A 101,406-nucleotide genomic window follows, 5' to 3' on the forward strand; every position below is an offset into this window, starting at 1 on the left:
ATACAGTAAATGATGCTGTGGGGATTCCTCTTATATTCTCAGCTTTTGTTTTCCTTTTGTTGATTTTTTTTTAAACTTCCTTAGCAGAAAGGAATATTTTTTTAAAGACCAGAAATAACCCCTAAAGATCAAAGTCCTGAAATTCATTCTGTTATGTTGAATGTGAGGAAAAGAATGAGAAACACAACAAGGGCATTAAAAACAAATTAATACATTCCTGTTTAGGAAAGATCTCAGAAGAAGCAGGTTGTGAATGAGAAACTCATATGTCTCAAGAGTCCTTTTACTAGGCTGTACTGGATTAAACAGCACTTCTGGTGGGAGAGAGATATGTGGAGAGATAGAATGTAAGAGAATAGTGCAGAAGGCAGTCTCACCCCTGAGGAGTTGCAGCTCACCAATCACCAAAGATTAGCAACAGGCCTGCCCTTAATAGGCCACAGCTGTGTCCAATAAGAAGATGAGTGCTACAAAAGAGTGGGTTAGTGGGGTGAGGAGGGAGTTGGCTGTGCTGGGAGATGGAGTTTGTTGGTCATGCTGTGAAGAAGAAGGAGTCAGTACTGCAAGGAGATGCCCATAAGAAATCATTGAGAAGGTATGGCAGCTTTTGTAATAAGAAGACAACAGGTAAATAGTTTTGAAGGTTCCAAACACTGTCCTTGCTCACTACATTTCAAACTGTGACCCAGGCCAATTAAGGAGATCTTTTTTATCTGATAGTAGATAGCTTTGTGATACAGCTGCATTTTTGTAGGAGAATAAGTGGCCATGGAAGAAAATTGGTTTAATTATAAGATCATTTGCCTAAGAGCTTTCAGTTAACTATCTAGCAGAAACATAAGGAAAGCTACAAGTTGCTTCTTTTTTTAAGGCAAGGTTATTGATGTGTTTTTTTAAAGTTTCATCATCTGTGTTTTAAGTCCTTAGGAGTTCAGAGATCCACCTGATGAGTAAGTGAGTAGCACAGGGTAAATGATTCATATCTATTTTTCTTTTTGTACCCATATTTTACTCATTTTGGACCTGTTGACCTATGCTGGTAAATTGAATATCCATGAACAGGTTATAGATTACTTCCACTACTGCACAGGATTTTATATTTCAGTTTCTCTGCCCCTAGTACCAATACCTCAAAAAATGAAGTCAGCTGTAAAGTAGTTCCAGTACAAATCCAGCCCAAGTTGCTGCAGCTAAGCTTTTAATATCAGTGTTCTCATTGCATTGATTCTTAGCTATATGCACTAAGATACAAGCAGTATTTTCTTATCCAGGCACACTGCATGTGGTTTTCCTATCAGTTCTGTGTTATAAGCTTATATTTTTGTACTGTAAAACATTAGCTCTTTGGGGTTTTGCTGTCTGTAAAATTTCTGTGTAAACAAGAAATTTTACTGGTCTCAGTGGACAGAGGTAATTTATTAAAATGATTAATTATTATGTGTCAATCTGCATCAAAGCAAGAATGTACTCTACCCATTTTCTCATACAGTGCCACCTTTTAGATCAGCAGCCCAAATTATCTTTGTAAAGAAATGCAATTCTACAGATGTCAGTAAGGCCTCACCAGTTTGGGCCAGCCTGTAATTGGGATCAAAAACTAGCACTGATAATAGGAATTTAGCTAAACTGTCTACAGAAATATAAAGTTTTGTACAAGATTCTTAGCTTACTTGATGTTTTAAGGTGAGACCCAGACCTAGTGGCAGTTCTTTTCTGTTCATTTAGGAAGCAGCAAGTTGCAGACCAAAAGAGTACAAAACCTGATAGATCTTTTGCTTGTATTTCAGTGAGAAGCACCATTGAGATCGCCTCTTGCAAACTAATTTATAGGCAGTGTTGCACAGTTATTTTGGTAGAGAAATGTTATCTGTTTACAACATGTTCTCAACGTAAGTGGTGTGCTGCACTGACAATGTCAGCAGTTATTCTGGGGGAGAAACATTTGTCTGTCATTTTTGCAGTAACATTTCACATATAACAACTAGTCTATGTACCAGTTGCTGCTCTGACCCCAATGAGAGAAGGAATAGCCTGGGGCTGCTGAATCTTTTGCTAATGATTTCCAAGTATTTCACAGTGGAGGACCAGTGTCACTGGCAGACATCTTAAATATTGAAAGGCCCCAGTGAAGATTCAGGCCTCACTGTACATATGAGATAAAAGACATCTCCACCTTAGAATTAACAGTAAGCAGAAAATTCAGACAAAGCAGATCAGAGAGTCACACAGTCCATGCTGATAAGATGCTCAGTAGTTTAACTCCAAAGTAGTGGCCTCCCAACTCGACTGAGCTAACTCTATTAGTTGGTTTCCTCTTGGCTTTCTTTGCACAGAAGCTGCTCTGCATTTGCCCTTCTATATGGATCATGGCCCCAAGCTAGCCTACACTTCCTGGCCCAGGGGTGACCCACAGACAAGGAACATGCACCTAGAGGAAAGGATTCTGTCTCAGCACTGGAAAGAAAGGGAGCACACAGTTGGAAGGGAGCTGGGCTTCTAGATGTCACACCAACTCAGGGCTTCTTTCCTTATTGGGAAACTTAGACAACAAACCAAAGCCAGAATCCAGCCCCATCTCACGGGCAGGACTAGTAAGGTTGCCCAATGTTCAGCATTACTTGCACTTTCATAGGAAAGCAGTAAGCAATGTTTTGAGAAAAAACAATTCATTACTGGCCACAGAATTATATCCAAATATACTTGCAAGTTATCTCAAGCAGGTAACCTTAGGAAGCAGGCTTAAGACTGACATTTGGAGATAAATTGTGTTTTCCATAACAATATTGTACCCCATCAGTGTATGAAATTCAATCAGTAGGTGCTTGTGCATGTAAATGTGAGCAGAAATTAACCAAAATCACATTTGAGAGACTTCTGTGGTGTTAGGCAAGAAAGATGAGATCTTTGTGTCTGGTGCCTCATGTATATTTTAGCAGACCTATGCTGTAGCAACAGAATATCCTATATTTAAATAATAAAGATAGTGAAGACTTCAAGATTGTAGCCCTATCTGCTTTTCTTCTGTACCTTGATAAACAGTTGTGGTAGATACTGATACCCTGGTGTCTCCCAAAGTGGTTAGAAGATGCAACCATCAAACCATTCTCAGCTGTAAAATTATAGTTTTGTGTCTGTTATAAACTAAAACTCCTTGCTGCCTTCCAGTATCAACCTGTACCTAACTGCACCTGAGGTGATGCTGTGCTCTGACACAGCACTTTTGGACACCTCAGATGGCTCCTTTAGTTGTGCAGCAGAATTTGAAAGGCAGAGAGAATTTGTGTCATCATCAACTGTATTGCAAATCATAGTTGACAAGGGACATAGTAGGGACATTCCAAAATAAGAGGATTTGAAAACACCACCACCACTACCACACCTCTGCATTCATTGTTTTTAATGAAAAGGTAGCTCATTTTAATTGTACCATGAGGTGTATTACATATTAAGCTTAAAAAGAAGAGAAAATGGTACCCTTGGTCAGTATGTCACTAATATGGTGGTGCTGACTCTGCATTAACTCCAGGCTTGTTTCTCTCCCCACTCTGCCTCTGTAGCTAAATTAATCAGCTTTTTGCACTGGCAGGAGCCAACACAGGGCTGGTGTATGCTGACACTTCTTGGCTCAGCTCAGTGATGCTTTATGCTGTCAAGAGTAAGCACAAATCACAGATGAGAGCTAAAAGTAAGCTTAATAATTAATATTAAAGGGCAGTTCTGCCAGTACAAGTAGTGGTTTGTAGAAAACATGGAATAGCAGAATAAAAAGCCATGCAAAGCCAATCATGTAAAACTAAACTATCTTGTACTATGATCTGAAATACCCAGTTGCATCAGAGAAGGATGCTCTTTCTAATGGCCTTAGATAGTTATGAATAAGACTGACAATTTAAATATTAGAATTCATTTTATTAGTATAAATTATGTCAATAGAAATGGCAGTTCCAGTATCACTTGACAGTGATGCTGCTGTGTTTCCTTTCAGGTTGCCTCTATTGGTAGAGCTATCTGGCACCATCAATTTAAGACCAAGCCTGACTGACAAAATATTTTGTTCCTCAGGGCCTTTCATGTCAGATGTAGAGCATTTCTGGGACTGTAGCAGCACCTGTCCCAGCTTTCATTTGCAAGAGCTTCCCATTCTGTCTCCCCTTTCCCATACCCCTAACACTCTCTGTTTGGTGCAGTTCTCACAGAAAGTTAAAGGGCCCTTAAGGAAACACATTTTGGTCTCCAGAGTGCCTTAAATAAATTTCCAAAATTACAGCTTACATGGAAAAAATGCTTCACTGGGTTTTCCATCTTTCAAACAGGCCTTTCCCACCTCACCCTTCAGATGACAGACATATCCTACATATAAACTTCTTCTACTAAGATCAAGTAGAAGGGATAGAAGGGAGCTGGGAGTCCCACAGTGCCCCTGCACCCTGCAGGCACTCCCAGTACACTTGTCCCTTGTCCTCTGCCCCCCAAACCCACACCTTGTCCCAGCAGGAACCCCTTTGGGGGATACCTTCATTCAGGCCTGGTGATGGGGGTACCAAGGCTGGCTCTGACAGACAGTGCAAACACTTCTCAAAAAAACCTCTAAACCAGTTCAATACCACTCTGATACAGAATTTCTGAAAAGTAGCCTCCTGTATGATTTCTTTTCTCCTCAGAAATTATGCTATGTCTAAATCCAATTTGCAGTAAATTCAAAATTTTCCTTGGCAATCTGTTAAATCTTTTTTCTTCTTTCTCCCATTTTCACTCCAGATCAGACTTTACATGCAAAATGGTTGAAATTCGGTATTTAAAACCAAGGTTTTGCTATCAAAATATTTGGATTTTCTTTAAATTGTGCTTAAGTGTTGCTTTCAGTGCTGTTTGTAGGATAACCTTAGGCTCAGCCTTACATCCAAGTTTGGATCACACCAGAGGTTGCCTGAAGAAAGCAAAATGGCTAACACATTTTTGTATGTTTCAGTACTTAAACAGTTCCACAAACTCTAGCTTGAAAACAAAAAAATTACAGTGACTGATCAGATACCAAAATTAAAAATATTAATTTAATGTCATACCACCTGTAGGGGGATAGAGTATAAGAAAATAAAGATAGTGTAGAAAGTAATCTTACCCTTATAAGGAGTTGCAGGTGGGCCAATTATCAAAGATTAGGAACAGGCCTGACTTTAACAGGCCACAGCTGTAACCAATGAGAAGAAGAGTGCTATAAAGAGTGGGGTGGCTGCTTGAGAAGGGAGTTGGAGTCAGTGGCTGCTTTGTAAAGGAGGAAGAGTCAGTGCTCTGAGGAGTTGCCCACGAGAAATGCTGAGAGCGTATGAAACTTTTGTGATAAGGAGATAACAGTATGGAACCCTTGCAATAGGATGAGAACAACCACCCTTTCATGAACGTATCCCATGTGAGTCTAATCTAATTTGAGGAAATGGAGTAATGTGATTTTAGATCAGAAACAAACCAGGAAAAAGAGCTTCCCTACATTACCTTACTGAAACATTTTATCATGTAGTGATAAACAGTCCGTTTTCTCAAGTTTACAAATGATATCAAATTGTTGTTAAATTTTTTGAGGTTTCCTGGGATTATTTTGCTTTTAGAATTCTGTCTTACTTGGTACAATGTTAATTACTGAGAATTTATTCACAAGTTCCAGCAATCTAGTTTGTAGAATAGGAGCCAACACTGACAGTTCAGCTGAGACACAGGATAATATTGGATTTCAAAATCGGAAAAGTTTAAAAACCTTGACCACCCCACAAACATTATTTTGGCAAGGAACGACTCTGTTATCAGTGCCAATTCTTTGGCCTTGCTGTAGCTGTGAAGGAATTCAGAAGCTCTGATTTCTAGACAGCATTTGCTGGCAGCTGCTATTAGGACTGCCTAACCAGGTAACCAGTTCAGCAGAACCGTGTTTGCATGACAGCAGTGCATGTGGCCCAGCACATATCTGCCAGGGCTGATAAGGCTGGCACTCTGCAAGTAACTCGGCCCTCCTTTGTGGGGCTGGGATGGGGAGGCACAAACAAGGACACAGCAATATTTACTCTTCACAAAATGTTTTCTCTGGCACCTCTATGATTTGTTTCCAGTGCCTCTCTCTCGCCAAAAGGACAACAAGTGCATTTATTTGTGTTTTTAAAAATCAGCTCCCAACTCAGGCCTACTTTGTGCAGACTGTGTTATCAGCAGCTTCCATTTCTTAACTGGGGAGTAAGAACAAGCTATAATTAAAGGCTGAAGGTATTTATTCTTTCTTCCCTGCCCTGAAGGGACTGAGCTGTTGCCAGCAATTACAGGCAGCTGGAAGTTCCCTAGGATCACAGTAACCAGGAACCAGTAAGTGCACTCTGGTTCCATCTCCCTGCCCTAGAAAAGCTCCTCTGCCACCAAACTGTGACACTTCCCAACTCTGTCTTTCCTCTGGCCCCTGAACACCCACCAAGGAATGGCCTTGTGGGTGGTGATAAGATGCTCAGAGTGGCGACAATTTTGCCATTCAATTCCCTCCTTATAAGCAATTTCAAAACCTGTAGATGTGGACATGCAAAGCGTGTATGCACAAGTGTTGTAACCAGCCCTGAAAAGGCCATGGAAACCAGGGCATGTGGCTGCCCTTGCAGGTGATGAGTTACATCATTGCTAACTTGTCCTCCTACTTTGCATAATATATATAATTTTTTTTTCCTTTTGTGTGTGTGTAACAAGGAGTGCTTTCTGATGAAGTTCCCATCATTGCAGTGGCTGTTTTCGTGCTTTACTTGGAGACTGTACAGAATGTGATCCTGTTGTGGCGGCTTTGAATGTTTTAGTAACAGGTAGAGACTCCCAGCATTGTGTGTAAGTAACTGTGTTACTTTTTATAGCAATGTTAACTTGTCTCATCCTGTACTGCTACTACTAAGTGTTTCATTTTGATTTACATGGGTGGTTGCCAGTTTCTTCCTAAATAACAGGTAGTACAAAATAGAACCAGAAAATCTCATGTAACAGAGAGTTGTGTGAATTTTACAAATCAGAGCAGTTTAATCTGTAAAATGTTTTTTAACTAACAAATATCGCAACTATAAAATTATGATATTTCACACAGTCTGTTTTGAAGCAATGAATCAGCACGGTGACCGATTTAATTATTATTTTCTCTTCCTTCTTTTACTACCCAAGCGTGTGTCTCTTGTTCTGCTTCCCCATTCCTTCTGTCCTGCCCTAATCCTTCAGCATTTCTTTGATTTGAAAAATCTCCCTAGAATATTGTTGCTTCCTCAGCAGCCTTTATATTTGCTCCTTTTTCCCTCTGAGCTGCCCTGTCTGCACAGCCATCTCTGCTGGTTCACATTGCCCTCTAGCATCCAGACCCAGCAGAGGTCACTCAGCAGGCCATGGCTGGGTGTTAGCTACCTGAACACAAGGAACACAACCTGAAAAGATCTCTAACAGCAAGCTGCACATAGTTCTAGTTCTGGGATGTTAGCAAGAGGAGGAACTGAATTCTAGATACTTGCATGCCTGCCTAAGTCCTTCCACTTACCAGAAAAACACAGATACAAAAAAAAAAAAAAAAAAAAAGGTAAAAAAAAAATTCAGTTGTTCTGGGGGAATTCTGTGTAGCCTGGGTACAGTTTCACAAATCTAGAGGGTCTGGAGAGAAGCCCTGACAGTTAATATATTCATTACCTCCTGAAGAAGAAAATTATGGCATTGAAAGCCATTCCTTTATGTAAAGTCCAGAACAAGCCAGTGAAGAATACAGTTTCAAATCCTGACCACCAAATGAAAAGTTGATCCAGCCAAGATGGAAGCAGCCTGGAACAGCCGGTTTCCACAGGCAGTAGCTGCTTCTGCAGTCTCTCTGCTCTATAGCCAGTACATGCTATAGCTATTTCTCTTCTGTCTTGACCAGGAAAATCTCCTGGAACAAGGAATGACTGCTGCTTATCCTAAATCATTGAAATTCATGGTTCTGAATGTTGTTGGAAGTGCAGAGAATGAGCAGGACATTGTGTGGATAAATACAAGTGGTGATAGGCTTCAGCAACTGCTGCTGTGAAAGATCTCAGGGAGAGACATGCTTATGTTATGGCCCAGACCAATGGGAAGAGCAGCTCCCCTCCATTATAATTTGAATTTACCCACAAAGTCTGGTAGTACTTGACTAGCAACAGTCTCAGCACAGATCTGGGCCACCATCAGAGACTGAGCAATGCACACACACACAGCCCTCAGTGCTCCTGAGCAGCTGTAGCTGTATGGACCAGTGGCATCCCAGAACGTGTGCCTGTGTGAGGAGCAGGTAGGAAACAGAAACCTATTGGAAAGGCACAAAACTGAAATTCAGCAAAAATCACTCAACTTCCTCAGCTGCAGCTGCTCTCACACAGAGAAAACCACTTGGGTGGTTCATACCTTGCCCACTGACTTTTCTCTCCTCCCTGTACTAGATGGGGACACATCTCTGAAATTCTGTGGGGAAATCAGGATAGAAGCCTGCAAGTCTTTCAGCCCCAAGGGTCCGACTGTAGCTACGTTTACTGTATGGTACAGAGAGTGCCTGGAGCTGTGCTCCAGCTGGCTGTGGCTCTAACTCAAGACCACTCATTCTTGAGACTATCTCTCCAACCAGCTTAAGAATTCTCAATCTACAAAAGTAAATTATACTCAGATTTGTTGGTTTCAAAAGGGAACTGGGAGGAATGGACTAAAAATAAGCCCATTTACCCTCCCCCTGGCCACATTATGTGGCCTGGCAGCCAAATACCAGCTTGCCTTGTGCCTCACATTGGAGGGGAGAATACATTTGCTTGTACTGTCTTCTTCTATTTCCCCTCTTCATCCCATCCTTGATTATTTAATAAATGCGCTTGAAGTACCTGACTTTTTCTTATAATCAAATGATTTTATTCCCCTAACTGAATTTTCGGTTAATTTGGTGGCAGCAGCTCGAACCAGTTATCCTTGTGTTTCTCATAAAACATGCATACATCTGTGACAATTTTTTTTCTTAGTGTTTGACATGAATTTTACATGAGGGAAGATGAGGTTAAGAGCATTTGCCTTGATAATGATAGGTCGTATTTCCAAATTGCATAATATTTCTATTTTTAGATATAAATCAAAATTGTTTCCAGAATCCCTGAGGCCTGTACTTCATACTTCCAGAGAAAATGTGTCTCATACAAAACCTTCTTTTTTCATGGAAAAGGACACAGAGAACTGATGCAGTGGGAAGAAAAAAATGCTTACAAAAATACCATAAACAAAATAGTCCCCAGAGAAGGTTATAAAAAAAAATTCCCACTAGCAGCAACAGGGATTCTCAGTAGTTCTGTACTGGCAGTGAGACAGTTCACATAAATTTCAATACATTAATATTAACAGTGGTTAAAAAAGAGCTTTTTTTAGGCTACACAATTGCAGATTAAAAGGCTGTAGCTTAGAATGGGACTTTATCAATCTTTGTCATTACTAAATTTAGCTCCTTACCAGCAACTTTCAGAAACAGATTTTCTTCATCTGCAAACCTCTTTATATACATAAGTTTTTCTGTGCAATAAGCAGGCAAACTGGCACAGGCACTAACATGCACACAGGCAGCAGGCTCTGCTCTGGCTGCTCATCCTCACAACTTGCTTCCTCCTGCATGTGCCACCAGCTGGAATGCAAGCACAGAGGAGGGGGATTTGACACCACGTTCTCCCTTGTAGAATCAGATTTTGCACTTGAGATAAACGGGAACATGGAAGTGACATAGGACCATAGACCAAAACAGATATTTGGCTGCAGAGTGAGTGAATTTGGGTTAATGTACCACAAGATACTGCAGGAGGTTTTAAAAAACTGCTTTTGCACTGACCTGTTTCTCAGACAGTTTTTTCAGCCCTACTTTTGCTATATTTAGATGTAACTTCCCCTTTCATTGTTATATGGAATAAACCACTTATTCTCCACAGAATCCAGAGAATATTTTAGGAAAAAGAAAAAAAAGCTTCAAAAATCTACAGCTGCACATCAGAATCAAAGTAAGAACCACACATTTTGGGTAAGTTGGTGGTGTAGCACTGACATCTTTATGGTACCCTTGTGCAGATAACGTCATGTATCAAATGCAGCTGGCTCATTTCATTTTGCATAACCAACTTTCAATATTCATTACTTTAAATATGTTAGAGGCAGGTAGAGCATGTCATGTGTGGCCAAATATACTTTTTAATTTTTATGTCTTTGAATCTATAGCCCACTGTCATTAAAGAGCTTGGACTGCTTGCTACATACTTCAGCTAATTGAATAGGAGTCCTCTGTGAAATGTTATCTACAGCAACAGCTCCAGGGTTGCTCCAGCTTGAGTGCTGTGGACAAATATGAGCACTTCTTTAACACTTGGCTGCAGAAAAGTCAGTTTATTAGCCAGTTCTTAGGATTAGAGGTTCTCGTGTGCTAAAAGCAGTCTCTAGGAACCAGGCTGGCCAAGAAAAGCTACTTTCAAGACAGAGTGGAGTGACTTCCAGTGATTTCTGACACCACAGTGCAGAGAAGTAGACAAGTAATCCACCTTGCTGTTCTTCCTAAACAAAGTGTTGACTGTCTAAGGTTCTCCCCGCCTCGCTTTCTTGCCTAGTCTGAAGTATCATTAGCTAGGTTTTTCACTGGCAGGAGGCACAAGTAGTTTATTAGTAGACTAGTACTGGTCATGAAACAATATTTTTCTTGGAAACTGTTTCTGACTTACTGTCTACTGATAAGAGAATAACATTTCAGGAACCTGAAAACAAAACATGTATAGGTAGTGTTGACAGTAGGGATGAAGCTTTAGAGGAGACTGTCACAGTGACCTCTCATATGTTGTTATTGTCACAGATACATCCCACTTGATTCAAATTAGAGCTATATTGAAATGCTGCTGAATTTTCCACCTGATTCCCTATTAAGCAGTATTACTGTTACTTCTGATAAACCAGCAAATGATCCCAGATCTCTCCACCACTCCTGCAATTGCAGCAACTCACTTTGATACTGCTGAAGCAGTCTTGAGGGGAAAAATCTCCTTGGAAATTCCAATTAGTAACTGACATTCATTAATAGAAGAATCTGCTATGCTTCCTATGCATTTGATAATCCTAATTGATGGCTATTATGTGCATCATTGAACTGATACCTCTGTCTGTCACCTGAAGATGACTCCTGCACCTTGGAACATACCAGGTCAGTCTCAGACTTATTCTACTCCAAGCAATACTAACAGAAAAGCTTCTCTTTCAGCTGCAGTGCTACAGACTTGTATCCAGTTATAACCCACCACATCCCAGCTGTGTGATGCCTTTGTACAGTTTTGACCAATTCTGGTTTGTTGCAGTCAACAGAAAATTGTCTGCAAATAATTTTTGCACAGCACTTAAATAGTACATTCCATGATGGACTCATATGTGTATATATGCACTTGAGGTTAGACATGGACAGGATCTTTTGTCACACAAACTCATTAAAATTCTTGTATAAACAGTGGAAACATACAAAGTAAATATGCATGTAGGCCACATGTTTCATTGCAAAGACAATTAACTGGAAAAAAAGTATTGGTTCTTGTAGAGAAATGGCACAAAAAACAATGAGAAAGGAGACAAGGGACACAGGAAGGATGAATGCTGAAAGTGGGGCTCTGGTTTATGGCTAAATATATGTTTGGCTCTTTTTGCTTGGCTAAACATGAGAGCTTGCATGTCAAGCAATGCCTAAAAAGGAGAATGGAATTAAAACCAAAACTGCTCTGTGGTCCTACTTATTTCTTCAGAAAAAAGAGAATTATGCAAGTTCCTTGTAAGACTGCATCCAAGACACCTGATATCTAAAGGCCAAAATCTTTTTATAATTGAAACAAGGTAATATCTGTAAGATTCTTTTATAAAATTTTAAATGAGTAGTATCATTCATGTGATCCAACTCATTGTTTTATGCGTATGTAAGGAAGCAGAACTCAGGGCACAGGTATTTTTACAATGTGAATAAATTAATTATCTGGATAAATAAAACTCACCCATTTATCCTAATTTACAACTGACATTAAGAATTAACAGCAGTTGTTTTTATTGGAATAATTTCTGCTTCTGCAATACAAAGGTATGTTGAAACTGGTAGTTTTCCACATGTGGCCACAAGACTTGATCAAGAAATGTCAAATCACATTGGCACTTCTCAATGGCTCGTTTGTGAGTTACTGCAACAAGACATTCTAAGAAATCTAGGACTAAGCTGCACTAAATTTAATTTTTGGCTTTTAACAGCTTTCCTTGGTGCTCTTACAATTTGAGTATGCTTCTTAAAAGTTTTTGAGGAAAGTAGGTTTTCAACAGATTGTCTTCTCAACATTAAAAAATGTTGGTACATTGCTATACATGACAGAAAACAAAAAAGGAGCCACAAATACCTTTTGTAAAAACTAACTTCCTCAGCAAAATATTTGGCCATTTTGATAGCAAACATGACTTGACTTCAATCTAAATGTTGTTAAGTTTCCTAAGAATCTATGATTTTCCAGAAGCAGTCTTGGGAAACAAATCAAAAGAAAAAAAACCCCACCAGTAAACTTGGAAGGGTAGAGCAACATGATAAAAAATAAGAATGAGATAAAGATGAATAACTGCCAAATCTAACACAAGTCCCTTTTAACAGCCAGCAACTACAGATTTGACTTCAATGAAGAGGTGGAACACAGGACTTGTGGTTCTCCATGGAAAGATGGAAGGCATCTCATCCATCTTCTCACAGTTCTCACATTTCAGCATTTGGCACAAAACAGAGATTTACACATAAAAAAATCTCCCTGGTCCCACTTATTTACTCATTGTGCTATTCACAACAGAGGAAGACCTGCAATGTCAAGTCCCAGACCTTGATGCAACCAACCCAAGTATTCATTATTTGTTTCCTTGAGGCAGAATACAACAATTTTTTCTGACACACAAGTCTTTTGAGTTCCTCTGCTATTGGATAAAATAACTAAGACAAATTTTAAGTGAAGAAAATTAGCTTTATTTATGTAAATTAGAAAAAGGAATTGTTAGAACTTTGGTCAAATTGTTAATTCTGTACAATTTACAATTATATTTACATACAAAACTTCTAGTAAAATACAGTACATCACACTCTTCCTGAGTCACAGTGTGTTTCTCAGTTCTGTAAATAGTTTTTTCTTCTTCCTTTTAAAGCAATTAGATTCAAGAAGGAAATAGTATCCTCAGTTTGACAGTGTTTGGTTTAGGTAATACTGTATTAAGAAAGAAGTCAATACATTGTACTTAGAAAATACTTCGTAGCCATTGCAGTTTTGATAGTTATTTTTCTATATTAAAATATGTTCCTTGCTAAAAATGTTAATTACATACTTCTTATTATGAGCTTGTTGCACTCTATTTAAAGACACAAGACAAGGTGACTTCAAATACTTCCATCTCTCACTGCAGAGATACAGAAATCAGGTTACAGGTACAGATCAGTGATCATTCAAAGATCAGGAACATCCATCCACTTAGAGCAGAGGTCTGAATTGAGGCACAGTATGTTAAGATTGCTGTCCAGTCCTGGACAGGATATGTAAGCTATTGCCTGGCTCCCCTAGCAAACTTACCAAAGCACACATCCTGAAAAGTGAGACTGAGTCAAGCAGCAAGACACCAAGCCTGTCAATCCTTACACATGCATGGCAGTCCCACTCTGGACAGAGCCACAGTCCCCAGCGAGGGGCTGTACAGCTGCATTGCACAGCATTTGCTACATCTTGGCCAGCTCAAGATGTTATTAGGATTAAAGCTATCCATATTAACTTTACTGAGTTGAATTTTCTGAGATTGACAATAAACTGTTATAAGGCTTACAAGGATATTTAATCTGTTTAATGAATGATGCAGTGTGTTAAATTAGTAATTAGCATAGATTGCAACTTGTAAGTAAATTTATGTCCCTGTTAAATCCAAAACCCAATTACAGTAACTAATTTTTGACAAATATTAATTTTTAAAAAAACTTTACTTAATGGCTAAGTGTGGGATGCTCTTAAATATATCTATGGTAAAGTACGCTATATTTTTTTTAACATAGGCATGTGCATTTCTGATATTTTAGTCCAAAATAATAAAAAAATACAGATTTGATGACCTCTCATTTACTCATAGTGTTTAGAGATATTTAAGAAGTCTTTCACTAAGAGAACTTTACCTAGAAATTTGCTTTCTCTTAAAAACTTTCTGTAATACTTCAGCACAAACTGAAATACATGATATCAACTCACAACAATCCTTTGATTAGAAATTAAAAGGGAATTTTTTGCTGTTGACATCAAAGTGCATAAAATGACAATATGAGGCTTTAAAGAAAATTGGTCTTCAGCTGAATGCTTGAACTTTTCCCAGGATTTTTTGCATGTTTAGTAGTCTTCACTTTGATGCTTTCTTGATTGCCTTTAATAGCTGACTCAAGCCTGGCTTTCATAGTTGGAGAGGAGGCCATTAGTTTTTTAAAAACTGATGAATATTGTGGACCAATCTGCATCAGAGTTTGCAAAGCAAACTCATGTAGATTTTTTGCCGAGATTGTAGCAGAAACCAGCGCATTTTCATCCAAAAGAAAGGAAATGAGGATGGGAAGAAAGCAGGCCACCAAGTGAGCACCTATAAACATGGAAAACAGAACTTAAATACACAATTTTCAAAAATAGTGTCAAATTCTAACTGGAAGTATTTCTCTAAGTTAACATGTAATTCAAACTGTAAAGCTTCAAATGTTAGCTGAACTGTAGGGTAAAAAACCCAACATTCCTGTGAGCAATTTTCTTGGCAATTAGTGTTCAGGACTGAATTCCTAGTGGTCATTTTGGTTTTAGTTTGTTATTTATGGCAACTTTGAGCCTTTTTAATGCTTTGGGTCGAAGAAATGGAAGTAACTTACGGTGCTGTTCCTCAGCAGCAGCAGTCAGAGCTGTAACCACCTTTATTCCTTCCTGAATGACTTGAAGTTCAGCAGCATTTTCAGGTTTTGCTTTTTCTGTTTCCTGCAGTTTCCCCACAATGGATGGCGCTAAAGAATGGATATAAGGGTATGACACAGTTTTGTTTGGATGCTGAAAGATGGAGTGCAGCAGCTGGTAGCATTTACACTGTACCTAAAGGGAAAATGAAACTTGCAGTTAAAAAGCATTATAGTTCAAAATACATCTCTGGGTGCTCTAAATCTAACAGCTTGTCAGATAAAATTTTTGGGAGAGAGAAAAATGTGCTTCACAACTTTAAAATTCATCAGGTTGTAGGCTGCTGATGTATAATACTTTACAGGACTATTATAACTTGTAATCAATTGTTAATAGAAACCAGATCATGCATTCTGTTTCTTTCCATCAAATTTTATATCTTCTGACATTTTTGAGGTTAGGAAAAAATACTATTTCTGTTTGAAGACTAGTATTATTTTGAAAATACTCTCTTCTTAGCAAAAGTGCAATACCAAAACAGTGGTACTTAAAATATAAGCAATATCTCTTTCAAACTGTAGGTACAATTTTAAAATGCCTTAAATGATGCAGTGGCTTGCATCTCTTTGGAAGTCAATAGGACTGAAACTGCCGAGTTCCTACATAATTTCCAAATGGCTCTGATGCCTAAACACTTGGATGAAATTTGCAAATGCATGCTAATATTTCCTTGCAGTCATATTTGGCATTTTCAGTTTCCTAACAGTGAAAACCAAAGTTTACAATACTGGGAATGTACTGATACTTTAAAAAGTATTGTCTTACAGTTATTTCTCAAGTAAATGAAACTTTAATTTTCTATTACTATACAAACAGATATAGTGGAGATGCAAGAAAAGCAGTTTACACAGAATTCTAACAAATACAAGATCTAATGGATGTTATTTTCAGAGCCGAACTTTGAAAGTGAAAAAAAAGCCATTTGTATAAATGCTTTTTTTCACTGATACATTTCTTTTGGTGAAGGATAGTAATATATGAATTGTGGCACTATAATCTAATGCCACTACATGAAAATATTTATGCTAGGTCAGAACAAAACATGAATCTAGTTCAGTAAGCTGCATCCAGCAGCAGCCAGGAGCTGATGTTTATGGACAGTACCAGTTTTGTAGTGGTACTTGCTCCAGCTCCCAAAGACTCACAGCTGAGGGATTTCCTGTGCAAAAGACACTATCTGTGTGCTGAAGATAAAATGAATAAAATTTGACAGGTGCCTGCAACACCACACAACTATATTGTGTACTTAGCAATGTACAAAGCACTGAGTCTGATGAAGTTAAAAAATAGGAATACAGAATTGCATACAGAACAATGATTAAATGCACTGCTAGACATGTTCTTTTCTTACTCACTTGTTCAAACTTTATTTTAAAATACAACAGATATAGTCAGGAGAGAATTAACTTCTATCAACACAGAGGAACAACTAAAATAAGCTAATATTCATTTAGTGTGGTAGTGACATTCCATTAACTTCACCAGTACTTACAAGAGGATCTTTTGAGTCAAGTGTTGTTTTAAACTTCTCAATACAACGCTTCTGAAGGCACTCTACAGTAGTAACTTCTGGGCTGGTAGACATAACAAATACTGTAATAGCAGTGAGAAGGCTGATTTCATCGAGTTCTTGGAGAAGACCATCTACTATCAACAAAGTAAGGAAATTGTTAGATTTGCATTAAAAATTCTACGAGTTCAAGTGGTACAAAGAGGTGGAATAGAAATATAAATGTCTACGTTTCTTCAGTTTTCAAATATACAAAATCCTCTGATACAGTGGGATGGACTTTTACTGCAACAAAAGCTAAGGACAAAATGGGAATTCAGGGGTGATCATATGCGTATTTAGAAATTATAGCATACTTCTATTCCATTGTTTCTTTGCATAAAGTACAATAAATATCTTTGAAGAGCTGGTATGACATATTAGAGTGCAATCTATTTGAGAATATAAAATTTGCATTTAGAATATATATTCTTTTGCTGTAAGTTTTAAACAATTTTGTAAAGAGAAGTTCCAACAACAAATTACAATGTAAGAGATTAAACAAAAGGAACAATGAAAATACTATGAACTCAAGAAGTTGAAGCAGCAGCACACAGCAAATTGATTCAAGACAAAAAATTCTTTTTTTGCACTACTGTTTTAATACCCTTCGCTTCACTTGAGACACTAGCTCTTAGTGGAGAACCTGCACTCAGTGAATGGCTGTCTTTTATGCTCTGCTGTACACTGAAGCCATAGCTCCTGTTTATGCCTTTGTCCATGGAATTACACTGTGGCACCAAATAACACAGGAGTAAGCCTGCAAACCCACTGTCCTGGTTTCAGCTGGGGTACAGCTAATTTCTTCTCAGCAGCTGTTGCAGTGCTGTGTTTTGGATTCAGAATGACAATGGTGTTGATAATACACTGATGTTTTGGTTTTTGTTAAGCTGTGTTTATCCTAAGTCAAGGACTTTTCCCATAGTCTCATGCTGTGCCAGTGAGAAGATAAGCAAATGAAACTGGGAGGGAGCATAGCTCAGATGGGTGTCTTGAACTGACCAAAGGGGTATTCCACACCACACAACATCATGCCCAGTAAATAAACTGGGGGCAGTTACTTGGAAGGCCAGATGATCTGCCTTCAGGAAGGGGGGGTCTGGCATTGGTCAGAGGGTGGTAAGCAACTAAACAGTGCATCACTTGTTTTTTTGTTATCATTATTATAATTTACCATTATTACTTTCTTTTCCTTAGTATCAATTATTACACTGTTCTTACCTCAACATACAAGTTTTACTTTGATTCTTCTCCCCACTCCATTAAGGTGGGGGGAAGAGGGAGTGGGGGTTCACAGTGAGTGGCTGTGTGGTGCCCAATTTCCAGCTGGGCTTAAATCATGACACCCACATTTATACTTTTATAGATGATGACTTCTCCTATGGACTGTAGGGACAAGACAGCACTATAGTGTCAACAGTGCTTGGTAACCAGCTAATTCTCTTGTGACTAAGAAGTCTTTTTTTAGATATGCATGAATTTGATTTAAATAAAACAAAACAACATTTCACACAAACATATCTCATTTTTAACTCATAAACCCAGTATCTGTGCCTACCTTGATCCCAACAGTCAAGCACTGTGACCAAAGCACTACGTAGAAGATCAGTCCAAGCATTCTGACTCTTCTCTGCTCGAGCCATTGGAGAAGACAAGAGTCCTTTCAGAGCTTGTAGAGATGCAGCAACTGTCAGAGGTAACTGGCCATCTCGCAATTTCACAGCTGTTTCTTTAAGTACCCCAATAATTAGGTACAAAATAGTAGGAAGAACTGAAACACTTCCTGGAAAACAATGCAAATTAATTTCACAGAAATTTAAAAAAATGCAGGTACTTTTTACATTAAAAAAATTGAGGCAGTTTTCTTGGATTCTCTTTTTAATGTATAATTTATAATTTTTAAGCATATCTGTGAATAGAGGCACTGGTAATTTGAAGAAAAGATTTGAAATATCATGTGGCCTCCTATAGCAAACAGGGAGTCAGACTGCTTAAATGAACTTAAACCTCTTCCCCTTTAAAATAAGCATTGTATATCTTTTCCTTGATGGTTTTATTATATGAAGTGTGGAATTATGTCATATTCAGAGAAAAGTAAGAACAGAACCACAGAGGAGGTGGTTCTCAGGGAAGAGAAGACATGGAGGTATACAAAGTATAGCAGAGTATACAGTATATACTAGTATACATACTGGTACATGGTAAATTCTTTGTATATACTACAATATAGAAAGAAGAGTAGAAAACAAATTTTCTGAAGCTGAGGACATCTATTTTTGAACAGCCAGTCTTTGAAAATTTACTGCTGGAATTCAGTAGGAAATGTAGGTCATGAACATTATTTACTTGCAAATTTTTTTATGCAAATGTATCATGACAGGTGCCTGAAGTAAGAGACATGGCAGCCACAGGACTGTAACTTCAGTTACCTACGAAAGGGGAAAAATTATGCAATTACACAGAGGAATTCTCATCTCTTTGATTATGTGAGCCAACTTTTGGAGCTGCTTCTTTATTCAACTGACTATATAAGCAAGCCTAAGGTCCTCTTTTTATTTACCTGAACAAAATGCTTAACCTCTCTACTGTAAACGTTCCCTGTGGTCTGATCCTACAAGGTGTTTGTGCAATAACATGGACAGCCAAAGACAAAAGTAACTACAGTGAGAAAAAATCCCAGATTATTTTTCATACAAGATAATTGTCCTCAGATCTAGGTGATGCTATGTTTATTTCCTTTCACTTTAAACTGATAAATAACAGGCTGCAGATGGAAATGAGAAATGCATATCATCACATGACAAGACTGCAAGGACTATACTCCATTTATTCCATTTGGAGCATCATATTCTCCATAGAAGAGCCATTTAACAGAGAACAATTTTTTTTTTTAAAAGAAGAAATTTTCAGGGGTGTTATATGGCAGAGATTTGTGTAAGGTGTAACAACAATACTTAAGATGGGAACAACAGAGGAGTAGGGCAGAAATGGTTTGTATGTGTGGCTGTAACAGTACTGAAAGTTTATTTATATATATATATATATATATATACACACATATATATATATGTATGAATATGATATTGAAGCTTGGTGGTGGGGAACCATCCTAAAGTTGGGAGTGACTCCAAAATGAATCATGGGTAAAAGTCAACTAATCTGAGAATTCAACCATAACTGCTTGCAGCCATTTGTTAATGTTCAAAGGATGGAAGGCTAACATCACACATCTCTCTTTTAAATTTTATTTATGTCTGCATTATAAATTCTAGAAAAGACAACTCAAGTAGAATATAATCATGTAGCTGTTGTACACTTCCCTGTAGAAAATGAATCTATTAATTGCACTGCTATAGGGTGGGAGAAAATGAGAAACTACTAATTTAATTGCTTCAGTTTTGTAACTTGTTTTGCAATTTGACAGTCAAAAAATAATAAGAAAAGGAAGCTGTCACAAACAAATCAACAAAACTTGCTGCCAGACTTAGCCAGCTAAGAAAATCGGGTAATAACAAAAGGACAGAAGGGCCTAATAGTCTTTCATTTATCTTTTCTTGTGATGAAATAGCATACCTTCAGGAGAGCAGATTGCAGGAACATCAGAGAGAATAACTAATGCTGCTGCTACAAGTCTACTTCCATCTTCTGACAGCAACAGATGTTTTCCAGGTGGAACTGCAGGGCTACCAGTCAATTTAGGGTTGAGCTGGGGAAGCTGTCTGACAAGAATACAAACACACAGCTCCAGTGTTGCGAAGACTAACGATTTCCCAGGCACCAGTCCCCCTGTGTCTTTGCCCTCTCCAAATTCTGGTAATGTTTCCTTTTCTGCAGCACCATCATCAACTGAAAGAAAAACAAGAAATATGGCAGAAGTCTGCAGGCTGTGACTTGTTTTCAAAAAGTTTACTTCTTAAGACTGTTTCAGTACCAAATTATAATCTTGACACATATATATGTGCATGGGTATGTATTCAAAATCCTACTAGCAAACACCCATCCTTCTGAATAAGCAAACTATGCAGTGATTGCCAAAAGACAAAAGGCTGCACAATAGACTTTGACATACAAAATCCTGAGGCACCAAGCCAATGTGATATCACCTGATACAAGCACTTTGAGTCTACTCCCAGTTTTTTCCTTTTAGAAAATGAATGTGAGGAAGTTACAACCAGAGTAACTATTGGAACCTGGCTTGTAACAGCTGTGTGTGCCAAGTCTGTCCATCGCTCAGTTTTAGCTAACACCAGCTTTGAACTGGGACTCCTCCCTCCCTGACCAGCTCCAGTTTCTGCAGTTTTTCTCCTCACTTTCTGCCCTCTGTTCAACACCTAAACCACCTGCTATCTATCATACCACCTGAATTTCTTATTTTAGGAACCTGGACTGTCTTAAGTAAACTAGAATTAGAATCCAACTGTGAAAGACTTCAATTAAGACACATCTCAGAAACCAGATTTCCAAGAAAGAATTGCTTTAACCCTGATCACAGCTATTCAAACATCTCACACAGTACTGTACCTTCTGCACTTCTCCGCTTTTCCTTCACATGTTCTTGTGCTGCAAAGAGAATCAAGCGAACCACTTCAAGGGCAGCAAGCTGAATATCAGGTGACTCTCTGGTCAGTATCAGTCGATGCAAAACATTCAGCAGCTCTACACCCAACTCCTACAGCAAGAAAAACATCTAACACATTTTAATTTTAATGCAGGAGTTTTTGGAACTTGTTAATACTTGTTAAAGCCAACAGTATTACTCTGATTTATTTCACTAAGGAACACAATGTAATTGACACAATCACAGGAGTTGGCATTTTCTTCACCATGCAGCTCCTAGCTCCCAGTAACAGCAGTCCCTATCAATTCTCCCAACAAAATAGCTATCACAGTTATTTAAGATATAGGGGACTTAAAACAACTGAAAAAGCCAAAGCAATCTTTATCTTCTGGCTTCTTAACTCTTGAAGGTGGGGACACTACATTGCACCTTTCCTACACTTTATGCATTTCCTTGGACAGAGCATCAACAATCAGCAGAACTTAGCCACATCCACAGGCTCGACCACTTTCACTGGGTCAGGCAATTGCATGGCATACGGGATGGTATAAACCTTAATTTAAAGCAAAAAAAAAAACAAAGAAATTTCAGTTTACTACTTCTTTTTAGGATCACTGTTGTGGTGTGTGGGTTTTTTTTTGGTTTTGCCTTTTTTCTTCTTTTAGTATCACTGCTTTTGTCCAGTCTTCTTTTATTGACTTTGATTTTTACAACAGAATTAATTCAACTGTGCCTTGATAGAGTAAGAGAACTCTCTTTTCTGGAATTTGGTCTTTACCTGGCTTTCATCCTATTAATCTATTTACTCCTTCCTGATGAAATGTCCTCAAATTCTCTGCCCCTCACCTTACAGGTTCCACATTGTATTCTTTTTTATCTCCTCCCTCTAGAGCTTTGGATTTGGGTGAAGCATATAACTTACCTACTACTCATATGTTGAAGATTCCTGGAAGTACAAGAGACTGTAGAGGCACTGTTCAGACTAAAACTATGCCTTAATTCTGAGGGGCATTTGGTCATTATGCATTACCTGATCACCACCTATTTTGGACCTTGGCCACGGAACATCGAAGAGTGCCTGCAGGGCATGTAAGCAGGCAATAATGTTCTCCATTGCTGCATCTGATCCAGGAGAGCACAGGAACTCCACACTAATTCCTGTAAGCATCAGAAAAAAACCCCCAATGTGTACTTGAAATTTTAAGAATTTTTTCCACTACTAAGTAACCTCACAGAAAGCCGAGCAACTATAGAAGTAGCATTTTAAATGAAGTAATCTCCTATTGCTAATATCTTGGGGCAAGACCTCTATATCCATCAAAACCATGACAGAAACTTCACCTTCTAGACAGTATGAGACCTAATGATAATTGGCTACTAACATAAATAAAACCCCAGCAATTTGTGAATAAAACACGAGGTCTAATGAACCAACAGAACAATTCATAACTCCTCAAAATACTGGAGATAACCTTCATATAAACTGCAATCTATATTTTCATCCCAGCTGTACAGCTGTAATTCCAAAAAGTGTGATGACTTATGTCATCACTATGTCCACTAAATAACAGCTGTGCAACAGAAAAGCAGTTTTAAATTTTCAGTTTCTTGGTAGGAAATGAAAATTAAAATGCTATTTTATTCAAAAGCAGAATAAACAAGCCATATGCCCACGGTCAAATACAGGAAATTTGATGTACTAAGCAGTAGAGGAAGCAGCTTTTGTACCAGAGGTCCCACTTCTAACTGAGACAGCAATGGAGTTCAAAGGAGAGCTGATTCTCTGCAGAAGGACTGGGATTCAAAGGCAGACATATGTAACAAAGTCACACAAACTCATTCCAAAAAGGGATTACAAAAAAAAAAAGATACAAAAGAGAGGCCAAGAACAAAATATAACCAGAAATGCCTAATTGTGTAAACTTAGAGAACTGGAACTGAATTCAACTACCTGATTAGCTCCTGCAGTAGTGGAGGCTTGACACCTTTATATGAATGTAAGGAAACACTTCTTTACTGTGTGGGTGACTGAGCACTGGCACAGGATGCCCAGAGAGGTTGATTCTCCATCCACACAGATATTCAAAAGCTGTCTGGACAGCAGTTGGCTTTATGTCCCCCTGCTTGAGCAGGAGGTGGACACAATGATCTCCACAAGTCCCTTCCTATACCTATAAACTATTGTGTGATGTAAAACTGTCCTTCAGTGAAAGCAATCCATACACTCTGTAACTGTTTTGGTAAAAACACTGTAAAATCCACCCTTGAACTTGCACGTTTATGAGCAGAGCAATAAGCATTTGTTTAGGGTTCGTTTAGCTCAGTGTTTTTTGTACCACATTTGGGGAAATGCCTTACAATTTTCTCACTAGGACTTAAAATATTTCTGACTGCATGTTTTTCCAAAAGATGCAATACTGAATGATACAGTTAAATTTGAATAATTAAAAATTTATTTGCTAACATTATCTACATTTTGAGTTACAGCATCTAGGCAGACTATGCACTCACTCACTAACCCAAGATAAGATGAAATCTGTCGGTATTCACATCCTCAGGAGATTTCACCAAGGGTCTGGTAGAAGAATCTTGACACATGGTAGTTGGGGTAACAGGTCTGGAGAGATTTGTAACTCCTTCATCTGGATCAACAACAATGAAACCTGTGCTAGTGAGCCATAAAGCTGTAGCATAAAGTATCAGTGCCCAGGAGCTGTAGTAATGAGGTCTGGCATTTTCAATTGTCTCTGCTGTATAAAATGTACCACCTAAAAGAAAAGAAATTAGTTTTAAAGGTGTAATTTATTTTCAACTACTGTATTTTCTCATTCTTAAAATGGGATTGTGTTCTATGTATGACTATTTTTTAATGTTTGGTATTAAAATTCAGGCCAATGAGGGCACTTCATTCACATTTATTTGGACAGAATGCAATAGATTACCTAATTCTTCTTTCCTACATAAAAATAGCCACCAAATAAGAATATCACTCTTCACATCCATGAAACCTCTGTTCTCAAAAATAGTCCTGATCTTTAAATAAGTAGGCTTATTCTCCATACCATTTAATCTTACTATGATCTTAACACAAGTCAGTTTGCTTACAAGGGACTTAGAAAAACATAACTAATTTGCCTTTTTACCTTCAGCAGGTAGTTGTGATGCATATTCTGGAGGCAAAGTTAAGAGAGCAAAATCCTGAAGTGCAGCAAGCCAGAGCTTGCTCAGTGTTCCAAGATCAGCCTGTACCAAGTCCAGAAGACCACTGGCCGAAAATGTTACATCTCTGTAGCTTTCTTCAGATGAGTTTACAATTTTTAAACTGTGCTTGTGTGTATCACATTGATTTTTCTGCTTTTCAATTGCAACTATGTAAACCTGTTGATATATTTGGACAGAGAGTTACAAATATTAATACTTGGAAAACTACTGCGATCACTAGCATGACTGCCTGTTGAACAGGCATGAGATTTCCTAGAATCTATTTCTGCTTCAAGTCCAGTAAGCATGGGTGAATAAGCCCTTTTCCTCTAAATGTTCTGAATCCTTTCCCCAGCTACTTATGAAGCAAGAATCTCCCAAAAGGGGAAAAATACTAAAATTCCTACCTGCAATTAAGTACCCTGCTCTTAAAAAGTAATACATTATTTGTCCAGTTTTTGCTTCCAACCATCAAACCCTGTTACAGCTACAGAACTGAAGAACTATCAAATAATATACCTATAATAATTATTCAGAAACAACAGTTAAACCCTTCCTAAATCTTTTTTAAACTGAAATGCTACATGGCACTTCTCGAAATTATGTGTTGCTTCATGTTAGCAGTACAGAATGAAGAGTACAATCTTGCATACTTGGCAAACTTTGGGTATTACCATTTATAGATTAATTTCAGTGTAATTTTCCTAGATACCTCTCTGGTTATCAAAAAGATAGAATTGAAAAAGTTTCAGACAAACAACCCTCTGTAGTGTCTCCAAAATGCCCCTGGAGGGAAGCTCTTCTCAATTATAAAGGACACATTTAGATTCAATGAATCTCAAGTCAGCTTTGTTGAATACTAGTTCCCTGCAATTATGATTTCTGCATCTTTTTAATGTTTGCCAGTTGTAGTGGGTTGCCCCAGAGAAGCAACTAAACACACACCAAGCCCTTGTCTCACACCTCCCTGCAGCAATAGGATGGGGGAATTCTGCCAATTTCTGTAAAAAAGAAATAGGTAAGATTCTAAGGGAGAAGGAACTGCCTAGGGCTTAAGCGAAATATTTGCAAATTACAGCTCACAAAAGCTTATAGGAAACTACAGAGTTTCCTTTGAAGAATTCTAGTGATCTTAATAATAGGCTAGAACAATCTACAGATCTTCACTTCTGACAGCTGAGTCTCACATCTCGTCTGAATTTTGACCTGGCTTCTGACCAGTGAAAGGTTGTTACATGCTATTAAAAACCTTTTCTTCATGTAATGATTTCAAATTTATCATGGTACTTTATCTTTTCCTGAATAGATTAAATAGACCAATCTATTTAAATCTCTCAATGAAAGCACGTTTTCAAGATTTTTATTCCCACCTGCTAGCTTGTCTCCAAGGGCTTTGCTATTTTGTCAATATTTGTTCTCAAATATGCACATGAAACATTGGTATATTTTTTTGCAGATGTTTACATAAAAACTACCTAATGCCTACTTTCTCCTCCAAAGTATCTTCCTGGTTGTACACTGAAATATCATCCACCTTCATAACATGCTCATCTTTAGCTGGTTATCAACCATCAGCATCCAAGGCCATTATCACCACATTCTAACACCCATCTTTTGGAAGTGGTGTGCATGGTTCACATTTTTGACTGTTAAATATTTAAGCTTGTATTTACACATATTAAAACAAGCCTTCACATGAGCTGGCTTTATTTTAACTAAAGTAGTATTGAGCTGACAATATTAATTTAAAATATATATTTCCAAGATATGAAATATCAATAGGCAGTGAGAAAAGTTATACCTATTTAAAATAGCACATTGAGTGGACCATCACCATACATATCATCAACCATTTCTAACATACAATTTCAAATCAATATTGAACTATTCAAATATATTAAGGAATTTGTATTTTTAAGTATGATACATTATTCTTATTATATTACAACAAAACCTGTTTAATGAGCAGTGTATTTGTCAAGTTTACAAAGTTAATGTACTTTCAGAGGTAGCACAGCAAAGCATCAGCACCTTCTATATAAAGAATCATGTTAGAAATTCCTGAAAATTCTGTCTGACTCACCTACCCAATATAAGACTAACATTGCAGAGCTGTTATACTAACCTCCGCCCAAGCCTTAAGGACAGCCAGTACCTCCATAGTTGAGGTGCTTTCATTATATTGTTCATTTTGTGCTTCTTTTCCAGCCTGCACTTTGAGCAAAGAGGACACGAGCAGCTGGTGAACCCTTCGGAGGTCATTAAGATCACTTACTACACCACTTGCTATCCAGGCACTGCACACCTGGTGTTGTGAAACAGAAACAATGAGCAACAAGCAAAAAACACCACTGCATACTCTTTTTTCCATCTGTAAAATTATGAAAGCCAGATTTAATTTCTACCAAGATAGAGTTACTCTCAGACAATAACAAATGTTGAATGACATCCCAGTTTAGTATACTTTACCAGTGAAAACCAAAACATTAGTAGGGTGTCACAAAAAATGGCAAAAATATCAACTGCAACTAAGTTTCTCAAAAGACTTTAAAGTGACAATAATCTTTGAGTTGTCTCAATATAGAGGTAACATAAGTGACATTATTTTTTGTGAATGGAGGATTTAAAGTTAGAGGATTTGTTTCCTTTTTCTTGTGTTGCTTATCAAGCAAAAAAAAAAAAAAATTCAGAGGGTCTATTACCTAAGAGACTTCTGACTTTCAACACTTGCCTGACAAGCTTTTGCTGTGACATCAGGAGGAGTTTCAGGAGCAAAGGCAGGCCTAAGTGCTGCTCCAACCTAAACAGAAGTTATACAACATTTAATACATAGTGAACGATTGACTAAATACTTACTTTTCATAATCAGACTTTGTTACAATTTTCCTTTATAAAGTATAGCTCCTTTGTCCTTTTTTCACAGATTGTTTCAGTGAGGTTAAAGAGCAGAGAAACAGTTTCAGTCATATTTTTATTGTTTTGCCTACACTGAAGACATTGTTCTCTTTGAGAGAGTCTTCATTGCTGACTCTTATTTTCTTGTGCAGTCTAAAACAGAAACAGTAATGTCTTCCTTCCTGAATGCCTGACTTGATGAGGAGCCCACCAAAAAAAAAGCAACATTCTGAACCATGAAAGACTTTGCAAGACACTTAGCTAGTGACATTTCCTTACTCAGGAAAAATACAGATTTAAGAAAACAGCTAACTGAAGCTGGTCAACTTTGGAAAGTGAAAAAGTGTGGGGAGAGCACAAACCCCATTTACCTAATAAAGAATGCACAAACACAAAGTTACTGGGCTGCAGAGGTTTTATCCACTCTCACTGTTGAAAACCATTTCATTAAAGTCTAATAAAAGATTCCCTAGCTGCTTTAGCATGTATCTGAAAATTCATATTTAAGTTTGATATACTACACTTGCATCCCAAAGAGCAAGTACTACAATAAATGTTTGTGAAAGAAGTGAAAGGATTTGTTTTTAATGGCAATTAATGACAATTTCTTAAGAGCCTCTAAAGTTGAGACTTCATTTATGGAACTTGAGAACTATATGTTAGGAAGTCATTACTTAAGTCCAGAAGATTTATATCCATATTTTTCTGGATTATTATGATGTTTTTAGGAAAAAAAATCTGACAATGTAGACTTGATTAACAGTTTGACATCCCTTAAACTTATGTCTTAAACAGCTAATGAGATCTGTGCACAGTATTAGCAGAAACACATTAAAGGTACAGAAGCTTAAAAGGACAATTATTAGCTTTACTTGTGACCTGCTTGATGGTTTTGGACAGCAAGGACAGATGGTTTATTATTTTCCCTTGACAGCTTTAGACTAGACCAAGGAACTTCCTTCCCACAAAGGAGTACCAAAAAATAGAATTATAATGGCAAAAGCAAGATCAAAGTAGGTCAGGATGTCTTCAGTGTCTCTCCAATTCTATGAGAGAAAGTGATCTGACCTATTCAGTGCCTGCTAGAAATTGAAGCTATATGAGGCTTAACACAGTTGTCTGTCATATTTAACACAAGTGTGGTATGGAATGCTAAATGACTAGAACATCTTTTCTCTAAATCTAAACCAAGACTTAACAGAAACAGAGTACAATCCACACTTCTCTATCTTGTTTATTGGCCAAGATCTCCAAATGTAATAGCTGCTGTGCAAAGGCTACTTATTTCTAAGCAGAGTTTAAAATTATAGTTATTCCTAATACTTCTTGCAATACTTCCACACTCTTGAAACCAATGCTTTCCAAAAAAATCCCACCAACGATCTATTTTGGTTTTTGTTATGCTCAAGAGGGAAGAATGCTGAAACTTGAAAAACTTTGAAGCTATAAAATTATACACCAACTGAAAAGATGATTTCTAATGAAGTCCAAACAAATTAACAATACTTTAACTGAAATCCAGCTCTGTACCTACACAATATAAATGCACATTTCTTTTAGTAATTGACTCTAAACTTTTGAAAGTTATTATCAATGGCGCTTACATTGGCTTGATACTGCTCCAGGATTACGTGACCTGGAAACTCTGGTTCTGGAACAGCTGCAAACTTCCGAACAATAATTTGCAACATTTGAAGCCCAGAAAGACGAAGTTGATCACTGTGATCTGTGGCAGCCATAAAAGCCATACGGACCAAGTCAGCTAAATGCAGTACCAAAAAGTCATCTGAAAACAGAAATTTAAAAAAGAAAATAGTTTTATTAGATTTAAATTTAGACATAATGTGCTTTATAAGACTGTTCCCAACTGTTTTCAAAGTGCACATTTTACATTTTACCTTAATATGTAGCAAGGATTCACTTTAGGCAGCTTACACATAGATCAATTTTACTTGGCTACCTTATGTTAGCTGATCAAGTCTGCTTTCCATTTAAATGTAGGAAAAAAGTACTTAGAAGAAAGTATAAATATCTTCATGAATGAGACCTTCTAAAAAAGTGTTGAGGAAAACACCTCCAGATAAACACAGAGTGGTACTGAAAAATGGCCCTGTATTTCTACTGGTGATTATGCAAATTATGGAAAGAAAAAAAGTGGCATTTTTTTAAGTCATACTCCCAGACACCAAACTGTGATGTTGTAGGCTGGTGCCAGCTATCATTTGTGACTGCCAGTGCTTATGCAGAAACAAAGCCTTCCTACACATACACCATGGTACTATAACCAGGAAACTGAGTGTAAATGCTGTAGTAAGATGCCATTCTTTCAGAAAATAAAAATTTCTCTACTCCTTAAAGAATACAGACTTACAATCAGAGTAATTAGAGGCTTTATTGATTACAAACAACAAATTTATGATTAATTTCACTAAGATGCAAAGAGCTAATACTTATTTTAAGCATACTTTGCATTCTATGAAATTCTTCCAGTGCTTAACACATACCTCTTGAATCACGTTGTTTCCTTTCCTGAGCCAAAGTTATATCAAAATGTGCACTGCCTGCGTTTTCACACTGGCTTATAATTTTACAAACACACTCTGCAGCAAAAACTCTGGTGGACCATCGTGGATTTTGGAAAGGATGGAACCTGTCATCACTGTCAGATGTTAATACAGATACATCATCCCCTTTGGCAGTTTCCTCTTCTTGAGTGGTATCTATTGATGCTACTGTATTGAAATCTGTATTTTGGACACAGAAGGGAAAAAACCAAACATAATATTCTTTCTTACTATAACTGAAACCTACTAAAAGAAATCTCTTCGAAGGCTACCTCTAAACTCAAATTCATGGTGACTCCCTTAAAGTAAATGCTAGAATTCAAATATAATGAAACTGTCAACATTTAGTTGATATTACTTGCTGAAACACAAGATTAATACCACAAAAATAAATAAAGAACTGCAGTGAAAGAAGCAAAAGAAAAAAAACAACTTTAAAAATTATTATGATGTATTAGAAGCATTAGTACTGTTCCAAATAAAAAAAAAATCTAAATGCAAGAAGTTTTCCTCCTGCACTGCAGGTTTAAAGAATTTCCTTCACCCCCACTAATATTCAGCACAGTAATTGATTTTGTGTGCTCAAGAGTTCCATTATGACGTAACAGGCCTCCATTAGTTCTACCACTAATAGAAGAACTAGTCAGAATACTTTTCTTGGAGGTAATTGCACAGGACTCACAAGCTCAAAACATTGCTATATTTCCATTTCTGCTATGGAAATGAATTAAGATCAATAATTAAATCAACAAGCAAGACATCCTAAGATGTTTACAAGAACTTGTTCAATGGGGAGAGGGCAATCAGAAGAGAGAAAGGCATATTCCTCTGAAGGAACTAAGTTAAAAGATCCAATCTTGCAATATGAATGACAATTATACATTTCATAAATGGCAAACATTCAAGAAACTTTAATGCTTTCCCTCAGTGGCACAGTGTACTGCTGCAGGCCTTATTTTGATTGTGTTCTCACCTACAGTGTATTAAGACTTACCAGCAGAGGCAGCAAGAACATCTTTACAAAGCTTCAGCCAAAAGGAGAGCTTCTCAACTGCCATTGAAGTAAGCATATGAGTCAGGGTCTCTTTGATATCTTGGCACAATCTTGGGTCCAATTCTTTGTCCAGCAAGCCCAGCAATGCCCCCTCCAGGCCTATTTCTCTGATGTTCACATCTGCTAAGAACAAAGGCTGTGAGCTGAGTACTGTGCATCACAAAACTGGATTAATGACAACAGAAACCCCACTAAAGTTTGCACACAGAGTATCTTGTGAAAAAGTAATTACTAGCCCTGAAATATTTTTTAAATAATTTTATTTTTCACTTTAACATTTCAGCTAACTTATGAATACAAAACAGATGTTGAGCTTTTACAGAAAGATAGTAACAACAGGAAGAAAGTTACCCCATCAAGAAATAAGAATCCTACTCTGAATTTCAGAGCATTACCATCCCCTCAGCATCTAGATCCTGAAAAAAAAAAAACTTACCTTACTTTATACGGTAATTCTAAAACAATGTTTTAACTTGAAATGGAAGTTAAAACTATTCTCCAAAAAAACACAAAACCAAACATAATGAAATAATTTGTTAAATTAATATGACCAATATTACAAATTTTAAATATCAGCAGTTTTAAAAAATGGCTATATTCTATTTATTCTGAAAATTTCCAAATGAGCTTGAATTGAAAGCTGAAGTGAAATAAATTTTTAACACCACTCACTCACAGAAAGGCACAGGAGGATGAACTAGTGATCACTCTCAGGCCTTTTAGCAAAAAGTTAATATAACAGCTGCTGGCTAGATGAGCATGTATTTCCCTGCAACTCCCCTTGCATTTCCTCATTTTATAATAATTTCTTACTATACAGACAACTGAGGTAGAAAATGTTTTGAGTTTAAGATTTCAAGAGTATTGCAAAGTTTTCACTCTCTTAGCAAAGTGTGTTTAAAATTCACTATCTATATGCCAAGCTTTTTGATCTCAAAATGTCAATACATTACCTGGAGTAAAATCTTCTTTGCTCTCTTTCACTAGTGCAACAGCATATTCTGACACTTCAGCAGCTTCTCTTTGCACAAGCTGACGTAAGCAAGCTACCACTGCACGTCTCAGCAACAAGTATGAGCTACAGAGATTCATCTGAAACATGCAAAAAGATACAGTAAGATGGCTAACAAACCTCTGTGGCAATACTTCAGTAAGGCTGGTATTTTCTGAACACTTGCAGCTATAGCAAATCTGTTAAGTCAGTAAACATGTAATTGATGCTCTTTTTGGTCAGCTTTTTTTTTTTTTAACCCCCAAATGAAAAGTTTTGCAAGTCCTGTAATCAATTTTACAAAACTTTTAGCATTTGCTCTACAAAGGCAACTTACAATATTGGTTTGATGCTGAATCCACCTCTCAACCAATATTGTACAAAAACTGCCAATAACTTCAATGCCAGGTGAATCATGGTAACTAACTCTGATTACTGGGTATATGCATACTGTGGGCTTGAAAATTCAGAACAAGTCATTATCAGATGTAACTAGAGAAATGTCAGTGAAACCAAAGGTGAGAGAGTCAATCAGGCCTTAGTAAAACAGAACTCCATGCATGAAAGGAAGTTTATAAAGGCAAAGAGAACACTGCTGCAGTTTCATTGGAAAAAAAATTATATACTCAGTTTACATTAAATTATGTTTTAGAGAAGTTGGGAGAAAAGGTGAGAATTACTGGTGAATGTATGACACTGAGACAGGTCAGCTCTCCTGAGCAGTCTCTAGCAAAGAGGTTCATAGCACCATCATATTTTAACACCAACAGGCCAGTGTGTGGGACATTTTACTGGAAAATACATGATAACAGATTCACTATTACTGGAACAAGGAGAAACACTTAAAAAAACCCCCAAGACATAGTGTCAAGAGCTTTTTGTTAGAGTGGAGCTTTCTCATTTTTATTTGCTTCTTTCAATTTTAAGACAATCCTGAAGGGAATCCTAAAGACATGATAAACTAGCTCTGTGGTCAGGCAAGATGGCTACACCCATATTTATGCATCTTCTTCTAAATGAAGCTTAAGTTATCATAAAAAAATGTTCCCTACAACTAAGCAGTTGTGCACCCTTAGCTGTTACCATCCTTAAAACAGAGCTGAGTGTCTGCTGCAGGAAAACCTTGCATTAGGCTGTGCTGCTCATTTGTCAGCAACAAGCCAATATATGTTAGTCAAAATGACTAATATATATTAGTTAACATATGCTTAAAGAAAGCAACTTAAGGACAAAAAGAATAAGCAATACAGAATTTTAGCTTTGTTAGATTAACAAAACTAAGCTTCATCTTCAGAATTTCTATGCATGCAAATGAATCTGCAATGCTCAGAATTACATTATACACAAAAAGATACACTCTCTGCATAATTCTTCTACATGGAAAGGAACCTGATTCTATAGATATGTCTCCAAGGTACTTTAATTGCAACTTCAGAAACAAGTGAGACTTTTAATGCAACGTTTACACAAGCAAGCTACACATTCTACTTCAAGTTGGACATGCATAAATTCCGTGCTCATTTTAACAGGGAAAAAACAAAGGGCCCGACTGAGGCGACCAAAATAACGCAAGATGCACATTTTTCATCTCTCTCATTCTCCCACATTCTAAGCAGGAGATAGGACTAAATGACAGACACAAAATGCAAGCATCACATTAAAACTTAAGTGTAAAAACAGTTCAATTTCTGTACTTAACACATTAAAACCAAAAATATCCCTTATTAAGCACATTAAATGAAATGTATTCCTGCCATCTGCAGAAAGTTAGGAAGGCTCTGGTTAGGATGACAATAAAATATCACTTGACATGCTAAAAGAAATTACATTTAAATGGTTAAAAAGAAAGATAAAAAATGAAATAAAAACACCACTGCAAACTGCAAAGGTTTAGGATTAACAAGGCACAGGGACCTACCAACACAGAATTATCCAACAAGATTTCCTGCACAAAAAACAAACGACAACCAGTCATGACAAAACCAAAAATAGATATCACAGTGATATCAACCACACATGGAGACTGTAACATGTAAGCTCAGCATATAATAAAATTCAGAATCTTATGTCAAACATACCAAAAGCCTAATCTGCTTCGTTAATTTCTCTTATTTTTCATGCTGAACACACATAAATTCCAACCCAACTGCCACTAAAATTAATACTTAAACAATACCAAGACAACAGCACAGCATAGTTATTAACATTGTATAGTTATTGTGTTTCAATATTGATCTTATGGTTAATATCTTAGAGCTGAAAACTGGCATTCACTGTGTTGAGGAATACTACACCGTAAGCTTACACAGATAAGCTCTTTAGAAGTCCGTGCTCACCTAAGTTAGTTTCAGAGCTAATTTCAGACATTATTAAAAGCATATTCTGCCGTATTCTGTATAGAATACCTCTGTAAATCTCTCTTCTGCTGGAGCAAAGAATTCAAAGAGCAGGACAAGTATGCATTATTGTTAGAAGCCCCGTGAAAGATCCAACTGACAAACAGGGAACATCTCAGAAGCTGAAGAAGGGAAGCTAGATAATGACAAGCACATGTACACAATATACACAAAACAAAACAAAGCCCCCACAAAACATGAACCAGTGAAGCAGTGTGTCCATTGCCTAAGTCATGTTTTACTCGTGCTAGCATAGTTACAACCTGAACTGTTTAAATACACTGGAGAGCTGAGCCATCTCATGCTGTAGGGGCTTGACAGGTGGAGGAGGCAGCTTGCTGCTGCCTGCACAAGAAATTGTTTTAGGATGCCTAATGATGTAAAAAAGAAATTAAGAGGGAGGACACGGGGGGTTATAAGAGAGTGGAGGGAGGTAAAAGACAAGCTGAAGAGGAAGTGAGGGGGGATGGCAGGAGAGTGAGGACTGTAAAAAGGCAAGTTCAAAAGCACAGACATTTAACAGAATCCTTGGGCAAAGCGGATGGAGAAGGGTGTTGGTTCAAATGCTACTAAAACAAGTTTAAAAAATTTTTGCATATTAGATTTCCAGATTTTGTAAGTGAAGATTCATGTTTCTACAGATGGAAGGGGAAATATCACTCATCTGACTGCCTCTCCTGTTTTTCTTCCCTAAATAAAGAACGCAATGGTGAATATCCACATGGTCCAGGGCCTAGCTTTTGCATGCTACTTTCCCTTAACACTTCAAAATGCAACACAAAGGAGGACCATCACACCTTGTTCTCCAAATTGCAGACATTTAGCTCATGAAGAATAACTAGCTGAGGGTCACCTTGCAAGTAAACAGCACAGTGAGGTGCAGATTTCAGATCTGCTTATTCTGCTTCCCTAATGAGATGGTGATTTAGTGGGTGGAAACTACATGAATAAATGTTGAGTTTTACAAATGCAGAATTCGTCTTGTGCAATTATCTTCTCACAGACCTGCAAAGCACACAATCAAAAAGCCTTGTTTATGACACTCTTCAGAGACACACTGACATTACGGAATTGTCAATGCCAGCAGCATTGGCCTTAGTTGTACAAGTTCATGAAGAGAAGATCACCCATGTGAGGCTGCTGCTTTGGTGGGCTCCTCTCCAGGAAGCCTACAGTCACTTCTGGGATAGAGGGGAACACATTCAGATGCATGAACACACAAACTTGAGCCATGACCCCTGCTTCTTAATTGACTAATTTAGTATTACGAAATTCTTAAACCACTGTATGAAGTACCTTGAGACAACTTGTAAGAACAATAAAAATCAGTAATATTATGTAGACAAGGTAACTTTGTCATGATATCCTCTATATTAGTAGGTATTTGATAATAACAGAGAGATTGAAGCAGACTGCACATGGACTTAAAAATGTTCCCAAAAGCTATCACACCCTCCAAGCAAGAGACTGTCTGACATGGTTTGTTGTGATTTTATCAATGTAAGAAAAACTATGTTTTACCCAAAAAACATTAAATAATTGTTAGTGTATGTTAAAACAACACTTCAGATTAGTTCCAGCTCTTCTGCAACTAGCATATTCATGTGTATCACAGCCTGGGGCAGAAAAACCTTCCTCAGCTTTTCCTAGCTCCCACAATCATGTCTCTAGTCAAACTAAATAAAGAAAATGTAAGAAATCTAAACCTATATGTTTAGACTAAACATGAAAATCTAAATCTATGTGTTTAGCATTGATACACAAGTGCTACCCAATGGGAGATGTGAATAAGAAATGTGTTGAAATAGATGAGATTAAAACAAAATCCAGCCGCACTTTATTGTCTGCGGACTTTTGTTTCTGACAGTGAGACAAAATCCTATTTAAAAAAAACCAAAACAAAACAAACCCCTCAAAAACCTCCAACCAACCCTCCCTGTCCCCCAGCTAGCCCCCCAAATCCACCAAGGCTAATAGCTACCAGAATTTTTTTTTTTAACAGAACTAAGTACTTCAGAAGAGCAACTATTCAAAGACAGAGAGATACTGAGTGAAAATAAAACAAAAAAACCAAACCCCACCGAACAAATAAACTCCCCGCCTCTTGTCAAATAGGGCTGAAAAAGTTTTATTTCTTCCAAAGACCTGATTTGACTATAACTTGTGCGTTAGAAATTTTTATACTGACTGCCAAGATGTCAGTACACTGAACCATTAATGTTACAGAAATTACAAAACACAGAAATCTACAATTTTTCAGCATCAAGAAAAAAAACCAAAACGAAACAAAACAACTCACAGTAATTAGTACACACATTTTAAAGTCAATCCTTCAAGCAAGGCATAAAAAGCAGCACAGGGGAAAAACTGGCCAACATAAACCAGCTGGTACAAATCCAGCAAAGAGTTTTAATGAAAAGTATATCCTGGCAGACAACTGGCCTTAATAAGAACAGCAGAATGTATTTGCAAGCAGTTCAGAAGGCCAAGATTTCTATAGAATGTGCTCATCTTGTAAAGGGGAAGAGAATTGAGGGAAAAAAATGAAGATATATAGAATACTTGCCTGCAGGAGAACATGAAACACCTCATGCCTACACATGCCTACACAATGATCAGTTTCACTGCTTAAAGAAACAGCTGCATTTTTTAAGTGTTTGTGAAAAATATGAACAAATTTTAAAATACATGGATATAAACTAGTAAATAGATACTCACACAGAGGCAGCCTACAAGGTTAGACAAGTTGACATGTCGAGGAGCAAACATGTGAAGCTGCTGAAGGCTAGAGATGGCTTGAGCTTGAACAAGGCAGTCAGGATTATCTTGCATCACTGCACAGCCCAAAAGGCAAGAAGTTCTTAAGGCTGACACTGCTGTACTGCTGCCTATATTGAGAAAAAAGGTTATTTTTTGCTTGTTTTTAAAATGTATATTTCTTTTTAATAAACATGATAGGGCTCCTAACTCTTGAAATACAAACACCTGTTCTCACGCTAGAATTAAAAGATGTAAGAATGTAAGAAATATAAAATATAAAATGTAAAATCACTGTCAGAAATTTCAGCCCAAGGCAAGGCTCAGAGAACCAGTTCAAACAAAGGAAATTATGTCAACTATTTTTGGAAAACTAGAGTCATGTCATCTTGATTACATGAAGTCACGGCCTATGAAATATTGTCTCACAACTATGCAAAGAAACTTAGATCTGCTTATTTGTTAGATTTGCAACCACACACATTCAATGTTTAGCAGTCTGGCTGCTAGAGCAAAGGAAGCTGACACATTTGTGTGCTGTATACCTTGCAGCTCAGGGCCCAGAGTGGTAATGAGAGCATTCAAACAGCGCCCAAGGCTTTGATGGACTTCAGCGTACGCCGGGGGCACACTCAGCAACAACATGAGAACAAGAGATAAGGTAGGTTCCACATGCACATGATACAGGGGCCCAGCCAGATCTACTATCAGTGACAGAGAGTGCAGTGCCCATGCCTGCAAAATAAGAGAAGCAGTAATGAAATCTCTGTATGATATACATAAGACCTTTTAAAAATGTCCTAGTTAAAAGTGAAATTCAGTGATGAAATGCAATAGAAGTTCCACTTTTAGGTTCCAAGAGAACAAATAGAGAGGTTATACAAAGAAATTTTATCAATCTGATGTTGAGTAAGCCATTTTGAATATTTTACAAGGAACTGTACGTTGTGCAATGAAACAACCATTTTAAATTTTTCATTGTTAATAAACAAAAAATTGAATGTAATAGTAAATTAGTTTAACAGTGATTATTATTCCTTCATTATATTCTATTATTTTAAAAATTTCTTACAGTTCCTTGTGCAAGAACAAAATTGTGAAAAAAATACTAGACTTTCTGAAATAACCTATTGTTGTAGTTACAGTTACTTTGCACCAATAGCCACATCTGTTTCATGTCAACAAACAGTTCCTCTTTGTGCAAAGATACTGTGGGAAAGGTTTAAAAATTCTTTAACTGATATTTAGACAAATACCTTAAATACACTCAACGTCTCTTAAAGCTATTCTGATAGATAACAGTTTTAGCCACAGAGAAATAACATTAATTAGTCTTCAAAATTTCTTGTCTTAGTCAATGATGTATACCCACCAAGTTCTAAAATATTCAGGCTACAAATCCCTTTTATTTACTATAAATAAATGTGCTGTGAAGTTAACACCATGAAAGAGACAAAAACTGACACAAACAAAAGAAGTCCCCTCATAAACAGAAAATCCTGGGTACTATGTAGTCCAAGTTAAGATATAGGTGAATGTGAAAAGAAACAATCCCTAAAACATCAGATATTGTTTTTGAAGTGAACCTTATCAGTCTCACAGACCATTGAATAAGGATCTCCCCCATCTCATTATAGTTCTTGCTTTGGAAGTTGTTGAAGGTGGATTTTGAGCAGGGGCAGTCTTCTACATTGCCTTTGCTGCTCCAACTGCTACCTGTGAGGTATGCCTGTGAGATGGTGAGTGTCTTATTCTTACACGAAAAACAACCTTAAACTCCAGAATATAATTCAATTAATTTGTAACATAACATTTTTATGTAAGTGGCAAGTACCTGTACATCAGGAGAAGTACTGTCCTGAGACAAAGTATAAAGGATTCCAACACATGCATTCAGGTGCTGAGTAGAACTTATTCCTCCCAGGTACCTATACAGACATCCCAGAGCCAAAGAATGACCTGTTCTTGATACCACATCCCTAGCAGATTTTAGCCTATTAATTGAAAGAAAGCTGTTAGTTTAATTACCAAGACTCTTACTATGTAATAAGCACGCATATGAATTAAATTTCTGGTATATAATCAGCAAAAAAATGTATTAGACACTATTATATTCCCAAAATTCTAAGTTCATACATTGTCTCTTATCTGAAGAAAGCACCAAAAATATTTTAGATACACTTAAATGGTGTTTCTAGAACAACAGCCAATTCAATTCACTTAAAAGTCTACATGCTTGCTTAATTAGTCTCACACTAAGAAATACATGCTTTTTCCTGTTAATTTCTGAAGTGACATCAAATTCATGAAGGAAACCAGCTTTTGAGAATTATCATAATAGGTGTCAGATAGATTTTCCAAACATTTCTATAAACACAAGCAGTATCTTTTCATGCTTATTGCGAACTTACTTGTCAAAACTGACTTGCGCTAATCCAGCAGTGAAGGCACTGTCAGAAACCACCTGTGCCAACCTGGCCAAACACTCTGCAGCAGCACATCTTAGAAGTGGATTATTGCTTTCCAAGGCACCCATTACCAACATCAGGGCAGATCTTCTAACTTCTTCTGAACCTAAACTTCCCTTGCAGTTAGCCAAGTGCTAAAAATAGACATTAAATATATTAAACAGCTAGACAGTAATCAGAGTGTGCTTTTCTGTCAGTCGTGCAAAAAACACAAGACCTGCAGAAGGATTTTGATTTTCTTCCCCTCTGTGTGAGGAATTAATCTCTTTCAATTTGCTGTTATGAGTTAGACATCTAACACTGCATAAATGTACATCACAGCACAACACTATAGTATCAACATTATGATTTTAGGAAATATTGGATAAACTGTAGTGCAACCAGATAAACCAACATATTAGCATAAAATTCAGGAAATAATATCAAGAAGAAAACACACACACACAAAAAAAAAAACCTCAGTCCCAAACATTTGCCTAAGAAGACAAGAATGAAAACAGCACATTGAACAGAGGAAAATACAGATAAAGCATAAAGGAAAACGAACAAATAGCAGATAATTATAAGATCACTTTATTTAAAAAATTGTTATGTTTTTATTTACCCAGTAAGAAATACAAAAGACAGTGAAAAAGACAGAAATTATATAAAACAGAATTTTTCAATATCTCTCTTATTTGAATGTCACTAGTATGGATGCTAGTACAGTAGTGTACTAGAACAGACTTCCCTTAAACTAATAATAAAAAAGGGGAAAAATTAAACAGTGATTCATTTGCACTCAAGAAAGCTATGACATCCCAAAACAATGTATTACTATAGAAAATAGGACTGATCACCTTGATTGTTATCAAAACAAACTTCAGTGTACTGTGCTGTTTTTTTCTGGGGTAGAGATAATTTTCTTCACAGTAGCAAGCATGGTGCTATGTTTTGGATTTGTGCTGAACACAGGGTTGACAATACTGAGATGTTTTGTTATTACTGAGCAGTGCTTACACAGAGCCAAGGCCTTTTCTGCTTCTTGTGCCACTCCACCAGTGAGCAGAGTGGGGGTGCACAAGGAATTGGAAGGAAACATGGCTGGGATAGCTGGCCACAATCGACCAGAGGGAGATTCCATACCATATGACAGTCAAGAGATAGTTGTTTAGCATAAATAAGCCTTAAGTAGAATGAGTTACATGGAGGTAAAATACTCAGTGATTTAGGATACTGTTTGCCCAGCATGAGTAGCTGGTTTAGATAAAGCCTTAGGCTGATAGCTCTGAACTTAGGTCTAGAGATGTTTTTGTCTGGAATGGAGTTAGTTTTCTGAGTAATCTTCCTAGCAGTTGGTACAATGCTGTTTTGTCTTTAGCACAAGAGCACTGATAACACACTGATGTTTTGATTGTTGCTAGGTAATGTTTATCCTAAATCTAGGACTTTTTTAGATTTCCATGCTCTGCCAGAGAGCAGATGCATCAGAAATGGAAATCAGCAGATCACAACAGCAGAAGCTGCAATACCTCAAGAACTACCCACCTGCACAGACAGAGGGAAAGAACCCAATAATATATTAGAAGACTTCTTATTAAAAATCACCACTGGGCCCAGAGACACGTGCAAGGCAGGTAGAGAGCATATGAAGGGTAGACGCATAAATCATAAGGGTATAATTGCCTAGGGATTTTTTTGTGGTTAGTACCTCTCCAGAGGCACCCAGCTTGAGCTGACCTGCTGCTTTATAACTCTATTAAATAACTTAGTTTTATAGATTTGATGCCTGACACTCTGCTACAGGAAATCCAGAGTCAAGCTGGAGGAAGGTGGAAGAACATCAGTGTGAGTGTATGTGACAATGAAGAGACAAAGGGCACAGCTGTCTGCTCTCAGGGCTGCCTGCTGCAAAGGGGCTCCTGTCCCAGCAGTTCGAGTCTCAGGTGGTCTGTGTGTGACTCCTCCAACAGTGTGACAATGCTCTGGCAGCAGCTCTTCCTTTAACATGGAATCATGCTCAGCATATAAAGCTGGGAGGAGGCACGGGAATGCTTGGAGTGATGGTTTTTTGACTTCCCAAGTGACTGTTATGCATGATAGAGCCTTGCTTTCCTGGAAACAGCTGAACATGATGGGAAGCTGGAAGTGAATTCCTTGTTTAGATTTGCTTGTGTGCATGGCTTTTACTTTCCCTCTTAAACTGTCTTTATCTCACTTTTACTCTCGCAATTCTTTCCCCCCTATCCCACTGTGGGGGGAGTGAGTGAGTGAGTGGCTGCCTGGCTGGGTTTAAACCTCAGCAATTGATCTATTTGAACCAAGAGATGCTGCGGTTTAGTAACAAAGAGAGAAAGAGAAACAAAGGAGAGAGAGAGAGAGAGCAGATTTACCTTTAAGGAAGTAGAAAAGGCAGACACAACATGTAGTTGTACTATTTGTTGTCGAGATCCTTTTGCTTGCTTTATGGAATTCAACAATTGTTCTAACACTTGGAGCCTTAAACAAAAACAGAAAAGAAGCCACATAATTGAAAATTAAGGAAACAAATCAAATGTTTTTATTTTATTTTAAAACCCATAACAAAATCTATAGTGGAATAAATCAACTCTTGAGCATTTTCATTCAACTGGCATCCCTGTCTACTACAAAAAAAAAAAGTGTATTCCATATTAGAACATGAACTTCCATATATGAACAGGAACTTTTTACATTTGTCTCCTTAAATGTATTGACAGATAATCACGTATCTAAGTAACATTGAACAGACATTATTAAAAGGAACTACATATGGGAATAATGCATTTTGACTTACAACTGAGAAAGGAGGAGAAAAGGAAAAAGAAATGAAAATGTATTTATCTGCAGCAATTAATTTGTGTCTTGAGAAACAAGTGAAGAAAACCAACCAGAAAGCTGGTGACAGACAGGGCAAAAAAAGACAAAAAAAATCCACAATAAAAGCAGTCAATGAAGAGAGAATAAAGAAGTAAAGACAGGTCAGAAGAACAAATAAATCATTTGTCAATTTTATTGGCAGGTATTGTCATAAACAAACACCTGCCTGGAACCGCCACTAAACCTCAAACATTCAAAGTAGAAAAGACATCAAGACTCAGAACTCATCAAGATGAAAGATTCATCCCACATAGGAAACTATAAACCATCACCAGCTATAATGATCATGAGCTAATGATCAAGATCTAACTATAGCAGGCCTTGAAAATATAAAGCTATTTAATTTTAAAATAATTGATCTGCTCTAAAGCTGCATTCAAAAATATTACCACACAGAAGCACACAAAAAAAAGCAGCTACATGCAAAAATCTTCAGGAATTTTATGCTTTAGTAATCAGTGTGCTTATAAATGTGGAAAAAACCAAAACGCCATATATGCAGTGAGAAAATACATAGACAAAAACCCAAGAGAAGTATTTGATCTCTTACAAGCATTCTTGTACCTTGACAGAACTGTGTTGACACACGCACACATTTCACAGAATCACAGAAATTCTAGGTTGGAAGAGACCTTTAAGATCATCGAGTCCAACCCATGTTCTAACACCTCAACTAGATCATGGCACCAAGTGCCACATCCAGTCTTTTTTTAAACTCTTCAAGGGATGGTGACTCTACCACCTCCCTTGGTAGATGATTCCAGTATTTGACCACTCTTTCTGTAAAATACTTCCTCCTTAATTCTAGCCTGTATCTCCCTTGGTGCAGCCTGAGACTGTGTCCTCTTGTTCTGTCTGTTGTTGCCTGGAGAAAGAGACCGACCCCCAGCTCACCACAGCCACCCTTCAGGAAGTTGTAGAGAGCGATGAGGTCACCCCTGAGTCTCTTTTTCTCCAGGCTGAACAACCCCAGCTCCCTCAGCCGTTCTTCATATGGCTTGTGCTCCAAGCCCCTCACCAGCCTCGTTGCTCTCCTTTGGACACACTCAAGCATCTCAACGTCCCTCCTAAAGTGAGGGGCCCAGAACTGGACGCAATACTCCAGGTGAGGCCTCACCAGTGCTGAGTACAGGGGAAGAATGACCTCCCTGCTCCTGCTGGCCACACCGTTCCTGATACTGGCCAGGATGCCATTGGCCCTCTTGGCCACCTGGGCACACTGCTGGCTCATGTTCAGCCGACTGTCAACCAGCACCCCCAGGTCCCTTTCCACCTGAGCACTGTCCAGCCACACCGTCCCCAGCTTATATCGGTGCAGGGGGTTATTGTGGCCAAAGTGCAGGACTCGGCACTTGGTCTTATTGAACTTCATCCCATTAGATTCTGCCCATCCATCCAACCGTTCCAAGTCCCTCTGCAAAGCCCTCTGTCCCTCTAACAGATCAACACACGTTCCCAGCTTAGTGTCATCTGCAAATTTGCTAATAAAGGACCCTAAACCCTCATCCATGTCATCAATAAAAATATTGAACAGAACTGGCCCCAGCACAGACCCCTGAGGGACACCACTGGTGACTGGTCGCCAGCTGGATGCAGCACCATTCACCACCACTCTCTGGGCCCGGCCATGCAGCCAGTTCTGAACCCAGCACAGAGTGCTCCTGTCCAAGCCATGGCCTGCGAATTTGTCTACGAGTATGCTATGGGAGACAGTGTCAAAGGCCTTGCTGAAATCCAAGTAAACAACATCTACAGCCTTCCCTGCATCCACTAGGCGGGTTACCTGGTCATAAAAGGTGATCAGGTTGGTCAAACATGACCTACCCCTCCTAAATCCGTGCTGGCTGGGTCTGATACCCTGGCCATCTTGTAAATTTTGCGTGATGGCGCTTAATATAAACTGTTCCATTATTTTGCCAGGTACTGAGGTCAGGCTGACTGGTCTATAATTACCAGGATCTTCCTTTGCACCTTTTTTGTGAATGGGCTCCCCATCCACTTTTTATAAAGAATGTATTATGTATTAAGCACCACAAAAAATGTGTAACATCTCTCCAAATAGCTTCCATTTTTGTCTGGCTATCAAAAAAACCCATTATTTTTCTGGGTCCACACATTTGCTATGACAATAACCTCTTGCTGGATGTGCCTTCTTGTTGTCAGTAACTTTAAAGAGAAGATCCAATAATTTGGTGGTCTAATGCTATTCAGATGGTTTACAGACTCCACTTATGCAATTCATTATTTTTTCAGAACTGTTTTCTTCTGCATTCAAACACTGTGACCCTCTTACAACATCTCCTAAATTCCCCAGCAGTTACTACTTTACCTGTGAGATTCTGTTATGTGGGAAAACATAACTCCAAAAAGTTGACCTGCTGCACTGATAACAGATAATGCAGGAGGTAGTGGTTTAGGTACTGAATCCCCTTTTGCAAATTTTTCATAAATTGAGTAAGGGTCATACTCCAGGCTGCCACCAGCTATGCTGTTACCTAAAAGGAGCTGTAAGAAGGAAAAGAGTGATAGTCATATTTTGGCCACTGACCTAAATAACTACAATTGTACAAAAATACAATAATACCTTTATAATAGAACAAAAAGTACCTGCTCTTCAATAAATCGGTGGTCAGTCTCCTGCAGTAAGGGACCCAGTAAAAGGAGATCATTCTCATGACAAAGGGATGGAAGCAAGAATGCAGAGGCATCAATCTGGCTATCTGTGACAGTCAAGTCAGTCACTAACTCTTTTAGAATAGCACTGAAGTCTCCTTTAAATTAAAGAAAAAATATTCAAAATCATTGGTTAGTTACTTGCCACAAGCAACTTTGGGAGCAATGCATTTATACTGAAAAAATAACATCCATGTAACATTTGTCTTTAGTTTTCAAATAGTTAATTATAAAAGACTCTGCTAGAGGGGAAGCCACAGAGCAGTACCTGACAAAGCAAGCCAAGCTCCGACAGCAATCTAGAAGCAGAAAAACAGAGACCTTTTCCTTTACAGAAGGCATAATGCCATACAACTGCTAAGTCAGTAAATTAGTTACATTTACAAATAAAGTAGAGGGGAAATGGCAGTTATGAATACAGCCATATTTTCTTCTATTTCCTGAAAATTAATGCTGTGGAATGTATTATGTCATCACAAAGGAATACTTGAACTTGGCAAGCAGAAGTAATTTAAAACGTCCATAGGTTTGATAAATAAAAGCTGATGAATGCAGTCCCCCATTTTAGGAGTTTGCATGCAAAAAACAAAGCAGGAGTTTACTGTAACTTTATTGTAGGAATGATAGGTTATGATAAATGTGCCTGTAGTTAAAAGGGAATTCCACATATTGTTGCACATAATATTCCTGACAAGGCTGTACATAATACAAAAACAACAACACTGGGCATTTTGAGTCAGACTATTTAGGTCATTAAAATAGTCTTTGTAGAGAGAGAACATTTCCAATGCTGAATCACACGTGATGAGAAACGACTGGTTTCTAACTGTGTTGAAAAACACTGCAGAACTGATCTTGAAGAGTGTACTCAGTCTTTATATAAATATTACTTAAGAATTTGCCTCCAGAGCATTAAGATTGAAAAGTAAAGCCCCCATTAATTGGGAATTATCACCACTAAGATGTGGGGAGTGGGGAGAGACGGGCACTTGACACCACATATCCAATTCCTTGCATTCAATTTGGATGTTAGCTGATCACACACTTACATGTTTGCACTGAAGTTGCTTATAAATTTTCAAGACACAGAAGTTTCAAAAAGTGGGGCAACCCACTTTTCAGCACCTCATGAGCACAAGCAGTTATTAGCATACTCAGAGTTGATAGCTGCAACCACTACTTACCCCTCCCTGGAAACAGAACCTATTCTGAGAAGCTGACTTTCTCTCCCTTACCTGTCAAGCTCCTGGCCCTATCAGCCTGTCTCCCCTGCAGGCATCTGGTGCTCTGCCTGCCTCCCTGGATAATTAAGCAAGTACGTAATTCTTCCAAAAAACATTACTCAAATCTAAATGCAAAATGTTTGCACTATCAAATGTGGCGCAATGTGTGAAAGGAATAGAAATTGACCTTTAAAAAACTACTATAGTTAACAACTAGAGACTGTTCTTTTGTTATTACTCATCATCATGACAAAAAATTTTTTAAAAAATCCCCTTATGAACAATACCAGTTTTTAAAATAAAATTTCATGGAGATATCCAGAATTTTTAAACCAAATAAAGGTTTATTTTAGTCCCAGACAGTTGGCAATCCTCAACACTTTAAACAATATTACCCTAATGTAAAGCAGTTCAAAATTTTAAGCCAGAATGCTGTTTCAGCATTCTAGCAATTCATCTCATCCTATTAAGAAAGAGAAGGGAATGCCTGTATTCAATTTTATGGTTTAAACCATGGAACATAACAAGCACAAAAAGCTGAAGTATGAAAAGAACCCTAATGAGTTGTCTGACAAAACATATTAATTTCAGACAACAGAAAACATCAAGAAATCTAATAGAATTCAAGCCACTGAAATTATTTTTGTGAAATTTTCAATTTGGATAGTAGAAAACTTTTTGTATTAACTCACAAGAAATAAATGTTTAGCCTTGAAAACATGAGCACATTATAATCCAAAACTAATGACACATGAAAATTATCACAAATATGATGTAAATGATTTGTCATTTTAGAACCACCTCTCCTCAGCTTAACAAGTACATACTTTGGATCAGATAAATTACAAGTCTTATCCATTCATACACAATGGAAGACAGCAACTAAAACATGTTAAATGCATTCCACTGATGTTCAAGTTTATCTAATATGCTCTTCTCATATCTGCCACTGCTGAAATAATGCAAAAAATAAATTATGATTCATTTACAGTCATGGTAAAACTTTGTAACATTCTGTTGTTTGAGCAGATATGATTTTTAATGATGACAGCAGTAAAAGAAACATCAAAGAGGCAGAAAATGAGCAGGAAAGGACCAAGCAGAGCCTAAAGAAATCACAGTATCTCAGGCCTCAGAAATCTAAAGGCATCCATTGACAAAGAAGCTTGGGTATATGAATAGTCTGTTTTCAACTGTTTATTTTCTTGGCCATTTCGTTTGGTTCCTGTTGCACTAAAGAAAACAAGTTTTGTACATTATTTACAAATACTAAAATTATAACTCCTGGTAAATGTTTCCATCATCAGTTTTCTCAAAAAGAAACAACTTACAGATTTCTATCATCTGGCTAACTACCTGGAATGAAGGAAACAAATACAAAAGAAATAAAACCATGAACTTGTGAAAGCTTCTCAATCAGTGTGTCACTCTGAGCCATGTGAAATGAGCCCTGCTGTGAAACACCAGAGTACTCCTAATATTGTTCCTATTTATAATGACTAAATGTAGACATTGAAAAAAAATCATGAGTTCCATAGTGACACTGTTTCTCCACATAATTTATTTTTAAAATTCCCAGTATTTGCGAACACGTACAGTTTCTGCATGAAGCCATCACAGTGGAATAAAATGGAAAGAATGGTATTTGTTTCAAATTTTACCTTTGAAACTTTTAATTGCATTTTTAAATTATGCATACTTGTATGTTAAGATATATAAAAATAAGTTCTGGCAATGTATGCATTTCCATTCCTTCCCTACTCTCATACTGCTGTATTACACATGTGTGGGTACCTCTGAGACTACACCTGTCAAATTACTGTTTTGATTCTAAGGCTATTTTCAAAGATTTCAGCAGGGTGCCCACTTATTTATAACAAACTTTTCAAGCTATTTCTTTTTGTTTTTGCAGCATCCTCAGCTAGGCTGTCTCTCACAAGAGGCACATTTTGCAGGTCACACTGTAAACACTGTGTAATTTCTATGAAGTTAGAACATACACTAAAATCCCAAACACACCAAGAAAGTGCCAAACCCAGCCACACCCAAATATTTGTATTCTGTAACATGTCACTCCTGTACTACAAGAGCAAAAGGAATAATTTGCTCTCAGGGGTGGAGATATAATTTTCATTCACAAATGAGTATTATACACTGTGCTTCATTACATATTTACTTCTATTGTGACGACAGCTTTAAGGCACAGGTCAGGGACTTGCCCCAATTCCCTTAGCAGTTACCACTAGATGGAGCAGATTATTTGAGTAAGGATTCCTTCCAAAATACAGAGGACACAGCTAATTTAGAGCATGGTTGCACCATATTGTCTCTATCCTGAAGAATACCCTCTGCTTCTCTTTACAGCTGACAAAGACACTATGGCTCCTTACTGCAGTTCATAAACTACTGTACAACAAATGATTTAAAGACAACAAAGATATTAAATATTTCAGCTGAAAGGTAGACTCATCCACCTACAGTGCATAGTTAATCGATCAGAGACCTAGATTCTTTTTGTTATGTTCTCCTATAAAAACTCCATCCCCATATTTTGTTGAAATTGTTCTTTAAATACAAACTCTTTATCCACAATCTGCACAGAATCAGATTAATATATCTCTAATATAATGTAAAGCAGTTCAAAATTTCTAACATACTTCATTAAATCAATTAATTTGAATTCTTTCAATGGTATATATCTCCAATTAGTTTAAGCTAAAATTATATCTCTGGGAATTAGGATTTAATGGAAAAGTAAAATGGGCATCATTGAAGCATTGTCTAACTTCAAGTATCAACCAAAAATAGAGGAAAAGTGTCTATTTGTAACAGAGGTCTGTTTTGATATGAGAAGGGAAAAAAGATCATGAACGCTAGCTTTTCAAAACTCACAGTGACTTTGCTACAATTCATCAAACTTAAATAGAGGGAATAAAGTTTGTTTTTTAGAAAAGGCAGAACTGATTTTTGCTGGCTGAATATGTGTTGGACAAAAACTTTAAAATGAGCCCACAGTATTCTTAATGGATTTCTCCTTGCACGGAAACACGTACCTTCGTAGGTCTTTGGGGGCAATACTGCTAGTAACTCATAGAGTTTCTGTCTGTAAACTGTTGATGGTGTTTTTAAGGAATTTCCATATGACTTGTATATTGAAGAAAGTCTAAAAATATAAAAAGCATGTCATAGATAGGAAGGACTCCAAGTTTTATGTAACACTCCAGTTTCAACTGAATGCTTTTAAAATTTACACATATTAGAAGTACATTTTGATTTGCACAAATAACAGTAAAAGGAAACCAATTTATTTCACATGGTCTGACAGAATGTCTGTTGTCCATTTCCAAGCATTATTTTCATTTTATACTAGAGAAATAAACAAGCTTTCTATTTATTTGTATTTATGACAACAAACTTTTGTGGATATATTTCTCTAAGTTAGAGCTTGGAAACCAAATGCATTAAATTGTTCTATATTCAAAAAGCAAAAGTTTAATAAAACCCTTTCCAGCTTAGATCTGAAATTAAATACAAAAAATATCCATGTTTTTCAAAGCATATTCTTGAACTTAGTTTCTTATTTAATAAAAAATAATGGTATGTAAATGCAAATGTGTATGTTTTATTAAAAAAGCAGTATATAAAAACAAACTTAAAAAACTCTTGCAATCAAGTCTTCCTTAGATTTTTCACAACACTGGAATCTGCAAACACAGAAACACTGATTTTTGTCCCTTGAAAAGAAATTTCTTTAGAAAGTGCACTAATCAAATACAAGCTTTTCAAGTAACAGTTTTTACACACACTTACTGTGTCAATAAATCAACAGCACTTGGGAGAGGAGGAAGAAGTCTCTGAACAACTTCATCCGTAAGAAGACCAGCACAGTGGGAAACAAAGCTTTTAATAGCTACAAAAGGAATTGGATTTCAATTTACTTAGTGTGAGGTAAGTTGAAGGAAAAAAAATCACGTTAGCAAAGTAATTACATTACTACATCACTAATAATGAATAAAAGTAGAAATGAAAAAAGTCAGATGCACTGTTTTGGTGTCTCAGCTTGGACATTCATATCCTGACTTTTAATTGCATATATAAATGCAATTACTTTTTGCATTCTGTTATGAACTAAGTGATGGTATGTAACTCAGCTTCATGGTAATTCATAATAATAATGAAAAGAAAATAGGAAGATAAGTGACCTACTGCTTACTTTACTAGTTTTCCATTAAAATTTAGTTCAATTACTGTACTCTAAGAACCAATCAGCATGTATATAATTTACAGAAAACTAAACTTGAGTTTAATTTCCAAAAGCACCTAAAGAACCTACCATATTAATTATCTATCATCTAAAGATAAAAATGTTGAAAGGTTAATTGTTCAGGTATTTCTAAAATTAAATTGCTATTGAATTCAACATCTTCTGATGTATCTTAATAGTAAGAGAGTAGGGTGCTTACTATACCAAGACTCACATTTCTGGAAAGCAAATCACCCTTTAGTACTCTAGAATACAAGACTGAAACATGTTCAGCATTTCAAGATCACTGGGGCAATTTCTTGGAACCCCAAATTCACAGTATTTCATGATAAAAAACTGCAACCTACCAGAAAGCAGCCACATTCCAAGTGCTGTTTCCTGGCTGAGAATTGCAACTACCTAATTGAAACATTTACCCAAGTCCTTCCATTTTCACAAACATGTTTGAGTGACTCACTAATTCTGTTTTGCTTATAGTAAGTTACCTGGTAGAAAACAAAACCACTATTTTCCAAACATAATAGACTGTATAAACAAGAGAACACAGCCTGCTTTGGATCTTCAGTCATTGTTGTGATTTGTTTGCTAAACAAGAGAAGCAACCTTCCTGATTATCATTTATTGCTTGAAAATCAACTGATTAGAAGAAGGAGAGGAAAAACTCTCTTGGGTTTTTGGGTTTGTTTGTTTGTTTGTTTTCCACCACAAAATGAAACATATATGATACATAAGCATATATTAATTGATATATAAGCATATATATGTTATAAAGCATGTATGTTACATATGGAGGGAATATAGACTTTACCATCTAGTGAAAAAAAATCAACATGGAGTGTTCTTTTTCTTTCAGAAAGAAAATTAACTAATAAAATCAACTAAAATTAACATATAACAAATATGCAGAGAAAGACAGTAAATTCTGCTTACCACAGAGGGCACCAGCACGACCTTCCAGTGTTACTTGCCAGGTAAATGCATCTCCTCGTGTCTTCTCTGTTTCCAGGTCTTTAGGGGATGATGGAAAGATGCACTTCCACAGTAACAGGATTCGTGGCAGATGATGCTGGACAACTGCAGGACCTGTAAGGATTGGTAGTTGTCAGGCCAATGCAAGGATTAATAGAACTAAATTTTCTTTCCTTCTCTTTCTTATTGTGTTCACAAAATCTCTGCAGGAGTGAACAAAACCATATGCTGCTTTCCCAGCCTTCTCTTGTGTAATTTCTCAAATATTTATTGTTTTGGTACTTCATTTTCATATCTCACTACATACCCATTGACACATTTACTAGTACATTACCAAACCAGCTACAATGCCTGTTTGTTACAAAGTACAGACCCTGTGGATCACCAGCATGAAAGAGATGCAAAGATAAATAGTAATGTTCAGAAAAGCAAACATTTGTTTTAGGTTAATCAAGTACAACAACATAAAAAAAGGAGTTGTTGGGCAGAAGTAATATGTTATACATAATACTGAAAACATTAAAAATATGACCAAAATAAAATACGTTCTTCATTAATAATTTATTGACCACAGTCAATAACCTGACCAGTAATACATCTTAAAAAGTTCTGTAAGATTTCAAATGCCTGACAAGCAGGAAATGCAAATTATTAGCTCATTTTTTGCTGTGACAAATATTTTAAAGTTCTTTATGATCACTTGGTTAGATTTACTTCAAAATTTATTATCTAATTAATAGCAGTCCCACTCCAATCACTATTATTCAAACATAGCTCCCAATGAACTAATAGTAAATTTGAAAGAGATAACATTTTTATCTCAGAAAGTTTTTCTAAATATTTCAACATTTGGGACTTTAAAAATTATTTTGCAGCAGTAAATTAGACAAAACCTCAAACAAAAAATCAGAGACAGAACACTGAACACCATAATGTAGATTAAGAAGAACTGTAGAAAGCTACTACCTAATGTCATGAGAGCAGCTATCAGGAGCCATCCAGCCTGCATTCGCTGCAGTGAAATGCGACTGTTCTGAGAAGCAGAACACAACAAATCCTCTGCTACTGTCATGATTACCTTCAAAGTAAAAGAGAAAAAGAGAGAATCACATTTTGGTAAATACCAATTTTTTTTCAATACTATTTGGTGTAATACTTAAACCTATTCTCTTGCTCCCAGATTTCCATCTTCCTCTTACACTACGGCAATAAACTCAGGCCCATGAAAATTGCAATTCCTGACTTCAGCACTAGTCTAGGATGGCCTCAGGAGCTCTCCGGAGTACTTAGTAAGTTCCTTTGCTGCTCTGTACGCTCTCCTTTATCAGCAGTAAAATGACAACTGATAATTTCCACAGGAATGTGCATTGGAAGGATACAAGTTTTCTGACATTCTGTTTATGTCACAATGTATTCATGACATCTATGAATTATAGCTCAGAAGAAAGGTTGAGAGTGGTAATTATCTTTTTTATCCTTGTGGCAGAATAAAGTCTATCGTTTTCTCTGAATATTTACCAAATCAACAAATGGTATGACTGACAAATAAATTAAAATAGTATAGTTAGAATTAATCCTATTTTAGCTGCTCCAGAATAATTGCACATGCCCTCTATGTGCTAAATGCAAGGTGACTCCACTTGTCACCAAGAGGTACCTACAATTTACATTGAGGAACACTCTTGTGCCCATGCACAATTACCTCAGTATGTCTACAAATGCTCTAAGTATTCTGCATGTTGTTTGCTTCAATTATGTTTCACAAATGCTAAAAAACATCTTACATCTTGCATTATGTCCAGTCTCCAAAATAAACTGCTCATAAGTCAGTATTCCAAGTAGAAGTGTTATTATCAAAAGTATCATTAAAAAGCTTAAGATAGAACATATCCTTACATAAATTCTTTTCACACTTAAAATGGTATGAAAGGCTGCATATGAAAGTTTGCTTCATGAATGTTTGAGATTTTTACACTTCCAAAACTTCATCTGATGTCTTTTTTCCAATCTGAAGTATTAGTTTCCCCAGTTCCATAATGCTACCAGATAGTTGTAAAAGAAGAAATGTATCTGTATCGATTCCTGCTAGAGTTAATACATTTGATTCTAAAATAAAACAGTACCTTTTAAAAATTATACTACTAAAAAAATCACTAAAAACGTAGAATACATATACTACCCATAAAGCATACATGCTAGAAATGATGTAATTTCATGATTTCTGACAATTTTTCTCTGTGTACTAGCAGGAATGCCTTATATTTGAAGATTTTTTAAAAACTGAATTATAAGCAATAGAATGTTAAATATATATAAGCTCACTAATTTTTCTTTATGTTCCACCTGCAACTCTATCTCCTCTCAAAGGAAAATCCATTAATACAGAAGAGCTTCTCTACAGATCACTACTGTCTATGTTTGATATTTCCTTCTCAAAACTGCTCTATTCAACACTGGTCTCTTTCTGCTCCTCAGAAGAAGAACTAGTCTGGAATCTGGCAGTGTTCCTAGGAGAGAGCAGAAAAGGGCTTTTGTCAACTGTTCTGTTCTTCCCCCCACCAGCTTAGTACAGAATACAGTGTTCCTCCCATTTTTTGTTGTGCCCTCCCATACCTCCTCCCTAGCCCTATTTCATCCTATTACATTCCTCTAAAAGAAATCTTTGTTAAGAATTATGTTTCTCTGTTAAACAGAAACTTCAGCTCTGCTTAGGCGCATAGTATCTGAATGGCACATTTTATCTAAAAAAGCAGGCAAATGCCATCCATTCTGTTCTCTCTGCATGATCTTTCAGCAATCACAAGGAAAAGTTCATCAGTCAGGACTTTGAATGTCCAGAATGTTCTTAATGTCCGCTGACACTGAAACAGTTATTTCCAGAAGAAAGAATGTAGGTTTCTACATCATGCAAAAAATTAGCATGTGCTGCTGACATTTGTGATCCACCACAGTTTTCCAAACATGAGTAACTCAGTGAATAAAGCTCCCATTAAGATGGAAACAGCTCCTTCTCCCAGTCTTTATTTCTAGAGCTGCATATCCTTAAAACTTCAGAGCACAGCATCTTCTATCTGTGCTACTGAGGAGATTGGCATCTTGACTGAGTCAATGCAAGAAGCTGATTTCTGTTATAGTCTATAAAACAAAAGTGTCTATCTGTTGGACTTGACCAACGATTTTCAAGATAACTGCAGTTATTGCTGTAAGCACTGACTAACCTGTACACTTGAGAGTCATTCCCAAGAAACAGGATTTTTTGCTCCTCATACATGTGAGAGAAACAATTGCTTATTTGAGTCATGGTATGCTTCAAAGTCCTCTTCTTGAGGAACCAAAGTATCTCATCAGTATCACTGGGTATTGTGATCATGTCACTAAGAAAATATGCAAATACCACTGCAAAAAAATACAAGAACAGACTATATGAAAAGTATTCACATCATACCTTCCCTTTTCCATGTGGAATTCCTAAAGGACAATGTTTTGCTGCACCCAGCAAAGCAGCCACAGCAAAACTATAGCCAGTTACTGCTTCTGGGCAGGATTTCAATGCACTGAGGCGTTCAATGCAACGATCCAACAGCAGGGACACATGAGAGGGCAGGGCTACAGCAATACAGCGCAAACACCACGCTGCTGTCAGTCTAACTGAAATGCTGGGATGAACAATGACAGAAATTACTGCCTCCAGAACACCTGAAAAATAATATGCACAAACACACTTAAGGAAGAGGCAAGCAAATTGTCAAACAAGCAAAAATGTATACACAAGACTGGCAAACATAACATGATCCAATCTCTATACTTCTCTTGAAAAAGTACTATTATTTTAAAATAATTGTAACAAATTTAAATAATTAGGCTCTTTTTAGAAAAAATTATCCTGGATGAAAAGCAACATTATGGAGAAAACCCAACATATTGCACAGTTATCCCTCAACATACATAGAAAATATCTGTAAGCTTCTGTAAGGAAGCAGAAATCCATGCCATGGCTGCAGCTAAATAAGAAAAATAAAGGTACCCAGCTCAATCAGTTTTATTATAAACATTATGAAGTGTTGCAATTTAAATATGACCCTTAATGGAGTAAATTAAATGAAGATTTTTTTTTTTTAAACTTACATACTTGTACAGATTAGGAAAGATACAGAACTCTTTGGGCAATGTCTAAAATTTTCCTACAGCATGTAAGGCAGACAACTTTCCCTCCTCCTCCCCCCCTCTTTTTTTTAAAGTTTCTTGGAAGAAAACAGAAAATAATACAAGAATTATGAGGACCCTGGTTAGGAGACTGAGCACGAGAAGAACATTCATATAAAATCAAAGAAGATCACAGTGAACAAACAAATATAAATTTGATTTGCACTCTGGTTCACAAAATAATTCAGGGCTTGTACCTGTACTGGAGTCTTGCAGTAATGGTGCTGCTGTAGTTCCTAAACCATGAATGAGGCTTCCGAGCTCCTGAAGTACACACACAAGCACATGTTGACTCGCTGTCACATCTGTTGTATTAATTTTTGTTTCCAAGTTACCATCACTTATTGCAGCATCTGATAACACAATAAAAGAAAATCACCATGAAATCATTACCAAAATCAAACAAACAGATGGGAGAAAGTTTTTGGCAAGAGAAGATGTTTTTACTACTAAACGAGCTTTTACCACTTTTATTATTGTTTTCATAAAGGGTTACCTTCACTGAGACAAGTACATTTCTTTTACTAAAAGGATGGTGTGGTAACATCTGTGAGGGCAATTGTGTGGATAAATAGAAAATACTAAATTACTTATCTTTACATCATAGGGAACAGTAGCTAGCAAGAAGAGTGCTATTGTCTGCCCTACCCAAAGTAACTTGAATAAGACATACTTGGATATAACTAGCCAGATTTTACTGTATTGTAGGGAAAAAAAAGAGGAAGAAAAGAATGAAATCTTGCAAGATCAAGCAAGTGGGAAGGCAGAGATATGGAATGAAGAGGGGGGGAAAAACATTATGTTTGTTGAAGGTTTATATTTTGAGGCACAGATCATTATGTCTCTTTAGACACAAAACATTTAGATATTTAAATCAGATACAACACGTACACCAGAGGACAACAGGTTATGCCCAGGATTCTCTTTCTTCTCCTCCAGAAGGACAATGGTGGAAGATCAGAGGCTTTTTCTGGAAGCAGTGTACAAGACCTTATCATGCAAGAGATCTTTTTTCTCCATGAGAAAAGCTCATGTGTCATTTAGGAACAAATGCTTCTTTTTTGAACCTTCAGTAGCGTCAACTGCTCTGAACAGGAAGGCAGGATCTGACTGGAAATGCATTATCTGGCAACCTTACTTACTTTACAATACTGTCTGTATACTATTATTGCAATTATTTCATTTGGTAATGGTCAAAATTTTATTTGCCAGGAATAGAATGTTAAAAAAATCTGTATATACTTATGTGGGTACACACAGACACACAGAAGCAAATAATCAGCCCAAGCTAAAAACAAAGCAGTCCATCAAAAGCCCTCTACATTATCATGGTAATAAATCGGCACTATATATTCTATTTCTGTGGATTCTGGATTAGGTAGTTGGACAATCACTTAAAAAAGGAAAAACAAAGGCCTGAATGGATAATCTTGTTAGACCCATACCTACAACTTTCTTCAGTTTCCAGATGGCCTGACAAATCTCCTTGGCAGCTGCAATCTGAGCCTTTTCCCCAAGCAGGCCTCCTACAGTAGCTCGAAGGATGAATGAAACACAGCGGCGACAGCCGATAGCATCCATGGCACTCTGAACAGCCTTGGGGTGAGACTGAGACACAAGATCCAGAATATGAGATAGGAAGGCAGAGAAGTTCCTTTCAAGCCATTGTGCTCCTAAAGTAGACACAAATACCACATATGCCTGAAAGAGATTTCAAAAGAAACGTACTTTAGAGGAAAATATGTGGAAATTCACTGCTAATTATCCTACATGCTTATTTTTTTAAACTTCACATTGCCACAACTAGAACACTAAACAGAAATGATTTAGAAATTTATGCATCCATAAATCACATACTTTCTCACTTTCAGATATCTATATTTTTTAATATATGTATTACTTTAATTTTTAAAAATAATTTAAATTACTATTAAAACTGTTATGGGTCCCTTCCAAGTCATTGTATTCTCTGATTCTGCACTAGTAATATTGCAGCCTGCTTTGACTGTAAGTTATTTCAAGCTGCTTGCCCATGTCATCTCATTCCAGAGTGTGAGAAATGGCAGTTTACCCTGCACAGCCACTTGTTATGTAAAACATTGTGTTCCCACTGAACAACAGCTTCCAGCTATTTAACATTCTGCACATGAACCCCAAATTTAATGTATGAATGCATTTTGAGAACTACTATGTTACAAAACTATAACCCATAACCCAGAGAAAATCTGGTTATTAAAGGGTCTGAATCAGGGAATATTTGCAGCCCCCAAGCACTGTTCTTCAACCCAATGAATTTTAATAGTTTGCCTTGCAATGGAGGTACCATAAAAAGACTGTCACCACAAAGAGAAAGAATGCAGAATCACTTTACAAACCTAATCACCACAAGACCATTTATTTCACCACATAATAAGCTCCCCTACAATTGCCTTCTATGTGCATATGTTGGATGCTTTTAATGAATAGATCAAAAAAACAGAATACAAAAAATGAGAATATGCAAATGAGCACACAATTCCTCGTAAGAAAGGAATTTTCTGCTATAGCTTATATCAATCTACTTTCAACTACTGCTTGTATCAATCAATTTCTGTATTTACCTCATACATGCTTTGTCTTCTGTCTAACATTCACAACAAAATTACTCGTTTAAAAGAAAGGGAAATATTGTAGACAAAATAATTATACTATTAGATCCTGTTAGCAGGTTATTGTTCTTGACAAATACTACTTAGGCTTCATAATGCATCAGTACATTACCCTGGTTTTACAGATTTCAAACCTGAGGAATTTAACAGGATAAAGACTTGTGAAGAGTGGCCACGTGTTAAACTCTGTCTTGAACTTGGCTTGAAAAAATCTAAAATCCTCTATATGTAAGAAGTTGTCTTCAGAGCCTTTCTTATTTTTAAATTCATAATAAGCTGCAACTCACTAATTAATACATTTTTTAACTGCACGTGTTTTCTATTCACAAGCACTGAAAAATTCACAATTTTTCAACCTTTTTTTGTAGAAACATAGCACTATTTAAACTGTTCTGGTCCAGTTTGAGTGTACCATGTGGCACAGGTACTACTGTGTTAACATAGATACATATGAAAAAGGAGACAACTTCCAAAAACCAGGACAAAAAGTCAAAACATTGAACTGAGATATCTGATATATACCTGGAAAACTAATAAAACTACCATGTATATAGAACACCCTTGAAATCTCTGGCATGCATTTTCTAGGCAAATAGCTGTCAAGGTATTATTGTTTCGTAGCTTTTCTGTTCTCTCTGCCAAAATTTAATACTTCCACTCAGCACGACCTGAGCACAGAAGACAATTTGTAGCACCTTCTAGCTGTTTCACTGCAAAATGTGGCAGCTTGTATCAGTAATGCAAGCTAATTTAAAGATCTTTTGCACAGAAGTTGAAATGTACTGACAAAAGTGCCTTACTGGCAAAGGTGGTTTTCATATAGCTGTGGGACTGTAACATACTAAAATAATCACACCTACTCGTGCATCAATGTTCATCATGACCTTTAGTCTTGAGTCACAAGTTTCACATTTGAATATCTACAATTCAGCATGTTTACATCTAAGATGATATTTACAGAATGAAGCCAACCTGATATTATCTGAAAAATTTGTACTGTTTTTACCAGCAGGCACTACATGGCCTGGCTTCAGTCCTGTTCACTTCCTGTTCTTACAAGATTCTATGCTTTGAGCAGCCTGGAACACAGCAAAACAGATGCTGGCTTTTTCCACTGAATTCTTTTCCTTACTTTTCATGCACTTACTCAAAGCAGAAACAACCTTTCAGAACTAGACTTGGAATTCCCTATACAGCAGGAAACTATTTCAAGTTCAAACATTTCTTGTAACTTCTCCCTTTAATTTTCAAATGTAAGGAAATAAGTTTTAAATTTAAAAAAATGTATTTATATCATTTATTTGAAATTCCTATCATGTGAAGCTTTCACAAGTAGTACATATTTAATTTTTAAAATGTCAAATTCTTGGGTAAACAATACGCAACATCAGAAGTCTCTTTTCTTTCTAGTGTGACTCAAGATGTAAATTCTTATTTTCAAATGTATACATTTCATTACAAACACAAAAAAAGGACGAAAGAAGAGATATATACAGAGCAAAGCAATTATACAAATGTTTGGCAATCTCAGAAAATCATAACTGACATAATCCAAACCTGGGTGACTCCAACTCTAACATCTCTGCTGACTGAACTGGTCCCTTTCAACATATCACCACTGGCTCGCAGAAATCCACAACTTCCACGCAGAAATCCAGTTCCCAATAGCTCCATCACATCCTCCAAAGAGACTCTGCGGAAGTTATGCTTGGTGGACGCTAAGAACAGATGTACATCTTTAGAGGAATAATTCAAAAACTATATTTCAAAAGTAGAGTTTCAACTCTCTTAATTTTAGTAAAAATAATTTGCACAAACTCGGTAGCACAATCAAATCCAAATACTGTTTGAGTATAACTTCACAACAGAAACTAGGACATTTTAGCTCTCAATGCTCCAGCAAAACAAAGTATTTCTCAAGTTTTTCTGCTTTAACTACTTTTAAGTAGTTGAAGCCATTACTTAATATGCATATTTACATTTACCCACCCTCAGTATTTACCATCTATGCTCCCTCTGCAAAAAAGGTCTACTCCTACCACCCACAGCTTCATGGAAATCCTTACATATTACAGCTTACCAGCAAACACAACCTCTATTCCAAACCTCAGACAGGGCAGATCCCCCTCTACTACACTTAGCCAGGTAAAGACACAGCTACAGGTCCTCTTAGAAAAAATATCAAGTCACCTTAGCATTTAAGATAGTCCTCTAAAAGAGTGAGAAAAATAAAATATGCTTTCAAGTGTTTAGGAAAATTATCCATCCCAAATTCCTATTCCAGTGCTTTATTTCTTGATAGAAAGGTCATTTAAAATCCACGCTGGGATATGTACGTGTAAACTTAGCACAATGACAGCACACTGTGCAAACTGTCCTAAGATTTTCACTGCGTTTTTCATTCTCTTTCAAGGCTTCAAATGAGAAAAGGAATGAGAGGATTGCAGATAAAGATGTCCAGAAAAAAAAAATTAACAGAACCCCCTCAATATCAGCAGGTTATCAGATGCAACGCACAAATTTCGGGAGTACAAACTTCTTCATGTACTGCTCCCTCCACCTCTCCCCCAGCCCCCTCTAGTCCCCATCTAGCTTCTGCCCCACTTAGCTCTAACTCCTTTTTAACTAAAAATAACTAAAATAAGGACAAAACTCCTTGAAATAGCCAACCAAATAATTTATAAGCTTCTTATATAACCTTATCTTAGAGCCTTAGAAATAACAAGTACATTGCTTACATAGATTAAAGGAAACTAATGAGTCTATAAAGAGGTCAGAATATTTTTTTTTATTTTATTGAGAAAAATGCTGATTTTTTTTTTCTGTAACACAGTAATTCTCTCCAAACATTTCTGGGGGAAATACTTTGTAAACCAAGACTTCAGAGTCTACAATGCAAATACACAGCCTCAAGGATTCTGAAAGACAGTAAGTTGGGCTGAAAGGCTGAAAGGCATGTCATTTTGTCATTTGCTGGTTGTTGCACTGAAGGCCTTCTCTGCTGTCATTAAAAGCAGAACAATCAGTCTCAATCACACTTATTCTGCATCCTGTTATATATTACTTAGATTACAGTTAGACATTTACCTTGGGGCTTCTAAGACTAAAACCACTCAGTCTGAGTCACACAAAGTATTGGAGATGGTAACTTAGTGCCAGGATGCTTCAGCCAACTCAAGTACTGTTACATAGCTGTTGTGTGAACAAAACTGCCTGCCAATTTCTGCTTCTGATCATATTTATACTGCTATCCATTGACAATCCAGATGTTGTATCGACTACTGCAGAAAAACAGCTTGAAGGTATCCCTAACTTTTTAGTCTGACAGAGAGACTGCCTCAAATCTATTTCTAAACTGCTTAAATTAATCTTGCTTTTCAATTCCTGAAGTTACTAATTTTTCTCCATACAACAGCAATCTCATAGTGGAGAAAAAGTTTTACTAACTATTTTCCATTGTTCATTATTATAGATAGATAGATAGATAGATAGATAGATAGATAGATAGATAGATAGATAGACAGAACCAAAAACCAGCACTTCACAAGAAAAAAGACCAAATCAGAGATATGAACAGTCAAAAGAAGCTTAAAATGTGATTTTACTTCAGGCTTCAACAGAACTTGAGAGATTCTTATAATCTGACAAACTTTTACAGATGAGGAATCAGCAAAGAAAGTACATGTTTTACCTGTTATCTGCTTAGATGTTAGAGCTCTAGCCAATATTGTGCCTAAAAGTTTTGAAACCGCTAATCGTACATCATAATTGGAACCTTCAAAGGATTTAAAACATAAGGTAACAACACTATCCAGGTCCGTACTCCACATAAATATTGCTTCATTTTGAAGTTCAAGAAGACACTAGACAAAAAAAGGGAAACAAAAGTGTTTTGACATGGAAAAGCACTCAGTAAAAATTTTAGTTCGCTGCATAATACACTGAGTTCTCCCTAACAAAATACTTGCTTCATAGTAAAATTACTTTTATTTTTTCTGCCGAGTTAATATCAAAGGAACACACACAAGCAAAGAATCTTTTTACCTCCGTGTTCATCGATCATTGAAACAGAATTTAATGTTTTAGGGAGCTACTTCAACAGCTATTGGAGCAGTTTACCTTAGCAGCAGCACAGCGGACAGCCATGGATCGATCTGTCAGACATGATCGGGCAGCTTTGTAAATATCCCTGTGACAGGGGACAGCAGCAGCTCCTAAACCATTTAATATATTTTGCAAACTAAGCATGATTTCATAACGACCTTGAGACTGAAAAATGAAAAAGAGAAATGTTAAAGTTTTGTAACCCTAAGTTCCTTGGAAATTCAAAACACCAACTACTGAAATAAGTAAGGAATGGCTGAGTCTTTATTAGAGTCTATATTAGAGATCTATTTAGACTGAAATAACTTAAAGCAGATAACTCACCCCAAAATTCTATAAGCAAATGAAAATAGTAATTCTGTGTTCTATTGAAAAGCAATAATTACAAGTATAAAGCCCAAAACAAAAAGTACAAGCTATAGAAAAAATGTTCTCATTAATAATGTAATTAAATTTTCTAATTTATCAAGTGCTTTCATGAAATCAGATAAAGAAAAGTTGTGATCCATCCTTTTTATAGTCATAATCCATTAACTCTAATACTTCTTTAGAATTTAGACACTGATTTTTATCTGACTTCTCACAATTTTTTTTTTTTGTATTTTGATATCATGCATTTTCTCTTATTCATTGGTCCAGCTACCAGCACTAAAAATCCTTTTATTTTTCCATTCATTTTTTAAACATGCTGTTCCAATACCTCTGCATTCTTCATTGCTTTAAGCACATTCCCAACGGTGTCAGTAAAACTGTTTCCCAAAATTCTTCCCAATTTTTTGTATAAATAGCCCAAGCATACCACCGCAGCACTAAAACAAAAGCAAATCCAAAGACGCGTGAAAATGGATGCACTAAGAGATGAAAGGGATTAAGACGACTGAAGTAATCAATGTGCAAACAGCAAAATAACTAAATAGGATGTCCCAAAAATGTAAGTGGATCATCAAAAGAGAAAAAAAAATGGTCTGTATGTGGCACATACCCTCTAGAAGAAATGCAGATACAAGGGTTGCTAAAGTAACTGGGATAATACAAGAATTCAAGTAATACAACCTTCCAGTACATTTTGCAGGAGGAATAGTTCTCACATCCGCCTTTAAACCTTGACATTAATTTCTTACTAAGCATGCTCTGTGTCATGCTGCAGCAGATGCTGCCAGAAGTAGTCAGGGACAGGTTTATTTACAACTTGATGGTTGACACCAGGCTGCAAATGGTCTAGTAATTACAATTCTGTCATTTATGTATCACAGTACGTAATAAGGAAATACCTTGAAGGAAATAAAACTATAAACCCACGTCCCTTTCATTGTAGATAGATTCTGAATTTAACATTCAGGAGAAATACCTGACAAACAGATTCTGTCTGCTCACTGGCCTTTCCTTTAGCAAAGGCGAAAAATGCTAATATTGAGAAAAAAAAAAGAAAAATAAAGAGGTGCCTAATCCTTTGAATAATTAGTTAATGAAAATGCTTTGGCTTTGTATTGACAGATCTATAACAGATCTATAAACCAATTAATTTCTTGAATATAAAGAGAAAAAGAATTATATGCTTAATCAGCTTTCAGCTCTTTTCCAGACCTACTTAAATATGTAGACATTGCTGACCATCCCCTTCAACAAACATTTTGCTTATTCCTCAACTGAATTCAAGTTCCACACATGTAATTTTAAATTCTCATACTGAATACATTCTTAATTTAAAAAATATATTTACTATTTACAGTAATTCCCTAAATGCACAGGAAGAAAAACAAACCTAGTATCCTTTATCTCTTATTATACTACAATATTACTTTCATTAAAAACCTGGTTTTGTTATTGCTTTTATCCAACTCAGTACACACCAACAATCTGGATTTAAATTTTGTTCATGGTGTGCCTGGGAATGAAATTACAATTTTCCAATTTCCCTTCTAAATTGAGCATCTGATGGTCACAGGTACTCTCTTTAATAAAGTAATAAGCTGCATTCATGCCGCTTGACCTGTTTTTCTGATTTGGTAGAGCATTCACATCATACTGAGTTTTAGTAGCAAATGAGCACCTAACTAAGGCTTTTTTTAAAATGCTTGCGTAAAACATTTTCATCTTCCACACTGAGGAAAGAAGAAAAGTGATAATCTATGAGATAAAAGACCAATTCACTGGAATCTGTATTTAAAGGAGTTCCCAGGTGTATCAACATATTGTGAACACTGATGGTGAAGTGTTGCTACGAGACAACATGGGCATGCATGCTAAATGTGGACAGATGGCAAAGACAACACTTTAATCAAGGTCAAAACAAAACAAAAAAAGCAGTTTTTCTACACTGAACACCAAGTATTTAACATATTTGCACCCTAAGATGAAAGATTTTACTCAACACACAGTTCTGTAGTTCCAATTATTTTCTGTAGCCTGTTGTCCCTGTGTCAGTTCTACCAGAAATCCCTTTACCAAAACTTTATTGAAGAAAATAATATTTTACAATTACCGTTTTCTCCACCTCTTTCTTCCTCTTCTTACCACTGCTTACATACCCAGGAACAGGTGGTGTACACTGCCACCTCTCTCCCTCTCCCCCAGCTACTACTCAGCATTCTGGCTTTGATCATCTCCCATTTCTGTTTTACTGCCAACAGCCTCCCCCATCCCTCCTTGCTGTACTGAGATCAACCACTTCATCCAGTGGCACATCACAGCTGAAGTGGGAAGACCTGCAGAGCTCTCTCCAACACTACAATTCAACTCTAATGTTAATGCACATCGTTGTTAAGAATGTAGTATAGCAGTAATTTACTTTGCAAGACTAAGATCCTTTACAGCAAACTTATTCCTAACTCAAAAGACTGTACAAGAGATCAACTGGAACAAGAACGAAACAAAAAAAAAAGGTATAAGAAAATACAACTTACTCCTTGCAAAATCTATTTTCAGGAATCTTTACTAGTGTTGTCAGAAACAAGTTTAGCATCCAAAGTAAAGGAGGAAGAGAGATCCTGCTCTGCTTTCAATACCATATCATTAATGCAAAAGGATGTTCATCTACCTTTACCACCTTCTATCTCATATTTATTACCATCATCTTTAATTTGCCTCAGTATAGTGAAAGACGTGCATAATTTTGGGAATGAAGGTTATTCATAACATTTCTGCACATAAAGATTTGGCTTCACATTCAGAAGTAGCCATTCATGTTTCTCTGCTCTGTTGGTTAGGCTTTCAGTATTTAGTTACAAACATCTCAGATGTTTTTAAATATATCCAGTTTCCCACCTGAATAAAGAAATGTACTCAGCACCTGTCTTTTATACCTGCAGTTGTGCTTGTCTGTTTTACTGCTCTTCTCAGCACTATTATTACCTTTTCCTTCTTTTTGAAGCACCTGTCATCTCATAACTCTGTTTTCTATTGTGGGTATTCTCCCTGGCCTGATTTTCATTTGTCTGGCTGAAGACCACCAGGTATCTTCTACCCTTTTGGTTCCTGATGCTCATATACAACATGGACTACCAGCACAATCTTTGTTTTATAACATATTTTGTGGCAGTGAACACAAATGCATCTCACACCTTATTACCACTGGATCTGAAGCTTGAGGGTACAAACACACTTACAGTTTTGTAGGCAGGTAACTTGGAGAGTCATCTTTACTCCGAATGAGTTCATTGCATTTGTCAATTGTTTGGTAAACAGAAAAAGTGTCTCCAGTGCTATAAAGTACAGCTAAATTCTTGGCAAGAAGCCGTCTGGTAGGAGGTCCTGGTGAATTGTTTAATAAAGAAGTCAATTGTTCAACCAGTTTCTTCTGGTTTTCCCTTATGTCAGCCTGGAAATAAAATCAGTAACCAGTTAAAGTTCAGTTAAATTTAAAAGTTAGTTACAGATGATTAATTCAAATTATCTTTACTTTTCATTACTACCATTCTGATAATGACATTCTGAACCACAAATGAACATTTTATTGCCTTTTTATACTTAAAAAAAGACATTTCAAGTATGCAAATATTTTATTCTTCTTAAAAACCCAACACTTTTTTCAGAGCATAATTATTGCTAGTAGTGTTTCAAGTGTATTTTCCCTGTGGCATGTCAATGCTTAAATCTTTCACCAACAAAGCTGCCTTTTCTTTCTTTTTTTAATGCCTGTTTTAAAATAAAAGAATTAATAGATAATAGTAAGTTTAGCAGCAAAGAACTTTAAAGAAGAAGCTGAGTTTCAAGAACTTGAGCATTAGAAAAGAAAGAACTTCCCTTAAACAATTATCCAGTCTTACATACATTTTTTAATACTCTTTAAAAAAAAGAACGTCGTGGCACTGCTTTTCATCTATGTATTTCCATCACAAATAACAAACCTTAAATAGCATTATGTTAGTTAGTTTATTCTTACATGTCTACATAACCTACTCAATATATACCAAACAGTGAATCAAACAATTGGAGAGTTAGCTGGAAATTCATCTTTTATCATTTAACTAGGAAAATTGAAAAAAAAAAAAAAAAAACTAACAACAAAGAGAAAGATGTTACATTCCTGCTTGGTAGAGAAGCATCAAATAATTGTGCAACACTTGGTGGAAGCATTACTGACATTCTTCATATTGGGTCTGCAAAATCTTGCAGTAGTAATAGGAGTTAAAAATAATTAAATAAAAAGAATTAAAATTCCTTTCATTGGACAAGTGGCTCTGTTGTTAGAAGGGCTGTGACCAAGAACTTATAACATTTAGAAAGCTAATCCTAACACTGAATATACTTTTACTCCTTGTACATACAAGGCATGAGGCAAATCACATTGCAGGCTGGTCTTTGATTTAAAACAAAATAATAAAAAGATGGGCTTTTCTTCTCAAGTCTTATCACACTTACTCTGCTAGTCACTGGTAAAAGTTTTTCCAAAAACTGTAACCATTCAAAAATGAACTCTGCTTTTTGAAATTCACCAAGCTGGTTATATGCTTCTTCATTAAGTAGTAAACTGTGAGCTAACTCCATTCCTTGAAATTTTCCTCAAATCTCCCAACAGAGCGGAATGAAAAAAAATCCAATGAACTATCGAAACTGCATCAATCAGTTTTCTTCCTCATTAATATCCGGCAAATCAGAAGTTTGAACACCTAAACAGGAAAAAAAAAGTTAATAAAAATCACATTATATATAATATTAATGTTTGACTTACTAAAATTAAAATTTCAAAGGAAAGTCTAACATAGAAAGGAAATTATATATATGGAAAATACTTCTAATTATATACCCCCCCCCCCCCAATATCTAAATGCCATATAGCCTCAAAATATAAAACAGAATATTCTGTAGGCTTCACATATAAAAACAGTCAGGGAGATTCTGGTAAAATGTCAACCATCTTTCAAACTCCCAAGCAAATTATCCTTTTCAGAGGTCACTAAGACTGCTGAACGCAGTTTTTCCTATGCAGTAACAATACTATAGTGTAAAGTGATCCCTCAAGTAGTAGATGGGCAATACAAAGCATTGGTAAATAATTCAGTACTCAGTCTGTCATCAAACACAGAGCAGAAGGTTACCTTTACCACTTGCTACACATTTTAAATATAAAATTTACTCACAAAAAAAAATTATTCACATTTAATTTATCATCATGAACTGTCACTTCAAATCCACCTGAAATACCAAGTAGCTTGACAAGGCACCACACTATAAAATAGCGAGTAGATCTAAGTATACATAGCACATTATACCTCTACATATTTTTTCTGCCTAGGTACATAGAAGTTCACAATGTATTGGTCATGTCACTCCTACAACACTCACAGAATTTAGCTCTATCCTCACATTTTTTAAACATACCAAAAAAAAGTAGGATTAAGTGTAGAGTTTCATCACTGCTTAGCAAGAAAATGACATGTATAAGTCACAAATGGTCCTTTTTTCTCCTCACCCAAGGCCTGTTCAAATATCTACCATTTCAAAACCACCTACAACCACAGCAAATTACCCAATTTACATGCCCATCTCAGGATTACAACTCACAGTTGTTTTCCCTAACTGAAAAGATCAGAGTCTGTTGTCAGACATTAGCATTTAACTCACCTAGCAGATAATTCCTCCTCATTGTAAAAACTGTCTCTCTGCTGCTCCAGGCTTTTGTATCATGGATGTTAAGAACCCAGTTTTCTAGGAAAATAATTAATGTAAAGATCAATGTTAGGAATGAAAGCACATAAGATACAAATGTTTCTACAGAAAACAAGAATTTCAAAGTCTTGCAATACCAGCAATGTTTATTAAGTAATAGCTCACCAAAAAAGACTGGACCTCCATGAATATTATTAGCTCTTTATATACTACATTTAAATTCAACAGACCCACCATATACACCATACAACTGGGGTAATTTAACTACTGAAACCACCTTTCTCATTTCTGTTTTGTTAACTCAGTTCAATTCTAAACCAGTAAAAAGTAAGTTCAAACAGCATTATAACCATAATAATTTTCTAGAAAGATTATCCAACAACCAGCAGAACTGGCAAAGGTGATTCAACTGTTCTGAAAATTTCATGTACAATACTATCTATACATGACATGAGGATTATCAACCCATTTTCCTAGCCTCCGGATATAATTTTAATACTAGAATTCACAGGCAAAAACATATCCTTTCAAAACTCATTCAACTTGAACTTATTCTGGTAGGACATAAAATACAAGTTGCATGTTATTTTAAAAGCATACACTTTTCAATCACTCTTCAAAAGACTAATGCTGAAAACAAATAAGTGCATGTAGATATCAGAGTAATCCAAACTTCTTTTTGCCTGGTGAACCAGTGTTCAGCCTGCTGAAGAAAAGGTTCAAGGTGACCTCACAGCCTTCAAAAGGGTAGGTGACCAAGTGGATGAAGACAGATTCTCTACTTCATAATTAATACAAGGAAGCTTCCCTCTTGACAGAAAAAAAGATTTTCACTGTAAGGATTATCAGCCACAGGGACCGGTGTTGAGACACTGCAGAAACCTCAGGGGCTTCTAACACTTGACTGGACAAAGCCCTAAGCAACATCATCTCAAGTTATTATTGTAACTCGTTTCTAAATGAAACACTCCAATTGTTTAAGCACACGTTTATAAAACCAATATAAATTTATTTATTTATAGCCTGAATATTTTTTCTTTAAAAGAAAAAAATGTCCTGGTGTAGTTGCTGATCTTTATAATGAACACATGCTAACATGACCAGAAACACTATTGTTTCTCAAAAAAGAGACTATTAGGACTGAATCAAAAGGCTGTCTGCTTACTGTGCAAGGATTAGTTTTGTAGAATCAGAACTGTCCATGCAGGGAAAAAAAAAATTTAAAATCCCAGACCTGATCTTTCCACTGCTGATCAACAAGCAAACCTCGATTCCACAAACCTGTATAGAAAGCAGCATGCTCCCTACCCTATGCAAAAAAACTTATTTCAAACACTTATTCCCTTCAATAAGCTGTAAGCCTGCACACCAGGGACACTCAAGAAGTTTCAAAAGTAATGATAAAACAAGGGCACATGCATACAAACCTGGGAGAAGCAGGGCAGGAATGTAGGGCATTAAGTTCTCCTGCAGCACACGGTTTTGCAGAGAACAGAGCAAAAGGCACAGTGCTCACAGTGCAAAGCTGAACACAAGCATAGAACTTGGGTATGAGCTGCACTGGATTAATAATAACTATGTCCTTGTTATGTATACAAGATGTTTCCAGGCAATTTCTAAGAAGAAAACATCAAACCCAAAGCCACAGCGTCCAGACACGGGTGGGACTCTGCTCTAATTGGAGGCGTGGCACAGCCAAGCTCTGGGCTGGGCAAGCACCAGGAAAGACTGAATGTTCTGTCAGCAACTGGAGCTGCTTGGCCATCCTCAGCCCCAGGAAATCAATGCAAGCACAACCCAAGCACATAAACATGTGCCTCTATTTACAAGAAACCCGTGTTTAGAAATGCTGAATTATTTGACAGTGCTTTCCCCTCAGTGGTATAATTTGGATGCTTCTCAATATGAAAAAGAAATCTGGGGAAAAAATGTGAAATATAATTAAATGAGATGTATGCTATGCCATCAACCAAACTAAAAAGGCACATATGCCTGATGAAATCTTCATTTGCCAACCAACATGATGCACTATCCTTTTAATTTTGTCTTTAGGTAACTGAAGCAATTACAAGACCTACCTTCCCATCAGTACTACAAGAACAGATCAATCAAAAACTCCTCCTTTTTTTTTTTTCTGTGAGCTAAGTTTATTTAATATTTATACTATGCTACAAAACTAGCACAAAGATTTATTGGCCAAGGCAGAATAATGTTCCTACTTACTACTAAAATTTTTTTTTCATTTATCAACTGCCAACTTGACAAGCAGGATTGTTAAGACAGGTCAGAAAAGAGCTCAGAAAAGCTCTTGGAGCAAACACTAGCTGGAATGCCACCCTGTAAATTGAAAGTAATACAGGGTGCATCAAGCATTAAAAGGCAACAGCAACAGTATTGTTGAAATTTCTGACCAACCACAATGAGAAAAAAGGGACCTGTAGTTTTTAAATAAAAGGTGACTCATCCAGGGTAAGACTGATATGAGTAGCTGCCTTTAGCTATTGTCTTTCAAATATGAGAACCCACAGACCACCCATGATACAGTTATAACAGAGTACAAAACCTAAAGAGATCCATTATGTTGATCAAGCTCCTTCCAAGCTAGGTAATCTCCTCAGGCTTTAAAAGATGAGGGAAGTAGACCATAGTTTGCTGTGTATCTTGCACATGGAAGTCTAAATCAAAAACTGTAACATTAGCAATGAAAAAGCTATGAGCAATAACAGAAACTTAATGAATTTCACTCTTCCTCTGTCTTCCAACTCTTGGCCTATTTTGCTTATGCACAAAAAAATAAGAAGTACCAAAAAAAAGTAATCTGCAATAAAGCAAACTCCTAACTGATCTCTCACTAAAATCAGCCTTTAAATTATGACTCATTATTTCAATGAAGAGTGACACAAGTAATGGAAACTATTCCATAGACCAAGTTTGTACTTACAAATTTCTTTTCTTTTAGAATTTTTTACATTTAATTGCTGATCCACCAGTTCGTCTCTCTTTCATAGGAACAAGTGCTGCTCAAAGAGAAATCTGATCAACCTCTGTTCTCTGAGCATGAGGCTCAGGTGAGGATCTAATGCACAATCTAGATGAGGGTCTAAGTCATTTATACCTACATTGTAGTGAAGACAATAAAGTGCCACTTATCTTAGGAACAGTTATTTATATCTTTCTAATTTCAAAAGTATTAACATAATTCTGCACTAAATCTGATATAAGGCAATAAACCTGTGGATTCAATTTTTTACCAATGACTAATCTAGCAGAGACACAAGTGCATAGTATTCCTCTAAGAAACTACCCTGTTACTCATTGACAGTAATGAGTAACAGTAAAAAAACAATAATGAATAATAGTAATGATTAAGATGAAGAATGACCAGTAATAATAACAACCACCAGTGTTTTCACAACAGCTGCCATTGGGCTGACTACACAACCAATGCCATGACCATCCCACTGCTGAAAAACAGAGCTGAAGCACACTCGCTAGCTTAAAGACAACCCTCCCTGCATAGCCGGTGGTATTTTAACTGACTTCAAATCCACGTTCTTGTCTTCAGAAAGCAAGATTTATTATCATCTGCCTAACAAGTGAACCAACACGTTCCAGAGAAAGCCTTCCAGCCTGACACGTTTAATTCCAGCCACTATTAACAGCTGAGATCAATGTAACTCCTGCAGCACTGTTTAAAAGTTTAATGGCATGATCGTTAGCAGTGCATCTGAGCTGACTGCACCGAGAGACATCGATGCTCAAACCTTTGTTACACCCTTGCACGTACCCGTTCAGTGTCTTCCAAACATAAACAAAACTCCTGCCCAGCCCCCTTGGACTTAATTCCGACAAGAGAAAACTGAGTATGATGGGCTTTGGCAGCTGGGCAGAAAAACCTTAAAGCACCGGCCAAACGCAGCTACTCATGAATGAAACACAGACCAAAATCCAATAGTTACAGTGTACTGTTTATGCTAGCAGGCGAAAATAAAGAGGCACCCAGGTCTGGAGAAGGCAAAAAGTGCAGGTTCAAACTCCAGCAACTTCAAATGGGAGATATGGCCCAGGCAATTTATAGCACACACAGAAATAATCTGATTTACATAAACAACAATTACAGAATCTCAGTAATTTCATAGGGAATAAAAAAGAACTAAAATTTCAGTTTAAATGAGTTGGGAGTTTAGACACTGGAAATATATTGGAGTGGGAATATTCAACACATAAATATATTTATAATTACTGGGAAGACAGAGCAGCCTTTTTTTACTTACTGACTTTTACAAACTATTACCAACTAACTCACAGAGGCAAAGTCTGCCTCAGAATCTTCAGTTAGAGAAGGCAAAGCAAAATAAGAGCATTAGTGTTAAGTGAATGAGTACTGCCACATCCTTTGTGTGGCACGATCTCCACCATTCAACTGACTTGTACCTTTTTTTCTATATACACAAGCTTTAATTTTTTGCTCCAGAGCTAAATGAAGCAAGAGCAGGTAACTGCTGCTCCCAACAAAACAGTGACCCCTCTGTACATGTTTTATGTTCAGTACTGCTTATCACTCTCAGCCTTTCATTCAACAAAAAAAAAACAAAAAAAAAAAAACCAAAAAAGGGGATTTTCATGTCCCCTTTTACTGCTTTCTTGTATTTTATGTATTTTCAAAGAAATATACAAGCAAATGTAGGAATTGCAGCACCAAGATAAGAAGAAGAGAGAGGAGGAAGAGACAAAGAGAAATTTAACTCCCCTTAAGACTGCTTCTTTAGCAGAAACACTGACTGATTAAATACTTCATGAAGAGCTTTAAGAACAACTTACGAAACCAGAGCCCAGTCTTTCAATGCATACACACACATACCTGAATTTGTCACTCATTGGTCTCATCAGTTTGAGCCAAATTACCCTTGGCATCAAACTGACAAATGCTTTTCATGCATTAATTAATACAGAGCCATAAAAATGCCAGGTATTTTGCAGTGTTACGTTACATAGGGCAGCAGCAGAGAAATTTGAAGCCAAGCACAGAGAAGATGGACCAACAGTGACGTCTGACAGCAGTTTGCAAGAACAAGCCACAAGAGAAAGTCATCACAAGACCACAACTTAGAGCACACGGAAAAGAATACCAGGCCACAGAGGAGAAGGTTCAAAATTTTAAGGCTTTTAAATCAAGCAGAACTATAACTCTTAATAGCAAATTATGAATGCATTAGCATGTGAAAAACACAGCAAATAAATCTCACAGTTGAGTACTCCAATGTTTTATTGCATATTCTACACTATAGTGGAACTCAGTTAATCTCACACATCTTCCTTCTTAAATAAAAATATGTACACATTTGCATCACATGCTTATCCCCAACAGCAAAAAGCAATTAAGAATCTGACTATGAGCAACAAAAAATAACAGATGATAGCAGAACCACTTCCTCTAGTTATTGCTGAAGATTTCAGACTAGGACAACTTCCCCTTACATTATATTTTTGTATGCAATTATTGTGCTAAGAAAAGTGACTCTGAAATCATAGATGTTGCAACAAGATACTTTTTTCAGTCTTTCCTCTTAATATTGCCCTGGATGAAGAAATTTGCCACAGGAATGCTATGTGTGTGTTGTCTCACTGAAAATTTGGTAGCATTTTTGCAGGGACTTGTTAAAGATGCAACCCAAGTGCATCTCCATGTATTGCAGACTCCACATATGTAGGTCTTGCAGTGTTCCCACAGCGTTTCAGGCTGTACTAAAGAACAAATATCATGCAGCCCAAACAGAATTCTTGTTAACTTCTCAGCTACTGCCATTTGTGTTGCAAAACAAAGGGGCTGTATTTTGATGTTTTGCGAATAATGATGCCCACACAAAGTGCATGTCTACTCCCACAGGAACAGTTCCAAATGACTGGTTTTCCTACCAAAACGCTTATCAAATGTTTTTGATTTCCAAGTTTTGGAGGAATTACCCTGTATCTGAAAGAGCAATAAAGCTTAAAGGCAACAAAGATCTATGTGAAATCTACCAGAATTCTTGCTCTGGGCTTCCCAGTTTTGGAAATATTCACTCAAAGAATGTGACCACCCACAATCCTCACACATAACAGTGACATTGATAAGATCTACAACACAATATACATTTGCTGAAGTGTGAAAGAAACGACAAGACAATGTCTTCTAAGAATGCTGAATGATTTCTGTGAAGTTTTGAGGACAAAGCTTGACACAAGTAGAGAAAAATACCCTGAACAAAGTGCCTGAAACTGCAATAGCTGTTTTAGCAATGCAAAATATTAAAGATATTTTTTAAAACAGTTGGAAGACGTTCATTCATAGTGTTAAAAAGTACATACACTTTGCTTTCATATTTCTTATTATCACTTCAATTTTTATCTCCACGTGAGAAGAATTATTCCGGGAAACCAAGAAACAGCAACATTCAGTGACTGCGAAATATAAACAACTATTTCCTGAGCTCCACAGTGGGCACTACTGGCACACTCTGACCTCCATGGCCCTCACAACCCTTGAATATTATTTAGGTTCATTTCTGAAAGTTAGAGTCACGACATAAACTTGGCTCCATTACAGGGACCTCAGAACATTATTTTGTTTACAGTCAACCAGGCAAATTGCATACAAATAATTAACCAGTGCTTCTAATAGTCACAGTATCCTATCTGATACTGACAAAGTGAGTTTAAAACATTTTCTTTTTCCCCAAAAATGGCATAAGGAAACTTCAAAAAGCAATAACTAGCTTCAGTCTGAATAAAAATGCATAGAATGCTTCGTGTGTATTTCTTTGCAGATTTGAAACCTGGTGTGATAGCAATGCAAGTGCATGAAAACCACAGAAGTACAAACATCCACCTGCTAACAATAATATATAACAATTTCAATATATGTCTGAACATAGCTTTAGTCCTGAGAATGTTGTAGACTATATTGTTTATTTAATATACACAAAATATACCACACTAAGTATGCTGACAGGGTGGGGTTTGTTGTTTGCTTGGGGGGCTTTTTGTCACAATGACAGAAGTTTCAGGAAATTAAATTATTTGTTAAAATGTTAAATTGACTTATAGTAGGTGATGCATATGGATTATGCAGGCTGATTTGAGCCACCGATCTTCTGTTAAGGTAAATGCTGAATCCAGTCTAGCTTAGCATTAAATTAGGCCACAGGCAATTTTTGTTGAATATATACTGAAAACCCAGAAAAGGATACTTATTTTTCCTGAAAATCACTATAGCTTTTACTATGATTGGACTTCAACTGCACTGAAACACCGACACAGAAATTTAGCAGCAGCAGCAGAAGCCGTCACAGATGCAAACTCTGCAGGAGACTTGTTTGGCAGATCAGAGATCACTATCCGGGCACAAATCACTGACATACCTCACTGCAATGCTTCATTCTCTAGGTATTTTATGTGGCTGTTCCCCAAAGAAAACTCCAAAACAGCTCAAAAATGTAACTGCCTAGAGGTTTAAAGCCTTTTTGGTCTGCAATGTAGATATAGATATAATGTGTGTCTTTTTAAAGGTTCTGCTACCTGAACCCAGTAAATACAAGTAAAAGCTGAATAAAATAAATGTCCTGCAATCTGAAAATGTTTTTGTGAGAAGGTGTTTCTCGTTAGGCTGTCCTGAATCTTAAAACAGATCATCCTGCATTGATTAACAAAGTTTTTGATGTGTTCGCATGCAACATCATGAACAAGTCAGTAAGTCAGATATTTTACTGATGACAAAAACAATCCTGTGTTCAATAATCAAGCACAAGTTTTCAGTGTATGGCTAGACTCAGTGTAACAGTAAACTGGCTTTCTCCCCCCACCTCTTCACTGTGTCAAACCATCAGGAAAAGAAATGTAAACTCCATTCATCACACAACCAGAAGTAATCTATCTTCTATGTCTCAACTGTTACTTCATACATGGACTGAGACTATTACATATCCTGTAGCAAAACACTAAAGAATACAACATACCTTGACTATTTCTGCAGACAGGGAAAATATTTCTGGCATGTGAGACAAAAATAAATGTACAGTTCATGGTCACAACTGCAAACACCTAATCCTACTAAATCAAACCCAAACTCAAAGAATCACTACAATTAATGAATCTAAAATTCAAAACATATCCAACTTCACTCATAGAAACACAGAGCTGGACTCAACTTTTATCAGCCTTCCTCATCTTCTATCATCCTTCCATCCATATCTCACTTAACTCTATACTTAACTAAACGTACAACATCTATTACTCTTTACCACGTTCAAAAATGTCAACACGAATGCAACTTTATACATTTTACATGCCTGTGCAAGGTTTTTACCAGTTATATGGTGTAAACTTAGTCGTTGTCCTAGGCAGATAACAAGGAATTCAAACTGCAAAAGCTTACGATAACATTTCCAGATATCAGAATACCCAATATTCTTAATTACCAAGCTTTATAAGAAAACATAAAACCAGACCCCAAAATACCGCGGTACAAGCGAATGCCAACCTCCTGCCGGAGCCTCAGGATCCATCGGCCCCGCACAGGGCAAACATCCCCGCTCGCCCACCGGGCCCGGCGGCACGGCCGCTGCTCCGCCGCCGCTCCCCGCGACACCCGGGCGGCGCCTGCCCGGCCGCCCCCTCCCTTCCTTCCTTCCCTCCCGTCCCTTCCCTTCTCTCCCGGGGCTGAGCGCTGCCCCGCAGCCCCGGGGAACGGGACGCGACAGCACGGGCTGGACTGGACTGCAGGAGCCGCCCGGCCGCCGGCTTTAGAGCTGCCTGTGCGTGTGACACCCACCGACCCACCCGGTGCCTCCGGGGGTGATCCAGCACTTTTCGGGCGCAGGCCTCGGGCAAGCGCAGCCCCGCAGGACTCCCAGCAGCGCTCGGCCCTGCTGCCCCTTCACACAGCCCCTGCTGCCCCCGGCCTCCCGCAGCCCGCGGTACCTGCCGGCCGCAGCGCTCCCGCGCCGCTCTGCGGGCCCGGCCCCGTCCGTCCGCCCGCCCTCCTCCAGCGCGGGGGGCGGCGGGTCCTGCGCCCGAGCTGCCGCCGCCCGCCGGCGGGTAGGGGGGAGGAAAGGGAGGAGGAGGAGGAGGAGGAGGAGGAGGAGTGTGAGGGCGACTCCGGTGCTCAGGACTGTGCAATCGGGCCCGGAGCCATCGAGCGCCCGCGGCGGCCGGGAGGAGGCGGGAGCGGCCGGGGGCGAGGTGCCGGAGGAAACAGAGTCACCGCCCCGGGACGCTCCGAGGCTCCGCAGTGCCAGAGGGGACAGAGTCACCGCCCCGGGGCGAGGGGTCGCGGTGCCCGAGGGGACAGAGTCACCGCCCCGAGGCGAGGGGTCGCGGTGCCCGAGGGGACAGAGTCACCGGCCAGGGGCGAGGGGTCGCGGTGCCCGAGGGGACAGAGTCACCGGCCCGGGGCGAGGGGTCGCGGTGCCCGAGGGGACAGAGTCACCGGCCCGGGGCGAGGGGTCGCGGTGCCGGAGGGGACAGAGTCACCGGCCCGGGGCGCTCCGAGGCTCCGCAGCCTCCGGGCGATGGGCGGCTCTGCGCTAGGGGGGCGCAGCCGGGGGCTCGCGGTCCGTGTTGCCCCACCAGAAACAGCAACAAAAGATCCCTCCTGGTGATGCTTTGTGAAGGGAGCTCAGCTGGCACTGCTGGGATTTGTGTCTGCCATGGCCTCTAAATTCCAGTCCGCCCCTCAGGCATCCACGTCCGTACTTCCCTGGGAGGGCCCCCGGGCGCTGCACAGGACAGTTACAGGAACACGCCCTTTATATCGAGCGTTCGTCGAACCCGACGCTTGCAAAAGTTGTTACTCCTGGGTTTCATCAGTGTAAGCTGTGATCCCAAATCGATATGGAATCCCAAGTCAAGGAGAAATTCTGTGTCTTTCAGACAAGGTCGGCTGAAACTCCTCCAGGAATTTCACCTCGTTTCTCCTACTGCTTAGGTGGTCCAGCTGGAGGACGTTGCTTTGTCACTTTGTCACTGGGAATTACTTCCACCCTTACAAATTTTCATTAGCGAACTCACTGGTCTTGAGAAAATATCCATTGGAGGGATTTTCTTTAATGTATTCTGTGATCAGTTTAAATTCTATCTTAACAAGAGGAAAGTATGTCTCTCAATCATTTTTTAGTTTTAAAATAAACAAACAATAATCTTACTGTAGTTTTCTAGCTGATGCCCAGCCATCTTTGGAATCCAGGACCCAGAAATCTCACCATAAGCCTGTGTTTTCTGGGACTGTCTTCTTTAACTTGTGCAAACAGAATCTCAGAATCATTAAGACTGGAAAAGACCTGTAAGATTAAGTCCAATCTTTGACTGACCACCACAATGTCAACTAAACCATAGCACTAAGTACCATGCCCAGACATTTCTTGAACACCTCCAGTGATGGTGACCCAATCTCCTCTGTGAGCAGTCCATTCCAATGTTTAATAACCCTTTCTATAAAGAAATTCTTCCTGGTGTCCAACCTGAACCTCCCCTGGCACAGCTTTAGGCTGTGTCTTGTGCTGTCACTGGTTGCTGGGGAGAAACGGCTGACCCTCACCTGGCCCCTGCCTCCCTCCAGGCAGCTGTGGAGAGGGAAGTGTTGTGGTGAGGGAATAATGCCTGGGACACAAAACCACAGGAGCAGAAATTGTGTCTAAACCTTGCACAAGCTTGTACATTCGACTTAACATAGGTTCATACATTAAAGTTTACATGCAGGGGATGCTCTGTGAACATCTGTACTCAGTTATGCAGATGATACTGCTGAGAAATATTTCAAAGAGCGCATGCAGAGCTGCCTGATTACATTGTGCTGTAGAAGCCATGAGCACCAGGCTGTGTTACCATATATGGACACTGGTTTCATTTTTACTAAACTGACTGTGATAAAAAACATGAGCACTGATGCAAAGACCTTTTAAAAAATTCTGGCAATGGATATGGTAATGAAGAATATGCTTTACACCTGAAGCAGGAAATTATTTACATATTATGTTTCAGAGAAATCAACTCCACAAGCTCGTACTGATGTAAAGGTGTTAACCTGTTTTCAAAAATCACATACATTCCCAGGAAAGAATTATCTGGTAAGTTAACTTCATTTTGATCAGGAGCTGGATTGTGTTACTAATACAGTGATTTGCAATTCACTTGTGAGAAAGGTCTGCTGAACAATTTATATTCAAAGACTGTTACGTGATGACTTTTCCATGAGGAACTCCAGAAAAACAAGAGCTCTCTGACAGTCCTGAGGTACCAGAAACTCCTGTCAATATTTGTGAAGGATTGATCATGTTTAACTCAGAAACAAATAAACAACCCCAAATCTAGAATAATTTTTGGAAGATTATTGCTGTTATTATCATTATTACACCTATTATTCAATCTGTTATGGTAGCAGGCAGAGACCCACTCAAAATTAGTATCTCATAATGCTGAGTGTTACATGAACACAGGGCAAGACAAAACATCATTCATTAAGAAGGAAAGACTTGCTCAGTTTTTCCAAAGAATTATCTTGCCCAGCCCCCCAGGACACATGATATCAGATCTAAGTAATGCTTTGTTAATGCTAAACTGATATGAATCAATTGGAATAACAAGGCACATTGATGCAGGATGCTCCCTCCATCTCTGGTACATCAGCTTTAGGGTTGCTTTGTGCCAGCAGTACTTATGTAAGAGTCTGTCTTCACTGGATTTATAGCTAACTTTGATTTTTGCCATTATTTTTCCCTAAATTGGTCAACAGACTGTTAAGCATGCACTGGTTCAAATTAGCATCTACTTTAGCAGTTATGCATGCTATTTTTATTTTTCCCATTTTCAATCTGAAATTTAAAAAAAATGTTGTGCAAATTTATTGTAATTTTTGTTCTAATAAAGAACATTTGTTCTAATAAAGAAAAAATGGGACAATTAGATGCATTCACCAAGTATTAATTCAATTTTCCCTTTCCCCATTAGTCCTGACTGTGCTTCAATAACAAGTTACTTAAGAAAAAAAGCAACTGGCAAATATTTGAAATGCTCAAACCTACTGATCAGTCTTCTCATTAGTCTATTTTGGTAAAGTGGGTTGACTGATTTAGAGTATGAGTCAGTTCTGCCATACAAATTCCAGACATAGTAGAATATCTATACAGTCACATATGCCTCTGAGCTAAATATTTTCATTCTTTCAGCTTTATAATCCTCAGTGATTCTAGAGGAAGAAAAAAGAATGTATGCCTTTGAATTCAGTGGGGCTGTCCACACATGAGTAAGAATCACAGGACTAGGGGCCTGATTTGAATTAAATGTTACATCACCAAATAATTACATGGCAAACAAAACCAAATCCCATTATATTTTAAAATCATTAAGAAGGGATATCTTTGTATTAATTATAAGACTAACTATTTTGTTTTACTTTCTGGAGGTGTGTAGAACCCAATCAATTTTGGCCTGTCCTAGCCTTTGCAATGCTTTAGGTGCCAATATTGCTTTTTTTTTACAAACTGAATATCAAAAATAATGTATATATTTATGCTACAATACTGCTTAGGCTTCTTTTTATTCCCAACACAGTTCCTTTTTGTACTATCACAAAATGCAAGGCCTGAGTTCCTGCTAAGCAATTACACAGTCCTGCTGTTATTTTAAATCCTAAAATGCAAATAAAACTATTATGCAAGCCTAGATAATGTTAGATACAACTACCAAAATGGAAGGGGGAAATAAGAAAGTTAGATCTAGGGATGGATTGTCAGCTAAATACGAAGGCCTCCCAAAAACCTTTTACATTCATCATTAATCCAAAACAGTCTCTTTTCTAATGAAACACATCTAAATAGCATTAAGCTCCTTTCATTTTAAACACATACTGATGTAATAGGGCATCTATTATGGCACTTACACCAGTAAATATAATTAAGGTGAATGGAAAGCAATGTTAAATTCAGAGTAATGAGATACATATGAACTAGAGCAGTAAGACAAGAATGCCATTTATTTGCACTCCCATGCTGTCTGGATCACCACTATTTTAGAAATACTGTGAGGTGTTATTTGTACTGATACCACACTGTGCATTGAGATACTCAAAGTGCTCTGTGAACATTAGCTTAAGTCACATTTGTGAGGCAGAGGCTAAAGTAGGAGGTAGTGAAAGGCAACTTCCTGTAGCTCCAACAAAGGTGAAGAGAGGTAAAAGCATACTGCCTTCTAATGGAAAAAGAGGATCAGAGATGATGTTTTACTTTTAGTGAAAGGGGGAAAACCCAGTGGTTTTAAACCTCTTTCCCCCCGTTTTGACTCTTTCTTTCAGATCACAGATGGAAAAAGTAGAGCAGAAAATTGCTTTGCCCAAAGCCACACAGCTTTTTGGCAGTAATTGGACTAGAAGACATCATTGGTTTAAATGGAAAATGTGCAATATATTCATAGTATTTGGGCTATTCTAAGTGCTGTTTCTTTCTCTTGTCCACATACACCATTTACTTTTCAGCTGTAATTGCATGGCACTTCTGGTAACAGAATCTTTTGGGAATCTCAGAGGATTCCCAAGTTCTGAGTTGCTTTCAAGAAGCTTCAAGAAATGAAGAAAGAATAAACAAGAAATACCAAATTCATCAAGTTTTGGGTGCTGTTTCCCCAAGAAAAACATTAAGGAGGAAGCTCTGCTTTCTGTTCTTGTCCAGCAATTGTGACTCTGATGTTTAGAATAAAGCAGCTGGTGGATCTCCCAGACAACCCAGCACTGTCCCACAGTGCCATGCAATATATTACACAGTGATGGTCATTGTTTTGTTCCATGTATGGTCTTAAGGATCAAGACACTGAAAACAAAAATAGATAGCCATTTATTAGATGATAATTGAGATGCAAAGAATTTAAGAAATGAAGTCAATCACAACAGAGTTTTGTCGCAGACCTCAGGTAATGAATGCCTGTGCATTTGTGGAGACCACTGTAGTCCTCTGTGGCATACTGCTACTCCAGCTTCCAAAGAGAAACCATGTGTTTGAAGGAGTCCATAGAGAAGACAGGAACAGAAACTAAAAGCAAAAAATAACAGAAGCTTAAAAGAGTCATCTCTCCTTCTCCAAAAAAGCTCTTTTTATACCAGAGGTGAGACAGAGGTCCAGCAGATCGTACTTTTAAATTCAAGTAGGTGTGAAAGTTTGTTCTCGAAGAGGAGCTAAAGAGCAGTTATGGCATTGAGTCACAATGAAGAATTTTTGTGGAGCTTTTGTGGTAAATGAGATCAGACATCACAGATGCATTAAAAGACCTGGCGAAAAGCACCACAAAGGCTGGCTGATATCCAGCAGCCCATCAAGTGGCTGCCATTTCAACATGGGGAAGCAACTGTCTGCAGAAACTGTTGTGTGCAAAATCTTGTTACAGGCAAAAAGAAATCCACCCTATGTTTAGAGTCACACCAAATTTATTTTAATTGAAACCATAGCAATTTAATAAAAGAATGATTATCAGTCCAAATATAATTATTGCAGAAAAACAAAGCAAATAAAAAGAAAGAAAATGTACAGAAGGTCTCAGTAATAAAAATATGGTAAGAATTGTTATGCATGCACTATTTAGTACTTACCCTCACACTCTTCCTGGTGTCATGCTTGACCTTTCACCTCCTTGTGGTTCCACCTTCTAGAGGGAGCACAGTGGATCATCAGCATCTGGAGTTCTGTGCCTGCAGGAATAGAATGTTGATGTTTCTGATTTCTTCTTTCTCTCCATTTTTTGGCAATATCTCTCACTTGGGGTTCTTTTTATACATTTTCTAATAAAGTTTTACTCGTTGCTTTTCTTTAATGGCCTGCAACTACGTATTTTTCTTTTTGTTAATCTTAAGTGGTTTGCTATATACTCATTCTTTCTTCTCTTTTTTATGCCTAAGAATAGTTTTGCCCAGCTCCAGTTTTGTATTTCTTCAACTGACCATTGGCAATTTGTTTATAGCCTTGGAGTGTCCAGTGCCAGCCTGTGCCTCAACTCTTACTATCCCATGCCTCTACTTTACACTGCAGTTGGTGTCTTCACTTCTCAAAGTTCCTGCTGGTTTAATAGGCTTAATAGGTTTAATAATTTCTGTACCCTGTAACACCCTGTAGGAGTCTTACATATATAACTCTACACAGAATAAATACTAATTATTAGTATCTGTATAACAACTGTGGTTACACATAAAACAAATTAGCAATAACCTCCTGTCCTTAGAAAAATAATTGTTACAGCCAAATCAAATAAAGCCAAAGAAAAGCCTGAGGAAAGTTCCTGTAATAAGCCTCCATCCTGAGCTCTTGGAACACTTGGGACAAGGCCTGTGGACTGTCACTGGCAGTAGCAATACAGTTGCAAGTATTACAGGGCTACGTGCTGTTTATTAATTTCCAATTCTGGATTAATATTTGTATGTTGTAAATTCATATGTTGCATACTCTATGTAGCAGCAGAGGTAAAAATTTCCAGAAGGGGCATGGGAAGGAAGCAGGAATACTGCTGACTGAAAAACAGCCCCTGAACTCATTAGTGAGTGTTTATGAGCCCAGTTCATAGTCCACACATGCTCAGCTTCAACACACTGGGTGTGTGCACTGCAAACAAGGTCACAAAAACCTGATATTGCAAATTCCTGCCTGGCAGTTCAATTGGACACATAACAGCATAAGGACAACTCCTCATTTTATAGGTTATTTCAAGGAAGTGGGGAATATTAAGCATCTTCTAATGGACATTCTCTAAGTATAGAAAGACATTCTCTAAGTATAGAACAGGATAATTATATGGGGTTTTGTCTAGTCATATTACGGAAACTATTTAAAGCAGAGTCAGGTCATCTGTTTAAAGCATATATTCATGGTTGAAGGGAATAAGCACTTGGCTTAGAAAAAGTAATTTTAATCAATTTTTTTATCAGTAGGGTCCAGCATGTTATTCAGAAATGGCTTCCTTCAGTAAATGGATTGTGAATCAATAGTAGATATAAATAAAGCAGTACAAAGGGAACAGCATTCAACAAGCTGCCAATCCCTGGAGCAGAGGATGGCAGAAATCAGTATTCCAAGATGGATGCACAAATAAATCAGAAATGGGCAGATAATACATAAATATCCACCTTTCTTACAAAAATTTCAGAGTTCTGTCTGGCCCTAAGAATCACTGAAATGTACATTAGTTTTTATCTGCTTTATATGACAGACTGCTATGAGATAATTTGGTTTGAAGTCTTTTTTTCACTAAACATTTTCAAGCTTATCCCTCTTAGAAACCTTAAAGTTCTTTAAATATAATTAATTGCCAGGCTGCCAATGATCTTTCTGGAGACAGGAGGTAAATTAAAAGCTGCAGACTTTGTATTATGCCTCAAAGAATCAATTCTTGAGATACACTAAATACCCACAATTGCTGTAAGGTCTGTGAAAAGTGGCATTACTCAGAACTTTTTAGGATTTGACCTCCAACAGAAAGAGGATTTACAATGTTTTTTTAAGCACACAGATAATAATGAATTTGTATTAGTTATTTGCATCAGGACAATATTATTTAAATCTTGCTACTAGGAACTTTGAACATGACTCATACTGTGTCTATCATAACTGTTAATTATTAATGAAAAAATATGTCATTTGGGTCCTAATAGCTAATATTTCCAGGCCGTTTGTGTAAATTTCATCTGTGACAATGTCAGTTGCCGGGAATTCAATATCCCTATTTATTTCATAATTATTAAGCGTATATTATGCTAACCTGAAAAAAAAATCATTATTGTCTTATCAAAACTGTAAGTTACTTATCTGTTAAAAAATGTGATTCTCATGGCATAGTTTGAGCCTACAGATTATATACTCAATGTTTTCTACAAAATGAAGATAAGGACAGAGTATTTGTAACTACTGGCCTACAATTTAGGATTGTGCAAGCTGCCATCCTCACTAACCATAAGGTTTTACATTTCTTCCAGAATAATTTTTTATTCAAATGGCAATTCTGGATAATTGCTGCAAACCATACAAATGTCTGATATCACTTTGAACCCTTCTGAACCATAATGCTGCATTAAAAAGAGAAACTTGATTCACAGGATGAACACATTTGTATCAGTTTTGAATTTGCCACATTTTAATATAGCTGTTCTGTCCTTACTGCCTTTCCAGACAGAATTTCCCATGATATCTTCTTAGCACCATCTGTTAATAATGTTTGTAACAGAACTGCTTGGGGGGTCAGCTGGGAAGGGAGCCCCAAATGTACCAACACTGCCTATAAAAGGAAAGCTAGTCTCTGCTAGGAGCTTCACTGGACAAAAAGCTGGAAGGAAGCAATGGGGGCAGAGGGAACAATGAAATGGCAATGTACATTGTACCATCTTTACTTTTGTTTTCATTTGAATGTTTCTGTTCTTTTCCTGAGGCTCTGTTATGAAAGAATTGAGGAGACAGCAAGACCACAGTAACAAGGACATAGGCCAAGCTATAGCAGGCAGCCTATCACAACACATCAGAGATTTCAGAATGCAAACTTCAAGCAAACAATTCAGTGATACTGCTGGTTTCTAGATGTGCCTCACTTATTCTTCCCTGCAAAGCCCATGATCAGTCCTGTACTGCCTTAAGTCTCCCACCCTTACACACTCCAGTTGAGGGGGATGGACTTTCTTATTTAGTACTTACTCTATAAGAGGCTAAAATTCAGTGAATTTGTTTTCAATATATCAGTTAGTTAGAAAGCATTGACATTTTATAGATAGAAAACATAAAGGTAAAAATTGACATAAGTACATCTAAGGTATTCTTTTTTATCTATAAACCACTTCTTCAAGCTATACATGTAATACTTTTTTCCTTATTTTTTAGTAAAAAATGATTGCATTATCCCATTTTTGTTCACAAACATTTTGAATTATTGGGTCAGTATTAACAAATATTTTAACCACACCTCAGATGCATATGAGCAAAAAACACATACTCATTATAGCAAAGGAGTCTCAGGCATCCTCCTATTAAATGGGATTGGCAAAACCAGCACAGATGAGTGAAAGCCTTTTTTAAACTATCTCCCAAGGCAATCAAGCACTTTAATGCTCAGGAGAAAAAAAAAAAAAAAACAACAAACCAAAACGAACAAAAGACACCAGTACTGTATTTGGGATACAATTTATTTTTTTCAAAATTCGATCAGGTGAGTGTAAGGTCCATTTGTATCCAGTTTTAACACCTGCCTGTTTCCATATGTGCCATGCTTGACAAGAACACCAGCTTCCATGCATTTGGCATTGGCAGCCAGCTCTTTTTCACACAGAGTCACGAACTGAGAATAAAGTTCCAACCCTTTTTCTTTTTCAATGTTTGCATGGTACTGCATCCTTCTTCCCTTTGGTTTACCACCTAGGGTGGCTTGTGGTATGATGAGTACATCGCCTGGTAAATCAAGAACAGAGACAAACTCGCCGTTTTCATTTTCACTTAATTTAACATTCAACAGCGTATCGACTGCAAATAAAAATAAAATAAGAGTTAGTATTGCTGAAGTGAATTAAACAGGACACCAAAAACAAGAGCCAATAAATATTTTGACAAACCACTGAGTAAAAGAAACTCTTTATTAATGAACTGAAAATATGGACAATCAATAAATACTTAACCAACTAATACATCTGAGTATTGTGAGGAATGTGAAGGATAATAATATTACATGTCGAAAGTTCTAGTTTTGGGGGAAGTGACTGGCTATCTAAAATCCTAAAGTTGATTCTAGTTGGACACCCCCAAAAGAACCCAGGATGCAATTAGTGAGCCTTCCTTAACAGCTTGATACTCAAATAGGCAGCACTTTGGAGAGTGTTTTGCCTGACTCTCTTTTCATTCTGGTAGCAGCAGTTTGCAGCAGGACCCAGCACTGATCTGAGCTGAAGGCACAGCTCCAGAGTTTGGTCTCAAGTAGAGCAAGCGTCCTTCAGTGCTCCACTCTGAGACATGCAGCTATCAGTTTGTCACTTGAGACAGGAGGTGGGCAGGAAAGTCACATGCAATTTGGCTTATAAGCCAGAGCACAGAAACTTGCAAATAAAATCAATGAATTTACTAACTTTAGATTTTCTGGTGTTTCTGTAACAAATCAAATCATTACCCAATTCTGTAAAAGCTGGGAGGATACTAGTCATGCCTCCAAACCCTAAACATAAATGTTTAATGCTGTTAGAAGCAAAAACAGCTGAGTTGTGATTCAGGAACCAAACCCACACACTTAAACAGATTCAAAATATATTTAGGAAACAATATTCTCTACAAGAGGCACTCAAGAAGGATGGTCCTATATGAATCTCCTGATAGGAAACAGAACTTTCTTTTTCTGGCCTGTTTTAGCTGTCCCACAGCTGAAAATATAATTATTCTCAAGCAACATTCTCAGGAAACTCTCACTAGCACAAAATAAATTTTTGTATCATAAATATTTAGCATTACAAAAGGACTGTGCCCTCCAAGACCCAGAGAGAACGCCCCCCAGGAGTTGCTCTCAGCATTTTTAATAACAGCTGTACTTGTGCACTGTTGGTCTCAGCCAGCAGCCTGAAATAGACTGAAATAGTGAAATACTGTTACACAATCTTTAGCCAAATCACTAGCATCAGCCAGTCATAGAAAAGGGGCACTTTTATCTGGAATATGCAGCATCACAGAATTTCCCAGGGGAACCAGTGCTACTGATGGAGGAAAGGACGGAGAAGAAATGACATAAAAGTAAAAAAACAAAACCAAAACAAAACAAAAAATCAAGTCCAAACAGCACTGGATAAAGACAGAAATTGCTACTACTTGACCTTATCCACAGCTTCTTCTCTGCTCTAATGTAAATGTTGAAGTGCATGTGGAGAAGAAGACAAGAATTGCAGACATTGATGTTATTGCTTCTGAACCAGAAAACTGCACATGCTAACAGTGCATGTCACCACTGAAGTGAGATGGGAAAGACTCTGTTTCATTATCCACACAACTCCCTCTACCGGCTATGATTTGAAATATCCTGCACATACAGTGAGATCGGTGGCAAAATACTTGTCAAATCGTGCCATGAACTATTTGAAATTCAGTTCTGTCCTGGACTGAAGTTATTGCCTGACACATGTAATATGGTAAACAGCAGATGCAGCATTTTCTTTGTTTGCCAGAATGTTATCAGGGTAATTTGTTTTTTATGTTGGTCATGAACAGACAGACAAAGAAACAAGAAACTGTCAAAAGAAGCAAGACAGACCAAACTCCTCTTTCAGCCAGGTAATTGAGTCAGAATAATGCCATTTCATGGCTTACCCAAATGGCTGCTACCTTCTCTGCCTCAACTGCTTTTCTTCCTTTTCAAACAATACAATAATGCATATGGATTACATCATACCTATTTTTGGGACAAGATCCTCATCAGCACCTTTGAAGAAGCATATGTAGATAACAAGCCCTCTCTGGATCTACAAAAGATTACAGAAAACTACGTCAGTGTTTCTTATTATCTACAATGCACACTTATCATTAAGGCAGTATCGAAAATGACAAAACCACACAACAAAGAGAAGTTTTAGTTATTTAGTACAGCTTCAGACATTGAGTTTACACCCCACACTGTAGAAGATATATACTCATTATCTGCAAAATGCTTCTACATACAATTAAGACAATTTATTAGTTTCACGTGAAGCCAAATTTAGTTGGAATGTAGACTGTAAGTACTAACATAGGTGACAAGATGTATTAGTATAGTTAAATCCAGCATAAGAAATAATTTAAGCTTTTTTCCATCAAACTTTTTTCCATCAAACTATGATATTGGAAATAATATCATAGCTCATACAATTTTCAGTATGAGCTATGATATTATTTCCAATTATGAAACATGAAAAACACCACAGGACTTGTCAAAGAACTGAATTTTATTTTGATGTTGAAAGTAATCTAGTACAATATAATTCTGAAAAAAAAAAACATAGAGTCTCTTAATTAAATATTTAAATATGATGACCAACAACTGTGAAGTTGTTCAGAATATTATAAAGTTGTTTGAAATACTATTTATAAGCCTGGGTAAAATCTAAGTGGCAAAATGGAACTTTTCAGCTGACTGGTAAGGGATATGCCACATCTTTAGCATTCAGAGCAACTACTCATAAGAACTATGTATTGAGGGAAGAATTAGGCCTCTACTGAGGAGAAAGCACAAGAAAACTCCTGTGTAGCTTTTCTGCTCACTTGGTTAGTCCTTAAGGAATGCACATGCACCAGCCATGCTTTACTAAGCCGGACTGACAGGCTGTGCAGCCAGCAGCACCTATGCCTCACGCACAAGTGTACCTGCATGGCTTAACTTCTCTGGGAAAAACCCCACAGCATTCACAGGCAGACAGGATCCACAGACAGTATATAAAGAAACCTCCCCACTGCCTTGTCAGAAAAAGTATCTTTTTAATTTTGTTTGAGGAAACAGAAACGTCAACTAATGAAATACCACTGAAGAGATGTTAAATAGATTGGCACAGGAAGGAGTTATTAATGCTATCAAAGCAAAAGGACAGAAAATGTGAGTAGCTTAGAAAAAATACAAAATAGCTTACAAAAAAAAATTTCCTCAATTTGTTTTTTCCCCAAATGATAAAGGTTTTTGGTAAAGAAATCTTAGCTATACACGTAAGAGTTTTGTCCCTTTGTTATTGCAGAGATTAAACAAAATGCTCAAGGCAATGACTGAGAAAAGCTATGCCTTCTCAACTATTTTTCTAGTGACTAACTTCTGAAAAAAGAGAACACTCTTTCTAGCCAAAATGTCACATGATGAGAACTTTGAAAAGCTTTAAATGGCTTCTTTTAAAACACTTTTTTTGGTACAATCTCACAGCAGTAACAATATTCTGCAAGCAGCTCATTTTAAAGACACAAAAAAGTATGTAAAGTGACCCCTGCAAGTCATAAGGCCAGACAGATATAATAAAATACATCATTATTTTTTCCAGACTGCTCTTATTTGATGTTTGTTTTTGAATAAAACATTTATCACAAGATGAGACACACATATTGAAGAAAATTAGAGGGACAGGAGGTTAAATGAGAAAACAATTAATTCAGAGACAAGTTAAAGCTGAAAGAGGATGTTTCTATTTATACTGCATGTTCATGGTCTTCTAGAACACTTCACAACCATGATAAAGTTGAAAGCTGTGCAACTATTAGTAAGCTGAAACTTATGGTTTCAACTATGACTGAAAACTGTGGTTCAACACATACAGCCATGTTTCAAACCCTGGTTAAGTCTTACTTTATTCTTTAGTTTTCTTAATTGAATAGAAGATGTGAAATTAAATGCAATTACAAGACCAAACCAAGTAATAACAATGTCAGTCTGACCTTATACCAGTCTTCCAAGTGTCCTAAGACTGCTCCTCAGGCCTCCATTTAATGCACAAAAATTCCAGCAAAATAACACAAATAAGAATATCATAAATTCAACATGCTGGTGTGTGAACAGCCACTGCAAGGAACCTACTCAGCGACCAGACAGGAAAGCTATGCTCTATGTGAATCTACTGTGAGCAGTAAATGCCTACATAAATAAAGCAGCAAAGCAAGATACTGTGCAACACTGGCATTTATTATACAGTGCCTTAAGTAATTATCAGATCAGGCAACCTGCTGAACCAGGTCATGAAGGGCTGAAGTACCCAGCCCCAATGCCATATAGACAGTCTTAGCAACACTGTGTCCAAATGCTGCTTTTTAGTTCTTTGGCAGGAAAAGACAAATAACTGACTCCTTTCTCACCCTCCTTACTAAATACATTCATCTGTATTTTTCAGGATTTCATTAGCAAAACTGAAATATATTCTGCAAAATATTATCTCCACTTTTTACTAATTTTTCCTCCAAGAAAATGCAGTGGATAACAAAATCTTCTTAATTCTTAGAAAGTCAGTTTGTGAAACTACCTTACATAAATTATTCTGTGACATTTCCATTTCAAGTTCAGATTTACTACCCTCTGGGAAGATTTCCTCATATTTCTTATATTCAGTGTGGCAGAGATATGACATCATCTGCCACAGGGCACAGAATAAGTCTGTGCCTGGTATTTTGCACCTCTTTTTGCCATAGTAACCAGAAAAGAAGTCAAAGGAAATAAGATAAGGAAAAGACAGTTTTCGTTGCATGACGTGTAGGCACTTATACTTTTCAGCTGAATATTCATTTTATGTTTCTTTTCTCCCACAGTTATGAAATACACCAAACCTTACCTTATTTCACTCCTACCTTTACAAAAATTCCTTTTTTCTTCCTATTTTGCTGTTTACATAAACCTTTTATGCAGGGTATATAATCAAAATTCCCCATAAACAAGACATCCTATGCACAGTAACCCTCAACAGGCCAAAAAACTCAATCATGAAAACACAATGAAGGCAGAGGTTCACGATTAAAGTACACTCCTAACCTTTTTAAAGATAAGGAACATCTGCTCTGAAGTTCCTAAAGTACCTACAGGGGTCTCTTACAGCTCAGAAGCTTTGAATACCTACCATATATGCCACTTACAGTATCCTAGAAATGTCTCAAAGTCAGGTCCTACTTTTAATTGGTCATAAAACATCAGGAACCCACCGGTTGATGTAAATAATCGTTGGTGATGTCTGTACTTTTTTATCTTTTTGGTTTTGCATTGACATGCAAAAACAGGGAGTAAAATTACCCTACCAGAAAATGTCAGCAGCAAAATTTCCTTACAATAACCTCTAAAGTAGTCACACTGGAGGAAAAAAAAAAAAACAACAAAAACTTCCAATTGGCTTTTTTTCTACATGGTGACTAGTTCTTGTTAAAACAGATTTCTCTTAAAAAGCCCCAGGTACTTGGGAAAGATTTCCAAGTACCCATCTCAAATATTAGTAATGTTCATGTCTGAAAAATATCTCCTGGAGACCACCCAAATCTCTTTCAGACTCCTTTAGTGGTATCTATTACTTTCCTAGTGATTTTGCAAATTAGAGATAAACTACATAACCTCCTTGCAGCAAAGTTAATCATATCTCTCAACCACAACATGTACCTTTTAAAATAGTTTAAAAGAAAGACAGCAAAATTACATTTCTGCTTTTCTTTATTAGATCTACAATTACTTCTGTGATTAGCAAGCCAGAAATAGATTATTTCTCCTATGGTTAATTTATGCTGTGCTAAGTGAATTTTATTGCAATTAACCTTATACTGAGAGGCTAACAATGCAGTATACACAGACACACTACACTGTGAAACCCAGTATCTGTGAGATCACACTTATTTCCTCCCAGTAAAACATTCTGGCTTCCCAGACCATACTGCAGAAACTAGTTCTGCTGGATCCACCTGCCCCTTCTGAACAAAGAGAGGAATGTTTTAAGGCTAATGTGAAAGGCAAAGAGTGTACTCTTTTCAGATGTGCTGAATGAATGCACAAACCCTTTAACCATGCTAGAGCTTTTACTTTTTAAAATTTATGGAAGTGACTGTATTAAGCCCCTTCTGTTATAACAGTCTTTAAAAAGGGCAAGAGACCAAACCAAAAAACCCATGGGCTAACTAGTTGACAATGGGCAGAAATGAGTTATTCTAGTGTAGGTAACTCCCAAGCAGCGACAACTGCAGCAGGTCAGTGCATTCCAAAGGGCAGCAGCCTTCGTGCTTTGGTAAAGAGCCCTGGGCTGCACGCACAGCACATCGACCGAAGAGTCTGCAGATCCACCTACCTCCCCCAGCAGAAGACTGTGGCAGGAAAAGAGGGAAAATACAGTGTTTTCCTTAACGTGAGTGGTGGTCTGCATGGTAAATTTCATTTCTAGTTAGTGTTCTGGAAACAAACAAACAAACCAAACAACATCAGAACTACTCCTGCCATAGTCCCACAGCCCTACCTGGCCTTTCTTCTCCAAGTTAACACTATCTCACAACAAACTAAAGCTGACAGCTGAGCCCACCAGCCAAGGTTGTAGTGTTTCTGTGAGTGTACTTCAGAAAAGAAGGAACAACACAGTTAGAAGGGAAGCGTGTGGTCGTGGAGCAGTCGTGATCCTGAAGAGGCTTCTGCCTGCGAAGACTCTGGAGCACAGGGAGAGAAGGAGCAGCAGAGAGAAAGCGCTGCGCGCCTCCTGCTGCTTGTCCCTTTGCCGAAGGGGCTGACCGCAACCTTTGCTGATAACCGGGGGGGCGAGGGGAGCGCTCTGCAGCGGAAACGAGACGAGGCTGGAGCACGGCCCGAAGCGCAGCCCAGCCCGGGGAAGGAGCGGAGCTGCTCCCCTAAATGTCCGAACGCCCCCCCTTTCCCGCCGGCGCACGCGCGCAGGGCCCGGAGCGCTTTCCTGCCGGCCGCCCCGCTCGGCTCGGCTCGGCTCGGCTCCGCTCCGCTCCGCGGGGGAAAGGCGCGATGCCGGCGGCGGGGGGCGGCCCGCGCCCCATGTTACCTCCACCCACTGCGCCTCGGAGCCGCTCTCGGGCGGCCGCACCTGCAGGCGGGCGGAGACGCTCTGCTGCAGCAGGGCCCGGGCCCGCGCCGGCCGCGCCGCCGCCATGGCGAGCCCGCAGCGCTGAGGGCGGGGCCGGCTCACGCCTTTCCGGCACCGGCACCGGCGCCGGCACCGGCTGGGGCCCGCGGGTCACGGGCGGGGAGCGTGAGCGGGACCTTGTGTGCATGGTTAAACCGGGGCTTATGATCCGCCCTCCCTATGGAGGCGGCTGAATACAAGCTTTGGAACAGAATTAAACAATTTGTACAGCTCTGCTTACCGATGCCCCAATAGCTAGCAGGAAGCGGGCTTTGGCTTCTTATTTTGATGAGAAATGAAAGATCTCCTTGTCTTCTGCTGCGGAAATGTTACATGCTTGTGATAAGAGCGGCATGCTGTATAGTTTATGCATGGAAAAGAAAGTCTGAATACTCTTTGTTATTTCTTCTGTTCATTACTTGTGTTTCAGTGTTTCAGGTGGCTGAGATCAGTCTATCAAGTTGGCAGATTTCAATGGTACTGCGTTGGAGCAGAAGGAACAGAACACGCACTTAAAAGGGATCTGGATATCTAGTGATCTAAATCATCTGGGAAAAAGAAGTGCATAGTTTTGGAATGAGCTCCCACTGCTAATGGGAAAGGTTAAAATATTGCAAGTGGTTCTTTTATTATCTTCCAGGTTTGTAGCTACCTACCCTGATACTCCTTGAACAGCTTCAAAGCTGGAAGAGTTGTATCTTTCTCCCATACATGAATTCTGACAGAGACAAGTTTTGAACAATACTGCATTCATTCACGTCAGGATAGAATGACATGGAATTCAGTATCTCTCTCCAAATTCATTTTTACAACTGTGTTTAAAAATATTGTATTTTTTAAAGAAGGTTAATATATAGCAGTATGAGTAAGAAGCTGAATTTTAGTACCTGGAGTCTATCGTAGAGTGAGATTACCAAAAATCTCTATTGAACAGCAAGGGCCCATACGCACTAATAAATAATCAGTGTTACACATAGGGATATATTTGACTTCTGTCTGTCATTTTAAAAGAAGATTCTTGATGTATGTTCAATGAGGTTGTTCTTCCCAAAGCAAACCTTCCTGGAAGAATGGGAAATTGCACTAGGTAGTGTGTGAGTAGCTCATTTTTTGTTCGCTGTATGATGTTTTTATTCAAACTCAGCTAATTTTATTTAAAGTACCTTCTGTTCATTTTCTTGAAAGCTGTATCCCCAGACTCATTAAGAAGAGTTTAATGAAGTAGAAATCCAGTTAAAATGAGAGGGTTTTCCTAATATATTTGCGATAGAAATTGATTGTTAAGGAAAATGGATTTTGCTTCAGTCTGAGCAAATTATAATGAGCAGATTATAGAGGGCTATTAGTATATAAGGATATTGATTGTTATTTGGTGCTGTGCCATTATTTACACCAGGGTATGATGGAGAACATTTATTCATGTGCAAGTTTCAATACAAATGCCTGTGAAACATTGCAGAGAAAAAAAGAGTATGACATCATTGTTTATGTATGGATTCTTGGTGGAATTATGTTGTATTTTCCTTGGGAAGCCAAGCAATTCTGTTGCACCTTGAATTTCTTGAATCTTACTGGCTTATTGTTAGATTAAGAGCCTCTCTTTTTAGGCCAAGGAATGCTAGTAAATTTGTTGGATAAATTTTAGGCATGGATTTGGATTTGACTGTGGGTTTTATATTAAAAAAAACCACATCCTGACATCTAAAGCATGTATCCATGCATAAAATATATTGGTATTTTTATCAGGTACTATATAAAGACATTTTTTCTGCATGTTTTGGATTTGACAGTTGTCCCAGAATATTTCCTGTGTCCTCTCTGCTTGTTGTCACTAGATCTGAAAGTAGGTATTTTGAGAATGGCACCCAGAAGACATTTCTGGCTATTTTCAGATCATTTCTCTTTCAGAGGGCAGATGGCAGTCTCACAAATTGCAGCGGAGGTGTGTTTTTTCCCTGCTCTTTGTGGGAGTGGTTAAGTTCAGGAAGTGTTTGGATAACACTCTCAGGCACATGGTGTGATTCTTGTGTCCTGTGCAGGGCCAGGAGTTAGACTTGAAGATCCCGATGGGTCCCTTCCCACTCAGCATATATTGTGATTCTATGCATATTTAGAACAAATCCTCTTGTCAAGAAGTTGGTGGATGGTGGAAGGAAACTCCAGCTTTGTGGGGACTCAGCTTTCCTCCTTGTCTTTCAGTACCAAAATGATCTCAAGTGGTTGAATTCTTCCCTGGGGATGGTTGTGGGGTTTTTTTGTTTGTTTGTTTGGGTTTTTTTTTGGGGTTTTTGTTGTTACTATTAAGTTTGGTGTTGCATACCATTTGGCAGTAGCAGGAGTTGACTGCCCCTTTGAGGGGACAAGATGTATCTGGGATGTTTTCCCTTTGTCTGTGGTGTCTGAAACATGATCAGTGGTCTTTCATGGAGATACCACATCGACAGACTTGCCCCTATCTGTCTTGAAGAGAAACTATATAAAGCTGCAGCAATGCTTATATAGCAAAGATACAAAGTAGGTTGCTACCAAGGGTTATATCTTGGTAGAACTACCTCCTTTGGGACAGATGGAGCTGAATGGCTCCAGAGTGTCAAGGGAAGAATTAGATAACATTTCATTTTTTCCATTGCCAAATTTAGAACTCTTCCCTTGCACAACAAATCAAAAAATTTCAATCACTTAGAATCATTTAGTAAAGGATCCTGGATAGGAGCCACTATTGGTGTGAAGGGTGAGACAGAATGTGCCAGCTGTTAAAGATTGCTGTTGAAAGACTCATCATCAGAGAATAGCCTGAAAAGTAGAATTTGCAACAATAAATTGCAAATTTCCATCACAAGGTAAAGATATTTCCACAAAATAATTTGTAAAATGGGATTCATGTTGAAATAAAGTACAATTTTAATTTGGCTATGTGGAAACAATCGGTCAATCATCAAAGAAACAAAAGAAGATATTCCGTATCTTTAGTCCAAGGTGTTTAAACTGCCACAGAACAGAATGTTAGTGTGATTTGTTTCTGAAGTGATGTTTATGGTCATACGTGTTGAAATGAGTCAAGTCCTTCATTTTCTGTTGGAGGGTGACCTCCTTTTCTTCTCTTTTTCTCCCAATTTACTTATTTTATTTCTCTTTTTGAGCTACTTGCCTTATCAAAAATAGCACAAATAGGTTCTCTGACTCCTATATTTGGTGATTATTTTTTGTAGCCTGTTTCTCAGTCTAGTTCAAGACCAAATTAAGCCTACTGCAGCTTGGAAATGTTAGCTGAAATGCTGATTAGCTGGAAGAGACAAGGTGCTGCTCAACAGCAGTGTGGGTGCACAGCGGATTAGCTGGTGGTGTCAGAATAATTTTACTTCTAAGATATGTTATGATGACTGTATTTAGTACTGACTTATTCCCGGTACTGTCCAGAGATCAGGAGCATGTCTGCCTCCCAACCATCATCCTCCTTCCTCCAGAGGTATTTAAATAAGAAAAGCAAAGAGGGCATGAAGAATTTCCCTAGTACAAGTCAGACAGCAGAAATGAGCAGTCCTGTCCAAGACCCCAAGTATAGCACAATGCCTATGCAGAGCTACCAGAAACAGCTCTCCCAGAGAAGAGATAGAGGGAAGACTATCACCCACTTTGTCTTCCAAACTGCCCCCCAGATCTGTTCAGCATTTGAAAGAACCATTGCAGACTTCTGGGAGAAGTTGATAAAGGAAGATGGTACTGTAGTTTTTATCTTTGCACTTTGTACAGTACCTCTGAGGAAGGTCATGGCTTCTTCAGCTCCAGTTCTGCAGCATCAGAATTGGTCCACCTCTTTAGCTCTTCCAGCAGAGCCAATTTAATGTCCCCACAAATGTCAGAATTGTTTGCAGTGAAGGCTGGTATTCCTGTTGTGGAAGTACAGTTCTGTGATTTAAACAGTTGATTTTCTCTGCTAGTTGTGTTTAAAGAAAGCAACAAAAATTTAATACACAATTAAAAATAGATTAATGTTTTGTTTAGTCCTCCATACAATTACAAAACAGACACTGAAATGTGTTATAGCAATCAAAAGTTAATTAAACTTCTGAAAAAAATAACAGATTCAATGTGAAAGCTGTGTCAGATACAATTACTGGTTTTTATTGTGACAAGCAGAAATTTGCATCTATTAAGGGAAAAACGTAGCCAGATAAAAGACACACAATCTGCTTGCTTACTGTGATTTTCTAAAGCAAGTAAGAACAGTGTTAGTCAGTTTCTTTCTCATTGGGCCTGTGACATTTAGCTACTCTGTTTTTTCCTGCTTGGGTGTCTCCTGAACCAAATCTTTGTCTGTATGATTGACTGGCATTAATGTTAAAAGGATTTCTGTATGGTGCTCCAGTGGAATCAACAGAGCAGTGGGGGTGCCCTACCTGCAGTACATGCCATGGGGTCTCACTGTGACATGGTGGTGTTACAGTTTGCTTAGAAGCAATATGTTTATTCTTTATTTTCATGGCATTGAGCTGATCCCATATGCCCATTTCTTGTGCAGAGCCAATCTTGAGTTTCAACACCATACTCTTAATTCTGGAATTCAGAGGGAGGCTGAACAAGGTCATGAAGCTGACTCCATGAGGAGTCTCTCAAAGGTCAGCAGTTTTCTGCCTTACCATTAGCAATGGTATTGCCAGATCCAGGTGGATCCCTGCAGGTGTATCCAAACGTACTTTCTTCCCTGGTCTCCTGAGTTTGGGGTCTGGGTTTTACACAGCAGCAGCACATGAAGACAGCTTGGGTGTAGGACAGTACTGACTCAATGGTGAGGGAAGCAGCACCCAGCGCTGAGCTAGAAAAGGGTAACCTTATGGTCAGAGGGCCTGGAGCAAAGAGGGTGGGAGTCATAGAGCTCAGTGACAGTCAAGAGCTGTACAAGCTGTTTGCCATCCCTGAGCAAGCTCAGTAGGGTCACCCAGAGCACCCTTGACCAGTCAAAGCCAGTTTCAGTTTCCTGTGCTCTGTATGGAGCTGCTGACCACATGAGTTCATGGCCTGGCACTGCTGTGGCAGGTGGGGGTCTGGTTTCCTTCAAGACCCTGAGCTAAACCATGCCTGGCTGATGTAGATGGTCTTACAAGCTGGGTTCCTCCTGATGGAGGAGGTATTTAGAACAGGCACAGTAGAGCACAGCTCCTACTTTCTTTATTTTCCTACCATCAGGGTTGGTCTGCTGCATTATACTCTTCTACCCCTCCCATGTAAAGAAATTAAAGTATGTTCTAAACATGTGTTGCTGAATCACTGCTCTCTTCACCTTATAAACACTTTTGCAATAGCAATTAGTACTACAGAATGGGGTTGTGTTAATTAATCCCATTTTTTTTCATCTTCAGTGAGAAATTTTGGTAATATGAGGATGTTGCTCTAGACAAAGATGCGTCAATATCTTCTAGGATCTGAAGCTTGAGCTTCCATGTTTTCAGCAGATGCCATGTGTAACATCAGAGTATTGACATAAAGCCTCACATTATTAAAAATGGACATGAAATGAGATGTGGCTTTTTCTGTTCCTTTCACAAACACTATGAGAGTAATTTATTATTCTCTCTGTACCTGGAGGACTCCTTGCCTCCAGTTACTGTTGAGTATGCAGGCATAATAAGGCTGCATGTCAATTTTTTTTCATTTATATGGATGACTTTCAAAGTAAAACTCACCACAGCTTCAGGCCAAAAGCTTTCTCCTTGTGTCACAGCTCCTATCATTTTTTCCCCTCAGGCATACTGATCCATAGCTAGTCAGGGAAGCATGCACACAAATGATAGGTCATTAGGAAATCCTCTGAATGGCAAACCTCTGAAGTCAGCCCAAGTGCTATTTGCCATACATCATGACAAAATTTGTGAGTTTAAGGAGGCACTAATTATATGCTTGGTCTGCCATTGATGAGTTGTTGGAGCTGTTGTTTCCAGAACAGCAACCTCTTTCACAGCATATTTCAGCAAGGTTGCCAGAGCATGGTGAGCCAAGCAGGGATTGAGAGATTTTGGCACTTTATCCCTTTCAATGAAAAAATATTGCATTGCAAAACAAATTGATACCTCACTCTGCCATAGTGAAACATCATATACTGATACAATGATGTTGATCTATGGGCTTTTCTTAAAATTTTATTTTGGGAACTCATTTCCCTTAGAACAAGTGGCAACTGTAAGACTTTCATTTACCATCAGCCTTTGGTTTCTGATGATTTGTTTCAGTAATACAATAGTTTAAAAAAAATCCTTTCATTTTATATATATTTTTTATATATATTCACACACACACACCTTTCATTATTTTAACCCACATACATAAAATGTGATCTTGGGAGGAAAAAGCAAATGTTTAATACAGTGAGCAAAATAATAAAAGATTGTAAATTCTAATGAATATTTATGGAGTCAAATAAGATAATAAACATGTCAAGAAATAATGTGGCTTCCTGGTATGACTTCCAGTGTAGATTAACATGTTTCAAAGAGTAGTGTCAAAAATTGTTTTTTAATTTTTAATTTTCACACTTTCTCAAAGCACCAATTTTTTTAATGCATGTGTCTGAATTCATTTAGGATGATACTACTAATATATTAGTAGATAGCTCAGAAGCATTGCAATGATAGGATTTTTCACATATTCTTTGATTGTTTTTTTTTTTAAGCTGCCAAAGAGTCATGGTTTCTTTCTTTTACAAAAGATGCTAAATTGCTGCTACAGAATGGAAGTGAAACACTTTATCTTCAATATTTGAAGTTATAAAAAAAAATAGAAAAATAGTTTTTGGTATAACATTTTCTTACAGAGCTTTTTATTTCACAGATAATTCTTGGAACTGCTGGAGGCTTACATTTTTATGATTAACAGAATAAAACAATTACTCTGTAGCTTAGGATATTTTAATATCAATTACAGATGTTTAATCTTTCCTTGGATACTCTGTTGCCCATAGGATAAAAAATAATCATGTCTTCATAGAAACAGTTCCAGTGAGGACCACATCCAGATTAAAAAAATCCTTTATTTTGGTGGTCACAGATAAATCCAGCATAAATATGACAAATTTTAGGTCCTGTTACAGAAAACACAGATCTAAATAATGCACTCCGGAGCTTGGAGAATGATTCAGCTCAGTTTCAGGTGAACCTCTAGGCTACAACTGTACTAAGAATCAACAGCAGGAAATACTCTTGGCCACTGCAACTCACCTTTACTCCCTGACATAGTTTTGGCCAGGGCTTGCTCACTAGGAAAAATATTCTGTTCCTAGTTCAGCAGTTAAGAACCAGTTAAGAACCTCTGGCTCAGTGTAAAACTTTGAAGAGT

At 37.6% G+C, this 101,406-nt stretch overlaps 2 protein-coding genes and 1 long non-coding RNA gene across 7 annotated transcripts; 1 reads left to right on the forward strand and 2 right to left on the reverse strand.

Moving 5' to 3' along the window:
- Positions 1-513: 513 nt before the first annotated feature.
- LOC131559527 (uncharacterized) lies at positions 514-13,540 on the forward strand. The gene is made up of 4 exons (XR_009274893.1): positions 514-595; positions 6,748-6,846; positions 9,954-10,042; positions 12,668-13,540. It is a non-coding gene; the product is annotated as an uncharacterized LOC131559527 (long non-coding RNA).
- On the reverse strand, positions 13,011-77,620 carry HEATR5A (HEAT repeat containing 5A). The gene is made up of 38 exons (XM_058807922.1): positions 77,478-77,620; positions 68,475-68,558; positions 67,272-67,519; positions 66,017-66,228; positions 63,112-63,220; positions 62,427-62,576; positions 61,999-62,170; positions 59,865-60,025; positions 57,105-57,360; positions 55,857-56,012; positions 54,902-55,152; positions 52,423-52,534; positions 51,418-51,570; positions 50,034-50,133; positions 49,277-49,386; positions 44,935-45,098; positions 44,657-44,832; positions 41,823-41,928; positions 39,394-39,584; positions 38,817-38,976; positions 37,528-37,717; positions 36,944-37,113; positions 33,748-33,774; positions 31,792-31,930; positions 30,779-30,958; positions 29,725-29,964; positions 28,825-29,006; positions 27,057-27,125; positions 26,451-26,630; positions 24,268-24,502; positions 23,644-23,892; positions 22,155-22,282; positions 21,088-21,235; positions 20,140-20,412; positions 18,125-18,349; positions 16,510-16,664; positions 14,939-15,152; positions 13,011-14,661 (listed from the first exon to the last, which is right to left on the reverse strand). The coding sequence occupies exons 3-38, from the start codon at positions 67,395-67,397 to the stop codon at positions 14,360-14,362; spliced, it is 6,171 nt and encodes a 2,056-aa protein (XP_058663905.1). The 5' UTR covers positions 67,398-67,519; positions 68,475-68,558; positions 77,478-77,620; the 3' UTR covers positions 13,011-14,359.
- A 9,050-nt stretch (positions 77,621-86,670) lies between these two features.
- Positions 86,671-94,126, reverse strand: DTD2 (D-aminoacyl-tRNA deacylase 2). Of its 5 annotated transcripts, none has more exons than XM_058807427.1 (4): positions 94,042-94,118; positions 93,289-93,389; positions 88,926-88,995; positions 86,671-87,025 (listed from the first exon to the last, which is right to left on the reverse strand). In XM_058807427.1, the coding sequence occupies exons 2-4, from the start codon at positions 93,373-93,375 to the stop codon at positions 86,700-86,702; spliced, it is 483 nt and encodes a 160-aa protein (XP_058663410.1). In that variant the 5' UTR covers positions 93,376-93,389; positions 94,042-94,118; the 3' UTR covers positions 86,671-86,699. The 5 variants fall into 5 exon arrangements, with proteins under 5 accessions (XP_058663410.1, XP_058663409.1, XP_058663408.1 ...); XM_058807426.1 differs by having other exon boundaries at positions 94,000-94,042; XM_058807425.1 differs by lacking the exon at positions 93,289-93,389 and having other exon boundaries at positions 94,000-94,126.
- Positions 94,127-101,406: the final 7,280 nt, after the last annotated feature.

Source organism: Ammospiza caudacuta, chromosome 6, assembly GCF_027887145.1.
Source record: "Ammospiza caudacuta isolate bAmmCau1 chromosome 6, bAmmCau1.pri, whole genome shotgun sequence".
Classification (NCBI taxonomy): domain Eukaryota; kingdom Metazoa; phylum Chordata; class Aves; order Passeriformes; family Passerellidae; genus Ammospiza; species Ammospiza caudacuta.

What these genes read in the sequence shown, in the direction of transcription:
- HEATR5A (XM_058807922.1), bottom strand. Translation starts at nt 67,397, where the DNA reads ATGGAGTTAGCTCACAGTTTACTACTTAATGAAGAAGCATATAACCAG. An exon ending in ACTGCAAGACTCCAGTACAG is followed by an intron (nt 55,153 to 55,856) that starts GTACAAGCCCTG and finishes ATTATTTTTCAG; the next exon opens with GTGTTCTGGAGGCAGTAATT. An exon ending in GAAACAACGTGATTCAAGAG is followed by an intron (nt 29,007 to 29,724) that starts GTATGTGTTAAG and finishes TTCTGTTTTCAG; the next exon opens with ATGACTTTTTGGTACTGCAT.
- DTD2 (XM_058807425.1), bottom strand. Translation starts at nt 94,107, where the DNA reads ATGGCGGCGGCGCGGCCGGCGCGGGCCCGGGCCCTGCTGCAGCAGAGC. An exon ending in CCGAGGCGCAGTGGGTGGAG is followed by an intron (nt 88,996 to 93,999) that starts GTAACATGGGGC and finishes AATCTTTTGTAG; the next exon opens with ATCCAGAGAGGGCTTGTTAT. An exon ending in GGATCTTGTCCCAAAAATAG is followed by an intron (nt 87,026 to 88,925) that starts GTATGATGTAAT and finishes TTTTATTTGCAG; the next exon opens with TCGATACGCTGTTGAATGTT.